At 44.6% G+C, this 144,179-nt stretch overlaps 3 protein-coding genes and 2 pseudogenes across 3 annotated transcripts; 3 read left to right on the forward strand and 2 right to left on the reverse strand.

Annotated features, from left to right (window-relative positions):
* The first annotated feature begins 24,329 nt into the window (after positions 1 to 24,329).
* Positions 24,330 to 27,554, forward strand: LOC136526233 (uncharacterized; annotated as a pseudogene).
* A 35,073-nt stretch (positions 27,555 to 62,627) lies between these two features.
* LOC136528463 (probable glutathione S-transferase GSTU1) lies at positions 62,628 to 63,771 on the forward strand. Its single transcript, XM_066521423.1, has one exon. It carries the CDS (start codon positions 62,840 to 62,842, stop codon positions 63,512 to 63,514), a length of 675 nt encoding a protein of 224 aa, XP_066377520.1. The 5' UTR covers positions 62,628 to 62,839; the 3' UTR covers positions 63,515 to 63,771.
* A 12,898-nt stretch (positions 63,772 to 76,669) lies between these two features.
* On the forward strand, positions 76,670 to 79,263 carry LOC136526234 (cleavage stimulation factor subunit 50-like; annotated as a pseudogene).
* A 10,174-nt stretch (positions 79,264 to 89,437) lies between these two features.
* On the reverse strand, positions 89,438 to 91,721 carry LOC136526235 (uncharacterized). Its single transcript, XM_066518971.1, has 5 exons — positions 91,630 to 91,721; positions 91,073 to 91,547; positions 90,900 to 90,980; positions 90,186 to 90,282; positions 89,438 to 89,880 (listed from the first exon to the last, which is right to left on the reverse strand). Exons 1-5 carry the CDS (start codon positions 91,719 to 91,721, stop codon positions 89,438 to 89,440), a joined length of 1,188 nt encoding a protein of 395 aa, XP_066375068.1.
* Positions 91,722 to 99,893: 8,172 nt separating this feature from the next.
* On the reverse strand, positions 99,894 to 100,856 carry LOC136529859 (uncharacterized). Its single transcript, XM_066522911.1, has 2 exons — positions 100,705 to 100,856; positions 99,894 to 100,517 (listed from the first exon to the last, which is right to left on the reverse strand). The coding sequence occupies exon 2, from the start codon at positions 100,450 to 100,452 to the stop codon at positions 100,033 to 100,035; it is 420 nt and encodes a 139-aa protein (XP_066379008.1). The 5' UTR covers positions 100,453 to 100,517; positions 100,705 to 100,856; the 3' UTR covers positions 99,894 to 100,032.
* Between the last annotated feature and the right edge of the window lie 43,323 nt (positions 100,857 to 144,179).

The raw sequence follows: 144,179 nt of genomic DNA on the forward strand, positions 1-144,179 counted from the left end.
CTTTCGCTATCTTTTACTCTGATGTATATATTTGAATAAACTGTTGTAATCTGCAATATTTGTGATTGGGATCCTGTTCGAAAAAGAATCATGGATGATTCGGGTTTCCCAAGGACACCCGACAGACCTGTTAAGTTGTTGGGAACTCGTGTACGCTATCAAAGGTTTGTTGAGACAATGATAGATGTACGTGGGCCTGATCTCTTAGGAGGTTCTGCCACAGCTGGTATCAGAGCAGTTCCTATCTAAGATCATTGTAGGTTACATTGAAAAACCTTCAAATTGATTTGGAACAAAGAAAGTAAACTTGATATTTTAAAGTTCAAATTTCTTTCTTCTTACCTTTGATCTAGCCTTAATCCTATATTATTTTAAAGTTTGTGGTGGATAATATGATTAGGTTTGTCCTATGTATTAAAAATCTAGTAGTTATGATTATATAAATCTTTTGTACCTAGATTCATAAGATCGATTCATGCATCAGGCTTGAACACCTTGCATAATAATTCCCCTTAAAAGTGGTTGGGTAAGTAATGTCAATCCCATTCTTGCTAACCTCCATTATCCTCAAGTTATTCTTATAGTCCTACCCTAACTTCTATAGGCTATGGCAAAGACCAAGATAACCGCACGCAAGTCCACCGGACTTCACGGAGTCCCTCATCACCAGTTGGCACCGCATAACCATGAGCTTGGTGAAGGAAGTTCCAAGACCCTAGGAGATGAAGGATCTTCAAGCAATCCCGCCAACATCGAGAACCTTACCAAGGAGCTCAACACCCTTCGTCGAGCTCATGCCAAAGATCAAGAGAAGCTAGCGGAAATGCAAAGGGGCATCACCATGACCATGGAGCTACGGAATGAAGCCTAGACACAAGAGGATGCGGCCAATGAATGCATCCATGAGTTGGAATTCTATGTAGAAGACCTGGAGATGGACAATGCCATTCTTCATGAGAATGTCCACATGCTGTATGCTCAACTTCATCCTCCTCATGGGGATGGTGAAATTACAGATGAAGAAATGATTGTAGATCCAGGAGAAGTCGAGAATGAAGAAGAGGAGGATCCTGAGGAGTTAGTGTACTTCTCAAATGAAGATGAGGTTTCATTCGGTATGGGCACGGATGCCGATGACTGAGAGCTCAGAGTAGTAATAGTTCCTTTACTACTTTCCTAGTAAACCAAGGTTGTCTTGTGGGATACAAGACATGTATTTTAAATAAGTAACCCTTTGTAGCATGAAACCTTTTAATTGCTTTCAATGAATAATAATGTAAGTAAACGTGTTTCTCTAACAGATGCCTCGTCCTATCACCAGAGCTGGTGCTAGTGGCTCACATGACGATGATGATTACCCAAATCCTCCACCGATGCCTTCGACTATGGCAGATGCCATAGCTACACTCGTCAATGCAACGGCAGAGAATGCTAGGTTGTTAAGGGAATTGGCGCAGAACCAATAGGCACCATACCCTAATCATGGCTGTCGTAATAATCGAAATGATGAGTCAACCTATGTTGATTTTACTGACACATGTCCGCCTGTGTTCTCTAAGGCAGAAGAGCCTTTAGAAGCTGACGATTGGCTTAGGACTATAGAGCAAAAGTTTGAGCTGATTCACTGTACCGAGATTTAGAAACCAAGGTTTGTGGCACAGCAACTCCGAGGAGCTGCTGGTGCCTGGTGGGCAAATTTGGTAGCTATACAGCCTGCTGGTCACCAAATCACCTGGAGGGAGTTTAAGGATGCCTTTAGGGCACACTATATTCCAGATGGTGTGATGACCATGAAGTTAGAAGAGTTTTTGGCTCTTAAGCAAGGGGAGCACCCGGTGATGCACTATGTTGGGCGCTTCAATCACCTATCACAGTATGCTATAGAGTATGTGAATACTGATAGGAAGAAGAAGAATCATTTCCTTAGAGGCCTGAACACTAAACTTCAGACCATGATGACAACTTGTGGTAACTCAACTTATAATGAGATAGTCAATATTGCTATCGCTTCACAAGAGAATTACCGCTGACATAAGGAGGCGAAGAAAAAGAGAATATCTGCTTCTGGATCGTCGAGTGGAAAGCATCAAAAGATAGTTTACCATCCTTAGAATCATGGCCATGCGCCATTCCGCCCATAGCAAAGCCAAAGCGGGCAGCAAATTTTTATTCACCCTGCAACTAATACGCCTTATCCTCATCAAGCACCGCAGCAGCAAAATAATACAAACAATGCAAACCGCACTGCTACTTCCCAGAATCACAATTATCCATGTTATAATTGTGGTAAACCCGGACACTTTTCCCAAGAATGTCCGTATCCCAGGAAGAACAATCCTGATGCACCCAAAGCTCCTATTACTCAAGCTCAGAATCAGTACAAGGGCAATGCTCAGAATAGTCAGAAGGGTCAGGCTGAGAAGAAAACTGGAAGGGTCTTCTATACTCAGGTGGAATCTATTCTAGAAGGAGAACCAGTAATGATGGGTATGTTTCCCATTGCTAAGCATCCTGCAATTACCTTATTTGATTCTGGTGCATCCCATACATTCATCAATCGTACATTTGTTGTGAAGCATGGGATAGCTATTGGGGAAACAAAAGAACCATATCATATACAGTCGCTCGAGGGATGAATCTGTACAAGGGAGGTAGTTCAGCATGTACCTATTGATTTGGGAGGATATGAATTCCCTACCAATATGCTGATATTAAAGGAACAAGATATAGATGTGATCCTTGGTATGAACTGGTTAACCCAACACGGGGCTATCATAGATGTCCTGTGTAGAACCATAAGGGTAAATGCACCTGATAGCAAAACCCAACTTCTCATCCAACTTCCCTTTCCTAAGAGTATAGTGGAAATAGTCTGTGCAACTATTGTTGAAGAAGCCGAGAAAATTCTAGGGGTATGTGAATTTACGGATGTCTTTCCTGATGATCTGCCTGGTCTGCCACCAGACCGAGATGTAGAGTTTAGAATTGATCTGAAACCAAGAACAGCACCAGTGTCCAGAAGAGCATAAAGGATGCCACCCAAAGAACTAGCAGAATTAAAAATGCAACTACAAGATTGTTAGACAAGGGTTTCATTCAACCCAGTTCATCACCTTGGGGATGCCCTACTATCTTCGTGAAGAAGAAGGACCAAACCTTAAGGTTATGTGTTGATTATCGGCCGTTAAATGAAGTCACCATAAAGAACAAATACCCCTTACCCTGAATTGATTTGCTTTTTGATCAACTTGTAGGGGCTAAGGTGTTCTCGAAGATAGACTTGAGATCAGGCTATCACCATATTAAGATCAGACGAGAGGATGTGCCGAAGACAACGTTTACTACCTGATATGGTCTATATGAGTATCTAGTCATGTCTTTTGGGCTGACCAATGCCCTAGCTCATTTCATGTACCTGATGAACTCAGTTTTCATGCCCAAGTTAGATAAGTTTGTAGTGGTGTTCATTGATAACATTCTTATCTATTCTAAGAGCAAAGAGGAACATGCAGAATATCTCCATATTATTCTACAAAGATTAAGAGATCACCAACTATATGCCAAATTCAGTAAATGTGCATTTTGGTTGGAGGAAGTACAATTTTTGGGTCATGTGTTATCTGCTGGTGGTATAGCTGTTGATCCGAGCAAGGTAGAAGAAGTCCTTAACTGGAAAGCACCTACCACTGTTCATCAAGTTCGTAGTTTTCTGGGGTTGGTAGGGTATTATCGTCGGTTCATCCCTGACTTCTCCAGAATTGCGAAGCCAATTACTGGACTGCTGAAAAATCAAACTAAGTTTGTATGGTCAACAGAATGTGACAAGGCCTTTCAGACATTGAAGAAGTTGCTGATAACTGCACCAGTATTAGCACAACTTGATATCGAGAGGCCATTTGATATCTATTATGATGCATCTGGAATTGGTATTGGTTGTGTTCTTATGCAAGAAGGCAGAGTCATAGCATACGCTTCCAGACAACTCAAGAAGCATGAAGAACATTATCCCACCCATGACCTTGAATTAGCTGCTGTTGTTCATGCACTCAAGGTTTGGCGACATTATTTATTGGGCAATATCTATCATATCTATACGGATCACAAAATTTTTGAAATATATCTTCACTCAGTCAGAGTTGAATATGAGGCAAAGAAGATGGTTAAAACTTATCAAAGATTATGACTTAGAAGTGTATTATCATCCGGGCAAGGCTAATGTGGTTGCCGATGCCCTGAGTCACAAGAGTCATTGCCATTGTCTAACTATGAAACCTATGCAATGAACATTGTGTCAAGAGATAGAGCATCTGAATTTACAAATCATAGAACAAGGTTCCCTATCCAATATTGCAGTTGAGTCCACTATCAAAGATCAGATCATTGCTGCTCAATGGAAAAGTAAGGGCATAGCCCATATCAAGGATAAAGTCAGATCTGGAAGACCAACATGTTTCAAGATTGATGAATCAGATGTCATATGGTTCAAGGATAGATTGGTAGTACCCAAAAATCTGGAGCTATGAAAGCAGATTCTTGATGAAGCTCATTCTACAAGATACTCCATTCATCCAGGTAGCAACAAAATGTATCATGATCTAAGAAAGAGATATTGGTGGACCAAAATGAAAATAGAAATAGCTCAATATGTGGCCAAATGTGATATTTGTCAGAGAGTCAAAGCGGTTCACATGAGGACTATAGGTCCATTACATTCATTGCCAGTTCCATCTTAGAAGTGGGAAGATATCTGTATGGACTTCATCGTGGGATTGCCTAGGACATCTGTAGGCCATAATTCAATATGGGTTATTGTTGATCGCCTAACTAAGATAGCTCATTTCTTACCAGTCAGAGATAAATATCGAGCGGAACAGTATGCAAAGCTTTATCTTGATAGAATCTTCAGTCTGCATGGGGCACCCAAGACCATTGTCTCTAAGAGAGGGTCATTGTTCGTATCCAAGTTTTGGAAAAGTCTACATGAGTCTTTGGGAACCAAACTTATCCGTAGTTCTGCTTATCATCCACAAATAGATGGACAGACTGAGAGGGTAAATCAAATTCTTGAAGATATGTTAAGAGCATGTGTCCTTTCCTATGGTGCTAAATGGGATGAATGCCTTCCCTTAGCTGAATTCTCATATAACAATAGCCATCAAGAGAGCATTAAAATGGCACCATTCGAAGCATTGTATGACCGTAGATGCCAGACACCTTTAAATTGGTCAAAAGCTGGAGAACGTTGGTTCTTTGGACTGGATGTGGTCAAGGAAGCTGAAGAGAAAGTTAAACTCATACAAGCTAATATGAAGGTAGCTCAATCCCGATAGAAAAGCTATGCTGATAAGAGGAGATGACCGCTAGAATTCAAAGTGGGAGATCATGTCTACCTCAAGGTATCGCCGATGAAAGGAGTTCATCGATTTGGGATTCGGGGAAAGTTAGCACCCCATTATGTCGGTCCTTTTCAAACCCAACAACGTTGTGGACCGATCGCCTATCACGTCAAGCCACCAGATCACATGTCAGCTATGCATGATATCTTCCATGTATCTTAGTTAAAGAAGTGTCTTCAAGTACCTGACCAAGTGATTGACTTTGGTGATGTAGAACTAGAACCTTATTTGACTTATGCTGAGTACCCCATTAGAGTCTTAGATCAGAAAGATTGAGTCACTCGAAGATGTACAATCAAGTTCTACAAAGTACAATGGAATCAACACACTGAAGATGAAGCTACTTGGGAGTCCGAGGATTACTTAGAAGAAAACTTTCCTGACTTCTTCGCTTCTATCTAGTTGCAATACCTTGACTATATTGTAACTTGTCTCATTTGTCAACAAAATAAAAAACCCTCTCACTAGCCTTTTGAATAAAGTTATGATGTGTTAGCTTGACACATTTCTTTTTCCATTACTTAGCCTTAGGTTTTAAATCTCGGGACGAGATTTCTTTAAGGGGAAAGGGTTGTAATACCTCTGGTGTTTTGACCTAGCACTAAAACTTGACATGTCATCATATGCATTGCAAAGCATTCATAAAGTAGAAAATTTCAAATGCATTCACTAAATAAGCTTTATTTCATAAGTTGTTATTTTATGTGTGATGTGATTCAAACTCTAAATAAAGATCATGACCACAAGGGTCAAATTTCATGTGATCATGTGAGGCCATGTGTCATTTGACTCAAATAACCCTAATGGGCCATGTTACTGGTCAAAAATCAAAGTTAAAGTAAAAAGGTAAACAAATCAAATTTGAATTCAAATTCAAATCATAAAGGTCCTTTTTGCCCCTTTTGTCTAATTCAAAATCCATTTGGAATTTGGGGTTGTGACAAAAAGCAAAGTTGAAGCTTATTTTATAAGGATCAACTTTGGTATTCAAAGTTTTTCAAGTTTACATACAAAATTTGGAGTAATTTTGAAATGATTCAAATACTCAAATGCACCCCAAATTCAAATTTCAAAATGGAGGTAGAATTTGAAAATGTTCATTAAAGCAAAGTTGTAGAGTTTGAAAAGTTGAGCAACTTTCATTTTTGGAGATTTTCAACTTCTTTAGAAAATTTGGGAGTAATTTGTAAAATGAACTCAGTGGCAATTCTGTAAATATTTCAAAAATCAAGTTGACAACAGGGCGCCACCGCCCCACCGCCGGTGTCCTTTCTCCGGCCTTCTAGGCGCGCCCGTGGCCGCCCTCGGCTTCGCGCTGGCATGGGGTGCACACTGCGTGTCGTTCCCGCGCGCTCCTGGCCGCGCTATAAAGCCTAGACGTCGTCGTTTGTTTTTCTTTCTTCCATCTGTTTTCCCGACGCCGCCGCCTCAACTCTGGTGAGCTCCTCTCGCCTCCTCAGTGCAAGATAGCCCCGGAAAAGCAGAGTTCTAGTTCTGCCTACTCCTTGCGCATCCGACCGACCTGTTGCTGCCGCTTGATTTCGCCGAGAACTCGCTGTCCACGTTCTTCTTCCTCGCGGCCGGCGACCTCGACCGAAACTCCGATTCACCGTGGCCAGCATCATCCGGTGAGCTATTCCCTTGCTTGTTGTCTCTACAGCTTCATCTCAATGCTGTAGTGCTTAATCTACTCTTGTGTGGTCGTTTTGCCTACTGCAGTCGCCAGAACACCGTCGTTGACGAGGTCCGCTCCGCCATGATCACTGTCACCGTCGAAATGCGTCACCATAGCTTCTCCAGTCTCGCTTGTTGCTTCAACACATTCGGGGTGAGCCACTGATGCTTCCTGAACTCTTTGTTTCACTGTTACTGGCCTTGTTTCGCCGGCGTAACGCTGCTGTGCCACCGCGTCCGCCATGGCCGGTGTCAGCCTTGTTCTGTGTCATAATCAACCTCTGAAATGCCATAGATCGATGCGCCTAGTTCTTGTGAACGTTTTGGTACTTTGGCCGTCGCTGTTGGGCTCACCGTCGGCGACTTACCGCCGATCAGCTCCGTCGTTGCCGCGGTCAAAGCCAGAGGTTAGGGATGACATGCGGGGCCGGCTGTCAGTAAGAGAGAGAGAGAATAGTGGAATTTTGTTATTTCTGGATTTTGAATAGTGTAGTAACTTTGGAAATTTATAAGAAAATAATTATAGCTCCAAAAATTCTGAAAATTTGTGTGTAGCTCCTGTACATGTTCTAGTATGGTTTAAAAATATGAAACTTGAAATCTGAATACATTTTTAATGTTCAAAAATTCAGTTAATTAATTGATAAATGTTATTTCCATGATTTTTGTAGGCCACTGTATGACTTCAAAAATTATGAAATTTGTTTTGGTACACTAATTTGTCATGAGGAAGCTTACATAAAATTTTGAGGTCATTTGGAACAAGTTCATTTTTGGGCTTATTTCCAAATTAATTCAAAAATGGGTGAAAGCAAACCTTAAGTGTTAGTTTAGGGTTTGATCTTGTTTTGGTCATGTTTTGTGACTAGTAGGGTTTCAAGATCAATTTGGTCAAGTCACTTGTGTGGTCCTTGACGGTAGAATTGCAAGTTGGTTTTGTTGGCTTGCAACTGTACCATGAAGGAAAGTTGTATTCGAGGTGTTGTTATATTTCATGTACCATGAAAGCATCATGTTTACATTATCATCATGTTGAAGCATATGTTATCATTTTGTGTAGAATCTGAGAGTGAACCGATCCTAGTTGAGCAAGTTGTTGAAGGATCCCCGGTTGCCTCGGGATTTGATATTTGTGGTACTAATCCGGAACCCGAGATCGTCAACGAAGGCATGCCCCGGTTTATGCATTAAACCATTACCTTGTTTACTTTGAAAAGTTTATCACCTATGTTACTTATTGCATTAAGTTGATTTATTCAAATGTTACCTACTTGATGCATTGCCTACCTTGATAATTGTTTACCATCCTTGAAGATGATTTCATTTACAAAGGCGTAGAATGCTTAGTATGCTTTATAGTAGGCTTTCAAAGTAAAAGTTTCGATACAATCAAAGATGGCATACTGGCCAAAGAAAGAAAGAAGATAGAATGAACTAGAGACTAGTCGGGTAACTTATCTTGAATGTTGGGTAATGTTGCCGACTATGTCGCTTAAAGGCCACTCATTGTGGATCTTCTAAACGAGACACTTTGTAGTACTGGTCACATACTCCGATAAGCCTACTTCGGCTAATCCGATACTAAGACGAATGCCCACGCATTGGGAGTGGAGAGATGGCGGGAGTAGCATGTACCCTCATGGCTAGAATGTGGCCAGATTTGAGGTGTGCTGGGCTCTCGGGTGGCGTGGAGACGGCTTAGTATAGGAGGATCTGGTAGCGAGGTTGATATATGCAAGATTAAGTTCTACATATGTCGTGTGATAAGGAATCCCCAACTGGGACTTGAATCAATTCGAATTGTCGGTGCTCCATGGATATGGAGACTCGATTCATTACAGAAGCAATGCAGGACTGGTGAATTACTAAAACATGAGAAAAAGGAATGGAATGAGAAGGATTAGAATATGGGATATGAATACTTAGTTTGAGATAATGAACTTAAGTACTTAGGGGTAAAGCTTGAAAATAGAATCAAGAATAATAAGCTTTTGGCAAAGAACTTTTGAATCTTGCTACATCCTTACCTTGACCCAACACCTGCATCTCTAAAGTCCTTCACCCCCTTTTACGTCGGCTCAGTCTTGTTGAGTACTTTTTTACTTAGGGTTTGTTAACCCTTGTTGCAGGTGAGTCGCATGCGCAGGCTTGTTTTGGTCCCTGCTGCATGTCTGTGTTTGAAGTCAATGACGATGAGGAATGGTGAATGGCCTTTGGACAAGGCACTAGTTTGTATGATAAATAATGTTAATGTAATATTATCCTGCTACTATGGTTGTATGACACTTATGGTATTGTAAGTTTGAAAACAATTGGTTTGTAAACTATGTTATCTTAAGACTTCCGCTATCTTTTACTCTGATGTATATATTTGAATAAACTGTTGTAATCTGCAATATCTGTGATTGGGATCCTGTTCAAAAAAGAATCGTGGATGATTCAGGTTTCCCGAGGACACCCGATAAACCTGTTAAGTTGTTGGGAACTTGTGTACGCTATCAAAGGTCTGTTGAGACAATGATAGATGCACGTGGGTCTGATCTCTTAGGAGGTTCTACCACACCAAGCTTGCAAAAAGTAGTATAAGACATAAGGTTGATAGAAGCGCCTCCATCCACCAACATTTTGTTCATCGGCTTCCCATTGACAAAACCTTTTATATATAAAGCCTTTAAGTGCCGATGCTTGACTGGCTTATCAAATATAGCCTGTTGTATCACTGTCAACTTGGCAACTATCTCCTCATACTCCAATTCATCGAATTCTAAATAAACTTCTTGTACTGCTGGAGCCCTGAATTCTAATGGCAACAGAAAAGCTATTTGAATATTAGCTGAGGGTTGCCCCCTATCGGCTGTTTGTTTAACATGCCACCCCTGAAGTCTACCAGATGCCTGAGCCTGTTCCAGCTCTATGTTCCTTAGGTGTTGCATCCTTCTTTTCTGGCTTCTTATCAAACCTCCTGAACATCATTGGCCTTCTTGCCAAACATATTCTTCCTCATTACTTTCCTCTTCATAATTAGCCCATTTTTTTATCAACAACTCGCTTCCCAAGCCGATCAGGAACACTCCTATTTTTTAAGTGTCGATCCATATTATTATGATGATACTCATCTCAAGCATGGATAGACCGGTGGTTGGCTTGAGATTGCCTAAACTCTAAATATTGCTCGCTGCACTCTGGATAATTATTTCTAGTAGGCAATTTCAAACCTTCATTCCAACAATGTCTGAAGAAAGGACAATTCCAATGTGATTCAGCTTGCTTTCTCTCATACCTCTCTTTTTCTTGTTGATGTTGGTATTCTTACTCTTCTAACCAACACTGATAATCCTTTTCCTTTTACCGCTACCATTTATTCAACAAAATTCAAGATATAACACGCGGCCTTGTTGCCCCATCCCTTGACATCTCTCCTTGCTCATATTGGCTCTTTTGTTGGTCATGACGCCTTCTAATCTCTCTATATTCATCAGCCGATATTTGCATCTTAGGATCGACTATTCTAGTTTCTCTTGATCTAGTTGATGTTAGGAGTTTAGTCTTCCCTTTGAGCAACCTAGCATCAACCATGTTCTGATCTCTTAGGAAAGGATTATCATCAACTTTCATCTTTTGAGGTGTATCAAATTTGAGCCTTCCTTGCTGAATAGCCCTCTATATATGCTGCTAGAAAACTCTACACTCATTAGTAGAATGAGAAGTGGCATTGTGAAATTTGAAGAACTTCTTCTTCTCCAACTGATCAGGGGGCAACATAACATGATTGTTGGGCAACTTGATCTGTCCCTTCTCGATTAAGAAATTTTAGAGCTTATCTGATCTTGTGACATCGAAATCATAGCTCTGTTCAACTCCTCTTCCCTAAGGATTTGGCATCATTATTGTCTTCTTCCCCAATTCCATTCAGCCATAGCAGCCTCTTCTTCTTCATTGTCTTCATAGTCATCATCAACTAAATATAGATTATATGTTTCAGCAATTGCGACACTTCTAGAATCGGGTATCTCTGCACATATTCTGGAATTGGTTATTGAGCGTTGCCACTCGTTGAGCCAACTAACCTAAATTGTCAAACTCTTGTCCTAGCAACTTCTCTCTCCATGTTGGCAACATTCCTTGAACGATCAATGCAGCTAGTTGATCATCGGTCAATGTTCAATGAGAAGCATAAATTTCTGGTCTCTCAGAATCTCTAAAGAAACTCAGTGCCTGATTCATTAGTTCTCTGCCTTATAGTCATCAAATCAGTAATTTTCTTTTCTCCTATCCTAGTGTAAAAATATGTATGAAACTTCTTCTCTATGTTAGCCCAATTAGCAATGGAGTTAACTAGCAACAATGAAAACCAAGTGAAGGCTAGTCCTGATAGGGACAAGGAGAAGAAACGAACTCGATGGGCCTCTTCAATGGATGCTTCACCCAACTATGTAAGATATCGACTGACATGTCCTATTGTGCTTGTGCTATCTAGGCCTGTGAACTTAGCAAACTCTAGAAGCCTATAATTTGTAGGAAGAGCAACCAACTCATACCACTCTAGATATGGGCGTTTGTACGAGAAGGTCTGCCCTTTTGGCTTCAAACCAAACTGAATCTTCATCATCTCGGTCACTCTAAGCAACAACTCATTAGCATTTGAATTTGGATTTCTCTGCAATTGTTGACCCATTTGTGGATTAAAATTTTAGGTACCTTAATACCCCAGATTTGGCATCATGTGAAGGGTATTGTAATCTATGCCATAATGATACCCTTGTGGAATCTCTATCTACTGGGTCCTTTGCTGGTTTATTGCTTGAAGTCTCTAGTTATAGATGTTAGGATCTATATCTCTATGAATTTTTTGAACTGATGGCGCTATTTTTTGAGCCGACGATGGTATTTGGCCTGATGTGCCAAAATTAACCATTTGATTCTGAATTTGCCCCGTCGGCTGTTGCACATGCTACACTAACGATCTAGGATTGTATTGTACTTGATTGGTGGTGGTACCTTGAATTTGCTCAAATGAGCTCTAAATTGCCTAGATATCATCATTACTAGCAGGTGCTGCTTCTTGATGGCTAGTACCGGCTTGATTAGTCCCCTGAATCGATGGATGTGGAATGTTGTAATAAGCCGACCCAACCTAATCAATTGGAAATCCATGAAACACCTCTTTCATGGTGTTGTGGAATGTGTTCAAGAAAACTATATTGTGGTTCAATATGGCATCATGAACAGATTTGTTTACAGCCTCCACAAAGAAACGCCTATCCTCAGCTTCGTCTGTATCTGACTACCCATGCAACAAAACTCTTGGTAGTGGATATTTCTGAACAACTTTATTGTCACGTGTCTTGGTGTAGGACAACAAACACTTGTTCTAAAATTCTTCCATAGCTTTGCTGATGACATCTTTATCTTCTTTAGGTAGGTCTTCGTAAGGAACCATAAGGATGTCACTGTTGTTTTGAGTTGCCATGATGATTGTGGTGTCCCACTGGGCGTGCCACAATATATGTCGGCTCAAAAACATGTTAATGCATTGGGCACACAGCAAGCTGAAAGGATCTACTTGATGGAGCAAGGCTGGAGATCCGCTTGGGTTCAACGTAGGGCTAAATGATCCTACGAATTCCTCTCGAGGTATGCTAGTCAATTTGACATGCAATTAATAAGAAGAGAAAGTTTATCAGTAATTTAAGGTGGAACAAGCCGGTTTTGCCAGACAGTTCCAAGTGTGCCGCTTCAAGAGCAGCTAGACGGGAAAATTGACTAAACGGCCGATACACAAAGAAATCAGCTATTACGGACTATAAAGCTCGTGGATCATGATTGATTTTATGCTAAAAAGTACAATACATGTAGATTTGAGTAGAATCATCAGCTAGGTGGGTATTACCAATGTAATGTGTTGAGTCGATGAATCTAATGAGAAAGGATATAGCATGCGAACAAATCGACTGTTTAGTACAAATTGATTTGCAAACGCTCTGAATCTAATATGTTATCATCAATAGTGAGGTTCGACCGGATCGATGGCAGCTATGATGATAATAACAAACCAAAACTGAAGAATTCGTAAAACCATCTATACATTGACAGGCTTTCCGAAAGACACGCTATATGCATGGACGCTCAGGCGAATCGGCTGAAATAGCCGATTCAAGTGAAAAGGGACTACAGCATGTGAACAATCGACTATTTAACATGAACAAATCTATGAACTTATCAGACTTAACCTGTTATCTCTAATAGTGGGGTTCGACCGGATCAATGGAATCCATGATAAAGACAACAAATCAAACCTTTAAAGTACACAGATCTACTCACATTTAACAAAATCATCGAGACACACTGTAGGTGTTAAAGCATAGGCAATCGGCTATTTAGCCGATGCAGGCATAACAAATAGTTAAGGTCATGCCTGATCGAGAATAAACCTACCAACTAGCATCCTCTGATCTAAAGTGTCATCAGTGGGGATCGACCGGATCATTATAGCCATAATAGCAAACTATAGACCAGATTGAACTAGCCAGTAAACCTCTTCAAGATCATACTTGCCTTAACCGCATACTATGCACGATCAAGATCAAAATAGAACAGCCAATGAAACATAACCCATCGCTCAAAGTAAGAAACATCGTATTGTAACAAAGCAAATGACGGACTAAAACGATGTAAGGCCAATCTAAATCGATCTCGACTGGGCAGGTTGATGTTATTGAAAATTAATGACAATAAGAACATCAGCAAGATTGGTAACTTAATGAATCCACCCAAAGGATGCCACTCTCAGGTAGAGCCGATAACTTGACCTTAATCTAATTCGAGCAGTGGAGGTCGAACTTAACCGATGTAGTCGTACTTGAACTAGATAAGAGTCGATAACTTGCTTATACTAGAGTTCCCAGTGGAGGTCGAACTTAACTGATGCAGCCATACAAACATAAGTATAAGCCATGATGGTACTTATAGACAAGCCGGAGGTCGGTCGGACCGATGCAGCCCTGGTTGTTGAAGAACTCGCCAAGATCTACACAACTCCTACTCCTAAGGGTTGGCGTAAAGACAAAAAAAAGTAACTTGTATTGATTGATTGGATGTCCTTTTTACAATAGCCAGGGTCCAATATTTATACCCGGAGCCTAAGTATGAATCCTACTCAAGTACGACTCATTTCAATCTTTGGTATAAAAGAAAACATTCCTATCTTAAGATAACTTGGACCCTAATCTTTCCCTTTTTGTAGAGTTTGACATATATTTCTCAATGCCAACCGTAGCTCATTGTCATTATCTGCTGACGTCATTCAAAGAGAGCCGATTCTAGTGCCACATCTAAATTAGCTAATATCGATTCTTATGCAATCAATTCCTTGATTGACACAATCTTGAAAGCTTTGAGTTTCCACGTTCTTCTTCCCAAATTTTGGTGTAAACAAGTGTGTGCAATGGATAGTAGTAAGGATGTGTGGGGAGCTAGACATGAGCCCAAGGTTAGGCTAGGCTTGAACATCCTGGTAGCTGGTCAATCCCTGATTATGTAGTGCTGATCGAACCCGTGACATGTGCACCTGAGTTGTACCAAAGGTGACCCGACGCGACCCCAACGGGGGAAGTGTGGGTTTGTGTTAGGAATAACTACCCAACTGGTTACAATCGATTCGAATCATCGTCTCTCCCGGATAGTGAGAAACTCAACTAGCTCCAGCATCGTAGTAATTAAACTATGGAATTTGATGGTTATGATGAACATGAGAATGTTACACCAGCTATGATTATTATTATTATGCTATATAATCATACATCACATGTTTGGCATAGGTCAGATGCTAATCTAGAGATGAATAGCTACAATTAACTTGGGACCAAATTATAAAATATATAGCTCAACTAGTAGCTTCTATGCAAAATGTTGTCAAGCCAGCTCCACTTATAAAGCCTTGCATGATCTTTGGTGTCACTTTATTTTTGGTTTATGATGGGTAAGTCTAGCTGATTACATTCAAGTACTCAGGGTTTATCCCACCATGTTGCAAGTGATGTTCTCAGTCTGCTGAAGGTGGTGGGTAACCGCTAGTGGACTCGGTGACTCTATATAGTGTTCTTATCTATATGCTTTTGTCAGAGGATGTCACGTATGCTAGCAATGTATTTGGAACTTATATTATTGTAATCATTTAAAAGCTATGTTGCTTTCACTAATCGGTTTTGAAACCCAAACTTGTATTATTATTTGTGAACTCAGTGTAAACATTATTTCTGCTGCAACTCTATGTATATGATGTGTATTTGCTTAATCGTGCGATATCGGTTGTGATGTTGATTTACCAAGGTCCTTCGTAACACTCGGCGAACTACCGGGTTTACATAAGTAAAAGTATGTGCGTGTCAACATGATAAATGGGGGCAGCCATTCTTGAGCTTGTATGAATTGGGCGGTTCTATCACAGGAAGGATCCGGGGTGTACCTAGTTTATTTAGGAATTTTTTGGGAATTTTTCTATGCAAGGAAATGGGTTTTGTAGCCTCCTGTGTACACTACCCGGCTGTACACAACATTTTCTCCTTGGCCAAGTGGCTGACACGTGGGGCCAGTGCAGTGGCATTGGCCTGGTCGCACTATGTGGTGCGCCGAGTGCAGCACTATGCTAGGGACTGCTCGCTCCCTCTCTTAATTTTGGTGAACCAGGTGTGTGGAAGCAGGGAAGGGGAGGGAAAGGGCTGTTATGGCTAACGCGTGGGCCATCCTTGGCTCCACCCATCTTAACAGGTGCGACGTCGTTAGCTTAGGCCCATAGGATAGAGAAAGAGAGGGGGATGGAGGGTGATGGGGAAATGACGATGATAATACGGCTATGGCGGTGTCGCAACGGAATAGAACAGGGGCGTGGGGCTTCGCTGGTGGTGTCTTTGCCTATGATACTTCATAACTGAGTGGATAGTGTTCGTGAGGCCATGGCACACCTCCTAGTGCAGTGGTGGTGATGGTGGGTGCTTGGAGCAGCGGTGGCGGCTTGCTGGAGCGGCAGCGGTGGTGCAGTGATGGGCTAAGGCTGGTGCGAGGCATCTAGGCATGCATTGGTGCATGTGGTGAGGTAGTGGTATGTGTAGTGTGCGTAGCGGTGGTGGCTAGACTCTATCGTGCTTTACCGATAATGACAGTGGCGAGGACGGCACGATGGTGGGTGCTTCGTGTGGCTAGGGCGACATAGAGGGATGGGAAGAGCTTGGAGGGGCGGAGGAGGTGGAAGAAAGATCCAAGAAGCCTACAAACTATCCCTATCGAGCTATGACATGCCGAAGGGGAAGAACTCAGAGCTTGCTCCCATGCGATCTCGATGGACCAGAATGGGGAAGATCACCCTAGGGCTTAGAAGGATGGGGAGGAAGAGGAACTAAGGGGGGAGATGGTATGTCCTAGACCTAGGCGGAGCTAGCTATGGTGATGGTTGAGGTGGAGGGGCTCGGAGGGGGCCTATTTATAGGCAACGGAGCTCAGTACACCGGCGACAAGATATTTTCCGCGATAGAAAATATCTTCCTTGGGTGAGCATGTGTTCGGTTTGTCTGGCAGTGAGCTGGTCGCTTGATGTATCGCATGCTCATCCTCATTTGGACAGAGAGGAGTAGGGGCCAAGGCAGCTTCATTACCGGCATGGGTGTGTTGACGGGTTTTGTGGAGGAGATAAGGGCAACGTAGAAGGGGATAAGGGAGTGAGGCGGTTCACGGGTGGAGCTCATGCTTATCTGTTTTGGTGTGGTGGGTGGTGGCGAGGTCATGGGCTTGGGGTGGTGTAGCGTGATGCGGGATTCACAACGTCGTCATGAGGTAGACAACGATGCTGATTGGTGGTGTCACGGCATCAACGGCGTGAGAAGCAAGTGGAGCGGGCTGCGGGGGAGAAGGGGAAGGGAGCAGGACGGCTCGACTGTCGGTTGGGCCGGTGTGACCCGAGGTCAGCCCAGGCGGGGGAGGAGAGGTGGGCCAATGTGACCGAGGTCGGCCAGGTGGGGGAGGAGAGGGAAGTTTGAGCCCGGGTTGCTTTTCCATTTTTCCAATTCCTTTTCTTTTTCCCAAAAAATTATACTAGGGTTTTTGGATAAATTTGAATATGAATTCAAGGTGAGTTGATGACAGAGGGTTGGGTGAAATTTCAAGGGAGGTCATGGGATGTATTTCAAGGAAATGTCAAGGAGGTTATTATTTAGTGCTAAAATAAATTCTGGGCAAACAAACATGCAATCACACAATCAAGCAATCAAGCATCACACATTCAAGCAAGCACTTCAAACATTCTAGACTAAATGCATATGGTGGATTTTGATGCATGGTTTTGGAAACATTTTCTTTGAAAGGTGGTTTTGCAGAAATAAACTAATCAAGTTTTAAATATGTTGTAAAGTTTTAAAAAGTTTAAATTTTTAGTGGTTTTTAACATGATGCAAAAACACAGGTGTTACAAATTCAAATTCGTGCATGCATGGCATTCGCTGGTTGGCCGGTGGTGGCGATCGGACTCACTAGATTGGACTCTGCCAGGGTTCGGGCACTGGGTCCGGTCGACCTCGAGAAGCATAACAGTTAGGTTTTCTTTAGAGTCTATTAATAGACTATGGCCGGATTTGCGGTGTCTCTCTTGGCAATTTGCACTCTTGCACACCCTCTAGAGCTGAGAAACACCACTCCCACTCATTTCTCTTGATTGTTGATCATCCAAGTGAGTTAGGAGAGCATCCAAGTTCATTTGCATCGAGTTGGCGCATCTAGTGGCACTTGTGGTTGTATCAGCTACGAGTTCTCTTGTTACTCTTGGTGGTTGCCACCACCTAGATGGCTTAGAGCAACTGTTGGAGATTGGCACAAGTTGGAGCTTGTTCGTGGCCATCTCGATCATGATTGTGAGGGGTTCTTGACTTTTCCTCCACGGAGAGCCAAAAGGTGCCCTAGTGGATTGCTCGTGTCATTGAGTTACCCTTACTTTGAGTAGGTTCTTGTGGCACCCTAGTCAAGGGCTTGGTGTGGTGCCAATTAGCTCATGAACCACCAAGTGAACAGTCGACACAACGGGGACTAGCGTGCTGGCAAACACATGAACCTTAGGATAAAAATCATGTGACATTTGTCTCTTGGTATTCACTTGGATTTCATTGTTTGTTTGATCATCTTGCTTGCCACTATTGGTATATCTCTCTACACTTGTGCATTGCTTACATTATCTCTTGTCTTGTGTAGTTGTAGCTTGGTAGAGTAATTAGTTGAGTAGTTAGTTTCTTGGTAGGTTACTTGTTTAGCTAGCTCAACTAGTGTAGAACTAGTGACATAGCCTTGAGTGTGACTTAGAGATATTAATTGACTAGAGTTGTGGTATAGGTGGCTTGCAACCCTTGATTAGACCTAGTGCAAAAAGCTTCGCTTAATTATTTACTAACACTTGCTCTAGTGTTTTGTAGAAGTTTTGATTAGGCTATTCACCCCCCCCCCTCTAGCCATTAGAACCTTTTAACCTGTGAAAGGTCCTAATGGCCAGAGGGGGGTGAATAGCCTATAAAAAATTTCTACAACAACACTTAAGCCAAGCGGTTAGACAATTATAAAACGAAGCGAGTATTGCGCTAGCCTACTAACAATGCAAGCCACATATCCACAATTCTAATGATTATGATCTCTAATTCACACAATAGCTAAGTCACTACTCTCTAAGTTAGTGAGCTCTCAAAGACTAACTAAAGAGCCTCACTAACCAAACTAACAAGACACAAGCTAGCTCTCAAAACTAGTTACACTAAAGAGCTTAGCTACACTAAGAAAGTAAATACAAGAGAGGTAGTGAGATTATACCTCCATGGCGAGAGAAGATCAATCAATCACAATGAACACCAAATGGTTTCCTCGAAGACAAGATGATACAATAATTTTTCATCGAGGTTCACTTGCTTGATAGCAAGCTAGTCCCCATTATAGCGATTCACCCACTTGGAGGTTCATGTGCTAATAGGCATCATAGGCCTAACTCGTAATTGGGTGCCGCACAACCAACACAAGATGGGGATCCACAAGCTACGAGCAATCCACTAGAGTACCTTTTGGATCTCCGCTGAGGAAATGTCAAGAACCCCTCACAATCACCATGATTGGAGCCAGAGACAATCACCTTCCTTCGCTCAACAATCCTCGCTGCACCAAGCTACCTAGGTGGCGGTAACCACCAAGAGTAACAAGCAAAATCCATAGCGAAACATAATCACCAAGTGCCTCTAGATGCAATCACTCAAAGCAATGCACTTGTATGCTCTCCAATCTAACCAAATGATGAATCAATCAAGTAGGAGTGGATGGAAAGGAGTAGCTCAGCTCTAAGGGATAAAAAGTATGTCAAAGTACTAAGAGAGGGTGCCCAAGGCTGGCCCTCACTTAAACAGACACCCCCAAGACCTCATAGCTGTTGGTGAAAGGCCCTTGTGTGGTTTTGGTAATTGAGTGACAACCTAGGTGGACTAATTGTGTTTATGTGAGATACATAGGTGATTAGTCCACAGGTACATGTGTGTGAGCAACATATGTCATGAAGGTGAAAATGGTTTGGAGATGTTGCAAAGCTCACACATGTGATGATGAAGGAGCTCATTGCAAATGAGACATGACATTAAGTCATATGATCAAGGTGGAGAAGATCAAGACATGACTTGGCTTGATGGACCGGTTGCAAGCGTGAAGGGCAAGTTGGAGGCTTTGGAGCGATGGACCACGTGGCGGTGAAGCTTAAGCAAGACTTGGCGCCGATGGACGAAGGCAACGGTGAAAAGCAAGTGAAGTCAAGATCAATGAACCAATATGATCACGTGATGATATGAAGTGGACCATATCATTGTTGATCGTGTTGGTGCATGTGTTGCTTCGACATTGGAGGAGATGGAATGGAATGCGCAAGGCAAAGGAATAACCTAGGGCATTTCATTTCACCGATCATAGGTGTGTAGAGAAGTTTATGACCGAGTTTAGGATAGATGGCCGTCCTATCAAGAGGGGCAAACTTGTTTGCATATTAGTAATCTAGTGCCACTCGAGTGATCTAACTTTACATCGTCGCTAGGATTGAGTGGCGTGGCAAGTTGAGTGGCTAATCCTTTGGAAAATGATTGTGAAAATGCTAACACACATACACATGGTGGTGTACACTTGGTGGTGTTAGCACATTTATAAAGGAGATGAAGTTGGAGTTGATGTGGATCAACTCGACGATGGAACAGAGGCGAGAAAGGTTCAAAACTCCACCGGTGGAGTGTTCGCCCATAGAGTGCGGACAGTCCGATGGTGCCACCGGTGCCCTATATAGAAAAGACAGGGTTTCGTAGAACTGATCGGACGCTGGCCTCAGTAGGACCGGCGTGTCCGGTCAGTGGCAGCAGTGAGCGTGCGGTCTCGGTCTTGTGATCGAACGCACAGGATCTGCGTCCGGTCAGTGCTGATGTATGGTGATGTAGGCGGCGCTAGAGTTAGGCACATGGGCACAGAACTGATCGGACGCTGGTCTACGTTCGGTCATGGCTAACCGGACACGTCTGGTCGCAAAACAGAGGCTCAGGGAGCTCTCTGGAAACGACCGGACTCAGGCACAGCAGCGTCTGGTCATTCACTGTGCAGCATCCAGTCGCAACTTAACCGTTGAGATTGGGCGGCTCTGGTTGAACGTAGAGTGACACGTGGACGGCATAGAGCGACCAGACGCTAGGGTCCTACGTCCGGTTGATCTGACTGGAGCGTCCGGTCGTCCCAAAATTTGCCCACTGAAGGGGTAACGGCTAGTTTATCCCATGAGGCTATAAATAGAAGGTGGTCTCGGCTATGGCTTTAGTTGAGCACCTCGGGGGACTTTGTGTCCATGCTTGAGAGTGCTTGGGAGCCCTCCATCTCACATATGCTTGATAGTGATCATCCGATTGTGTGAGAGAGCGATTCTAGTACGATTGCATCGTAAGGTTGCATCGAGTGGCATAGGTGATCGAGTTGCAAGCTGGTGGTGCTTGTTACTCTTAGAGGTTGCCACCTCCTAGACTGCTTGGTGGTGGTCTCCGTCGAAGCCCGCAAGAAGCTTGTGCGGTGCTCCGAAGAAGAGCTTTGTGAGGGGCATTGTGCTTGCCTCATGGGAGCCACGAAGAGCAACTCTAGTTGAGCGTGTCATTGAGCTACCCTCACTTTTGGGGTAGGTTCTTGCGGTGCCCGATGTGCGGGCTTGGCAGGTGATGCCAATTAGCCGCCGAACCACCAAGTGAGCGGTCGACACAACGGAGACGTAGCGGGTTGGCAAGCACATAAACCTCGGAAGAAAATCACCATGTCAACCTTGTTCTTCCCGTGGGTTTGCAATCCCTTTACACAAGCTTGTGATTACTTTTATATACATTATGCTTGTGTAGTTGCTCTTGTAATTAGTTAGCTTGTGTAGCTCACTAGTTACCTTCTTGCTTGTGTAGCATAGAAGTAGCTCCCTTGCGTGGCTAATTTGGTTTGTGTAACCTTGTTAGTCACATTGCTTAGTTTGTGTAGCTAAGTATTTGTGCTCTCTAATTTGGCATTGGTTGCCTTGTTATTGAGCATTGTTAGTGAGCATTAGGTGGCTTTGTGCTTTTGCTTACTAGCATGTGTAGGAGCTCCCTTGTTGATTGAAGTACTAGTGGCATAGATTTGTGTGACCTTGCTTCTACAATTGGTTAGGTGAGCTCTAGCTAGCTTGGCACCTTTGTTGCTTAATTAGTATCTTTGGAAGATGCTTGAGAACATAGAAAGAGGGGTGTAGTCTTGGCTAGACCGATAGTTTCAATTCTGCACTTGTTTCGGTTAGCCGACATGATTAATTTTAGAAAGGACTATTCACCCTCCTCTAGTCCGCCATCTCGACCATATAGTTGGGTCACTTAAGTGACCATCAGACCCGTAGACACGGGCTGTCGGACCATCTGACGCTCGGTCCGACACCCTGTCGCGTCCACTCACACGCTGCCAAGCATCCCGTTTGAAAGATTCAACCGTTACGCGCCAACGGACGCCTTCCCAACGCTGATCACCACCGTCGGACCCAGCTTCGGACCATCCCACGCCCAGAGTCCGACGCCGTCCAAATCTACACCGAGAGGTCCAGAAACGCTGAAAAACCATTGGACAGGTCCGATGCTCACCGTCGAACTCAGGAAAGAGTATGACGCTGCCACATGTCACGTGGAGGAATAGTGTGCTAGGTCGGTCCGATGCTCCTACACGCGCCTCTCAGCTAGGGCTAGCCGTTAGACTCTGCTGGGCAGGGTCCGACTCCCCTCGAACTAGGGTTCGATGCCCTTGCGTCTCTTCTTTTCAAGCACGATCACTTCACCCTTGTGCATGTGTTCCAACTCCAAGTATTTCAACACTTGTGTATGTGAGTTAGCAACATTCTAAGCCAATTCCCAAGGTTAGCACTCACTAGATCTAAATGCATATGCAATGAATTAGAACATCTAGTGGCACTTTGATAACCGCATTTCACGATGAGTTTCACCCCTCTTAATAGTACGGCTATCTATCCTAAATGTGATTACACTCCCTAAGTGGCTTGCTCATACTGCGTGCACAAGATATTTCATTCTTTCCTTGAGTGTGATCGGCACCACCCGTACCAGTGGCTTGCTCAAATCAAGCCACACCCAAGCTCTCAGATATGGTGTAGAGTTAATCCTCCCCTCATTCACCACAACGGTGATAATATCTCCAACCTTCTCTGCTAACTCCCTCTTCCTCATCAAGCCCTCCGGTACTCCTTGAATTCTTGCCCAAACCGGAATCCTGTCCAGCTTGTATTCTAGGACATTTGAGAAACCATCATACTCCTCAATCACAATGGTCGCTCCTCTAAACAACCATGGACTCCCATCCATCACTCTCGACCAGTCACCAAGGCAGTGAAGCTGGACCAGAAAAAGATTTGAAAGTTACCTCCTTCGTCGCAGCCCAGGCGTTCCTCATGGTGTTGAAAAGTGCTGCGTGACTGAAAGGCTTTGACGTGTTAACCCTAAAAAGGGCCAGCAAGCGAACGTCCTTCACAAGTTCGTCAAGTTCGCTCGAGAAATCGAGATCTTCCTCTCTCCTCCCCTTGTAGATTCAAACCCTCCAGGCATTCTTCTAGACTCAGCGCACTTCCATCTTCCTCCATCTCCGTGCCCTTCCCTTCTCCTTCACCGTTCTGTTCGCCATGCAAACCTCGTTGACGGCTCCCAGCCTCCTCACGGAGAAGGAACGATCAAGTCGCAGAGATTGGTGGAAGAGATCACGTAGATCGCTTCTGTTTTGGTGGACTTCGGTGTCGCCGCAGAAGGAAAGCAAAACCCTAGTTTAGGGGATACGACAGAGGTTGTGTTTTTTAATAATATAATAGTTTGTATACAAAGGAAACTATTATCAAAGCAAAGTGTTACTACATGATTAGTTTTTTCAGTAAATAAAAGTTTTGTGGTCTGTTTTACCTGTCAATGCTTTGTAAGGTTTTGCAGTTGGGAGGTACATGTATTACTGCCGTTCCAAAATGATGCAATTTTGAGTTTCTATTGAGCTTCCAAAATGATGCAATTTTGAGTTTCGATTGAGCTCCGAAATTCAACTATAAGCAAAAGAATGACAGCCCGGCCCAATACATGAGAAAAAGGAGGAAAAAGAATAAGCCCATTATGAGAAAGAAGAAGAGCATCGATGTCCGCTCAAGAGTAGGTCCAGTTTGTGAAAAGAATTGAAGAAAGAGGTTATCTTGCACTGAACTAGACTGCGACCATAAATACCTCACCTATACACATGAGTTTTTGCCTCGGCATGTATGATTTTTTTTTTTTATAGCCACTCGCCATGTATGATTGTGTGACTAGCTTTGCTTGGCCTTGCTTTGCAAGCCAACAACTTTGCCCCTACTGGTGAACGGAATTGGCTCACCTCGGTTGGCAAGGAAATAAACGCTGGCCTTCCTCACACCACCGTCGGCTATCGGCTATCCCTCTTTCTCCCTCCCTCCAATTCGCGCATGCACGTCACTCTAGGTGCACGCCGTGCTAACTCAAATCAGCCCGGCTGCTGCTGGGGGCCCGTCGAGTGGGAGCTTGTTGTTGGCGCCTGGGCCAGGTGTAGCCCCGTTAAGCACAATGCCGAAGTCAGGCCACCGGAAAGGGAAAGATTTGTAATTTCGATATTTGTTTGGTGAACACTGGAATGTCCTTCGATCGTTGCTACCACTATTACCAGGCGATAACAATGGTGGACATTGGGGACGGCACGGAAACCTCTTTCTGGTATGGCGCCTGGTACAACGATGACGCATTTACTGAACGTCTTCAGGCAATACGCAGTCACTGCACCAGGAAAACAATTTCAGTAGAGCAGGTCTATGCTTCAAGTCTCGATGCCCCAAACCTCTTCTCGTGCAGCCCCTGTCTGCCCAAGCCACTTCTGAATTCAGTCAATTGCAACATAATGTAAGCCAAACAATGCTCAGTGACAGCTGACAGTAGAGACAAATGTTGGGGACCTTTCTGCCTCAATCAGGGGAAGCTGGATTCTAGCAGCCTGTACCGGCTCCTGCAGTACACGGATGCGCCATCACATCCTGCCGCAAGTTCATTTGGGAAAGCCATGCTCCGCCGCGAGTGCAATTCTTTGTCTGGTTGCTAGTGCATGGCAGGATACAATGCAGAACCACCCTGTTCAGCAAAACCATTGTGGATTCACCTATGTGTGAGATCTGCAAAGCAGTCTGATGAAACAGGTACACACATTGTCTTTGACTACCGTTTTTCTGAAGATTTCTGGGTGAAATTGGGGGTTTCAACCTGCGTTACCATCGACTGATGGACGTATCTTCAAGATGGAATGCCCAATCCACTTCCCTAACATGCACTTCAGCACCTTCGTCGCTCTTTGTAACTGGCACCTGTGGAAATGTCGCAATGGTGTGATATTCAGAGATGAGGCTCACACACACCGACAGGTGTTCCGGCTAATTCACAATGAGGCCAAACTATGGAAGGTTAGGTTGCCCAAGAAAGACAAAGCCATGCCTGGTGTCAACTGCTGTTTCCACTATGTAATGAATGACACTATCAATCTGATGTAAAAATTGTACTTTGAACTCCGATCGGCCCGTTTTGGGCCTAGATCAATGAAAAATAACAATGAGGTGGGGAACCTCTTCCTCGTTGACCCTGAAAAAAAAATTCAGATCTTGTCCCATCCTGTTTATTCCTAATTCAAAGGTAGTCCCCCGTATCATCAGCCCTCGATACACGAGTCGGTGGGGCCGAGCTCCCCACCGATAAACCCTAAACCCGATCTAGTGAGGGACGCAGCCAGTGACGGGAAGCACCTCCACCACTGCACTGCGCCGCCATCGGTCTTCACCGCCGGTCGCCACTGCTCATCACCGACACCGTCTTCACCAACCATCGCTGTCCTCGCGCAGATACCGGCACAACGACTATGGACGACGCCACTGGATCGAAGCCCTACGATGGTCGGTAACCTAGCACTACTCCTCTCTCTAATCTCTGTCTAGTTCACGTACTAGTACATGTTATCCGTTTACAAGATGTACCCGGCTAGATCTACGACCATGTGATCCGAATAGGTCAACAGACATTACCTTGGCACTTCAGTTCCCCCGGCTGAAGAAGCTGGCACTTCAACGAGTCATCATTTCGGAGAATTCCCTGCCTAGCATCATTGCTGCTTCTCCCGTCCTCGAGTGCTTGCTGCTTCGCAGATTCTTTGGCTGCCGCTGTGTCAGGATCAACTCATCTAGCCTTACAAGCATTGGGGTGAGTGCTGCGTATGACCGAACAATGGCCTACTTAGAAGAATTCATTGTCGAGGATGCACCTTGCCTTAAAAGGATTCTGTATCTTCGATCACCACGAAGGGGGGGCATGTGACTGCGAGTATCAGTTATTTCAGCACCTAATCTGGAGACCTTGGGTTGCCTAAGTTATGCTGACGACTCTTCCAGGCTCGCTTTGTGCTCAACGATTATTGAGGTACCTCTTGTCTACAGGTTCTAAGTTGCTTTTCTGTGTGCAGAAAAAAGTAAAAAAACTTGAAAATATCGAATTTTATAAATGTGCTTATGCATGTTTCATGCAGCCATGCCGCATAGAGGGATTCCGGATCATTAACTCGACAATGCCGGCATGTACTATCAAGATTTTAGCAGTCTATCTTAGCCTGGATCTGATTATTGACTTAATGAGATGCTTCCCATGCTTGGAGAAGTTGTATATCCAGGTAAACCGTAAACATACTAAACTAGTAAATTCATTGTGTTCATATATTCTTTGGATCTGGTTTAATATTGTGTCAAATCTTCTTGAATTGGTTATGTTTGTATACTTTTTCTTTTCTTTTCAGTCATACCAGGTTGTAGACAAGAATTTATGGCGCCGTAAACATCGTAATCTTATCAAAGGCCTTGACATCCGTCTCTAAGACAGTTGTGTTGAATAATTATCGAGGCATAATGTTACAAGTTAACTTTGCAACATTCTTTGTACTGAACGCAAAGATGCTGGAGTCAATGGCATTTGAGTGTCAAAGCTATGATGTGACCGATAGATTTCTTGCAGAGCAGCATCAGCTGCTCCAGCTGGAGAAAAGGGCTTCAAGAAGTGCTCGGTTTTATTTTACTACTAAAAGATGTGAGCACAACTTTATGCATATTAATCATGCCCATGATTTGTCTAAAACCGATCCCTTTGAATGTGAAGAAACAAGGGTAGGTGTATGCGCATCCTTTGAGTAGTTACTGCTTGATTCCTTTTTCTAGTGTTGAAGTAGGGGGGTTGCTAAATGAACTATGTGTATTGTAAGATTTGTGTAATTGTGGCAGTCTGACAGTGCCACAGTTTGGCTTACTAATCTATAATCCACTGAATCTTCATGCTCAAGTAATTGGCAATGGTATTGTTTTTATCACAGACTTCATTTCATTTAAGAGCAGAGTCCGGACAGTAGCATGAAAGGCATCCAATTTACAGTAATCAGTGCTGCCTTTACTGGGCACTGGAGAGCATGAGCAGAGTGAGTGTAGGATACAGAAGGATGGGGTGGGATGGAGGCTACAAAAGATTTTGCCTGTCTAGCTAAAGAATGGGCTGAGATATTCAAAGCTCTGCCAATCTTGTAGACCTTGTATTGGTTCTCTGCTTGAGTCGTTGAAATCTTGTGTGAAAGGTTTTATTCTTCAGTCTGGTGAAGCTAAGTTGGCAGCATTGAAGAAAAATTCACCAGTACTTTGACTGTCTGACAGATAATTTGAATCATGTAGGCTGAGCAGAGTGGAAATCTTGCTGCAAAGGCTATTGCCGCTGCCTCAGCATGAGTACTAATGATACATTGGTGATTGCGGCTTGGGTATGAATTGACTGTTGGATAGACTTGGGAGTTGATTATGATTGCTCCACGTCCTGCTTCTCTGCATGTCGTGGTTGGATCTGGACATCTGGTTCCAGAGATGCATCTGTGAAGCATGAGGGTCGTCCCTGTGGTGTCGTCTGTACTTCTCCATTTAGTTGAAGAAGCCGTACCTTGTTCTGTAGTCATCTGGTTGCTGTGCATGTCGGCATGCGCAGAAACCATTCTTCTTTGTTGTTGTAGTTGTTGTGGTTGCAGTGCCGGCCTTGGTTCACCTGCAATTGAAATGCGTGTACCAATTTGCATGTCAATATTTGTTTGTAGTTGGCCCCTGGGTTGTTGAGGGCATTTCACCGTTGTAATCTGCTCTGTACCTGTCCATCATCTACATTTTGTAAAAGATTGGCAGTGTATATCTGCAGTTGTAGCATTGTGTATCTGCCATATGTACCAGGTTTTATTGTTGAATCCTTCATCATTTCTAGCCTTTCAAATATACCACAAAGTGGTTACTATATTGGAAAAGGTCATCAGTGGTGTGTGGGTGAAGAAGAGGAGCTAGGATGTCCTGCACCCCATCCTATTCTTGAGGTAGAAAAGAAGTGCAGAGAGGAGGGTTGGCTGCAAACCACACTGCTGTAGTGAAACTGTAGTGGAAGAACAGGTGAGCATCATTTTCTACCTGCCCACATTGGTGCTAATGCTTATGAAGTGAAAGCTTTGATAAATTGTGCTAGCGTCTTGTGTTTCTAAGCACAGTGTAAGATCTGTCGTGTTCTGGATCCCTGCGACGGTAGATGCACCTGCAAATATGTAATCTCTCTTTCCTTTTTTATTTGTCGCTTTGGTATTCATACTGGTTAATTTTTTTTTAAGTTTAACTAGGTTTATAGAAAATATTAGTAATATTTATGTCTCCAAATAAGTTTATTATAAAAATAGATTGAATGATTTATCTAATGATACTAATTAAGGGGGTAGACCGAGTGCCGGAGGCTCCCACATGAGTAGGGTTAGGGAAGGGAAAAACTGAGGCGAGCTTTCTCCCGCAAATCTATGGTGTATTATAAATAATAATATTTTCTTGTGTATATTTAGTCAAAGTTGACGGAGGTAGTAATTAGGCAGCCATATGCCTCTTTGTTGAGCAAATACCTTTAGGAGCAGGCTACCATCTGAGTATGTCATTTTCTTGGCTGTGGATTGTGGGTACCTGCATGATTGTATTAACTGCTTCCTGGCTGAACATGTTAGAGAGAAGATCAGTGTTCCAAGTTTGGGTGCCAAAGCTTTTTTTGCAACGGAAGCAGAACATGTTACAGAGAAGATCAGTGTTCCAAGTTTGGGTGCCAAAGCTTTTTGCAATAGTGTTGGGCCGGGAGTTTTGGGCTGAAGCGAGCAAATGCAAGGATTGTGTTATAGCCCCGATCAGCGGGATCGGAACCGATTTCCTCAAAAGAAAAAAAAAAAAAACTGGATCGGAACCGAGGGAGAAGAATGGGGGTTTGGATAGAAATCGTCGGCCGACGAGGTCCGGTCCAGACAGAGAGTAGTATTGAGTTATTGCAAGTTTGTTGAATGCCTCTCCCTTACGCCTCCTGCTTCTTATCTACTCCAGCTTAATGGGCTCACACATGTTACAAGCCCATTGTGGGCCGCTCACACATGTTACAAGCCCATTGTGGTACTCTGGGCCTAGGCTCTTGCACCGTGTCTTGGCTTGGGCTCCTCTGGAGATGGGGCTGATGACATCCCCCCTCCTTGGGTACGGCATGTCCCCATGCCGGAGCAGATGGGAACCGTTGATGAAGAGACTTGGCGTAGCCGGATTTAAGGGCCTCCAGAACTAATTGCTACTAGCTAAAAGTTAGTTAGAATTAGTTCTAGTACATCAGATACGAAGGTTAATAGGTGAGCTAATTTTTTAACAAAGTCTTCAACCGTTACCCTACTAGGCAGCCAACCAACTAATTTGAGCTAAGTTTTTAACCTTGACTAGTAACTAGTCGTGTAACACATGTCCTGACTCAGGGCCATAACTAATTCTTAGCCGAGCTCTAAATTAGTTAGGAATGGATCACTAGCAAAGTACCTTCACCGATACCTAGTACTACTTGTGTAATGCAAACGGTGATCATGAACATTGATTATTTTAGTTTGCAGCGGAGACGCGCGCGAGTTTTTCTAAGATCAGCGGCTGAAGATGCTTTTGCTGGCGCCGACCATGCGTGAGGCATTATAATTATATTATCCAGGAGATCATGTGCTAGTATTATATTAGTTTATTTGAAAGCTAAAAATTATATTAGTATTATAGTATAGCTACCTGGCACTGTGTTGGCCAGTTGGCCTGATCGAGAGGTCGAAGCATCTACGACACACAGGCCTACATAAATCAGAAAACACATGATTTGACCAGAAGGAAAAGCAAAATTTCCACATGTCCCAGTGACCACATGGCTTATCACAGACGTCACTGTGCATACAAGTATCCGACGGTTGAGACGTAGTGCATGTGAGTTAAGGATATGGAGCCATAGATATAGTGCATTCAATGATTGAGATGGAGTGCAATGGTGTGTATGGATGGTTGAGATAAGCCAGGCCTGCATGAACTAGAGAACACATGATTTAACCTTACATGAAGGGAAGCGAAATTAACTTTTGCAGATAATTTTATTTATGTGTTCGATTGTCATGTTTTCATTGTGCCCACTGTACCCATCGACACAAACTATATAGTTATCGTTGACCAATTTTGGCTTAAGCTATTGTCGTACCCTCTCAAATTTTCTTTTTTTTCCCCTTATTTCTATTATGTGGTTGTGCTATATTTTATTTAGGCAAAATCAAGGTAGCTTGCTGTTTTCTCTTGGTGAGCTCCATTACTGATTAAGCATTGTCCTAGTCTTTCACAAACTATTTTCAATTTACAGGGCCGGAGCTACCAATTTCAATTTTCCAATAATTAGTATACAATAATGTTTTTCAAAAATGGTACTTTCAAGCTACAATTGTTGTTCATGAAGCTTGATTTCTTATTAATTCTTTGTAATTACTGTCTCAGTATATTTTTGTGCAGAGATGGATCGAGAGTGGATGCATCTGTCCTGAATGGACAAGCGGTACATGCATAGCGTCAGCCAGTTTATCACCGATGTCAAAGCCCATGCTGGGAATGGGAACCCTGTCTTCTGCTCATGCAAAGATTGCAAGAACCAAAGAAACTTTCGTCAAATTGAGTCTATACGATCGCACTTGATTATTAGGGGGTTCATGCCAAACTATATGATATGGACTATGCATGACGAGGTTGGTGTGAATGTTCTGCAGGAAAACGATGATGATGTGGACATGCCTGACGTAGCCATCCACGATGCTGACGAGGAATCCAGTGTCAACACGGAACCTATGGCCATAGTTAATAATGTGTTTAGGAACATGCTAGCTGACGACACCGAGGATAATGATGGCATTTCTCAGCTGCTACGTAATGTAGAGACCAAATGTCTTAGTGAAAGACAGCTGAGAAAGTTAGAGAAAATAAGACAAGATGGCAAAACACCATTGTATAGGGATTGTCCAATGAGCAAACTGGAAGCCGACATCATGCTATTAGAATTCAAATCGACAAACGGATTGAGCGATAAAGGCTTCGATCAGTTGTTAGGTATAATAAAGAAAATGCTCCCAGAAAAAAATGAGTTGCCAGAAAAGACATACTTGGCCAAGTAAATGATCTACCCCATCGACCTTGAGGTTGAAAAAATCCACACGTGTTCCAATGATTGCATATTGTACCGTGGAAAAAATACAAAGACTTAGACAAGTGCCCCAAGTGTGAAGCTCCACGGTATAATGAAGGGCCATTAGATGAGGGTACCAAGACCAGAGGAGGTCCCGTAAAAGTCGTTTAGTATTTCCCTATAGCTTCCCGGGTGCATAGGTTGTTTGCATGTGCAAAGTCAGCCAAGCTGTTGCGTTGGCATGGCGAAGAGCGTAAGAAAGATACGATGATGAAGCACCCCGCCGATGGGTATGACTGAAGGATTTTCAATACTATGTTCTATAAGGACATCAGTGAAGAGATAAGACACCTTTGGTTTGCTTTGAGCATAGATGGGATAAATTCTTTCGACCCGGTTAGAAGCAATCATAGCACCTGGCCAGTGACGCTCTGTATATACAACCTTTCACCTTGGGTCTATATGAAGTGATCGTACATCCAGATGCCACTACTGATCCAAGGACCAAGACAACCTGAGAATGCCATCGATGTGTTTCTAAAACCAGTGATCGATGAACTAATGGAGATGTTTGAAAATAGTGTGTCGGATGTTTGGGATGAGTACAAAAAAAACATGTCACGATCAAGGGAGTACTTATCGCTACAATCACCGAGAAAAGAGACTCCTCCTCCTCCTCCTCCTCCATCTTCATCAGCGCTGGGAAAACAGAATTATCGTCGTCATCCTCTTCCTCCTCCACCTCAGCCCAAAACAAGATCAAAGACATCCTCGCAGTCGCAGAAAAAGGTCCTTGGATTCGGTCGCTAATGCTCCCAAAGTGGACCAACAAAAAATAAAAAGGCCATTTAGTGGCAGCGTTACCATCTTAATGAAAGAAAAATTTACAGCACACATCTCAAAGAAAGATTGTGTTAGTTTCTTCAATCTCTGTGCCACACTGTCTTCGTTTTTGTTGAAGTCCAAATTTGAAAGACAAACACAAAATAAATATGCTACAACAAGAGACGAAGAAATACACAATAAAGATTTAAGAAATATACAGAAGTACATCGAAGACAACCCAGGATTAACCATGGAAGAGGTCGTGAACATCTATTATGATGTACAAGGGATGGGAACACCGGCAATGAAGTATGAAAGGGGCAATCTTTTGGTTCCTGATCATGAGTATAAAAATCTAACAACATATATGTGCCAGTTACATGAATATTACATGGCTCAAGCAACAAAGACGGACGACTTTGGTTTTGAGGTTATTATCCATTCGCCACATGTTTTCCATTATCCTGAAGAAGAGAAGTTCGATGTCGAGTGGGAGTGCTTGTTCCAGCTATACCAGAAATGATCTCTCGATGTTCAAATATTGACGCTGTGGACTATGTAAGTACTCTACACGCACGATATTACAATTAACTACTCTCTCGAGACACAAATTATTAACTTTTGAGCACTTCCCATGATTTTATGTAGGTGTATAGCAAAATTTTGTATTCTATAAAGCAAATGGGATTACATAGGCTTCTTGGACCCCTTGCGAGTCAATGAGAGGACATGTCTAGGCCTCCATGAATGTGACGTGGAAGACCTGAAACAGAGATTGATTGTTGTTTTCGATCAATTCACGATGAAGAACAAAACCCACATACTTCTAGCCTATAACTGTGAGTATGTATTCTCGGCTATTAATTTTATGCTTCTTTTTTCGTTAAGATTATTCGATAATTAGGATTCTGTGATTGCAGCAACTATTTCATCTTTATTTGTGTTAATCTTGCCAAAAATCTGATCGATATGTGGGACTCAAAGAAAAAAACCATTTCATCATCTGGATGCACTGGTGGCAGTGCTGAATTAGTAAGCGATCATAATAACATATTATTTTCTAATCATACATACTGCTTTCTAATATTTCTTCCTTTAATGTTGCTTAGTGTCCAAAGAAGACATATCGGTGGGATGTAGGTCCCATTCAAGGTTGTTGAAATAGAGGGGAAGTACCTAAAACAGCCGACGGGAAACAATGAATGCGGGTTTTATGTAATGTGGGCAATACTTCGCTACATCGGCGGAAAATCGAAAAATGCCGATAAGTTGGTGTGTATAATCCCCATTTCATTTATGTCTGTTAATAATTCAATAAAATGATTTACTGTTCCTCTTTGGATATCATCTTTTTTGAACGACAGCGCAAGAAATATAACCACGAAAGACTGTTAGACATAGAGATCGTCGCACTGCAATCAGAGCTGGCAAAATTTATCTTACCCGAGGTATTGAAAAAAGATAGAGTATTTTCCATTGCATAATCCGTGAAGTACAAGGACCGGTGAAAGCATCTAGGCCCCTAAGTGGATTTCGGTGATTAATGTCAATACAAGATTACTATGACTAACGTGTGTTTTGCAGAGGCAATTAAGTTAGGTCATGGTAATGGAGATCGATTGGGCAATTGAGGTTGTCAGGCCCCTATGATGGAAATCGTTTCGGTTTTCAAAGGATGGACGACAAGGTTAAGGATAACTAGTTCTAAGTGTCAATTGAAGTTGGAGAGACACTTAGAGTAGTTTAGGACTTTGTTTTTTTTCCTTTGGCCGTACTATTAAGGGGGGTATGAATGGGTAGCTTGACCTAGTTGAGTCTAGTGAGTTAGGTGTGGTGCACACTTGTTAAAACTAGCTCTAGGTAGCTCCTATGAATGCCTAAGATCCTTTGGAGCAAACTTCATTCACATATGATCGAGAGTTGGAAGTGAATGGAGGGTCAAATACTGACCGGACGCTGGCTCCGGTGCGACCAGACGCTGGCCGCAGGGTCCGGTCAGTTCATTGAATCATGAAGAACAAGTCTGGTGTGACCGGACGCTGGAAGGTCGTGTGACTAGACGCTGAGGGCCAGCGTCCGGTTGACTCCAGTAAGGGTCCAGACTTGAGAAAGTGTGACTGGACGCGTCCGGTCAATGGTGACCGGACCCTGAGTATCCAGCGTCCGGTCATTTACAGTAAGCATCCAAGAGCGACCGGATGCATCTGGTCAGTACTGACCGGACCCTGACAGCGTCCGGTCATCACGTGAAAACTGTTGCGCGGGTTGAACTGACCGGAGCGTCCGGTCAAAACGATCGGAGCGTCCGGTCACCCCGCAGAAGCTCATAACGGTTCGTTTTTCAGGCTGCCTTATAAATAGAAGCTCCACTCGTGAGTGGAGTTACTTTTGCTTATTCCAACAACTGAGAAACATGTTTGTGAGTGCCAAGAAGAGCAAGGTCCTAGTGAGGTGTTTGTGATTTGAGAATCCAAGAGTGAAACCTCATTAGTGAATCAAGAGTAGACAAGTGTGCATCCATCTTCTCATTAGGCTTCGCGTGGTCAAGTGAGAGTTCGTGCTTGTTACTCTAGGTGATCGCCATCACCTAGATGGCTTGGTGGTGATTGGGAGCTTGGTGATCACCCGGCGGAGCTTGTGGGTGACCCAACTCAAGTTGTGAGCGGCTTTGGGTGATTCGCCGCGACAGAGTGTCGAAGAATCAACCCGTAGAGAGCACTTGATCCTTGCGCGGATCAAGGGGGAGCTACACCCTTGCGCGGGTGCTCCAACGAGGACTAGTGGAGAGTGGCGACTCTCCGATAACTCGGCAAAACATCGCCGTGTTACTTTGAGCATTTACTTTGAGCATTTACTTTGAGCATTTACTTTGAGTATTTACTTTGAGCAATTCAATACTTGTCTTTACATTCATAGAATTGCTATGCTAGAGTAAGTTTGGAACATAGGTTGCAAGTCTTTTGTGCGTTGATTTGATAGAAACACTTTTCTAGGCACAAGGGGTTAATTGTGCTATCCGTAGGATTTGATTATTGCAAGAAAATTTAGAATTAGCCCAATTCACCCCCCCCCCCTCTTGGGCATCTTGATCCTTTCAATTGGTATCAGAGCCTCGTGCTCACATTTTTAAGCCTAACCGCTTAGAGCAAGATGTCTCACAGGGATGGACCTCCTCCTATCTTCGAGGGGGATGATTTTCCATATTGGAAAATTCGCATGGAGGCTTACCTAGAAGCTCTAGATGTTGAAATTCTTAGAGCCGCCTCACAAGGGTTCCCAACACCTAAGAATGCCGCACAACTTCAAGGCGATGAAGTAAACTATGAAAAATGGAATGCAAAGGCTCGCAACACCATCTTTAGAGGCCTTTGCAAAGATGTGTTCAATTGTGTAAGGAACCACAAAGACGCCCATGCTCTATGGTTGGACGTTTGTGCGCTCCATGAGGGAACCAAGAGTGAGCGTGAGGAACGCTATCATCTTGTGATTAAAAAGCTAAATTCTTTTGAGATGCTTCCCAAAGAAAGTGCTAATGAAATGTATTCTCATTTAAATGTTCTTGTAGAGGAAGTCAATGGGCTTGGACTTACTCAAATGTCACCATCCGACGTTGTGAGAAAGATCTTGAGTGTTCTCCCCATTGACAAATATGGGCACATTGTGACCGTGCTACATCAAGGTGATCTTTTCGCCGCTACACCGACACAAATCTTAGGAAAGATCAATGCTCATGAGATGTACATGCACATCACGCCACAAGATAGCTCATCCTCTACAAAGAAGAAAGAGAAGGACTTAGCATTCAAAGCTAGCCAAGATAAGGGCAAGGCAAGACTTGAGTATGAGAGCTCAAGTGATGAAGATGATGAAGAAAGTCTTGCTCTCATGGTGAAGAAGACCGCCAAGATGCTAAAGAAGCTAAACAAGAGTGGCATCAAGTTTGACGGCAAGAAGAAGAAGTTCTTCACTAGCTCAAAAAGAAAGCCAATCTCCGAGATGGATTGCTACAATTGTGGCGAACTTGGCCACCTAGCTCATCAATGCACAAAGCCCAAGAAAGACAAGTTCAAGAACAAGGGCAAGAAAGATGATTCAAGTGATGAAGATGAAAAGAAAAAGAACAAGCCATACAAGAAGAGAGATGGCAAAAAGAGAGACTTCTACAAGAAGAAGAAGAGTGGCAAGGCCTATATTGTCGGTGATTGGCTCATGGACATTGATTCATCAAGTGGATCATCCGATGATGAGAGTGACAATGAGAAGGTGGCCGCCATTGCTATTGATCTTGCATCCTCACCGCCACCATCGCCATCATCCTCTACACACCTATGCCTTATGGCCAAGGGTGAACACAAGGTAACTAAGAGTGATGATAGTAGTGATGATGAGCAAGCTAGTGATGATGATAGTGATAGCGATGATGATTCACCCACATATGATGATCTTGTCAAAATATTAAGAAAATACACTAAGATCATTAGAAAGAGTAGAGCTACAAATGAAAAACTTGATGCTAAAAATGATTCACTCTTAGCTAAGTGTGATACATTGGAAAAGGCTAATGATGAGCTCAAAGAAACAAATGACTCTATATCATCCAAACTCAAGGAGCTCAAATCTTCCAAGAAAGAGCTTAAAGATAAACATGATAAACTTGAGTGGGTGCACAATGAGCTTATCATTAGTCACAACAAGCTAAAAGATGAATATACAACTCTAAAGATCAATTATGATACCCTTGTTATTGCACAAGAATTCTTACCAAATGAGCCACATGTTGCTACTAACCATGTTGTTAAGATTGATATAGCTACCTCATGTGATGATTTAATTGATGAGAGCATTGAGCATGGATCTAGTAGCAAAGGCAAACAAGTGGTTGAGTGCAATGACTATGATGAGTATGTCAAGCTCAAGAGTGACCATGAGAAGCTTATGAAAGATCTTGAAGAGATGAAAAGTCACAACACCATTGTGCTAGAAACTCTTGATCATGACAAAGAGTTGATCCTTGAGAATGAGAAGCTCAAAGAAGAAAACAAGAAACTCAAGGAAGAGAAGAACAATGATATTCTCAAGGAAGAGAACAAGAAGCTCAAGATGGAGAAAGAGCATCTCAAGGTAGGATTGAGTAAGTTTGCTAGAGGCAAGCATCTCCAAAGTGAGCTACTCATGAATATCGTCATGAAGATGGATAGAAGTGGCATTGGATATATGGCAAGTGTAGAGAAGAAGAAGGCTCAAGCTCAACACCAACAATCAAAGCCAAAGCTAAAGCCAAAGAGATGTTTTGAGTGTGGACAAGAAGGCCACTTTGCTCATGAGTGTCAGACTCCACCACCACAACTCTTGCCCAAGCATGCTAGACCCTTTGCTTTCAATGCTCACTACATGCTTAGAAAAGATTCTAGTGGAAAGATGAAAGTCATGTTCTTAGGACCCCCCAACAAGAGTAGGCCTAAGAAGATTTGGGTGGCTAAGTCACTTGTTGAGAAGGTGAAGGGCCCTCAACAAGTTTGGATCCCTAAAGCTTGAATCTCTTGTGTGTAGGTGAACTACAAGACAGGTGGAAGTCATTGGGTTATTGATAGTGGTTGCACTCAACATATGACCGGTGATCCTCGTATGTTCACCTCACTAGATGAAGAGGTAGATGGACAAGAGAAAATAACATTTGGAGATAATTCAAAGGGCAAGGTTAAAGGATTGGGCAAAGTGGCAATATCAAATGATCATTCCATCTCTAATGTGCTCTATGTTGCCTCATTGAGTTTCAACTTGCTATCCGTTGGGCAATTGTGTGGTCTTGGCTTCCAATGCTTATTCACCGAGAAGGAGGTTGTTGTATCTAAAGTAGATGACAAACAAGTGATATTTAATGGATTTAGATACAACAACTTATATCTAGTTGACTTCACCTCCGAAGATGCAAACTTGAAGACTTGCCTATTCACCAAAACAACACTTGGGTAGCTATGGCATAGAAGACTTGCTCATGTTGGGATGAGCTCACTCAAGAAGCTTATGAAGAATGATTTGGTGAGAGGGTTGAAGGATGTGAAGTTTGAGAAGGACAAGCTTTATAGTGCATGCCAAGCCGGCAAGCAAGTTGCAAACACTCATCCAACCAAAGCTTTCATGTCAACCACAAGAGTGCTTGAACTCCTACACATGGATTTATTTGGACCAACAACATATAAGAGTTTGGGAGGAAATCTCTATTGTCTTGTAATTGTGGATGACTATTCAAGATATACATGGGTGTTCTTCCTTCATGACAAATCCGAAGTTGCATCTTGTTTCAAGAAATTTGCCAAGAGAGCTCAAAATGAATTTGAAGTGAAGCTCAAGAAGATAAGAAGTGACAATGGCAAAGAGTTTGACAACATAAACATAGAAGCTTATTGTGATGAAGTTGGAATCAAACATGAGGTCTCCACAACCTATACTCCTCAACAAAATGGTGTAGTTGAGAGGAAGAACCGGACTTTGATCACTCTTGCAAAGACAATGCTAGATGAGTACAACACCCCCAAAGCTCTATGGGCGGAAGCAATCAACACCGCATGTTATGCATCCAACCACCTATTTCTTCAAAAGTTCCTTGTCAAGACACCGTATGAGTTGCTCAATGGGAAGAAGCTGGATGTCTCCTTCTTTAGGGTGTTTGGTTGCAAGTGCTACATCTACAAGAAGCGGCAACACCTAGGGAAGTTTCAAAGACGTTGTGATATAGGTTTTCTTGTTGGTTACTCATTGAAGTCCAAAGCATATAGAGTATTTAATCATGCCATCGGCTTAGTTGAAGAAACATATGATGTGGAATTTGATGAATCTAACGGCTCCCAAGGAGCACATGAGAATCTTGATGATGTAGGTGATGAACCATTGAGGGAGGCTATGAAGAATATTCCGGTGGGAGACATCAAGCCAAAAGATGATGAAGATGATGTACAAGTCATTAACCAACCTTCTTCATCAAATGTACCATAAGATGGTGAAAAAGATGGGAGAGTGGAAAATGAAGATACTCATATCTCTCATGAGCAAATGGTGGTACAAGCACAAGATGTTGATGCTCCACAACCTCCTCCTCAAGTGGTCAATAGAAGAAACACACCTCCCCTACAAGATCATCCACAAGATCTCATCATAGGGAGTCCATCAAAGGGTGTGATGACTCGATCTCAAAAACTTACTTCATTTATTGCTCATCACTCCTTTGTCTCTTGCTATGAGCCTACCAAGGTAGAAGAAGCTCTTAAAGATCCGGATCGGATCAATGCCATGCATGAAGAGTTGAACAACTTCACTCGCAATGAAGTTTGGACTCTTGAAGAGTGACCAAAAGGTGCAAGAGTCATTGGAACAAAGTGGGTGTTCCACAACAAGCAAGATGATCAAGGTGTTGTTGTGAGGAACAAGGCAAGACTAGTTGCAAAGGGGTTCTCTCAAGTTGAAGGTTTGGATTTTGGAGAGACCTTTGCACCGGTTGCAAGATTAGAAGCCATCCGTATCCTTCTTGCATATGCATCACATCATGAAATGAAACTATATCAAATGGATGTGAAAAGTGCTTTTTTAAATGGCTTTATAAATGAACTAGTCTATGTTGATCAACCTCCCAGGTTTGAAGACCCTAGATATCCTAATCATGTTTATAGGTTGTCCAAGGCACTATATGGGCTTAAGCAAGCCCTAAGAGCTTGGTATGAGCGCCTTCGGGACTTCCTCATTGAGAAGGGCTTCACCATTAGGAAGGTCGACACCACACTGTTCACCAAAAAGCTTGATGGGCATATCTTCATTTGTCAAGTATATGTTGATGATATCATCTTTGGATCATCAAATGAAGACTCATGCACAGAATTTGGTAAATTGATGTCGAAGGAGTTTGAGATGTCAATGATTGGTGAGCTTACATTCTTTCTTGGTTTTCAAGTCAAGCAAATGAAAGAAGGCATCTTCATCTCTCAAGAGAAATACACAAAAGATCTTCTCAAGAGATTCAAGATGGATGAATGTAAGCCAATCAAGACACCAATGCCTACAAATGGACATCTCGACCTAGATGAGGGAGGTAACCCGGTTGATCAAACTCTCTACCGTTCTATGATTGGTAGCTTGTTATATTTAACCGCATCTAGGCCCGACATCATGTTTAGTGTGTGTATGTGTGCTAGATTTCAAGCTAGTCCTGAGGAAACACATTTAATTGCCATAAAAAGAATCCTTAGGTATCTTAAGCACACACTAAGCATTGGTCTTTGGTATCCCAAAGGAGCTTTATTTGAATTAATTGGCTATTCCGATTCGGATTACGCCAGATGCAAAGTTGATATAAATAGCACATCCGGAGGGTGCCATTTGCTTAGTAGATCACTTGTGTCTTGGTCCTCCAAGAAACAAAATAGTGTGACTTTGTCCATTGTCGAAGCGAAATACATTGCCGCGGGTGCTTGTTGTGCACAAATATTATACATGAAACAAACTTTGCTAGACTATGGAGTAGTTCTAGAGAAAGTACCTCTTTTGTGCGACAATGAAAGTGTGGTAAAACTTGCAAATAATCCGGTTCAACACTCTCGCACCAAGCATATAGATATCCGACATCAGTTTCTAAGAGATCATGTGGCTAAAAATGATATATCACTAGAAGGTATAAGATCCGAAGATCAATTAGCGGATATCTTCACAAAACCGCTAGATGAGGCTACATTTTGTAGATTGCAGAATGAGCTCAATGTACTTGATTTTAGTAACTTCACTAAAAATTGAGCGTGTGTTGTCCCTTGCATTCATTGTAATATACAACATGTTTAATTTGAGGCAATGCATATAGGGCTTGTCTAACATGGTTAAGATAACCGCCGAAAAGCAAGTGAAGAAGCTTAACCTTGGATCAAACTTGATAAGCAACAAGTTTTACTTACAAGTATTGCATATGCATGAATGTTGTTTTGTCGTTTTGTGGTCCATTTGCCCTCTTGTTGCTTATTTTCTTAAAAAGAATTATAGCCTAAGGCAAAATATTTTGAAAAATATGAGGGTTTGAGAGAGGTCACTCACATCAGTCCCAATTGGTGTTTATTTGGATCTTATTCATGTTGGGACTTGATTGGGAACAGGCAGCGCGAAGGAAGTTTGAAGATTTGCTAAAAAAGGTGCACCGGACGCTGCACCGGACGCTGCTGTCCAGCGTCCGGTCAGTTCACAGGAGGTGAACTGCTGGTGAAAAAGTGACCGGACGCTGCGTCTGTGCGTCCGGTCAGGAAGGGTTCAGCGTCCGATCGATCGAAGGAAGACCAAGTTGCACTGACCGGACCCTGCCTGCGTCCGGTCATGGACCATCAGACGCGTCCGGTCCTGATTCTAGAGGATTTGGACCTCTCTGGAATCGACCGGACGCGGGTAGCGTCCGGTCGCTACCACCGGAGCGTCCGGTCAGTGGATCTCGCATGGCTTCAGGACTCCTTTCTCTGAATCCTTTTATGTCGTGTGTGGGGAACTATTTAACCGCAAGCCGTACCCTTGTTCGCCCTCATCCCGCCGTGCCCTAGCCCGAGCCGCCGCCAAGTCATGTCGCCACAGCCTAGCCCGCGCCTCCCTTGCCCGTGCTTGCCCGGCCCCCTCGTCAGCCGTGCACCACCGCAACCCTGCGCCGGCCACCTCATGCCCACGCCACCGTGCTCTAGCCTCGTCGCGCCACTACGCCCAAGCCTTCCCGCAGCACCACCGTGCTAGCACAACTCACAGCGCCGCCGTGCCTCCTCGCGCGCCACCGTGCGACTGGCCCTCTCTTCACCGTGAAGTGTCGTATGCCCTAGCCCCATCTCCTCTCGGTAAGGCTAGCCCCTTGTTTCAATTTCAAATTGCGTAGATTGATTTGCAATCCAATGCACTGATTTCACAAATACTAGGGCCACCAGTTCATCATTGCTCCGTGTAACCCTAGCCCCTGCCGGTTCTGAGGATTCCCCCACGTGTCGCCTTTTCTTTTCTCGGATCGCTAATCGTCAGGTAGAAAGCCATTCAATTCAAGTTCGCATCTACATTGCTTTCTCTATTAGGGTTTCGCATCTATTAGATATATGGTATTTATTTGTATATCCATCTATTCTATCGTGCAGCGAGTCAGTTCCGTTGTGGTTCTTCTGGCAGTTGGCAGTCAACTCGGAGCCAAGCTCGCGAGTAAGGATCGAGGCCAAGCCTCAAAAGTGGCAGTTTGACAGTTGATCTTCATCAGCGGCAGTTCACCATCTTGTCAGTTCAGATGGCTCGCACCAAGAACGTTGGTGGTGGCCCAGGTGATGATGATCGGAGGCCCCCGCCTTGCCAGCCAGCCGGATCTAAGGGCAAGTCAACCAAGCAGGTGACATCCAAGAAGCGGAAGTACCCCGACGTAGAGATAGCGAGAGCAGCAGCTGTTGTAGAGGCCGCAGAGCATGCCGAGAGAGGTGGTGCCAGCAGCGGAGTTGTCATTGCAGATCAGCCGGTTTCACCAGCACTGAGAGCTACGATTGAGGATGTTGAGCGTTGTCACGGTAGTCCAGCTAGGACTGCCATGTTTGTAGGACGACGGGTTGCCATTGAGGAGGGTCTGTCAGCAGCGCAGGAGCCAGTTCAGCAGACTCAGGAGGGTGAGTAGGCCCAGCAGGCCGAGGAGACAGAGCCGGCACCCCAGCTTCACCACTCTGGATGGACCCATGTACCAGTCTCGCCGAGGCCGCCGACATAGCGGAGGGGATCACGTCCTCCACCTAGACCACAGGGTCCACCTCCAGTGGTACACCTCGACTTGAGGGCCACTACTGCTAGGCAGGTTCAGCAGCTGCGTTTTGTTGAGTTTGAGGTTTGGTTTCCTCCAAGGAGGGATGAGAGAGCAGCTGAGGGTTTCTACACGCCATTACAGGAGGATTTCTACAATGCTTATCTCAACAGTGGGGCAGTGTTCAGATCTCAGAGAGTCTATTAGATAGAGTCTATTATGGCAGCAGCCGGAGAGAGCATTCGGCCATACTTGTCATATTTGCCAGGACTGACAGATTTGATTGGACAGACAGGGATATATGTACCTTCTTGGGTTCGTCAGTTTTATGCTTCACTCTTCATCGATCCACATCACAGGTTTATTCACTTTGCTTTCAGAGGCAAAGACTACAGAGTGATGAGTGGCAGGGCCAGAGAGATACTGAGGCTATAGGAGCAGCCTATCAAGATGCATGAGGTTTGTTATGGATAGCAGGGACCTCCCAGGCGTCCTCATGGAGGGCTGGTGCCCCCTACAGATTTAGTGCGCCATTGCTTCAAGGAGCCCTTTGGTGAGGGGTCGAGCAGGAACCCCAGTGACTTGACTCCTACAGCGAGAGTACTAGAGGCCATCATCAGGAGGACACTGCTTCCCAGGTTGGGATACAGGGAGGGCCTGACTCGCTTACAGCTCTAGCTTCTCAATGCCATCATGCAGCAGACAGTATTTGATATCTGGGATCTCCTGCTTTCAGAGATGGAGGATACTATAGCTGAGGGATTCAAGGGTCGCAGGCAGCTTCCCTATGCTCACTGGATCATGTTCCTCATCCGCAGAGTAGTGCTTGATAAGCCCCCTGGCATGATGGATGAGTATACAGGTGCCACCACAGAGTTCCTAGCTTACAACCTATCACAGAGGATCAGACACACCACTCCTCAGGCACTCAGATAGCCTAGCTGTCGTCTCAACATGCCAGAGTCTGCAGCTCAGTAGGATGAGATCATCAGAGGGATTGCAGCCACTAAGGAGGAGCTAGAGGCACAGTAGGAGGTGAGTGAGTACAGTGACAGCTCTGACGATGACTACCAGCCTATACCTCAGATGCCACCACGCAGACACGATGCAGAGGCCGGTAGCTCTAGTTCTGCTCCACCTGCTCTGCAGACAGACCCCGCTCTCATTGCTATTCTTGAGCGGATGCAGTAGGATCAGACATGATAGGCACAGGAGACAGCTGCCAACTTCGCATAGTTTCAGGCTTGTCAGGACGAGTTCCAGCGGCAGCAGCAGCTCCTTCAGCACCAACAGTTACTTATGCAGCAGTAGCTCATGGGATTCATGCAGCATGTAGTGACAGCTATTGGGGTCCCACTGCCACAGCCTTCGCCCCAGCTTGCACAGCCTCCTACCACTTCGACGACTCCAGCAGTATAGCCCAGTGGGCTCCAGAGTCAGGGACAGCCTCTAGCTCAGTTTGCTTCACCTCTTGTACAGGTGTCCCAGTGGTTAGCCTCACCCGTGGTAGCCCCGCAGTTCACTCCATTTTAGACGGGCTTCACACCAGAGCAGTCTTCCTTGCTATTCATGCCTGAGACATCAGTCTCTAGGAGTCTTGGAGCATCCTTCAGTGAGTTGACCGGCATGCCTACTCCGCCTCATATGCATACCGCCGGTCCGTCTACAGCAGCTCCAGTCGTAGTGACTACTCAGAGGCTCCCCTCGTCTGTCGCCTCATTAGATCCTACGACAGACATACTAGCAGCTTCACAGGTAGCACCAGCCCTAGCTCAGACCCAGACCGCTTCAGCGACACTTCCTGCCATAGAGGGTCAGTCAATTTAGAGCTCAGGGTCAGATGATGATGGTGTCCAGTTCCAGCTTGCCCCACGTTCTTCAGCGCCCGGCTCGTTCGCTGTAGCCTCACTGACCGACCCCTAGGTTTTGGTGTTTGACGCCAAAGGGGGAGAGGGAGTTCGAGTATGTAGTCTCAGGGGGAGCTACATTTAGGGGGAGCTAGTTATATAGTATTATCTTATTATATACATTTGGAGTTTAATTTGTGTGATACACTATTACTTATGCATTTGTGTGTTTACTTTCATGCATACTATTATATATATGTGATAGTGCTATCTATGTGATTGTGATATTTGACATGTGTGATTTCTACTTTGCATTATCTCTATGTCATATCATTTGTGATGCTCATTTGCTTTTGCTTCCGCATTTATCCTTCGAAGCAAATGAGCTTTGTTACTCGTACTCATGATTAATTCATATTCTTTGAGTACATTGTGTTGGCTTGGGTCATATAAGCTTGCCTAACTCTTTTGTTCTTATCGACAAAAGCTTATATGAACCAAGCCCTTCAAAAACCTCACTCTTTAACATACTCGAGGTGGTATTGTCATCAATCACCAAAAAGGGGGAGATTGAAAGCATCTAGGCCCCTAAGTGGATTTCAGTGATTAATGTCAATACAAGATTACTATGACTAACGTGTGTTTTGTAGAGGCAATTAAGTTAGGTCATGGTAATGGAGATCGATTGGGCAATTGAGGTTGTCATGCCCCTACGATGGAAATCATTTCGGTTTTCAAAGGATGGATGACAAGGTTAAGGATAACTAGTTCTAAGTGTCAATTGAAGTTGGAGAGACACTTAGAGTAGTTTAGGACTTTGTTTTTTTTCCTTTGGCCGTACTATTAAGGGGGGTATGAATGGGTAGCTTGACCTAGTTGAGTCTAGTGAGTTAGGTGTGGTGCACACTTGTTAAAACTAGCTCTAGGTAGCTCCTATGAATGCCTAAGATCCTTTGGAGCAAACTTCATTCACATATGATCGAGAGTTGGAAGTGAATGGAGGGTCAAATACTGATCAGATGCTGGCTCCGGTGCGACCGGACGCTGGCCGCAGGGTCCGGTCAGTTCATTGAATCGTGAAGAACAAGTCTGGTGTGACCGGATGCTAGAAGGTTGTGTGACCGGACGCTGAGGGCCAGTGTCCGGTCGACTCCAGTAAGGGTCCAGACTTGAGAAAGTGTCACCGGACGCGTCCGGTCAGTGGTGACCGGACCCTGAGTATCCAGCGTCCGGTCGTTTATAGTAAGCATCCAAGAGCGACCGGACACGTCCGGTCAGTACTGACCAGACCCTGACAATGTCCGGTCATCACGTGAAAACTGTTGCGCGGGTTGAACTGACCAGAGCGTCCGGTCAAAACGATCGGAGCATTCGGTCACCCCGCAGAAGCTCATAACGGTTCGTTTTTCTGGCTGCCTTATAAATAGAAGCTCCACTCGTGAGTGGAGTTACTTTTGCTCATTCCAACAGCTGAGAAACACGTTTGTGAGTGCCAAGAAGAGCAAGGTCCTAGTGAGGTGTTTGTGATTTGAGAATCCAAGAGTGAAACCTCATTAGTGAATCAAGAGTAGACAAGTGTGCATCCATCTTCTCATTAGGCTTCGCGTGATCAAGTGAGAGTTCGTGCTTGTTACTCTTGGTGATCGCCATCACCTAGATGGCTTGGTGGTGATTGGGAGCTTGGTGATCACCCGGCGGAGCTTGTGGGTGACCCAACTCAAGTTGTGAGCGGCTTTGGGTGATTCGCCACGACGGAGTGTCGAAGAATCAACCCATAGAGAGCACTTGATCCTTGCGCGGATCAAGGGGGAGCTACACCCTTGCGCGGGTGCTCCAACGAGGACTAGTGGAGAGTGGCGACTCTCCGATACCTCGGCCAAACATCGCCGCGTTCCTCTCTCCATTTACTTTGAGCATTTACTTTGAGCATTTACTTTGAGCAATTCAATACTTGTCTTTACATTCATAGAATTGCTATGCTAGAATAAGTTTGGAACATAGGTTGCAAGTCTTTTGTGTGTTGATTTGATAGAAACACTTTTCTAGGCACAAGGTGTTAATTGGGCTATCCGTAGGATTTGATTATTGCAAGAAAATTTAGAATTAGCCCAATTCACCCTCCCTTTTGGGCATCTTGATCCTTTCAGACTGGTATGGCCCAGAGCGGCTCGTCAGATTATTGTAAGAAGTCCGAGAAGCATTGCACAATCTGTGAAGTCCAAGAACATTTCTTTTTTATTTTGAGGAATCGAGATCTGGGTAAGAACATTTGAATTGTAACCGTAACATTTGTAATGTTTAATATCGATGGACATGTCGTCTATATAGCATATATAAAGCGAAACCTGATTCCACAAAAAAATATAAATTAAAATCAATTATAAAACAATAAAAATGCGAACGTGACATCACTGCCGGTTATCAGAAACTGGCAGTGTTGTCGTAAACATCACTGTCGGTTAGCAACAAAACCGACAGTGATGGCACTGCCGGCTCAAGCCACAAACCGGCAGCGTTGGCTTAGCCATCACTATCGATTCTTGTCACAAACCGGTAGTGATTCTTACTACAACACTGTCGGTTGAAACACAAACCGACGGTGTTGTTGAAACTGAACTCTACCGGATGGTCTTATGAACCGGCAGTGTTGGTGGAAATGAACACTGCCGGTTTTGAAGTTGAAGAACACTGTCGGTTTGTAGGAACCGACAGTGATAGCTTACTCTCATCACTGCCAGTATGATTATGCCGGTTCAAAATTCGGTAGTGATGGAGTATTTTGAACCGGCAGTAAAATGCTATTCTGGGTAGGTGGCAGCGGCTTCTGTCTCGCATGACCTGTTGTGACTATTTGTTATTACCGTATTCTTTAGTTATGATTTCATAAGCCATTTTTTGTGTACATGTTTAGCGGAGCTTTTGATTAAATAGATAGAGAAATCCCAACAAAAATGAAATCCTGCTAAGGCCTATGTGTATATAAGCACTCTTTACTCGTACAAGAACGATGACTAAACTAGGATGATCTCGTCGAGGGCAGAATCAAACTTTCTATATTGGAGAATATACCTTTACATAGTGCATCCTGCATGACATCATGACACTAATGCCCATGACACTAGTAGAGAACAGACCTTTGATCCTCGATCAAAATGGGCTCTAGTCCTGGAATTTTTTGCGTCCGGGACTAGAAATACCTTTAGTCCCGGTTGGTGGCTCCAACCGGGACTAAAGGTCCCTGCCCAACGGCTACTGCGCCAAACAGAGGTGACAGGGACCGTTAGTCCCGGTTGGAGCCACCAACCGGGACTAAAGGTATACTTTTACTCCCGGTTGGTGGCTCCAACCGGGAGTAAAGGTCTACTCCCGGGCCGTGGCTGCGCCCGGGGTTGAAAAGTTACCTTTAGTCCCGGTTGGAGCCACCAACCGGGACTAAAGGTCCCCCCTTTATATTCTGGCTGTCTCCTTCCTCCCCGAGCCCGAGCTCAGCACATTTTGAAGCTCACTGCAGTAGTGTTCTTGCTTCCTCCCTCCCTCCATTGTTCCTCCATCCATTCTTCGATTCCTCCGTCGATTTCTTCGATTTCTCCGTCGATTCTTCAGTTGTAAAGGTTACCAATCTCATACTCTCATTTTTCACCATTGTCTTATCTCATTTTGTTCACTATATATATGGTTCTTTATTGTGGTTTTTTTCATTTGTAAGCAATTTGAGCTTAAAATCACTTCAAGCTTGCATATTTACATGAAAGAAGGTTAAAGTAGCTAGTTGAACTTGCGGACCGTGTTCATCTCGGCGACTATATTCTCTGTCGAGCGGTAATGAACGTCAAGGAGGAGCTTTGATTCTACGAGGGAGAGCGGCAACGGTCATGGAAGACTGTGTTCCCTTCCTCGTAGAATCGGAGCTCTTCCGTGGCAAGTACGGTGCCATTCGGTGGAGAAATGCTCGTCGAGATGATCACGTAAGCAAGTTCAACTAGTACGGATGGTTATTTATTCATATGTCCTGATATCGTCGCAGTAGTCTGTCAATCACCGTACTTTTTATTTTAACTTTTTATGAAATAAAAACTTAGAAAATAGTTAGAAAATTATAGAAAATCTGTACTAGTTGAACTTGCGGACCGTGTTCAGCTCGGCGAGCATGTTCTCTGTCGAGCGGTAATGGACATCAAGGAGGAGCTTTGATTCTACGAGGGAGAGCGACAACGGTCGTGGGAGACCGTGTTCCCTTCCTCGTAGAATCAAAGCTCTTCCTTGACCAAGTACGATGCCGTCCGGTGGAGAAATGCTCACCGAGATGATCACGTAAGCAAGTTCAACTAGTACGGATGGTTATTTATTCACATGTCCCGATATCGTCGCAGTAGTCTGTCAATCACCGTACTTTTTATTTTAACTTTTTTATGAAATGAAAAACTTAGAAAATAGTTAGAAAATTATAGAAAATCCGTACTAGTTGAACTAGCGGACCGTGTTCATGTCGGCGAGCATGTTCTCTGCCGAACGGTAACGAACGTCATGGAGGAGCTTTGATTTTACGAGGGAGAGCGACAACGGTCGTGGAAGACCGTGTTCCCTTTCTCCTAGAATCGGAGCTCTTCCTTGACCAAGTACGGTGCTGTCCGGTGGAGAAATGCTCGTCGAGATGATCACGTAAGCAAGTTCAACTAGTACGGATGGTTATTTATTCACATGTCCCGATATCGTCATAGTAGTCTGTCAATCACTGTACTTTTTATTTTAACTTTTTATGAAATGAAAAACTTAGAAAATAGTTAGAAAATTATAGAAAATCCGTACTAGTTGAACTAGCGGACCGTGTTCATTTCGGCGAGCATGTTCTCTACGGAGCGGTAACGGACGTCAAGGAGGAGCTTTGATTCTACGAGGGAGAGCGGCAACGGTCGTGGAAGACCGTGTTCCCTTTCTCGTAGAATTGAAGCTCTTCCGTGGCCAAGTACGGTGCCGTCTGGTGGAGAAATGCTCGCCGAGATGATCACGTAAGCAAGGTCAACTAGTACGGATGGTTATTTATTCACACGTCCCGATATCGTCGCAGTAGTCTTTTATGTGTGTACACTCCCATTCTTCTATTAATTTGCAGAAATATCATGTGAATTACTTACCTGCTGCAGTAAAAGACGAGAACACAATGACCATTAAAAATATCATTGTTTAGAGATCTAGATAATTTTATAGTTTCTTAATTTTATTTGTTTATAAAAGGAGAAATTTATAGTGTATTAAAAAATGAGTATAGAGAGTAGATGGCAACTGCTTCCGGGTCCTCGGCCTCTCATGGGTTTCCAAAGCGACTTAGGCCGGGCCTCCCTCTCATTCCATGCGGCAAGTGTCGTGATGAGACGAAGATTGTGATGGAGTACCGAGTGAAGAAGGAGGGTCCCAACAAGGATCATATCTTCTACAAGTGTCCGGATCGCAATGTGAGTTATTTTATCGTATTTAATGATTATGGTTAGTTTATACCTATTTTCATGATGGTTGTGATTAAAGTTCTAATTTTTTGTTTTAATTTCAGTGGGATGGCAGTGGACGATGTTTAGGCTTCTACTGGGAGGAAGAGTATGTTGAACTCGTGCAAAAATATCTTGCACAACAGGCAGATACGGCGGCTAATGAGGCAGTGATCCAGCCGAAGAAGCCCAAAGATGTTGCACAATCGGAGGATCTGTCTGTTTTAGTTGAGATTGGTCACGAAATCCTTGTGCTCCTGAAATATATTTTAGCTTTAGTTCTTTTAGTGGTAGTTGGGATTATCTACATTGTAGTGATGCTTTCATAAATTTGTATCTTTTGTGGTGGCACGCATGTTGTATAAATAATTAATTATGATCTAGGTTTTAATATGGTATTTATGTCATGTAATGCAGATGAGCCGTCATTGGATGTATAATGCTGATCGCTGCTCCCAAGAGTTCATTGACGGCGTGCATTCTTTGTTACGTGCGGCCGAGGCAAACAAACACGACGGTTTCATGTGCTGCCCATGTGCCATATGTAAGAATACGGTGGAATATCCTTGCTCAAGGACTCTTTATTCACACTTGTTCAAGTCGGGTTTCATGCCAAACTATATTTGTTGGACAAAGCACGGAGAAAACGGTGTTGTAATGGAAGAAGGTGAAGAAGAACAATAGGACGATAATGATATTATTCCCGATGGTGCGTGCTTCAATGATACTGCAATGGGAGAAGCTGAAGAAGAGGTAGCCACAGAAGATGAGCCGGCTGATGATCTTTCTCAGGTCATTCGTGACGCACAAAGAGAATGTGAAAGTGAAAAGGAGAAGATCAAGTTCAAGCGGATGCTAGAAGATCACAAGAAATTGTTGTACCCAACTTGTGATGCAGGGCAGAAAAAGTTAGGAACCACACTAGAATTGCTGCAATGGAAGGCAAAGAATGGTGTATCTGACAAGGGATTTGGAGAGTTACTAAAAATCCAAAAGAAGATGCTTCCGAAGGACAATGAATTGCCCGCCACTACCTACGAAGCAAAACAAGTTGTCTGTCCTATGGGGCTAGAAATAGAGAAGATACATGCATGTCCTAATGACTACATCCTGTACCATGGCAAAGAGTACGAGAAATTGGATGCATGCTCGGTATGCCATGCGTCGCGGTATAAGATCAGGCGAGATGACCCTGGTGATGTTGAGGGCGAACGTCCGTGGAAGAAAATCACTGCCAAGGTTATGTGGTATGCTCCTATAATACCACGCTTGAAACGTCTGTTCAGAAACAAAGAACATGCAAAATTGTTGCGATGGCACAAAGAAGACCGTAAGGTAGACAATATGTTGAGACACCCTGCTGATGGGTCCTAGTGGAGAGCAATCGACAGAGAATTCCTGGAGTTTGCAAATGACGCAAGAAACTTAAGGTTTGCTTTAAGTACAGATGGTATCAATCCTTTTGGAGAGCAGAACAGTAGTCATAGCACTTGGCCTGTTACTCTAAGTATCTACAACATTCCTCCTTGGTTATGCATGAAGCGGAAGTTCATTATGATGCCTGTGCTCATCCAAGGCCCGAAGCAACCTGGCAATGACATTGATGTGTACCTAAGACCACTTATTGATGAACTTCTCATTTTGTGGAATAAAGAAGGTGTACATGTGTGGGATGAGTACAAACAGGAACACTTTGATCTGCAAGCATTGTTGTTCGTAACAATCAATGACTGGCCTGCTCTAAGTAATCTTTCAGGACAGTCAAATAAGGGATATAATGCATGCACACACTACTTCGGTGATATTAGAGGTGTATTCTTGAAAAAATGTCGAAAGGTTGTGTACCTTGGCCATCGTCGATTTCTTCCTGCAAATCACCCCGTAAGAAAGAAAGGCAAGCATTTTAAAGGGAAGCCAGACCACCTAACCAAGCCTCGCAACCAAACCGGTGAGGATGTACTCGATATGGTCAATGATGTGAAAGTCATCTTTGGAAAAGGACATGGAAGCCAACCTGTTCCGAACGACGCTAACGGTCACGCACCCATGTGGAAGAAGAAGTCCATATTTTGGGACCTACCCTATTGGCAAGTCCTAGAGGTCCACAGCTCGATCGACGTGATGCACCTGACAAAGAATCTTTGTGTGAACCTGCTAGGCTTTATGGGTGTGTATGGAAAGCCTAAGGACACATTTGAAGCACGATAGGACCTACGTTGTTTGAGAGAAAGAGACAACCTGTATCCAGAGAAGACAGATGATGGACGCCATTACTTATGTCCTGCTAGCTACACTCTAAGCAAAGAGGAGAAGGAAATCATGTTTGAATGCTTAAACAATATCAAGGTACCATCTGGATTCTCCTCGAATATAAAGGGTATTATAAATGTGCCAGAGAAGAAATTCTGTAACTTAAAGTCCCATGACTGTCATGTTCTCATGACGCAATTACTTCCAGTTGCATTAAGAGGAATTCTACCTCCAAATGTACGTCTAGCCACCGTGAAGCTATGTGCATTCCTCAATGCAATTTCTCAGAAGGCAATTGATCCAACTGATCTAGCTAAACTACAGAATGATGTGGTTCAATGTCTCGTCAGCTTTGAGTTGGTGTTCCCTCCTTCCTTCTTTGATATTATGACACACCTCCTAGTTCACCTAGTCAAGGAGATTTTCACTCTCGGTCCTGTGTTCCTACACAACATGTTCCCCTTAGAGAGATTCATGGGAGTCCTGAAGAAATATGTTCACAACCGTGCTCGCCCAGAAGGAAGCATCGCCAAGGGCTATGGAACAGAAGAGGCCATTGAGTTCTATGTTGACTTTATTCCCGACCTTGACTCTATTGGTGTTCCTGAATCGAGACATGAAGGGAGACTAAGCGGAAAGGGGACACTAGGGAGGAAAACATATATTGGTACGGATGATGATTATTTCAATAAAGCGCACTACATAGTTCTACAGAACTCCTCTTTGGTAGATCCGTATATTGAGACACACAAGGATCTCTTACGATCCGAGTTTCCAGGGAAGACTGAAGCTTGGATTACGCGTAAGCACATAGAAACTTTCGGCGATTGGTTGTGAAAAAAATGTCAAGGTGATGAGAGCATCCATGAGCAACTGTATTTATTGGCTATGCAACCATCATGGCATATCGTCACATACAAAGGGTACGAGATAAATGGGAACATATTCTACACAGTAGCCCAAGATAAAAGGAGTACCAACCAAAATAGTGGTGTCCGCATAGATGCCACAGACCCGAATGGGAATAAGCAGACATATTATGGACGCATAGATGAAATATGGGAACTAGAATATGCACCTACTTTGAAGATCCCATTGTTCAAGTGCCAATGGGTCAAGGTGACCAAAGGCGGGGTAACAGTAGACAATGAGTATGGAATGACAACAGTAGACCTTAGTAATATTGAGTACAAAGACGAACCATTCGTCCTTGCCAAGGATGTGAATCAGGTGTTCTATGTCAATGATATGTCTACCAAACCAAAAAGAGGAAAAACGATAATGACTCAACCAAAGAGCCAAAGCGCCACATAGTTCTTTCAGGGAAAAGAGTCATCATGGGAATTGAGGACAAGTCGGACATGTCAGAAGATTATGAAAAGGATGACCGAATTCCGCCATTCAAAGTGAACAAAGACCCTAGCATCTTAGTAAATGATGAGGTCACTCCATGGTTACGACGCAATTATAACCAAGGGACATACGTAAAGAAGAAGTTCACTACTATGCCCACTTGATGATATAGTGATTTAATATAGTGTGTGTTTAAGATATTATGTAATAATTGTGAATTCAGATGTTTATTATGTCATGTTTCAAATTAAATCAATGTTTGATTTGGTGGGATTTCTCTCTCAAAAAGGTAAATTAGGATATTGAGTGATGAAAAATTAAAATATTAACATTAAAATGATGTGAAAACAAATTTCCTGTCCAAAACCAATAGTTTTAATAATTTTAATTAAACACTACATTTTTGCATTAACGAAATAATAAATATTAGTTATATTATGTTTTATAATTGTAACAAAAAATAAAAAAAGTTAGGTTATAGATTTTTCCTATGTGCAATAAAGAAAAAGAAAATCCATATTTTTAACAAAATAATTTTATGCCTTTTATTTAATTTACTATGTATTTAACAAAAACTATTGTATTTCTATTGTATTTAACAAGACTATTGCTTAAAACAGGCGGGAAACGAAACTGCAGGCCACCTTTACTCTCGGGTGGGAAGCCCACCCGGGAGTAAAGGTGGGCTGCAGTTTCGTGGCCCGCCAAAAAAACCCTTTACTCCCGGTGCGTGTTACCAACCGGGAGTAAAGGTATACCTTTACTCCCGGTTGGTAAGACGCACCGGGAGTAAAGGTACCTTTACTCCCAGTTGGTAATACGCACCGGGGGTAAAGGACCTTTACTCCCGGTGGGGGGATGGCATCGGGAGCAAAGGGGTATGGCCTATATATACCAGGGCCATCTTCTTTCTTGCGTTCTTCGCCGATTCCTCTCCCCTGCGCCCACGCCACACCGAGGACGCCGCTGCCACCCCGCTCGACGCCGGTCGTCACCACCACCTCACGCGCGTCCGCGGTCCCCACGCCACCCCGCGCGCCGACGACCTCGCTGCTGTTGCCCGCCCTGGCCCAACGCGCACCAGTCACTGCTTGGTAAGTTTTGGTAAGTTAATTTCGTCATTAGCACCGACGACCTCGCTGCTGATGCGATCTTGAATGTGTTTCGTCATTAGCGCCGACGACCTCGCTGCTGATGCGATCTTGAATGTGTTTCATCATTAGCGCCGACGACCTCGCCAGCCGCTGCTTGGTGTTGTAAAAATGTGTACCGCGCACCGACGACCTCGCTGCTGATGCGATCTTGAATGTGTTTCGTCATTAGCGTCGACGACCTCGCTGCTGATGCGATCTTGAATGTGTTTCGTCATTAGCGCCGACGACCTCGCCAGACGCTGCTTGGTGTTGTAAAAATGTGTACCGCGCGCCGACGACCTCGCTGCTCTGCTGCTGCTGATACGACCTCGCTGCTTGGATGTGTACTGTGTTGTAAAAATGTTAAGTTCGTCGTCCACGAGTGTGCACAAGCAGCTGTTATCGGCCACCAAGCCATTCCTTAACGACGACGACAAGCGTAGTCTTCGTCATTAGCGCGCGTAACCGACGCGTGTCATCCAGCGACACCAACGAAAACGGCAAATTAAGCGTACGACGATATAGTGGCTAGTCACCATTTATCTTTAAAAATAGTTACAGATATTACGATTGATGTTTCAAGTTACTACCATAAATCGATTTATAAAGACGGTTGGTATATCACCCTGAAATCGATTTGTAGACATAGTTGGTAATAATGTGACCGGTCTCAAAAAGAAATATAGCGCAATGAAGTTCATAACCCTTTCAAGTTAGATTAAGAACTTTCTATTGAAGTTGTTGAGCTAGAAGACATGTACAACCTTTACTTGATGATATTTTCAATTAAAATAGTATATGGCCCCAAAATTATGCTTTAAATTTTTTAGTTTTTCAAATTCAATTTTAAAATGTACATTCTTGCTGTGATACCGAATAGATCTGAAACGTATAAATTTGTTCTCCTAAACTGAAAACATTTCTCTTTTGAAAGTAGAACATTGTTTCATGAATCTAGAACATTGCCTTTGCTCAATACAAGAATTTTTTCTATCTTCATAGATCAATGTTTGTTAACAAAATTTTATCCAAATATATTCATGTAGGGTCTTTTTTTTGAAGGATTTGTTGTAGGAAATATAATGGTAAAATAGGAACTCAATTTGGATGCCCAGTTTGTAAACTAAGCGTTTTTTAGTTTATAAAAAATATCACATGTGATGATGTAAGCAGTTTTGGTTGGACTTGCATGCATGGCTAAAGACAATTTGGGCCACAAGAAAGAAAAGTCCAAAAAGAAGATAAATTCTTATCATTTCGGAAATAGTAATGGTTATATTAGCAATAAGACACATATACTTACATTTCATAATGACTTATACTTACATTATCAGCATAGAATTTTCTCATATGATGAATGACTACATGGTTCACATGGTACATAGGATCACAACATCACGCACCGACACCGCCCCGGCCCGCTTCACGTCGTCGTCGTCAGCACACCATCCACCACGCCAACACGTATATATACGTCATTTGTATTCATATGCATGTATATATATGTCGCGGAGCACTGCCGCCCTCATTCGCCCATGCGTTTCTATGTATACGGCGGAGCACCGCCGCCCTCATTCACCCATGTGTATAGACATATATATGGCGGAGTGGAGCACCGCCACTCTTGTCACACCGCCCTCTCTCGTGGCCTAGTCGATCAACATTCGTATTATCGTTATCGTTAACGCTAAACAATCACACCAGGGCGAACCGCGCTGTTGATGTCACCGACGTGGTTCGCCCTAGTCACCGACGCAATTTGCCCTCGGCCGTTTATGTACAGCCCTAATTCACCCTAGTACCGACGCAGTTCGCCCTAGTGTGGTGAATTGCGTCCATGACCGAGGGGCAAGATTTAATAATGCATATTGTTCGTAGATTTTACGCATGTAAGCAAAGATTTGACGTACTATATATTGGTTTTGTTTTTTGAAGCTAGATGGCCGACCCGAGAAACATGGATGAGGAGTTGATGATGAATTTGATCAACACTGGCACTCAAGTTGCCGGTGATGATGGTGCTAAAAATAACGTGCAAGAGGATGCAGATGACGGGAGTCAGTACTTAGCTCTTGAACAAAATGAGCAACAACATATTGGCCAAGTATATATTTTTATTATTAGCTATATATATTATCATATGTCTTATGTGTGCTCATGATATTAAAAATAATGTTTATGTTTTGTAGCCCTCTGGATCTACATCAACAACTACAACGAAGAGTAAAAATATTCGAGGTCCCAAAAAGCCATTGGAGGGCCACTTCATCATCTCGGAGTTCAATGTGGATACAGGAGAACCGGGGGCCCAATAAAATGAAATTTGTGCACCACTGTGGTTACCTTGTACGGGACCGGCTCCCGATTAGTACCCGTGAATGGAAGAAGAAGACCAATGCTCCTCATATCAGTTTTGTCTCTGATCGTGACAAGATGTTAATTTGGAAAGATGTCTTGGTACATTTCACGCTCCAAACAGATGGTTATGATGATATAATTGATGGTGATGAATTGAAGGAGCGAGTTAGGGATTAGGCAATGAAGAAGATGGCCACCCAGTTTCAGACTTGGAAGAAACACCTATACACGACGTATGTCAAGAAGAACATAGCACCAGATTTTACTGTCCTAGGCCCGATCTCAAAGCAGAGGCCCTATTGGGATGAGTTTGTACAGTATAAGACTTCGGAAGAGGGTGTGAGTCGGGTGATAAAGAACCAACGTAATGCCCAACAGAAGACATGCCACCATAACTTGGGATCAGGTGGCTACCCGACTGCCATTAAGAAGTGGAACAAAATGGAAGCAGACCTTCTTGCCAAGGGTATCAGACTAGAATCACTCGAGTGGGGAGAACGTGCAAAGAATTGGTTTTTTGCTCATGGGGTAACACTAGACCAGGAGATAGGGAAGTGTGTTTATGGCACAAGACTGCAAGAAGCAGCAGAAAGATTGTTTTATGCTCAGAGAGCTACTGCTAGTGGTGCGTTCAGGCCCAACAGAGAGAAGGATGAGCTGACATACGCCATTGGGACTATTGAACATGGTGGCCGAACTAGAGGCAAAGGAAGTGTCTCGTGGGAGCATGGATTCCCTTAGGACAGACCTTCCTACAGAAGCCGCCAGAGAAAGAAGAAAGAAGAGGCACAGCGGCTCCAGAGGTTGGAGGAAGCGGTGCGTGAAGCACAGGAGCGGGAAAAAAACCTTGAAGCGAGAATGCAGGAGGAAATCAGAAGGCAAGTGCAAATAGCAGTGAGTGCAAGCAAGCAGGCATCAGAGCCAGGAATCAACATTAGCCAATCTGTTCAGTTGAAAAGTAGCTGCGCTTCCACGGAGATACCAAATCAAGGGGACACAGGACTGCGCTTCCCTGTGGATGACATCACTGAACCTTGTACAACGTGTGAGCTACACATTCCGAAGGGGAATTCCACAATCAAGGTGGCTATCGGTCTTGTTAATCCTATCGACCGAACCAAGACACTAAGGATTCATGAGAATATAATCCAAGAAGGATATGCTACCATCTCGGTAGATAAAGCTGAAAAAGGTTTTAGTGATTTGCCTCTTGACATTCCTGGAGGTGATGGCGAGAAGACTCTAGGAGAAGCGGAGAAGACATTCATTCTATGGCGCAAGCGCTATATTATTATTCCAGGGATGTCGGCTCCACCTCCTCCTGAACTACCTCACCATAGGTACGTGCGGATGAAAACACTACATCATTAATTTGTATTGGCTTAAATAATTAACAATCTGCTCATAATAATATGTCATTCCTTTTTTTGTAGCAGATCCTCCCCCAACCTAAATCCAATTGTTCAATCGCCAGATCATCATAGTGCTATGTACAATGACATTGTGTTGGAAGGCAAGGCTGCATCCACACCATCTCCAAGGAGGTCTCCAACGCCGCAGCCGCCACCTCCAAGGAGGTCTCCAACGCCGCTGCCAACACCTCCAAGGAGGTCTCCAACACCTCCCTCGCCCCTGCCTACCAAGAAGCCTAGCAAGAGGCCAGCCCCTCAAACAAAGAACCAGTCCCCGCCTGCAAAGAAAGCCACCGTGAAACCAAGGCTATTCCCAAAATAATATCTGAAGAGAAGGAAGAAGGAACTGATGCATATAAAAAAGATATGTCTAGATTCTATGACAAACATAAAAAGAATCAAGAAGCAAGGAGAAACCCAGAGAAACTGTACTTCTTCGTAGCTCCAGATATTCTAAGAAAAAGGGTGGCTTCTTACCAGCAACAACAGTGGGAATCTCGTAAGCCGTCTAAATCAACGTTATCGGACTATGACCGCACTCTCACCAAGTCAATTGAGGCAGCACAGAAAAAGAAGCGGGCAGGGAAAGGAGTTGCCCAACTCGGACAACAAGCGCACCAATCAGTCCCCCCGCTAGTTGTTGGTAATGAATATGGTTCGAATTTAGGATTAATGCATCAGGCAAACATACCTCCGGATGTCGATTTGGATCACCTTGGTGAATTTATTGATGAGACTGGTCTCGACCTTTACCAGATGTTTGGTGATGGAAACATTGAGAGTGCGGCAGAGGTTGATATTTGAAAGAAAAAATTTGTACTAGGCCAGAGTCTATACAACCCTCAAGCCTTATCTGATCTAGGGGACGCAAATATACCTGCTAAACAAGTGGTACATGCAGGCGTCTACCAGTGGAGACTTCTGCGTTGGTGTCAAAATTAGAGACGAACATTGGTTCCGTGGCGATGATGTTATGTATGTTGACTTTGCAGAATTTCATCAACTATGCCACCTGACCTCTCTGGACAAAGTTATCATTAGCTGCTATTGCCTGTAAGTAATAATTCTTTCGATTTATTATTAAACTCATCATATGTGTGTATATGCATATAAATTATCCTAACAAGTACTATATATATGTAGATTTACAATGACAGAGCTCAGAAAGGAAGGCTGCAATGAAATTGGTTTTGTTGATCCCCATATAATATTCAAAGACCCAATTACTCCAAAGACTAATTGGAAGTCTGAGTCAGAGAGTAACCTCATAAACTTCTCAGTGAACCAACGCCACAAGAAGGATATACTCTTTCCCTATAACTTCAAGTGAGTGTTAATAATGTCGATCATCCTTAATGGCTCATATGTTGATTCTAGCTAATTAATGAGTGTTATGCGTTATATCCTATAAACACATGCAGCAATCACTGGATATTGATGGACATCGATCTGGTGAAAAGTCACTTGATAATCTATGACTCGATGAGAAAACCACAACAAGACTACCAAGATATGATAGATATTATCCAGAGGTAATTTCGGGATCTCTAGCAACTATATATACACACAAACATAATGATTAACTATATCTGATGACGTGGCAAATTTTTTATTGGGCAGTGTTTAGAAAACCTTTATTGAGAAGCAACACATGGAAAAATGCAAAGCGCCACTGAATGTAATCCCTTTGAAAGTAAGTCCCCTGAATCGCATCATCTTTATTAATTAAACATATAGCTTTCACCGGATCACCAGATTGGATGACAAATCTTTTTCTTGTAAAGTGGTGTCTGAGGCAGAAACAGGGGAACAACTACTATGGTTACTATGTTTGCAAGTTTATCAAGGTGGTCTCCCAAAGAACTCCTACAGAAAGACTCAAAGTACGTTAAAAATACACTATATATTCATTTAATTATTATTATTGATTGTGTTACTATGTCTTTATATATATATATATGTATATATATTAATTTATTTTCCTTTAATTCAAACCTGTAGACTCGATGGTTGGAGGAAAAGGTCATACGGCAAGACCAAATCAAAGCAATTCAAGAGTCTATAGCCGGATTTTTTAATGAGCAGGTCATCGATTCCAAGGGCGAGTTCTACTTCGACCCAACACTGCCATGGAAGCCAAGCTAGAGGATGAGAGGAAACTTGTTATATCACAACAACTGTAATGCAATCTTTTTGTAATATATGCACATGAAATAATATAATGTAAAATACACATATGCATGCATGCATGTAAATATATATATAATGCATGCATGCATATATATATATATATATATATATATATATATATATATATATATATATTCTATGCTTGAATTGTGTGATTTAATACGTTCATTGTGCTTGAACCGAAACATACTATACGCGCGTATAAATGTATAATTAGCAGCGTACAATACGACTTCGAAAACAAAAAAATGAAAAGAAAAGAAAAAAGAAAAAAAAACCTTTAGTCCCGGTTCGTATTACCAACCGGGACTAAAGGTGCCGGCCATCATGGCATGTCAGGAGGCACCTTTAGTCCCGGTTGGTGTTACCCACCGGGACTAAAGGTCCTCCTTTAGTCCCGGTTCCTGACCCGGGACTAAAGGACCCCCTTTAGTCCCGGATGCTTGCTCCCGGGTGGGGAATCAGGACTAGAGGGGGTTCCCCACCGGGAATAAAGCTCGGTTCTCTACCAGTGTGACTTTCCCTTGGCGTTGCATCCAGGCCACTTCGTGCTTATCGCCAAACAACATTCTTGTTTTCGGCCTCTCCAAAGGTCTTTATCTGAGTTTGAGATAACTTACAACACATACTCAACTTGGCTTTCAATGGATAAAAGAGACTATGGAAGGTTTTTGTGTTTAATTTATTGCCCGACGATAGTGTCCGATCTTACTTTGGGGTGTTTTGTTTATTCTCCTAAACTTTAAACGTTGTCCCATCGAATTATTTGTACACATGCATAGAGTATTAAATATAGACTAATTACGAAACAAATTGCACAATTTGCGACTAATTTACGAGACGAATCTTTTAAGCCTAATTAGTCCATGATTTGACAATGTAGTGCTACCGTAAACATGTGCTAATGATGGATTAATTAGGCTTAATAAATTTGTCTCGTGAAGTACTGACAAATTCTATAATTTATTTTTTTATTAGTATCCGAACACCCAATGCGACACCTCCACGTGACACTTCCTAAATTTTAGTCATCGGATCCGAACACCCCCTATATTCACTTTACTATACTTTGCTCTCTAGATGTGCTCTTTAGTCTTTTAGGAGAAAAACAAGGTAGGGATGCGTGCTCTGCCACGCGCGTTCAGATTTAGCGTCGCCCTGTGGCTGAATAGCGCGCTAATTTGCATTACCGGTTAATTTTAAAAAGGCCGGTACAAGGAAACGCGACCAGCAGCGAACGTTGCGTGGTCGCAAGTCACACCGAACCTCGTGGGAAGGAATCTGTCGAGGACAGGCATTGTTCACAAAGAGGCAAAGCACGTGAACGTGCGTGGAGACCACCGATCACGCATTCGTACACAGTCGCCGTAGCTACCGGATGCATGCGTGCCGCGTGCGTGTGCGTTGGTGCCCTCCTCCCATATCTTATCATCAATGTGATCTCTGCAAAGGCTGGTGCCCATCAGCGGATCCCACGACGCTACGCTGCTCGGTTGTCCTCTGTCGTTTGGTGTCGCGTGCGTGCGTGCATGCCAATTGCCAGCCATCCATGTCACGGGCTCGCGGTCACGGCTCACGACGCAGCGTGAGCTAGTCCATCCGCCAGCTCGAGCGTGCTCGTCCACGTGCCCCGATCTTCAGGCGATCTCCTTCCGTGCTCGCCTAACGACAAAGCCGGCGAGCGGCGATCCAGACTCCCTAGCTCATCGGTCACAACGCGACGACAGTCTCAGTCACCATCCTGATCTCCCCTCCCCTACAATAAAGCATCACACTCACAACCAGCGGCGGATCCAAAGGGGGGGGGCTGGGGGCTCAGCCCCCTAATGACTTGATTTCAAGCCTAATCACTGTAGCAAAAGCTTGATTTTACTATTAAATCTTCATGCAAATCAACATCTCTATTATTTTAGCCCCCCTTATCCCGCATCGCTCACAACCTCTCATCCATAGCATCAATCACTCCACAGTGCACACGTACGTACGCAGACGCTGGCAGCAATGGCGGGGGCGAAGAAGGGCCTGGTGCTGCTGGACTTCTGGGTGAGCCCGTTCGGGCAGCGCTGCCGCATCGCTCTAGCGGAGAAGGGCATCCCCTACGAGTACTCGGAGCAGGAGCTGCTGGGCGCCAAGAGCGACCTGCTCCTGCGCTCCAACCCGGTGCACAAGAAGATTCCGGTGCTCCTCCACGACGGGCGCCCGGTCTGCGAGTCCCTCGTCATCCTCAACTACCTCGAGGAGGCGTTCCCTGACGCCTCCCCGAAGCTCCTACCCGCCGACGACGCCTACGCGCGCGCGCAGGCCCGCTTCTGGGCGGCCTACTCCGACAAGGTCTACGAGGTGGGCACGCGGCTGTGGAAGCTCAAGGGCGAGCCCCAGGCGCAGGCGCGCGCCGAGATCGTGCAGGTGCTCAGGAACCTGGACGGCGAGCTCGGGGAGAGGAGCTTCTTCGGCGGCGAGGCGTTTGGGTTCGTGGACGTCGCGCTCGTGCCCTTCGTGCCGTGGCTCCCCAGCTACGAGAGGTACGGGGAGTTCAGCGTCGAGGGGATAGCGCCCAGGCTGGCGGCGTGGGCGCGCCGGTGCGCCGAGAGGGATAGCGTCGCCAAGAGCTTTCACCCGCCGGAAAAGGTGGACGAGTTCATCAACCTGCTCAAGAAGACCTACGGCATCGAGTAGTAGATCGAGCAGACTAGCGCGGAGATGATAATACGTGGTTGCCATGCAGTTTTTATTTACTCCAGTGAAAGAATGAACTCTGCCGTTCCGTGTGCTTATATACATCGATACATTTTTTAGGTGAACGCAGAGTAATCAAGAAAACAAAGAAAATGAAGGAAATTACACAAAGGCAAAGAAAGAAAATGAAGAAAATTACACAAAGGCAAAGAAAGAAAATGAAGAAAATTACACAAGGCTTCTAGCTAGCCACGAAACAAATGACGGAGTAACTTTTCTCGTCCCTGAGAATAAAAGTCATCTTTGCAGCGGTTCACGGAAGGAGGCCGGAGGGGTGGGCATTTGAGGACGAGGCACTTTGAATGTTGAGCAACCTCCAACAATCTTTAGCAAAAGAGGAGTGAAGGAAAAAAAGATGCTCCAAGTGTTTCTTCAAAGGAGGAATCACAAATAACAGTTACAGCCCGTACTGGTAAATCCATGTCCCTTCGTTAGGTCGAGAAGTTAAGGAAAAGATGTTCCGGAGTTTCTTCTAAACACTAGTAGAGAACAGACCTTTGATGCTCGGCCAAAATGAACTCTAGTCCCAGAATTTTTTGCGCCCGGGACTAGAGATACCTTTAGTCCCGGTTGGTGGCTCCAACCGGGACTAAAGGTCCCTGCCCAACGGCTACTGCGCCAGACAGAGGTGGCAGGGACCTTTAGTCCCGGTTAGAGCCACCAACCGGGACTAAAGGTATACTTTTACTCCCGGTTGGTGGCTCCAACCGGGAGTAAAGGTCTACTCCCGGACCGTGGCTGCGCCCGGGGTTGGAAAGTTACCTTTAGTCCCGGTTGGATCCATCAACCGGGACTAAATGTTCTCCCTTTATAAATCGGTCGTCTCCTCCTTCCTCCCCGAGCTCGAGCTCAGCATATTTTGAAGCTCACTGCAGTAGTGTTCTTGCTTCCTCCCTCCCTCCATTGTTCCTCCATCCATTCTTCGATTCCTCCATCGATTTCTTCGATTCCTCCGTCGATTCTTCAGTTGTAAAGGTTACCAATCTCATACTCTCATTTTTCACCATTTTCTTATGCCATTTTGTTCACTATATATATTTATGGTTCTTTATTGTGGTTTTTTTCATTTGTAAGCAATTTGAGCTCAAAATCACTTCAAGCTTGCATATTTACATGAAAGAAGGTTAAAGTATATATAAATATAAACTTAGAAAATAGTTAGAAAATTATAGCAAATCCGTACTAGTTGAACTTGCGGACCGTGTTCAGCTCGGCGAGCATGTTCTCTGCCGAGCGGTAACGGACGTCAAGGAGGAGCTTTGATTCTACGAGGGAGAGCGACAACGGTCGTGGAAGATCGTGTTCCCTTCCTCGTAGAATCGGAGCTCTTCCTTGACCAAGTACGGTGCCGTCCGGTGGAGAAATGCTCGCCGAGATGATCACGTAAGCAAGGTCAACTAGTACGGATGGTTATTTATTCACATGTCCCGATATCGTCACAGTAGTCTGTCAATTATCGTACCTAAATGTAGTATATATAAATAAAAACTTAGAAAATAGTTAGAAAATTATAGAAAATCCGTACTAGTTGAACTAGCGGACCGTGTTCATTTCGGTGAGCATGTTCTCTGCCGAGCGGTAACGGACGTCAAGGAGGAGCTTTGATTCTACGAGGGAGAGCGGCAACGGTCGTGGAAGACCGTGTTCCCTTCCTCGTAGAATTGGAGCTCTTCCGTGGCCAAGTACGGTGCCGTCCGGTGGAGAAATGCTCGCCGAGATGATCGCGTAAGCAAGGTCAACTAGTACGGATGGTTATTTATTCACATGTCCCGATATCGTCGTAGTAGTCTGTTATGTGTGTACACTCCTATTCTTCTGTTAATTTGCGGAAATATCATGTGAATTACTTACCTGCTGCAGTAAAAGACGAGAACACAATGACCATTAAAAATATCATTGTTTAGAGATCTAGATAATTTTATAGTTTCTTAATTTTATTTGTTTATAAAAGGAGAAATTTATAGTGTATTAAAAAATGAGTATAGAGAGTAGATGGCAACTGCTTCCGGGTCCTCGGCCTCTCATGGGTTTCCAAAGCGACTTAGGCCGGGCCTTCCTCTCATTCCATGCGGCAAGTGTCGTGATGAGACGAAGATTGTGATGGAGTACCGAGTGAAGAAGGAGGGTCCCAACAAGGATCGTATCTTCTACAAGTGTCCGGATCGCAATGTGAGTTATTTTATCGTATTTAATGATTATGGTTAGTTTATACCTATTTTCATGATAGTTGTGATTAAAGTTCTAATTTTTTGTTTTAATTTCAGTGGGATGGCAGTGGACGATGTTCAGGCTTCTACTGGGAGGAAGAGTATGTTGAACTCGTGCAAAAATATCTTGCACAACAGGCAGATACGGCGGCTAATGAGGTAGTGATCCAGCCGAAGAAGCCCAAAGATGTTGCACAATCGGAGGATCTGTCTGTTTTAGTTGAGATTAGTCGCGAAATCCTTGTGCTCCTAAAATATATTTTAGCTTTAGTTCTTTTAGTGGTAGTTGGGATTATCTACATTGTAGCGATGCTTTCATAAATTTGTATCTTTTGTGGTGGCACGCATGTTGTATAAATAATTAATTATGATCTAGGTTTTAATATGATATTTATGTCATGTAATGCAGATGAGCCGTCATTGGATGTATAATGCTGATCGCCGCTCCCAAGAGTTCATTGACGGCGTGCATTCTTTGTTACGTGCGGCCGAGGCAAACAAACGTGACAGTTTCATGTGCTGTCCATGTGCCATATGTAAGAATACAGTGGAATATCCTTGCTCAAGGACTCTTCATTCACACTTGTTCAAGTCGGGTTTCATGCCAAACTATATTTGTTGGACAAAGCACGGAGAAACCGGTGTTGTATTGGAAGAAGGTGAAGAAGAACAATGCGACGACAATGATATTATTCCTGTTGGTGCGTGCTTCAATGATACTGCAATGGGAGAAGCTGAAGAAGAGGTAGCCGCAGAAGATGAGCCGGCTGATGATCTTTGTCAGGTCATTTGTGACGCACAAAGAGAATGTGAAAATGAAAAGGAGAAGATCAAGTTCAAGCGGATGCTAGAAGATCACAAGAAATTGTTGTACCCAACTTGTGATGCAGGGCAGAAAAAGTTGGAAACCACACTAGAATTGCTGCAATGGAAGGCAAAGAATGGTGTATCTGACAAGGGATTTGGAGAGTTACTAAAAATCCAAAAGAAGATGCTTCCGAAGGACAATGAATTGCCCGCCACTACCTACGAAGCAAAACAAGTTGTCTGTCCTATGGGGCTAAAAATAGAGAAGATACAAGCATGTCCTAATGACTGCATCCTGTACCGTGGCAAAGAGTATGAGAAATTGGATGCATGCCCGGTATGCCATGCGTCGCGGTATAAGATCAGGCGAGATGACCCTGGTGATGTTGAGGGCGAACGTCCACGTAAGAAAATCCCTGCCAAGGTTATGTGATATGCTCCTATAATACCACGCTTGAAACGTCTGTTCAGAAACAAAGAACATGCAAAATTGTTACGATGGCACAAAGAAGACCGTAAGGTAGACAATATGTTGAGACACCCTGCTGATGGGTCCCAGTGGAGAGCAATCGACAGAGAATTCCTGGAGTTTGCAAATGACGCAAGAAACTTAAGGTTTGCTTTAAGTACAGATGGTATCAATCCTTTTGGAGAGCAGAACAGTAGTCATAGCACTTGGCCTGTTACTCTAAGTATCTACAACATTCCTCCTTGGTTATGCATGAAGCGGAAGTTCATTATGATGCCTGTGCTCATCCAAGGCCCGAAGCAACCTGGCAATGACATCGATGTGTACTTGAGACCACTTATTGACGAATTTCTCATTTTGTGGAATAAAGAAGGTGTACGTGTATGGGATGAGTATAAATAGGAACACTTTGATCTGCGAGCATTGTTGTTCGTAACAATCAATGATTGGCCTGCTCTAAGTAATCTTTCAGGACAATCAAACAAGGGATATAATGCATGCACACACTGCTTCGGTGATATTAGAGGTGTTTTCTTGAAAAAATGTCGAAAGGTCATGTACCTTGGCCATCGTCGATTTCTTCCTGCAAATCACCCCGTAAGAAAGAAAGGCAAGCATTTTAAAGGGAAGGCAGACCACCTGACCAAGCCTCGCAACCGAACCGGTGAGGATGTACTTGATATGGTCAATGATGTGAAAGTCGTCTTTGGAAAAGGACATGGAAGCCAACCTATTCCGAAAGACGCTAACGGTCATGCACCTATGTGGAAGAAGAAGTCCATATTTTGGGACCTACCCTATTGGCAAGTCCTTGAGGTCCGTAGCTCGATCGACGTGATGCACCTGACGAAGAATCTTTGTGTGAACCTGCTAGGCTTTATGGGTGTGTACGGAAAGCCTAAGGACACATTTGAAGCACGACAGGACCTGCGTTGTTTGAGAGAAAGAGACAACCTGCATCCAGAGAAGACAGATGATGGACGCCATTACTTACGTCCTGCTAGCTACACTCTAAGCAAAGAGGAGAAGGAAATCATGTTTGAATGCTTAAACAACATCAAGGTACCATCTGGATTCTCCTCGAATATAAAGGGTATTATAAATGTGCCAAAGAAGAAATTCTGTAACTTAAAGTCCCATGACTGTCACATTCTCATGACGCAATTACTTCCAGTTGCATTAAGAGGAATTCTACCTCCAAATGTATGTCTAGCCACCGTGAAGCTATGTGCATTCCTCAATGCAATTTCTCAGAAGGCAATTGATCCAACTGATCTAGCTAAACTACAGAATGATGTGGTTCAATGTCTCGTCAGCTTTGAGTTGGTGTTCCCTCCTTCCTTCTTTGATATTATGACACACCTCCTAGTTCACCTAGTCAAGGAGATTTTCACTCTCGGTCCTGTGTTCCTACACAACATGTTCCCCTTAGAGAGATTCATGGGAGTCCTGAAGAAATATGTTCACAACCGTGCTCGCCCAGAAGGAAGCATCGCCAAGGGCTATGGAACAGAAGAGGTCATTGAGTTCTGTGTTGACTTTATATACGACGGAGTGGAGCACCGCCACTCTTGTCACACCGCCCTTTCTCACGGATCTACCAAAGAGGAGTTCTGTAGAACTGTGTAGTGCGCTTTATTAAAATAATCATCATCCATACCAATATATGTTTTCCTCCCTAGTGTCCCCTTTCCTCTTAGTCTCCCCTCATGTCTCGATTCAGGAACACCAATCGAGTCAAGGTCGGGAATAAAGTCAACACAGAACTCAATGACCTCTTCTGTTCCATAGCCCTTGGCGATGCTTCCTTCTGGGCGAGCACGGTTGTGAACATATTTCTTCAGGACTCCCATGAATCTCTCTAAGGGGAACATGTTGTGTAGGAACACAGGACCGAGAGTGAAAATCTCCTTGACTAGGTGAACTAGGAGGTGTGTCATAATATCAAAGAAGGAAGGAGGGAACACCAACTCAAAGCTGACGAGACATTGAACCACATCATTCTGTAGTTTAGCTAGATCAGTTGGATCAATTGCCTTCTGAGAAATTGCATTGAGGAATGCACATAGCTTCACGGTGGCTAGACGTACATTTGGAGGTAGAATTCCTCTTAATGCAACTGGAAGTAATTGCATCATGAGAACGTGACAGTCATGGGACTTTAAGTTACAGAATTTCTTCTCTGGCATATTTATAATACCCTTTATATTCGAGGAGAATCCAGATGGTACCTTGATGTTGTTTAAGCATTCAAACATGATTTCCTTCTCCTCATTGCTTAGAGTGTAGCTAGCAGGACGTAAGTAATGGCGTCCATCATCTGTCTTCTCTGGATGCAGGTTGTCTCTTTCTCTCAAACAACGCAGGTCCTGTCGTGCTTCAAATGTGTCCTTAGGCTTTCCATACACACCCATAAAGCCTAGCAGGTTCACACAAAGATTCTTCATCAGGTGCATCACATCGATCGAGCTATGGACCTCCAGGACTTACCAATAGGGTAGGTCCCAAAATATGGACTTCTTCTTCCACGTGGGTGCATGACCGTTAGCGTCTTTCAGAATAGGTTGGCTTCCATGTCTATTTCCAAAGACGACTTTCACATCATTGACCATATCGAGTACATCCTCACCGGTTCGGTTGCGAGGCTTGGTCAGGTGGTCTGCCTTCCCTTTAAAATGCTTGCCTTTCTTTCTTACGGGGTGATTGGCAGGAAGAAATCGACGATGGCCAAGGTACATGACCTTTCGACATTTTTTCAAGAATACACCTCTAATATCACCGAAGCAGTGCGTGCATGCATTATATCCCTTGTTTGACTGTCCTGAAAGATTACTTAGAGCAGGCCAATCATTGATTGTTACGAACAACAATGCTCGCAGATCAAAGTGTTCCTGTTTGTACTCATCCCACACATGTACACCTTCTTTATTCCACAAAATGAGAAGTTCGTCAATAAGTGGTCTCAAGTACACATCGATGTTATTGCCAGGTTGCTTCGGGCCTTGGATGAGCACAGGCATCATAATGAACTTCCGCTTCATGCATAACCAAGGAGGAATGTTGTAGATACTTAGAGTAACAGGCCAAGTGCTATGACTACTGTTCTGTTCTCCAAAAGGATTGATACCATCTGTACTTAAAGCAAACCTTAAGTTTCTTGCGTCATTTGCAAACTCCAGGAATTCTCTGTCGATTGCTCTCCACTAGGACCCATCAGCAGGGTGTCTCAACATATTGTCTACCTTACGGTCTTCTTTGTGCCATCGTAATAATTTTGCATGTTCTTTGTTTCTGAACAGACATTTTAAGCGTGGTATTATAGGAGCATACCACATAACCTTGGCAGGGATTTTCTTACGCGGACGTTCGCCCTCAACATCACCAGGGTCATCTCGCCTGATCTTATACCGCGACGCATGGCATACCGGGCATGCATCCAATTTCTCGTACTCTTTGCCACGGTACAGGATGCAGTCATTAGGACATACATGTATCTTCTCTATTTCTAGCCCCATAGGACAGACAACTTGTTTTGCTTCATAGGTAGTGGCGGGCAATTCATTGTACTTCGGAAGCATCTTCTTTTGGATTTTTAGTAACTCTCCAAATCCCTTGTCAGATACACCATTCTTTGCCTTCCATTGCAGCAATTCTAGTGTGGTTCCCAACTTTTTCTGCCCTGCATCACAAGTTGGGTACAATAATTTCTTGTGATCTTCTAGCATCCGCTCGAACTTGATCTTCTCATTTTCACTTTCACATTCTCTTTGTGCGTCACGAATGACCTGAGAAAGATCATCAGCTGGCTCATCTTCTGCGGCTACCTCTTCTTCAGCTTCTCCCATTGCAGTATCATTGAAGCACGCACCATCAGGAATAATATCATTATTGTCCCATTGTTCTTCTTCACCTTCTTCCATTACAACACCGGTTTCTCCGTGCTTTGTCCAACAAATATAGTTTGGCATGAAACCCGACTTGAACAAGTGTGAATGAAGAGTCCTTGAGCAAGGATATTCCACCGTATTCTTACATATGGCACATGGACAGCACATGAAACCGTCGCGTTTGTTTGCCTCGGCCGCACGTAACAAAGAATGCACGCCGTCAATGAACTCTTGGGAGCGGCGATCAGCATTATACATCCAATGACGGCTCATCTGCATTACATGACATAAATATCATATTAAAACCTAGATCATAATTAATTATTTATACAACATGCGTGCCACCACAAAAGATATAAATTTATGAAAGAATCACTACAATGTAGACAATCCCAACTACCACTAAAAGAACTAAAGCTAAAATACATTTCAGGAGCACAAGGATTTCGCGACCAATCTCAACTAAAACAGACAGATCCCCCGATTGTGCAACATCTTTGGGCTTCTTCGGCTGGATCACTGCCTCATTAGCCACCGTATCTGCCTGTTGTGCAAGATATTTTTGCACGAGTTCAACATACTCATCCTCCCAGTAGAAACCTGAACATCGTTCACTGCCATCCCACTGAAATTAAAACAAAAAATTAGAACTTTAATCACAACCATCATGAAAATAGGTATAAACTAACCATAATCATTAAATACGATAAAATAACTCACATTGCGATCCGGACACTTGTAGAAGATACGATCCTTGTTGGGACCCTCCTTCTTCACTCGGTACTCCATCACAATCTTCGTCTCATCACGACACTTGCCGCATGGAATGAGAGGAAGACCCGGCCTAAGTCGCTTTGGAAACCCATAAGAGGCCGAGGACCCGGGAAGCAGTTGCCATCTACTCTCTATACTCATTTTTTAATACACTATAAATTTCTCCTTTTATAAACAAATAAAATTAACAAATTATAAAATTATCTAGATCTCTAAACAATGATATTTTTAATGGTCATTGTGTTCTCGTCTTTTACTGCGGCAGGTAAGTAATTCACATGATATTTCCGCAAATTAACAGAAGAATGGGAGTGTACACACATAACAGACTACTACGACGATATCGGGACGTGTGAATAAATAACCATCCGTACTAGTTGAACTTGCTTACGTGATCATCTCGGCGAGCATTTCTCTACCAGACGGCACCGTACTTGGTCAAGGAAGAGCTCCGATTCTACGAGGAAGGGAACATGGTCTTCCACGACCATTGTCGCTCTCCCTCGTAGAATCAAAGCTCCTCCTTAACGTTCGTTACCGTTCGGCAGAGAACATGCTCGCCGACATGAACACGGTCCGCTAGTTTAACTAGTACGGATTTTTTATAATTTTCTAACTATTTTCTAAGTTTTTCATTTCATAGAAAGTTAAAATAAAAAGTACGGTGATTGACAGACTACTGCGACGATATCGGGACATGTGAATAAATAACCATCCGTACTAGTTGAACTTGCTTACGTGATCATCTCGGCGAGCATTTCTCCACCGGATGGCACCGTACTTGGTCAAGGAAGAGCTCCGATTCTACGAGAAAGGGAACACGGTCTTCCACGACCGTTGCCGCTCTCCCTCGTAGAATCAAAGCTCCTCCTTGACGTCCGTTACCGCTCGGCAGAGAACATGGTCGCCGAGATGAACACGGTCCGCAAGTTCAACTAGCTACTTTAACCTTCTTTCATGTAAATATGCAAGCTTGAAGTGATTTTGAGCTCAAATTGCTTATAAATAAAAAAACCACAATAAAGAACCATATATATATATAGTAAAAAATGAGATAAGACAATGATGAAAATGAGAGTATGAGATTGGTAACCTTTACAACTAAAGAATCGACGGAGAAATCGAAGAAATCGACGGAGGAATCGAAGAATGGATGGAGGAACAATGGAGGGAGGGAGGAAGCAAGAACACTACTGCAGTGAGCTTCAAAATATGCTAAGCTCGGGCTCGGGGAGGAAGGAGACGGCCGGGATATAAAGGGGAGACCTTTAGTCCCGGTTGGTGACTCCAACCGGGACTAAAGGTAACTTTCCAACCCCGGGCGCAGCCACGGCCCGGGAGTAGACCTTTACTCCCGGTTGGAGCCACCAACTGGGAGTAAAAGTATACCTTTAGTACCGGTTGGTGGCTCCAACCGGGACTAAAGGTCATTGCCACCTCTGTCTGGCGCAGTAGCCGTTGGGCAGAGACCTTTAGTCCCGGTTGGAGCCACCAACCAGGACTAAAGATATCTCTAGTCCCGGGCGCAAAAAATTCCGGAACTAGAGCCCATTTTGATTGAGGATCAAAGGTCTATTCTCTACTAGTGTAGGCCAGCTGAGCAATATCCATGCTGGCTGCCCCTTGGTGATCGTCTTCATGCGATCTCCCTCTTCTAGTGTAGTTGCATCAACTTTGCTCATCGTCACACTAGATCTGCACTAGCTCGTTGGCTGGAGACGAAGGATACAACCCTTGAGTTATCGTGTTTTTCTCATCGTGCCATGAGCCGCTGCTATCGCCTCACGAGAGGATGAGTACTGTCTATCTCTTCTTTCGTCACCATTCATGAGAGGGTTTTTAAAAAATTCACGCTATAGAGGCGAGATCTCAAAACGAGTTGTACCAACCCTTAGAGTGGCATAATATGTGACAGAATTTAAAATTTTGAATGTCATTTTTTTAAAAAAAATGGATGTGCTCCTTTTGTCTAAAAAATACAATTCTAGAATAGTATAGAGTGAAATGGTCATGAGTTTTTATGATATCAAACAGATACCATTAGATTGTACTGAAATATATTTTCATAATACATGTTTCATAAATATTGTAATTTTTTATAAACTTGTAACAAAACTAGATAGTTTCACTTAAAACCAAAATAGAATTGTACTAACTTTGTTTTGGAAAAAATTAAATTCTAGGTTTCGATTGAGTCAAACTCACTACGCCAGATTATTACAATAGGAACGGCGACATTTTTACTGTAGGGGCGGCTAGGGTTGGGGGCGCCCCTACAGTGGGCGTCCTCGGGCTCCAGCAGCTCAGCCGCCCCTACAGATATCACTGTAGGGGTGGCTAGTAACCTGAGCCGCCCCTACAGTTGGGGTTGATCTGTAGGGGCGGCTCAATCACCAGCCGCCCTTGCAGTGCCCATTTGTCTTTTTTCAAATTTTAAAATTTGAAAGATTCAAATTTAGTTAAATGATGAGATAACCAAAATAAAAGTTGTAGATATTGATGAGTTGAACAACTTTTGTATTCATCACTTTTACATCTGAAATCATTTAGGGTTTCAAAATTTGGTTTGAACTTGTCAAATTTCAAATTTCAAATTTTAAAATGTGTAAAACATTGTCACATCCAAGTTTGATCAAACTTAAATGCTGAAGCATGATTTTAGAAATTTTTAGGAAAAAAAACCATCACATTTGGAGTTAGTATGAAGGAGAACAACTAGTTACAAAGTTTACCCACGGATTAAAAAGAGAAATCACACTGTTCTAGATGATCCTTATATGATCACAGTGAACAGTGTGATTTTTTTTTTAATTTGTGGGTCAACTTTGTAACTAGTTTTTCTTTCTCATACTAACTCCAAATCTGATGATTTTTTTCCTAAAATTTTCTAAAATCGTTCTCTATCAATTTATTTTGTTGGTTTTGTCAATATATACATATGAGAAGTTTGAGCAATTTAAATTTTGAATTTCAAAAAAATGCAACTTCAGACAAGATTTTGGTATCCCAAATGATTTTAGCTGAAAAAGTGATAAATACCAAAGTTGAATAACTCATTAAGATCTACAACTTTTATATTGGTCAATTCTTCATATGACAAAGTGGTAATGACATTGTTCACAGATGTGACAAATCTCTCATAAGGTTTTATAAACTATATGAGACATGTGTAAGATTAGTGAACAATGTATGCTAAGAATTTGTCAAATGAAGAAATGACCAAAATAAAAGTTGTAGATATTCATGAGTTGAACAACTTTGGTATTCATCACTTTTTATGTTGAAATCAATTTGGGTCTCAAATTTTGGTTCAAACTTGTCGTTTTTCAAAATTTCAAATTTGAAAGGTTCAAATTTTATCAAATAACAAGATGACTAAAATAAAAGTTGTAGATATTAATGAGTTGAACAACTTTGGTATTCATTACTTTTTATGTTGAAATCATTTTGGGTCTCAAATCTTGGTTCGAACTTGTCGTTTTTTAAAATTTCAAATTTGAAAGGTTCAAATTTTATCAAATGACAAGATGACCAAAATAAAAGTTGTAGATCTTTATGAGTTGAACAACTTTGGTATTCATCACTTTTACATCTGAAATCATTTAGGGTTTAAAAATTTGGTTTGAACTTGTCAAATTTCAAATTTTAAAATGTGTAAAACATTGTCACATCCAAGTTTGATCAAACTTAAATGTTGAAGCATAATTTTAAAAAATTTTAGGAAAAAACACCATCACATTTGGAGTTAGTATGAGGGAGAACAACTAGTTACAAAGTTTACCCACAGATTAAAAAGAGAAATCACACTGTTCTAGATGATCCTTACATGATCATAGTGAACAGTATGATTTCTTTTTTTAATCTGTGGGTCAACTTTGTAACTAGTTTTTCTTCCTCATACTAACTCTAAATCTGATGATTTTTTTTTCTAAAATTTTCTAAAATCATTCTCTATCAATTTATTTTGTTGGTTTTGTCAATAGATACATATGAAAAGTTTGAGCAATTTAAAATTTGAATTTCAAAAAAAATACAAATTCAGACAAGATTTTGGTACCCCTAATGATTTCAGCTGAAAAAGTGATAAATACCAAAGTTGAATAACTCATCAATATCTACAACTTTTGTATTGGTCATTTCTTCATATGACAAAGTGGTAATGATACTGTTCACAAATGTGACACATCTCTCATAAGGTTTTATAAACTATATGAGACATGTGTAAGATTAGGGAACAATGTGTGCTAAGAATTTATCAAATAAAGAAATGACCAAAATAAAAGTTGTAGATATTCATGAGTTGAACAACTTTGGTATTCATCACTTTTTATGTTGAAATCAATTTGGGTCTCAAATTTTGGTTCAAACTTGTCGTTTTTTAAAATTTCAAATTTGAAAGGTTCAAATTTTATCAAATAACAAGATGTCTAAAATAAAAGTTGTAGATATTAATGAGTTGAACAACTTTGGTATTCATCACTTTTTATGTTGAAATCATTTTGGGTCTCAAATCTTGGTTCGAACTTGTCGTTTTTTAAAATTTAAAATTTGAAAGGTTCAAATTTTGTCAAATGATAAGATGACCAAAATAAGAGTTGTAGATCTTTATGAGTTAAACAACTTTTGTATTCATCACTTTTACATCTGAAATCATTTAGGGTTTCAAATTTTTGTTCGAACTTATTATTTTTTAAAATTTCAAATATTTTAAAATTTTGGTTCGCCCTCTCCATGGTACAAATATTTCTATCTCTTCCTACAGCCCACGCATACACCTTTCAGCCAACCCGCACCTTCTAGGCACGAACACACGCATCTTATCCGCACGGACGTACCTTCCCCGCGCTGCTCGTCCTCCGTCGAGCCGATTCCCTCGCGCCGCCCGACTGCCCGGTCTCACGCCGCCCGGCCTTGTGCCCCCCGGCCGCCTGGACTTGCGGAGGCGCCCTCCATGCGGGTCGTGTAGCACTCTCGGATGCATATTTTCCCCTGAATCGGCGAAGGGCGAACCCTAGCGCGGCAACAGCGCGGGCGGCGGCGGGTGGGGCGCAGCAGCCACCATGACCCCCATCTCCGCCGCGGAATCCGTCCCCGCCAATCAACTCCTACATCTCGTGGCCAAGGTTCCCCCACTCTCCCCTTCCTCCTGCCTAGGATTTGTTCTGCACGGGCCTAAACCCTCACTGTTGGTTCGCAGGGCCTCACGGCGGAGCGCGGAGGAGGAGCCGCCGCTTCCGCATTCGACTCCGCCGGGTTCGGTGGGTTGGTGCAGCCGCTCGGCTCCAGTGCCGTGGATTTCAGGTAAACCCCAACCATGCGCGCCCGTGGCGTTGTCTAGTGACAGTGTTTTATTCTGGTGCTGAACCGTGATTGGTGAGGAGTGTTGACGCTGGTGCTGTGCTGTGCAGTATGCAGGATGTCAAGGGCTCATCCAAGAGCTTCCCCAAGCACGAGGTGAAGCATGTCTCTGACCATAAGGTGCGTATGGTTCCAATTTTCCCTTGCTAATTTACTACTTGAAACAGCTTTTGTGTCAGTCTCCTGCTTATCTGGATATTTACTACTATTCTTGCACATTTTGCACTTGTCACAGTACCATGATTATGTATATAACTTGAGATTGACCCATCCATATATTTTACTGATGTTCATTGGCTTATTATCAAGTTACTATTGTACTTTTTCTGTAGAGCGCTGCCCGGTGCGCGAAATTTAGTCATGATGGAAAGTATTTTGCAACTGGGAGTGCTGATACATCCATTAAGTTTTTTGAGGTAAATTTGTCGAGTGCTAAGTGGGCTTGTGCTGTTTTGTACTTAGTTGCAACTTGCAACTCACTATTGCTCTCTCTCAGGTTGCTAAAATTAAGCAGACTATGGTAGGGGACTCCAAAGATGGTCCTGCCAGGCCTGTGATTCGCACATTTTATGATCACACACAGGTGGGCATGTATTGTTCATATATGCCAGTTTATTTACTGTTTAAGGTCATGAGACTCTTTTCAACACTTCCACAAGATTGCTCCTGAGTTAGGTCTCCTGCAGTATTTTTTTTCCTTGAATATGCGGAGAGCTGCATATCATTGCATTATCTAAAGACTAAAATGCATGGGTAGATCAAATCCACCTGCCACCACACTTATATACACATGCTCAACTCACATTTAGCACACTGGATGCACACCTAGCACATGCAGTTTATAGTTAGATATTTGCTTACTGAGCTGTATGGAGCATTGACATGGTATTCAATTTTTTAGTAAACAACTCCATTTTTCACTAGTTGCTTATTTTATTTTCCATCGCTCGAATTTCCACTGTGCTCATAAATATGATTGATTTCTTGCAGGCCATCAATGGTCTGGATTTTCATCCTGAGAGTCCAATACTGATATTAGCTGCAAAAGACAATACAATAAAGTATGCTTATCCTTAATGTCTACACTCCTTTCTGTTAAATTGTCTATTTGAAGTGCTCATACTGGGATTAAGCATGATTCTTATTTTTTAGGATTTTTTTGTGGTATTAATTGCTATCTGTGTTATTGTTTTGTACATGAAAAAAATTGCTCAACAAATTCTTTGATTTCTCAAAAACCAATGCGAGGAAAGCGTTCAGAGTTATTCAGGTTGTAAATTCTAGCAACCTAATCTATCTATATATCATGTAAAATGGTGTGTTCATTGCATTTAACCAGGCTCAATTGTTAATGCTTGGCAGGATACTCATAATGTTAGATCTGTATGTTTTCATCCTTGTGGGGATTACCTTTTAGCAAGTACTATGATCTTTTCACTTAATTTAAATTTAATTTCTACTTCTGTTGTTATTAACTGATTCGTGATTTCTGACATCATTTTGTTTTGCTCTGATTTTTATGCATTATAAGTTTTTAACATGCTTTCAGTTGTTATCTGTAAAGTAATTTAATTATTTCACCAAAACAATTTGATATCCAGGCCCATGAAATTGGATTTCGTTCCTGGATCAACAGTCCCTATCTCTTGGGCATTTGAAAAATACTGCAAGCATATCTTATGGAATTTTCTTCTTTCTTATAGTCAAATATCTTATGAATATCGTGGAAGCAAGTGACACTGGTAAAGTTATTTGCAGGGACTGATCACCCAGTTGCTCATTTATATGATATAAATACTTTTACATGCTACTTATCAGCAAATGCACAGGATTCTAGTTCTCCCATTAACCAGGTAGCTTTTCTCTTTCCTTCTGATTCACAAGCATTATATTGCATTGGTTATATTCTCATCAAAGGTTAATTTTACTCCGCTAGCCGTGCTTACTGATGTCGCTGCCAGGTACGCTACTCTTGTACTGGGAGCTTGTATGTTACTGCTTCTAAAGATGGTTCTTTGCACATTTAGGATGGAGTATCTGCTGAATGTGTTCGACCTATTACTGGAGCACATGGATCCGCAGAAGCTACTAGCGCAATTTTCACCAAAGATGAGAGGTAAGCGAGCTACCAGTCTGTCTAAGGTGCTCTTCCGTCAAGATAAGATCCAGTTATTGTTTGGTTTGAAGAACAGAGAGGCAGGGATATGCTGTATGTTTGATTCAAAACAGTAACTACCTCAAACCCTGTTTGGAATGTGAGAATCTTGTAGTAATTCTGAATGATTTGTAGCATGTCCTGGTGAATTTCCTGTGTTTCAGACAGGTCTTAACTTTATCACATGAATAGCAACTAACAGCTCTTTCTCCTTTGCCCTAATGTTTCATCACTAAACAACTAACCTGCCTATAAGCACTTTTGAGACTTCTTCTGAAAGGCCTAGTGTTTATTCTAGTTGTATTTACTTGCTGTGATTTTGTGAAACCAGTTTCAAAATGTTTAGTGTGAATTGGTGTACTTCCTGAAAATGCTTAAATATATGTCAGAGTTGAGAAAAGATTGTTGTTACTTGATTTAAATTATATATATATATATATATATATATATATATATGTATATATATATGGTCAGATTTGAATTTGAATTATTTTTTTTGCTGGAAAATCCACTGTAGGGGCGGCTGGTGATACAGCCGCCCTTACAGAAGTCCACTATAGGGGCGGCTGATATTACCAGTCACCCCTACAGAGGGCACTGTAGGGGCGGCTGAAAACACCAGCCGCCCCTACAGAGGGCACTGCAGGGGCGGTCAGGAAACCGCCCCTACAGAGACACCCTCTGTAGGAACACCCTGGGAAGGACGGCTGACGCAGCCGCCCCTACAGAGGCTCTAGAGCCGCCCCTATAGTTAAATTCTGTAGTAGTGACTTTCTTAATTTGACTAACTTATAGAGAATACTATTATAAAAATATGTATACTATAAAAATATAGGCTCATTTGGTATTCATGTGATAAATTCTACCTCGAACCAGAATAACTCGAACAAAAATAGCTCGAATTGTGGCTTCTCTAACAAAGCAACTCATTTCGGCTCTAGCTTTTCTGGTTAGAAAAATGTTTGGTAACACTACTTCGTATGGTTGATGAAAATGGTGAAATATCTACTACACCTGTGTATTTTAACTGTGGCTTCTTTAAACTCATTTTGGCTCTAGCTTTTCTAGTAAGAACAACGTTTGGTAAAGCTACTTCATATGGTTGTTGAAAATGGTGAAATATCTAGAACACCCTTGTATTTTTCTTTTCTTCCTTTATTTCTCTTCTTTCTCCACCTTATTCGCACGACTTGGTGCGCCCCACCACCAACCTCTTCGCTCCACCTCGTGGACGCTGGCCTAGAGGAGGCCAGAGGTCCCTCACTGTGTGATATCTCCACCTTTGCCCCACGCCGCATCGTCCTACCTCCGCCTTGCCTGCGCCAGCCCAAAGGTTCCTCGCTCAACCTAAAGGGATTGTTTGGATCCTCTCCTCTAAATTTTAAAGCTGTAAAAACTTTCGAGCATTTTATCTCGCTTTTAAGCTCTAAAACTCTGATGTGATATGAGCTAAAGTTTAGAACTAATTTTAGATCATTTATTTGAAACTTTAGCTCTAAAATTTAGAGCTTTATTGTTTAGATGAGCAAATCCAGACCCGAAGCCAGCTCAACGTCCTGCCTCTCCCTCGTTCCACGCCGAGGGCAATTTCGCCCTGGGTCCAGGCAGCCACATTTTTTAGCTACACCTTCCGCATGCGCCTTCTTTCAACAGGAACCGCAGGGCTTTACATGCAGAGTTGGAGCCACCCAACACGTTTGACTGTTGGAGCGGCGGAGCTATCCGTGAAGCTGTTTGTAGAGCGATATCAAATGCACCCTATGTGGTAAAAGCTAAGATAAACTGGCTTGGTGTTTGTTTACGTCTCCTAAATTTTAGTCGTTATCCCATTGAATGTTTGGATGTATGTATGGAATATTAAATATATATTATTTACGAAACTAAATGCACATATTGAGAATGTTTTGCGAGACGAATTTTTTAAGCCTAATTAGTCCATGATTTGATAATGTGGTGCTATAGTAAACATGTACTAATGACAGATTAATTAGGCTTAATAAATTCGTCTCGTGGATTACTGACGGATTCTGTAATTTATTTTTTACTAGTATCCGAACACCCCATACGACACGCCCATATGACATCCTAAACTTTAGTCCCTGGGGTATTTAAATGCCAGGGTTAAAGTTTTGGGGTGTCACATCGGGTATCACATGGGGTTGTCACATCAAGTGTTTGATAGTAATAATAAAACAAATTATAGAAGTCCTTAGTAATTCGCGAGATAAATTTATTAAGCCTAATCAATCCGTCATTAACACATGTTTACTATAGCACCACATCGTCAAATCATGGACTAATTAGACTTAAAAAATCGTCTTATAAATTAGTTTCAATCTGTACATTTAATTTTATAATTAGTCTATATTTAATACTACATACATGTGTTCATACATCCAATGTAATATGAACTAGGAGAGGGAAGTATTCTTCTCGTGACAAGTGACGATGGAGAAGGTAGTAGCATGTGTCCTGTTCACTTAATTGATAAGCTATATATTTTCAATCAATAAATAGTATTTTTCTCTCGTAACATCAACCAACGATATTTTCGACCGAGCACGATGGTTCAAAAACTGCGACCTCGATCTGCTCGGTGAACATATTACATATTCGGTGTACCTACTGGTGGGTGGTTGAAAAGATGTATGTTCACAGTCTGGATCAACTGTTCCAAACCAACTGTTGTAAAAAAACTGTTACAGATCAACCGCCCCACCGTATTAGAAAAAGTCAACATCCATAAAGACTTGATCTAAATGCCACCAGATTATAAATGGTTGGCGGCTTGTCGCGTTCAAACCATGTGGCTGACAATACGGCAAGTGGAGCCGTGGAGGTCATTTGTTGGAAGTTCCGTCAAGAAAAGATCAAAAGAGGAAGAAAGCGACGGGTGCCAGAAGTTAGCTAAAATGTCAAAAATGAGACATCAACTCCGAAGAACATACTCCCTCCATCCCTTTCAAAATTATTGTCGGATACCACGAGAAGGAGTCCCCTAAGCAACAATCGAAAAAATCGCTTAGACTCCGTTAAAGTCAAAGCAAAGGAACAACTATTGGCCAAACCCCGGCCGTGTCCGAAGCCAACTACTCTCTGCCTCGCCAGAGGCCTCGCACGAGAGGCCTCGGACGGCCTACTAGTTTTCCGTCTCGCCCGAGGCCTCGCGCGAAAGGCCTCGGCCGAGGAACCAATTCTCCGTCTCGCCTGAGACCCCGCGCGTACAGCCTCGGACGAGACGCCGATTCTCCGTCTCGCTTAAGGCCGGCTCGGCAAAACAACTCCGTCGCCTCCGCCTCGACCAACTTCTCGGACAAGACGTCGCGTCCGACCGGCGCGTTCGACCGCTCCCGCGATATCAGCCGAACGACGGCTCAACACAGCGGCGTGGCCGACTGGACGCCAGTCACATCGAAACCGTGCCGCCCGGGATAGGATAGGACAGGGGTTACCAATCACTGTGCTCGGTACTGTGCCCACGACCGGCGCCTGTACTGCGCTGTGCTACCTAACCCCTGCTCTAGAAACAACGCGGCAGTGTATAGAACCAACTGCTCCCTCCACGCCTCGGCAGACTACTTCAGGGTCTCGGCAACCTCAGGATTCGCGCCTGCCGAGCCCCCTACGACGGCTCGGCCTCGGCACCAACTGGGCCTCGGCTCTTCACGCAGTCAACGCACAGCAACCAGCACGTCGCTCGTCAGGCCCTGCGTCCAGCCATCACTGGAGCTCCCACGTCGCACAAAGTTCGGGTGTGACCGGCGCGTTGCTCCAACACTTCAAGGGCAGGACCATTCCATCAACCATACCGCCATAGTAATAGGCTACAGGGCTCGGACATGTCGCCTCTGTTCGCACGATGCCGCATAGCTAACACATGTATCACCCCTGTCCCCCTTCAACTATAAAAGGGAGGGATTCGGGCCGTTTCAAGAGAGAGGCCGACGGGTTCACGAGGTAGACGAACACACACTCGACATTCTGTAACACGCATGCTTCTCCGCCGCCTGAGATTAACATCTCAAGCAATGCATGCCGCTCCGCGCAGAGACCTGGGACTAGCTCCCTCTCTCGCCCTGCTTGTAACCCCCTACTACAAGCATTTCGGTGCAAGGAATACAAGATCGATCTCTCAGACTAAACGTAGGGCACCCATTGCCCGAACTAGTATAAACCTTGTGTCTCTTTGCATCACCATCCGGGATTAGGGGCAGCAGTACGTTTTTACTAGTTGGTTGAGGGCTCACCGGTCCAAAACACCGATAGTTGGCGCGCCAAGTAGGGGACCGCTGTGTGTCAGCTTCATCTCGCTAACAAGTTTTGGATGGCAGATCCCGTACGACCACTGCATCTTGGCACGGTGATTTGGTTCGGGAGCCTAGGGTTCATGTCTCTAGGATGTGAGTATGATATGGTACTTCTCACACCCCGAGCCCCACCGATCGATGACGACGTCACGCACCCGCAGCCCAGGTGCAGGCGGCGCCCGGGCGGCCGCTCTCGTCGTGCTCGCCAGGCACGACGCGAGCGGGGCCACCCCGACGCCACGCGAACTCAGGGCGACACGTTGCTCTCCACCGGTATCCCACACCCAACCGTTGGCACAAGGTCCCTGGTTGGGGACCTGTCTAGCCTGAGCCTGGGCAAGGGAAAGACACCGGTGGCACACGACGACGCCCTGACATCAAGCTCTGCCCCGTCACGTCCTGAGGATCGACTTTGGCAACCGACCAACCTCACGAAGTACAGCGGTGAGACCAACCCCAAACTTTGGCTGGCCGATTACCACCTGGCTTGTCAGCTAGGCGGTGCGGATGATGACCTGCTCATCATCCGCAATCTCTCATTGTTCTTGTTAGACTCAGCGCGAGCCTAGCTTGAACATCTCCCTCCCTCGTAGATCCACGACTGGCGTGACTTGGTAAGGGTCTTCGTCGGGAATTTTCAGGGCACGTACGTGTGCCCTGGGAACTCAAAAGTTGTCGCCAGGCGCCGGATGAGTCTCTTTGAGACTTCATCCGACGCTTCTCCAAGAAGTGCACCGAGTTGCCAAGCGTCGGCGACTCGGAAATTGTCCAGGCTTTCCTTTCCGGCACCACCTACCGAGACCTGGTCTGAGAATTGGGCCGGAACATACCAACCTCGGTGGCCGCACTCCTCGACATCGCCACCAACTTCGCCTCGGGCGAAGAGGCCGTTGGGGCCATCTTCCCCGACGACAACACCAAGGGGAAGCAGAGGGACGAGACCCCCGGAGCCTCAGCTCCCCACCTCCCCAAGAAAAAGAAAAAGGGTCGCCAGGGGAAGCAGGAAGTCCTTGAGGCCGGCCTAGTCGCGGCACAGAGCACAAAAACCCCTGAGGCCCCGGGCTCTTCGATGACATGCTCAAGAAACCCTACCCTTACCACCAGGGCCTGGTGAAGCATGCCCTCAAAGAGTGCACCATGCTCCGACATTACTACGCCAAGCTTGGGCTCCCCAATGACGATGCCAGGAAGAGGGGCACCGGCGACAAGGACGACGACAGGGACGATGGATTCCTCGAAGTACACAATGCTTTCATGATCTTTGGTGGGCCTTCGGCGTGCCTCATGGCACGACAGCGGAAGAGGGAATGCTAGGAGGTCTTCTCGGTGAAGGTGGCCGCTCCCCGGTACCTCAACTGGTCTCGGGAGGCAATCACCTTTGACCGGGACGACCATCCCGATTACGTCCCAAACCCCGGGCAGTAGCCACTTGTCGTCGACCCCATCATCAGCAATACCCGGCTCACCAAGGTATTGATGGACGGAGGCAGCGGCCTCAACATCCTCTATGCCAACACCCTGGAACTCCTCGAGCTTGACCAGTCGCAGCTCCGGAGTGGCGCCGCGCCTTTCCACGGCATTGTGCCGGGAAAACGCATGCGGCCCCTTGGGCGCATCGACCTGCCCATCTGCTTCAGTACTCCCTCCAACTATCGCAAGGAGATCCTCACCTTCGAGGTGGTTGGGTTCAAGGGAACTTACCACGCCATCCTGGGGTGGCCGTGCTACGCCAAGTTCATGGCGGTCCCCAACTACACGTACCTCAAGCTCAAGATGCCGGGCCCCAATGGCGTCATCACTACCGAGTCCATGTACGAGCATGCATACGACTGTGACGTCGAATGCATCGAGTACGCCGAGGCTATCGCAGAGGCCGAGACCCTCATCGTCAATCTCGACCAACTCGGTAGCGAGGTGCCCGACTCCAAGCATCACGCCAGGACTTTCGAGCCCGCGGAGGCCGTCAAACTCGTCCCGGTCAACCCCACTTGCCCCGACGATCGGGCACTGAGGATCAGTGCCACCCTCGACATCAAATAGGAAGCTGTGCTCGTCGACTTTCTCCACGCAAATGCTGATATATTCGCGTGGAGTCCCTTAGACATGCCAGGCATACCGAGGGAGGTCGCCGAGCACACCTTAGACATCTAGGCCGGTGAAGCAGCGCCTGCGCCGATTTGACGAGGAAAAGCGTAGAGCCATCGGTGAGGAGGTGTAGAAGCTTTTGGTGGCCGAATTCATCAAGGAAGTGTCCCATCCGGAGTGGTTAGCTAACCCTGTGTTAGTCAAAAAGAAAAATGGGAAGTGGAGGATGTGTGTAGACTACACTAGTTTGAATAAAGCCTATCCGAAAGTCCCTTTCCCATTACCTCGGATCGACCAAATCGTTGACTCCACTGCAGGATGTGAAACCCTGTCTTTCCTTGATGCGTATTCCGGTTACCATCAAATCAAGATGAAAGAGTCCGACCAGCTCGTGACTTCTTTTATCACGCCAGTCGGCATGTACTGCTATGTGACCATGCCATTTGGCCTCAGAAATGCAGGGGCCACATACCAGCGGTGCATGACCTAGGTCTTTGGCGAGCACATCGGGCGAACCATCGAGGCCTATGTGGACGACATCGTGGTCAAGTCTAGAAAGGCCAAGGATCTCATCGATGACCTGGAGATAGCCTTCAAATGCCTTAGAGAAAAGGGCATCAAGCTCAACCCCGAGAAGTGTGTGTTCGGAGTTCCCCGAGGCATGCTCTTGGGATTCATAGTCTCGGAACGTGGCATCGAGGCCAACCCGAAGAAGGTCTCAGCCATGACCAACATGGGACCAATCTGAGACCTCAAGGGAGTGCAAAAGGTTATGGGATGCCTTGCGGCTCTGAGCCACTTCATCTCACGCCTTGGCGAAAAAGGCTTGCCTCTGTACCACCTCTTGAGGAAATCGGAATGCTTTTCGTGGACCCCCGAGGCCGAAGAAGCCCTCGCCAAACTCAAGGCATTGCTTACTAATCCTCCCATCCTGGTACCGCCAGCCAAGGGCGAGGCTCTCTTACTTTACGTCGCCGCAATGACCCAAGTGGTCAGCGCGGCTGTAGTAGTCGAGAGGCAGGAAGAGGGGCATGCTCTACCTATCCAACGACCTGTTTACTTCATCAGCGAAGTGCTCTCCTAGACCAAGACACGCTATCCCCACATCTAGAAACTAATCTATGCCGTAGTCTTGGCTTGACGCAAGCTGCGTCACTACTTCGAATCCCACCCGGTAACCATGGTGTCGTCTTTCCCCCTGGGGGAGATAATCCATAACTGGGAGGCCTCGGGTAGGATAGCCAAGTGGGCCGTCGAGCTCATGGGGGAGGCTTTATCCTTTGCGCCTTAGAAAGCGATCAAATCTTAGGTCTTGGCCGATTTCGAGGCAGAATGGACCAACACCCAACTGCCACCTGCCCCAGTCCAGACGGAATGCCGGACCATGTACTTCGATGGGTCCCTGATGAAGACCAGGGCGGGCGTGGGTCTGCTCTTAATCTCACCCCTCGGAGTACACATGCGCTACATGATTCGGCTCCACTTCGCCGCCTCCAACAACACAGCCGAATACGAAGCCCTTGTCAACGGCTTGCAGATCGCCATCAAACTTGGAGTACGGCGTCTCGACGTACGGGGCGATTCGTAGCTCATTGTCGATCAAGTGATGAAGGAGTTGAACTGCCATGACCTCAAAATGGAGGCGTACTGCAAGCTGGTACATCGCCTTGAAGACAAGTTTGACGGTCTCGAACTCAACCACATCGCGCGTAAATTCAACGAGGCCGCGGATGAACTAGCAAAGATGGCGTCGGTGCGGGTGTCGGTCCCACCGAATGTTTTCGCCAGAGACCTCCACAAGCCTTCCATCAACCACGCCTCGACAGCGGGAGAAGGCCCACCAGTTGAGCCCACCGCAGGGCTCGAGGCCCCCACCGACACCGAGGCCCCTTCGGCTGAGCCTGAGGTGATGGAAGTCAACATGGAACCTCCCAAGGCCGACCAGGGCATGGACTAGCGGGTCCCGCTCCTTGATTGCCTCATTCGAGGAGAGCTTCCTGCAGATAGGACCGAAGCCCGATGGCTTGCGCGACGAGCCAAAGCTTACGTCCTCAGCGACGGTGAGTTGTACCAGCGAAGCCCATCTGGCGTCCTCCATCGATGCATCACCACCGAGGCAGGTCAAGCCCTACTTAGGGACTTGCACGCGGGAGCCTGCGGGCACCATGCGGCGCCTCGAACGCTCGTCGGAAATGCCTTCTGCCAAGGGTTCTACTGGCCAACGGCAGTTGCTGATGCCACCAAGCTAGTACGCTCTTGCGAGGGATGCTAGTACTATGCATGGCAAACGCACCTCCCGGCCCAAGCCCTCCAAACCATCCCTGTTACATGGCCCTTCGCCGTGTGGGGGCTAGACATGGTTGGGCCTCTACAGAAAGCCCCCGGGGGCTACACCCATCTATTGGTAGCAATCGATAAGTTCTCCAAGTGGATCGAGGCTCGTTCGATCAATCAAATCAAATCCGAGCAAGCAGTGATGTTCTTCACTAATATCATCCATAGGTTCGGGGTTCCAAATACCATCATCACTGACAACGGGACGCAATTCACCGGCCACAAGTTCTTGACGTTCTACGATGACCACCACATCCGTGTGGCCTAGTCGGCCGTGGGACACCCTAGGATGAATGGCCAAGTAGAACGTGCCAATGGCATGATCCTATAGGGCCTCAAGCCAAGAATATACAACCGGTTGAAGAAGTTTGGCAAGAAATGGCTTGCTGAACTCCCGTCAGTCATCTGGAGCCTGAGGAATACCCCGAGCCGAGCCACGGGGTTTACACCGTTCCTCCTAGTCTATGGGGCCGAGGCCATCCTCCCCACTGACTTGGAATATGGTTCCCCGAGGCTTTGGGCCTACAACGAGCAGAGCAACCGCACTACCTGTGAGGATGCCCTCGACTAGTTGGAGGAAGCCCAAGACATTACACTGCTACATTCGGCCAAATACCAGCAAGCTCTACGACGCTATCAAGCCCGGCGCATTCGAAGCCGAGACCTGAAGGTGGGCGACCTGGTGCTGAGGCCGAGGCAGAGCAACAAGGGCCACCACAAGCTGACCCTGCCATGGGAAGGACCGTACATCGTCGCTCAAGTGCTGAAGCCCGGGACTTATAAGCTAGCCAACGAGAAGGGTGAAGTCCTCAACAACGCTTGAAACATAGAACAGCTACGTCACTTTTACCCATAAATTCCCAAGCATTGTGTACATTGTTTCCCAAAATACAATTAAGAAGCATTCTTTAATTGTTCTAATTTTTTGAGAAACCCACCGAGCCCATCACAGGCCTCGGCATTACGATAACACCATAAGGGAGACTCAGCTCTGTTTCTGCAGAAGTGCCCACTACGGGGCTCGCACAGGACATGGCTCTGCCTCTGCAGAATTGAGCCTCCCTCTGGGGCTAGAAGGGGGGACTCCGCCCCTAAGTCCCACGCACCATTTTTAGTCATTTTTCGAAAAAATTCCTACGCCAAACTCTCTAGCGTGCTCTGACAAGTCAATTGTGAAAAAACCTAAGGACCAAAAGACTATCTCAAGGCCAGAAGGCTGGCTGAGTCGCGAGACGGCCTATGCCTCTGGGCTACGACACTCCCTCACCACCTTTTGCCCGAGGGGCAGCTTAGGCTCCGAGGAAGTTTTTTGCAAGAGATTTGTTCAGAGACAAGACAGAGGGCAGAGGCTCGAAAATACAATGAAAAATGATTAAAAAAGCATAGACACGTGATTACTTTAAAAAGGCCTCGATGGCCACCAGTGTTATGGTAGGGTAACATAATCCCTAATCTAATTACACGGCCTCTTGGGCCCAGGTCAAGCCTCAGGGTCTCCAGCATTGGCAGACGGTGCAGGAGGGACCACCTCCTCTTTGAACAGCTTGGCCAGCGCCGTGCTGGGGCCCTCTGCCGCCTCCATCAGCTTCGCCACCTCCTCGTCAGCCTCCCCGTCATCATCAGGCAGGACGTAGCCATCGCTGATGGCCTTGAGGTTGACGCCGATGTAGTGCGAGGCGATGACGGCCAGGGTGCGCTTAACGCCCGTATGCAGCGCCCCTCGGAGTCGCTCGCGCACTTGGCTGCTCAACGTAATCAGGTGGCTACCGAGGGAGCTTCCTGACTGGACCCCCTCGACCTCCAAGGCCTCACAGGTGGTACGGGTGGCACTCTTCAGTGCATCGTGCTCCCCGATCTCAGTCTCGAGCACTGCCTGCATGGCGACGGAGGCCTTAGTTGCCCGGGTGACCTCCTTCTCCAGCTCTGCGCCAAAAGAAACAGAATGGGGTTGAGCGCAAAGGAAAACAAGCCAAATATGGGGCAGAAGCCTACGGGACTCACCCTCGGCCTTCTCCTCCCAGCGTCAGGCCTCGACCCGGGAGGCCTCGGCTTTCTCCTTCTAGCACTGGCCCTCGACCCAAGAAGCCTCGGCCTTCTCCTTTAGGCATTAGACCTCGACTCGGGAAGCCTCGGCCACCCTGGAAGCCTCTCCCTCTAGCTCTGTATCACACCAAGGAGTTAGTGGCCAAACACAAGAAAAACAAATAAAATAAGGGGATAAGACTCACCCTCGGCCTTTCCCCTCCAGACCACAACCTCAGTCTGGGAAGCCTCAGCCGCCTTGAGGGCCTCATCCAAGGCACCTTTCGTCAGCTGGTGCGCACCCTACTCCGTTCCCAGCTGTCCAGCAAGGGCCTTGATAGAGACCGTGGCTTCTCTAGCCCAGGACATGAAGGCGTCCTAATCACCGGCCACACGGGTCAGCTCCTCCTCCAACTCCTTGACCCATGCCGCTAAGGGGGCGACCTGCTCCTGAGCCACCGCCGCAGCAGCCTTCATATCGGTACCATGTAAGCGAAGGTCCTCCACCTCCGCGCTCCGTGCCGACAGAAGCTCATTGGCACGAGCGAGCAGGTCCTTCTGCCGCTGGAGCTAGTCCTAGACATCCCTCTCCCACTAGAGAAAGACTAACTTCCCAAGAGACCAGGTCTCGAGCTCCTAGGTAAGCAGAACAGGGGTCATTTACTACAAGAAAACTCGAAAAAAGATGACACCACATGAGAAAAGAAGGCGCGAACCTGGGTGACCCTGGGCAGATCATCGGCCACCATGGACAGCGCCGTCTGCAATGACCGCTCCACCAGCTGGCGATATTGCTCGAAGGTGTCCTAGCGCCCGCCCTCGGCCGCGTCCTCAAGGGCGAACAGAGGCTCCCCCTCAGGGTTGTCCCGGCTCTACCATAGGACACGTGGGTGATCCCACCCACGGGGCTCGAGTCATACCCGCATGAGGGCCAAGCTTCCCTCGCCCAGGGTTAGAGCCGGCTGTTCCATGGTGCTAGCCACCTCGGCGTCGACCACCTCCTGCGCCCGGAAAGTATCATCGGAGGAGATCGGATGGACCTCCACCTCCTCGGTGCTCTCCCGCAACAGCGGTAGGCCTTAGACCAGGCCACCGAGGCCTCTGCCGCCTTCATCTCCACTTCCTGGGCCGACGGCTTCGCCGCGATCACGTCGGCCTCAGTGGTCCTAGGGGCTCCGGCCTCCGCCATCGTGGCCTCAGTGGTCCCGGGGGCTCTAGCCCCCACCGCTGGGGCCTTGGCAGTCCTAGGCGCCCTGGCCTCCATTGCCTCAGCCTCGGAGGCCCGGGGGACCTTGACCTCGGTGGCCTCGGCAACTGAGGGCACCTCGGCCCCATCTGACTCACGAGCCTTGGCCTCGCGGGGCGGAGGCGCTCCCTCCCCTGTCTGTGTTGGGGTCACCTTGGCAACCCCTCCTTGGGCGACTGGCTCCTTTGGGTCGGCCCTTGCCGATGCCGCGCCACATTGTATGGTGGCTTGCGCCTCCACCACCCAGTGGGCGGTGGAGCTAGGGCTCACCTTGAGCGCCTTAAGTGGCGCCAAGGTGGGCACCTCCGTAGGACGCTTCTGGCTGAAGACGACATACTTACGGGGTCAGCATGAGACCAAAGAACGAATGGAAAATGCTGCAACTCTGCCGAAAATACGCTTACCTCGAGCGGGACTGCAACCGCTTCGACACGGTGACCCTCCTCTGTGAAGGCAGTGGCAGCGGCAGAGGCATGGCCTCTGTATCCGCCGACATCGGCCAGTCCTCGACGGACCCCGGCGCCCCCTCGGTCCTCTACGGGGGCAGTTGTGTCGCCCCCGCCGCCACCTGCTCCACCGTTGCCGTTGAGCCCACCGGGCTGACGGCGCGCTTTCCTAATGCCCGCACCTCGGGTGTGTCGGCCTCGGCCCCGGGGTGGGCGATCGCCAGCCCCGAGGCGTCTCCTCCTCCTAGGAGCGCCGGGCTGCTTGCCGACGCCCCGGGCACCGTCTCCCCGATGTCAGGGAGATGGTCTAGGGGACCCCGCCCCATCTCGCCCTCATCATCTACATCCGAAGCGTTCGTCGACAGTGATGGCGATGGGGATGCCTCCAACGGGAGACCGTCCTGCCATTGTTGCCAGCGGCGCTTCTCCAGTCCCTCGTGCGTGAGGATTTTCCTCGTACGATTTGCCTCCTTGGCGTCCTTCCGCCTCTTCTGCGCCTCGGCGTGCACCCGGTTTACCACCCACCACGCTGCATCCTTAGGAACGGGCGGCGGGGAGGCTCGCACGTCTCTCATGCCCTGTAGGAACGGCGAACGCAAATAAAGGACCAGAAAACAATAAGGAACGAGGAGGCCTCAGGGGCCGTAGCAGCGTGTGACTTACCAAAGAAAGGTACCCCCATGACGGGCGCATCACGATAGGGGCCAGACCACCGCACCTCAGCTTCCCATCCACCGTCTCCCTCACCTAACGTAGAATCTCCTTGTCGGTGAGGGCGAAGGCGAACATCCGGATGCCTTCGATCGGCTCATCCGGTCTCATCTCGAACAGGCGTCGCCACTGAGCCATCAGCGGTAGCACCCTCTGGCGGTGGAAGGCCACCACGACCACAACCACCATGAGGCCACGGCTACGCAGCCTCTCTAGTCCCTCTAGGAGCGGCTGTAGCTTGGGCTGATCCTCCTTTGGGATGCCATACCTCCACTTCTCTAGACAGCTCTCCACAATCCGCCCAGTGTAAGGGGAAAGTCTGCCGTCGTCGTTGCGGAGGTAGAACCAGCTGGTGTACCAGCGGCGGTTGGTCGAGGCGAGCTGGGCTAGGATGTAAAGGTGCTGCCGATCCTAGCGCACTTGGAGAGTGCAGCCGCTGGCCCTCACCGCCCTCCTCACGCCCGTCGTGCCTGTCGGCTTGGTGGTATGCCCCGCCCGGAAGAGGTGGAGCCACAACTCCTAATGGGGAGCAATCCCTAGGTACCCCTCGTAGACGGCGATGAAGATGGCCGCCTGCGCGATGGAGTTGGGGTTGAAGTTGTGGAGCTCCACGCTGTAGTAGTGCGGGAGCGCCCGCATGAATCAATCCATTGACAAGCTGAGGTCGCGCTCATGAAAGGACACGAAGCTCACGACGTAGCCGTCATGTGGCCTCGGCTCTAGCTCGCCCGATGGAGCGATCCACTCCGGCCTGTTGGGGTCAATAACCGGGTGAAGAAGTCCATCGTCGACGAGCGACTGAAGCGTCTCCACGATGACGTCGGACTGACCCCAAGAGTCCACCTCAACGACAACGGCGCCGGCCATGGGTGCGACGGAGAATACGACTACGACGGTGAGCCTCTCTCGCTCTCTCTACCTCACCTCTCTCTCTCTCCTTCTCCCCGGCGCTCTCTGTTCTAGCAACGGCTCAAGGGCGGCAAGGGCAAATGCAGGCAAGGTAAGAAGGGGAGGGGCGAGGCCCGTTGCGTATTTATGCTGGAAAGAGTTGAAACGGGCGGGCGACGAAATCGGGAAAGTTTCCCCTAGATCCGGCACAGTTAATCTAGATCCAATTTTGCCGCCCACGTACCCACCTTTCCCTCATTAATCGCATGAATAGTTATGTTCCATCCGCTGACATGGTGTCACATCCGACCGCAGCGGTGGCAGGCGCCGTTCTGCCTCCTCGATAAAATTGCCTCAAAGCGCGCCTGCTGTTGTCGAACCGATGGGGGGAGGGAATATCCCCCACCCGATTCCTTTCGGACAAAGGAACTGGGCGCCGAGCTCGCTATGGTCCAGGGGTTCAAAGGCTGGGCCCCCGAGGGTTTCGACAGCCGCCCTAGAGCAATAGAGTCAGGGACGACTACGGGTGAGCCCATACGGGGCCGAGACCCAAGCAAGCGAAATGCTTGGGACGCCCTAAGTCGTGTCCGAGACCGGCAGGGAGGTCTCTGAATAGGATCCCACCGTAGGGAGGCACCGAGCCACCGGGGCCCAGCGAATGGCCCCGGCACCCACTAGAGAAACCCTCTAGTACTCTTGGAGTGCGTCTCTGGGCCGCTAGCTGACCCCTATCGAACGAGGCTCAGGCCTCCACTCGGACTTATCCGATAACAGCTCACCAGAAGTGCCACCGCTCGCGCCCATCGAGGGTAGCCTGGCATATTCCACCCCTCCTTTCGAACGAAAAGGATGCACGAGGGTTGTATAAAAAGCCAGGGGAACCCATGATGGCCCTCTCGCTCCGAGCAGAGGCTAAGAGGCTCTTCCTGCAACCTTGCCGAGACCCAGCGACCCAGGCTCGCACCCGAGGGGGCTCGGCAAATAACCCCTCCTTCCGAACAAAAAGGTTGCGCGAGGGTCATACAAAAAGCCAGGGGAACCCCTGATGGCCCTCTCACTCCGTGCAGAGGCTAAGGGGCTCTTCCTGCAAATATGCCGAGACCCCGCGACCCAGGCTCGCACCCGAGGGGGGCTCGGCAAACAAACCCTCCTGCGCGAGGGGTGCACAAAAAGCCAGGGGAACTCCTAATCGCCCTCTTGCTCTGTGTAGAGTCTTGGGGGCTCTTCCTACAACTTTGCTGAGACCCAGCGACCCAGGCTCGCACTCGAGGGGGCTTGGCAAACAACCCCTCCGTCCGAACGAAAAGGATGTGCGAGGGTCGCACAAAAAGACAGGGGAACTCCTGACCGCCCTCTCGCTCCGTGTAGAGGCTCAAGGGCTCTTCCTGCACCTAAGACGAAGACAAGCAACCTAAGCTCACACTTGAAGACTCAGAAAAACACAATAAAGAGCATCGAGCCCGTTACGGTCCAGGGGTTCGAAGGCTAGGCCCCCGAGGGTTTCGATAGCCGCCCCAGGGCAGCAGAGTCAAGGACAACTATGGGCGAGCCCGTGCATGGCCAAGGCCTGAGCAAACAATCGCTCAGGACACCCTAAGTCATGTCTGAGACCGACAGGGAGGTCTCTGAATGGGATCCCACCGTAGGGAGGCACCGAGCCACCGGGGCCCAACGAACGGCCCCGGCACCCACTAGAGAAACCCTCTGGTACTCTTGGAGTGCGTCTCTGGACCGCTAGCCGACCCCTATCGAACGGGGCTTGGGCCTCCACTTGAACTTACCTGATAACAGTTCACCGAAGGTGTCACTGCTCGCGCCCACCGAGGGTAGCATGGCACCCTCCACCCCTCCTTCCGAACGAAAATGATGCGTGAGGGTCACACAAAAAGCTAGGGGAACCTCTGACGGACCTCTCGCTCCATGTAGAGGCTACGGGGCTCTTCCTGCAACCTTGCCGAGGCTCAGCGACCCGAACTCGTACTCATGGGCTCGAGAAACGCAATAAAACCCCTCTCACAACGCAAGAAAAGCCCCTAGAGGAATAAATCCACTCCTCCGGGGCCTCGGGGGCTACACCCGACAGGTGTGCTCATGCGCACCCACCGAGGCCTCGAGTATGGAACACCATCCTGCCAGGAGCTGCTGCGAGCCGAGTCTCGACAAAACCTCAAAGAGAGCGCCACTCTCCCTGAGGCTCGGGGGCTACTGTCGGGTACCACGAGAAGGGGTCCCCTAAGCAACAATCGAAAAAATCACTTAGACTCCGTCAAAGTCAAAGCCAAGGGACAACTATTGGCCAAACCCGGCCGTGTTCGAAGCCACCTACTCTCTGCCTTGCCAGAGGCCTCGCACGAGAGGCCTCGGATGGCCTACCAGTTTTCCGTCTCGCCCGAGGCCTCGTGCGAAAGGCCTCGGCCGAGGAACCAATTCTCCGTCTCGCCCGAGGCCCCGCGCATACAGCCTCGAATGAGACACCGATTCTCCACCTCGCTCAAGGCCGGCTCGGCAAAACAACTCCGTCGCCTCCGCCTCGACCAACTTCTCGGACAAGACATTGCGTCCGACTGGCGCGTTCGACCGCTCCCACGATATCAGCCGAACGACGGCTTGACACAGCGGCGTGGCCGACTAGACGCCAGTCACATCGAAGTCGTGCCGCCCGGGATAGGACAGGACAGGGGTTACCAATCACTGTGCTCGGTACTGTGCCCACGACCGGCGCCTGTACTGCGCTGTGCTACCTAACCCCTGCTCTAGAAACAACGCGGCATGCGGAGTTGAGTCCAGGTTACTATAGCCTCGAAGTCAGTGTATAGAACTAACTGCTCCCTCCACGCCTCGACAGTCTACTTCAGGGTCTCGGCAACCTCGGGATTCGCGCCTGTCGAGCCCCCTACGACGGCTCGGCCTCGGCACCAACTGGGCCTCGGCTCTTCACGCAGTCAACGCACAGCAACCAGCACGTCGCTTGCCAGGCCCTGCATCCAGCCATCACTGGAGCTCCCACGTCGCACAAAGTTCGGGTGTGACCGGCGCGTTGCTCCAGCACTTCAAGGGCAGGACCACTTCATCAACCATACCGCCATAGTAATAGGCTACAGGGCTCGGACATGCCACCTCTGTTCGCACGACGCCGCATAGCTAACACATGTATCACCCCTGTCCTCCCTTCAACTATAAAAGGGAGGGATTCGGGCCGTTTCAAGAGAGAGGCCGACGGGTTCACGAGGTAGACGAACACACACTCGACATTCTGTAACACGCACGCTTCTCCGCCACCTGAGATCAACATCTCAAGCAATCCATGCCGCTCCGCGCAGAGACCTGGGACTAGCTCCCTCTCTCGCCCTGCTTGTAACCCCCTACTACGAGCATTTCGGTGCAAGGAATACAAGATCGATCTCTCAGACTGGACATAGGGCACCCATTACCCGAACCAGTATAAACCTTGTGTCTCTTTGCATCATCATCCGGGATTAGGGGCACGCAGTACGTTTTTACTAGTTGGTTGAGAGCTCGTCGGTCCAAAACACCGACAATTATGTTCTCACATATTGAGGTGTTAAACATACTCCACTTTGATCAAATATATATACAAATTTATTAATATTTATGTTGCGCAATAAAAATTATTATTAGACTAAATATTAAATATATATTTTATAATATATGTACTTCGAGATATAAATGCCACTAATATTTTCTATAAATCTAGCTAAATTTTAAAAAATTGACTAGCACAAAAATCTAAGCAACATTTCAAAATGGACAGAACAAGCATAATACTTAAAAATTATTCCCGGAGATGCAACTCAGCATGAATGGTGGAAAAGCACCGGCGGTACCGTGGGGTTGCAGATGCATGACTTGACAACAGAGTTTACACCTTTGTTTCCACTAATCTAGATATTTATTACAAGTTTAATTGCCGTGTGTTTTCTTTTATGTACAAGAAAGAGGTTATTCGTGGAAATAATTATTTCTTGGGGCTGGTTTTTTAATTCGCACTTCCTTCGTTTCAAATTATAAGTCATTTTAATTTTTTTGACAGACAAAATATTTTAATTTTGACCAAAATTATAAATTACAAAGGTTTATGACATGAAATAGATATAATATGAAATATAATTAATGAATTTTGTAATAATACTTATTTGATATCATAAATATTATTATTTTTATTATATAAATTTGATTAAACTTAAGATACTGTTTTAACTCTAGAATGACTTATAATTTAGGACGGAGGAAATACTTGTTTGTGAAGCTGAAGGAACTTAATCTTGGCCTAGTGGGCCCACTAGGCTGGTTAAATGAAAACCGAATCCACTCCATTGAGGAAATTTACAAGACAAGTGGTCCTCTGGATAAAAATGAAGAGGGTGACTTGTACTAACTTGTAAGGTATCCTATGCTCGGACCTTGTGGTCCTGCAGATGGCAAAGCTGATAGCAGCGGGCTGCGTGGATTATGGGGTGTTTGATCTCAAAACTAAAGAGGTGTCACATCGAGTGTTAGGATAATAATAATAAAATAAATTATAGAAGTCGTCATAATCTAGGAGACAAATTTATCAAGCCTAGTTAATCCGTCATTAGCATATATTTACTGTAGCACATATTGTCAAATCATAGACTAATTAGGCTTAATAGATTCGTCTCGTAAATTAGTCTCAATCTGTGCATTTAGTTTTATAATTAGTCTATATTTAATACTTCAAATTAGTGTCAAATATCCAATGTGATATGGACTAAAAATTAGGAGGGGAAATGGCCACAACCCCACACTGCCCCCATTTCCTAAAAAAAAAAGCTGCCCCACTCAGCAGAATACACCGACACAGTTTGGGAAGAACTTGCAGTGTGCACGGAACAGAAAGGAAACGAAAAGATAACAGAGTTTTTTTTTTCAATATGCAAAAGGTTTGCACATCTTTTATTTACATTAAGATCGAGAAAGTAGAGTTTTACAACGACGAACCAAGCACACTAGAGGGGTCTAAGGTATTAGAATCCCCACCCTGACAAAAGAACGCATGCAGCGACTACTCTTGCAAGAGACAACCCAATTTAGCAGCCCCGGCGTCACGCAAGGTGGCTCCGCGGCCGCTTACCCTGTCCAGCGTCTGGGAACAGCTCCCTCATAGCTTCAGCGTGGGATGGATAAATCATAAATTGACAAGTAACAAAACCACACATGCAGACTGATGACAAATTGTTACAACGACGACATTGTTGAGGTGACAGTAGAGGGAAACACCTGACCATGATCGCAGAACGGGGCAATCCGTGAAGATAGCTGGGACTCGACAAAACACAAACGACATGAAACACACTCACACATACACTACGCACATTACAACGGAATACCGAAATACACCACAAGCGGAATTATTTAGAGCATAAATGTAAACATGTAATACGTACGGCACTTGCTACCACGCAGCGCATACCTCAAACACAGGCTACAGAGACGACACGTCAGATCTATCAGGGCCAACTATACATGTTAAAATATCTTGGCTTTGGTTGGGTTTAGAAATGAATCTTGGATTTTTCTCCGTCATTCAAGGCATAAATCCAGAAGCCTCCACCTTGCTGTCAGATGGCCGAGCATATAACTTAACATAAAGTTAACATCGATAGCATCATTCTTGTCGTGCCCACCTTGCTAGTGCCGCCTAGTGCTATGTGCTGTGCATGTGGCTTTTCCTTATTCCTCGCTAGTGCCGTGGGCGATCGCCCATGATGCTTCCCGGAAACTTCCTCCGCATTGACTGTCACCACGTCGCCTCCTAGTGGGAGCGGACATGATGCCATCAAACTCAAACAGGACATCACTATCAAGCCGTCACGTAATATTAACTAATCTTCAACAAGACTCCTCATTGCTCATGTCACGGACGGCTTGGCAGAGAACCAGGATGGCATTAGTTGTAAACAGGGTATTTAGAACCGGAGTCTGAAACCATATAGATTCATATAGAATTTCTTGCTTGCTTTCGAGCACCTTGAATCTATGATGAACAGTTAATGCTTTGCTACAACCTCAACAGATATTTCATTCCACCATGTGCTTAGAGACACGGTGACAGTAGTTTCTTGGAACTTCAGTAGCATGCGATTATGGAGTTTAAGATTGGCTCACCGCGGTCACTATGGACAGAAATACATCTTGTCCTGCTCCCTTGCATATCTTTGCTGCTTCCATTCATCCATAGTCGTAATCCTCCGGTTCTTCAGTTCTTCAGTCTTCCTCCTCTTTTCGTCCTCTTCCTTGGCACTCCGAGTCTCCTGCTCTGCTCCAAATCCACACGAATTTCTGCTCACAGATGTTATTACAAGCAACAAAGCTGTTGCTTCCATATGTCGTATGTACAAACTGAGCCTATATTTGTTCAGTTCTTCTCTGCTCCCTCTGCCCTTGCTCTCCACTTCTAATACAAATAACTCCCGTGCGTGAGAACAATCCAATAAGCTTACCGGATAATAAGGCCGGAAATTCCTCCTCCAAATCCAATAAGCAAACCAGAGGGATCTCCTGTGTCTTGGGCGGCAGCAGAAGCAGATCTGGCCTTGCTGAACTCCAGATCTAGTAGAACCACGGCAAGCTAAAACAGCCGGTGTGACAGCAAAAAGGTGACTTAAAGAAGCCAAGAAATTAGCGGTGAAAACATAACCTAGTTGTTGGCCCTGAGATCTAGATCTAACGCGTCGCGCAGTGCTGTGCCGGCCGGTATGAGCCTTGCGGCAGCAAGTCAGATTAGTTGGCGACGCCCTCCTTGCGGGCGGCGGCGGGTGGCACCGCCGCCGCCGGCAGAGCCGGCTGCTTCTCCTCGTGCACGAAGAAAGCGTAGAACCCGCCGCAGGAGGTAGCGGCGGCCATGGCCCAGACGACGACCTTGACGGCGAGGGGCATGATTTCGGCGACCTTGTAGCTAAACATGACGGTGAGGAGCGTGGTGAGGCTCCAGACCGCAGCCTTGACCTTCTCGCGCTTAGGGGAGTGGCGGTCGAGGCGCTCGTAGTACCGCAGGAAGCCGAAGAGCGCGACGAGGTCGACGTAAGAGACCACGACGAAGATGATTGAGCCAGTGTCGCCGTTGGAGCGGTACACGGCCATGCCGGAGTTGAACGTCAGGAAGAGGAAGCCAAGCACCGTCAACCAGGAGATATCGGCCATCACTCTTGCTGCTTGTCGCCCGGGGCTCTGAACCTGCTACACCGAATCAGCCAGCGTCTTCTTACCTGAGAAACATAAGAATTGCGACACGAGAACCACAGTTAAATGATCGATGATATTCAAGGCAGAACAGCAGCGAGGTAAGAGTTTTCCATCGGAGATCAGCGGCGGCGAAGGGAGAGTCCCATCGTCGCCGCTTGCTTTTTCGTCTATGAGAAGGCTGGGGGAAAAAAGTCTGCAAGGAGAGCGTACCTCTTGATTTATCGCTGCAGTGTGTTGCTAGGAGGTGCTCACACCGATATATGGAAACTGAAGAGTGCCTCGTATTAAACAATTCCTCCTTGTTTTAGGTGGCTTGCCCCATTTTTTTAGGTACCTTGCTTATAAACCGTGTTGATACTGATACCGAGAGAAAGCGACGGCATCCGGCGTTACTGTAGCTACACAGTTTCATTTTGTTTTTATTTGGCGGTAATTGTTCGATCGTTGACTAATTAGGCTCAAAACGTTCGTCTCGTAAAGTACAACCAAACTGTACAATTAGTTTTTGATTTCATCAATATTTAGTACTCTATGCATGTACCGCAAATTTGATGTGACGTAGAATCTTCTTTTTACATAGTGCCAAATTCTGAAATTGGAGGAACTAAACACCCCCTGGGGCTGGGTGTGGCCGTGTGTGTGTGTTGGTGGGGTATGGGGGGTGGGGTAGGCTGCTGTTCTGCCTTAAATATCATCGATCATTTAACTGTGGTTCTCGTGACGCTGGCTGATTCGGTGTAGCAGGTTCAGAGCCCAGGCGACAAGCAGCAAGAGTGATGGCCGATATCTCCTGGTTGACGGTGCTTGGCTTCCTCTTCCTGACGTTCAACTCCGGCATGGCCGTGGACCGCTCCAACGGCGACACTGGCTCAATCATCTTCGTCGTGGTCTCTTACGTCGACCTCGTCGCGCTCTTCGGCTTCCTGCGGTACTACGAGCGCCTCGACCGCCACTCCCCTAAGCGCGAGAAGGTCAAGGCTGCGGTCTGGAGCCTCACCACGCTCCTCACCGTCAGCGAGGAGTTTTCCATCGGAGATCAGCGGCGGCGAAGGGAGCGTCCCATCGTCGCAGCTTGCTTTTTCGTCTATGAGATGGCTGGGGAAAAAAATCTGCAAGGAGGGCGTACCTCTTGATTTATCGCTGCAGGGTGTTGCTAGGAGGTGCTCACACTTTGCTTATAAAACCGTGTTGATACTGGTACCGAGAAAGCGACGGCCAAAGAGACACCTATCTCTCCGCGCCACCGTTGCCGTCCGATCTTTACCATATGGTCAGGATAACGTGGAGTCCCCAGGATGTCGTCAGTTTCCATCGGAGAATAGCGGCGACGAAGGGAACGATCTTCGCCACATGCTTTGCTCTGGCGGATTTGAGACCGGAATCATCATTTCGTGGCAACCATATATTTATTTTCCGTCTATAATGAGTAGGCGGGGGTGGGTGTGGCCGTGTGTGTGTTGGTGGGTGGGGGTTGTTGGGGGATTTTTTATTTTTAACATTTTCTTAAACTATTTTTAAATATAATATTGTTTATTTTTTTTTTAAACTAACTTTTTTAGTCGTGTCTATTTACATGGCGGCGCGACGAGATTATGTTGCCGCACATGCATGAGGACGCCGTAGGAGCGGTGATGTGGCGAGGACTAGGACCGCTGAACGTCGTGGCTAGGGCTACCGCGCCGGGATCTGAACGCGGCGGTAACGCGCCACGGGGCAAGACGCAGTACATGATTTGACGCATGACGCTGATAGCGAGCAGACTAGTCCTGCTCGTGGTTGGGCAGGTTGGGGCTGCTCCTGCATCCTGCTGTATGCCACAGTGCCGCCGCAAGCTAGGGCGCGTTTAGTTCGGTGCAAACTTTGTTCCCGTTTAGATCCAAAATTTTTAGATTTTTGGCTATTATAGTACTTTCATTTGTATTTGATAATTAATGTTTAATTATGAACTAATTAGGTTCAAAAGTTTCGTCTCGCGATTTCTCACCCAACTGTGTAATTAATTTTTTTTCGTCTATATTTAGTACCACATGCATGTGCCGCAAGATTCGATGTGACGGATACTACGTAAAATTTTTTGAAATCTAAACAGGCCTTTTGTATAGTGTACGATTATTCACTGTAGCATTGCGTTTACATTTGTGAATTATTGTTCAAATATTAATTAATTAGGCTCAAAATATTCGTCTCGTAAAGTAAAAGCAAATTATACGATTAGTTTTTAATTTCGTCTATATTTAATACTCTATATATGTATCGTAAATTTAATGTGACAAAAAAATCTTTTTTTTATATAGTACACTCGCAGAGAACTAAACAAGCCTAGCACAAGAGAACCATCGTGCGTACAGCTGTACGGAGACTTTCTTTAGGACTAGAAATTTGCATGCGGCACGCAGGACGTGATTTGACGCATGACGCTGACAACGAGCAGAGGTCAGGGGCTAAGGAGCTCGGACTTTACCATACTGGACAAACTAGCGCGTGTTTAGTTTTTACCCTAAATTTAAAAAAAAGTGTTATAATAGTTATTACATCAAATTTTATGATACATGTATGAAACATTAAATATAGACGAAAAAAACTAATTACACAGTTTGGTTGAAAATTGCAAGACGAATGTTTTAAGCCTAATTAGTCCATAATTGAACACTATTTGTTAAATAAAAACGAAAATATTACGGTAACCAAATTTTCAACTTTCGTCCAAACACGCGCCTAGTCCTGCTTGTGGTTGGGCAGGTTGGGGCAGCTCCTGCGTCCTGCTGTCTGCCATAGTGCCGCCCGCTAGCTAGCACAAGCGCAGTAGTACCCAATCTGCAAGCGCGATTGGAGCAAGTTGGAAGTGTTATGCTATTTTCCTTATGTATGTTATGCAGATTATGAAGTGAGACAATTTTTTTCTATTAGATTTATTTTTTCTTATGTAACTTTCTTCTTTATAAGTTTTTTTTGAGAAGATGCATGAGCTATAGTACGCTGAAGACTACCTATATCTAAATTTCACATTACATATTCGTCATGCAAATACCCAATATCAATAAAGTACCTACTCAATTATATAATAAAGAAGAAGCAAAGATTCGTTGTAGAATTGGAGTCTTCGAGGACAATGTCAAAATATATGAGACAAAATTCCTACTGTTTACAGTATTGTATTCAACAAATATACAAAATCATCTTAAATGCATGCCTGGAACATCTCTATTCATAAAGCATTTTCCTTCAATTTTTATATCATTGTCCCCATATATGTATTTTAGAATTATTCACATATGAAAAACACAATTATTTCCTAATCAATCTAGCATCTAATTCTCATAAGTGCAAGATTTATATGCAATAGTGAAGAAGAGCTAAATCTTCCAACTGCACAACTTTAGACAATAATCTACTGGAGCAGTGGCAAAGTACAAAACCCTAACCAACAAATCATCACAAAGACAGATGACCTAAAATCTAGTTGCCTGAGAACCCTAAAACCCCAAATCTTCATGGACACTAGACACAGCTGATCATGAGCAACCCTAAAACCTCAACCCTAACAAAGGGGGGAAATGGTCTAACCTTGTTCTTGGCTGAGCATGGTGTAGCTGTGCATCAGTAGTCGCCTTTCCGAGGCATCTTCATTGCTGGTGTCGGCGCCACCGACCCTTTGACTCACTTCGCGGAGATCAATGGACACTTCTTCTTCGCAACGGTTGTTGGCATTTCTTAGCGCAATCACCAAGTATGGAGATGGAATCCATCCCTGGCAACGGTGCCAGAAATGTCTGTTGGTATTTCTTAGCACCATCACTAAGATTTGAATAAATCTTAGCAACGCCGCCCAGGAACACTAACACTATAGTTCTTAACGTTTACAGAAAATATCCGCAAGCGCACAGATCTATCGTTGTAGCATTTCACCCGGAAGTATTCAGGGTATCATTATTTATATTTTCCCAAAGGAAGGCATGGTGTAAAGAGTCTAGCATGGATATGAACAAGATTACTTGCTTGAAAAGTGAACCAAAGTTTAGCTTTGCTCAGGGACTAGCAAAGGATAAGCTTGGGGAGTTTGTTGATGGTAGTTATCATTCATTATAAACTTCAATATAACTTGAAATAATGCATGAAAATGATCACCAATATAGACTTAGGGGTTTAAACTAACAATTTCCATAAGTTTTGGTGAATCTGTGTTTTCAGTAGGGTTATTTCAGAAACCATCATGGGGGGGGGGGTCAAAACATCAAAGAAAATCACGCTTATCCGTGGTGAAACCAACTCTAGAAGGTTCAAGAGGACTCTAGAAGCCACGTCATCGAAGTAGAGGACGAGAGGGTGATAGGTGGGGCTGCTCGGCCCCACCTGGAGGCCGCCTAGCCCCTGGGGGTCCCACCTGTCAGCCCTGTTGTTATGTCGGTTCCCCACTGCCTTAAGGATTGCATCTCCGCCATTCTTTAAGTCGGTTTGATCCAAGGGCTCATGTTGGACGCTACTGCCTATATAATCAGCCCATGCCCCCCCTCTAGAGCACGCTGCCATAAGTCAAGTTTAGTCTAGAAATTAGGGTTTCCAGAGAGAAGAGAGTAGATCTCCAATTCTTCAAGTTTCTAGTATAGGCTAGCTAACAAGGTTCAAGTAGAGTGTGGGCTATTGCTCAGGATTCTAGATCTACCGTCTGAAGACGGGTATAGCCATTGTATCTCTTATTTTATGACTTTGTGCTACTTCAATATTATGTTGCTATTTATTACGTTTCTAGTTTGCTCTAGTTATATACTTGATATAGTTATGATTGATTATGAATATATGCATATGTTCGCAAAGCTCTTAACTTAGTACTCGAGTGAGTTAAGTTGTCGACATTATGTAAGCATGGTGCTTAGATATTATTTGCCTATGAATGCATTCTGCACTCTGGATCATGTGGTAGATAGCGGATGTGACACTCTCGTTGAGTCCTTTGTAGTCCACTCCCCGTTTGTAGAGCAAGTAGAACGCGGTTGCGATGGGAGACATGCTCTGGTCTTGATCTTCCTTAGTAATATTCCTTATGCATAGATCTAAAGTTAGTTATACTATAGATGAGAGTGTATATACTTGGGTGTACAAAAGACTTAGTAAATAAAGAACGACTTAGGAATCTTTTGCTCTTAATGAATCTCCTACTTAGCCGTACTATATTTTATGAGTCTCTATTTCTATCTCTGCAATACTATTATTACCTTACACTTATCATTTATTTATCGCTTGACTTACCCCTGCCATAGCATGAGCGTGATTTTATCATAAGTATATATATTTGTCAATATCTCTATGCCAACATAACTCCATAGCTCCTCCCTGTGGATAAAATATAAATTACGATATTCGGTATACTCCCGGATGAAATGCAACAATGGTACATTATCTGTGCGCTTACGGATTCTTAGTATATATATAAATTTATAAATGTTCTCAATAATTACCAACAACGCATTTCTGACATCATGCTAGGGATGACAACTTAGTAAAGAATGATGCTAAGAAATGTCAACAGCAAGCTTGTTCTAATATAGCCATGGAAAGAATAGTTGATGATAATACAAATTACATGGTTAGAGCTAGACCTAAGTGTAAGATGGACCTGGAGATCTCTGGGCATTGGCCTGCCAGCAAGCCAGGGAGACTTTATGAAGTCCTACACAAATACCCAAACATGGGGGATTACAAGGGACGGGCGGGGCTGTTACCACCTGCCGCCTACCCCTCAATCATGGAGCACCGTCATATCCGAAGGTTTTTGTGCACCCGAGCACCACGCCCGTGTACAAAGAAACTACCCATATCCCCCCGAGACTCCGACCCTATGGATCAACAAGCATAGGACATGGGCAAACCCGAAGGAACAACGAACCACCACCTCAACTTAGTTTGAATTATAATCATATAAGTTGTATGTATGATTAAGCATAAAATTTTACATGTTAACATCATAACATAGAAACTATACACTAGTTCATAAGTCAAGATCATAACATGAAAACTATACTCTAGTTCAATAGCACAACTATATTGATAAAACGAGACCAAGATTTTGGAAGAGTTGTTCATATTATTCATACCAAGATTTCTCTCTTCCAAGGAGCCAAGCTCTCCTTGATAGCTTTGCTAGCTCCAAAGACTACTAAAAAGTAAAAGATTACAAGTGGAGATGTGATGTGTAGAGGCTCAAATGGTGTGTGTTGTGGGAGAGCTCCACCCCTCTACTTATACATGCTTGAGGTCCGTTTGGCGGGGGATAAATTATGAAATCATGCTAAACCGCCTCTGCATGGCATTAATAAAACTGCCAGAGCAAGGTGGGGCCAGGCGGTGCTGGGGCGGTGCAGGCGCACCCTAGGTGCGGCCGCATCTGGGCTGGCCTGCCTCGCCACCGCCTCATGCTGGTGGGCTCCTAGCTGGTTCTAGGCCACTCCTACGTCGGTGCTTAGCCCAGATTTGGTAGTTGAATGGGCTCTCTCTTGTTTCTTTGCTTGTTTCCGCTTTACGCTTTGTCTGATTGCGCCTTTTATCTTGTTTTCCACATGCATTTAAATATGTCCTGCAAAACATAATTCTTCCAATACAAGTGGAACTATGTCAATAATAAATGTATATATATTATAAGTTTGTTTATTTCAACTGTTTTGGATCTTAATTGGTGGTCGGATTTGGTCATTAAGGACCGCCAACAGCGGTCACCTCGCTCGACAGAGGACCCCTCCTCGCTCTGCAAGGCGAGGTGCATGACAAACGGCTTCACCTCCTCGTCCGAGTCAATGAGGTACAAGACATCTCTGTGCACCGGGATCCATCCTCCTTGCCACCACCACCCGATGGGACGAACTGGCCGCACTAGTTGAGGGGTTGTGTCTTGGTGTTGAAATCACAGCAGTTGCTTGATATTGTCGCACACGAGGGGCAATGGGGTTTGGGAGAGGAGGAGGCTGAGTGTACGAGAGGGCTCTCCCGGGAAGAGAGATATTACATGTATTCGTGCCATAGGCGGCTCCAAAGCCAGCCACTTCTATAAATAGATCTTTAGAGGTGGTTGGAGTTACCAGCCACGTCTGAAAATACAGTTAACCGATAACTTCAGCCGCCTCCCAAGAGTCGAGGTGGCTTCAAATTGAACCGCCTCTGCCCAAAATGCTACTGTCCTTGAAAATTGATTCTGTAGGCTGTAGCAGTGGATGTGTGACCGACGGCAACAAGCATGTGGACGATTACCGGCGCGCAAGCCGGGCGTGAAGCACCAAGCACTAGTGGCGTGCTAGCCACGGCTACACATACTGCCAAATCCGTGAGTTCATGCGAGATTACGGCACCGATGGGCTCGAGGGGCACTCATTTGCAATGCCGCACTGCTAGATGTAGTAGTGTCTAGACATCGCATGCGGGCCTTGCGAGGTGTGCGTGGGATTCGGCCGAAAGTCGGACGAGGAGCCAGTGCAGCGGCATGACCGAAGTGTAGGGCGGCGGTGGCATATGGAACGTGTGGCCATGCTCATGCTAGAGCATTGCTCGACGGGCTTGCATGCTTTCAAGCTAGGAATTAGGCGGTGCCCTTGTGACTTGTGTACCCATCAATTCTTTTTTTTTTAAATATATCCTAGATTCAACTCTAGTAGATGCAACTATTGTAGATGCTGCTATAATGTTCGTGCATGTATATACTTTGAGTAAACCTACTCCATGTACAATTCTATGCGTACTACGGTAAAAATCAATTGTCTAGCTCGACGGCATTGAGAAATGCAATATGCGAGTTGTGATTCTTTCATATCTTATAGAGAATGTCAATTTGGTCTACTTCAGTTATCGTGTATAACAGTTATCAATAGACACATACCGTGGAAGGTGTTTTGGCATTGTTATAGAACTGTCTGCTTAATAATGACGATAATTTCGATGCCATGCATATCGGTAGCAGATAGAGATAGCAGATCTGTTCTGCTAACAACGTCGAAGATGTTGACATCGTCCAAGTATAGTCGTAGCATGTACCTTATTGGCACAAGCATCGGTGTCGAGTCGACTGCAACTTCAACGGCAATATCGATCTAAAGAGTTTATCGTGCTGATAATATGTTGTAAAACAAGTCATCGATGGCTAGGACTTTTTCCTCTCTGTCTCTCATGATTAACGTAATAGATGAAAGTAGAATAACACATAGACACAAAACAGAGAGACTATTCATTATTTTCTTTAAATATTGATGATTACAAAATAAAGCTCCCACATATATATAATTGATAGTTCTATCAAGATCTAAGAGTTCGATAAAAAAACCTCATGTACAAACGAACTATAAGTCTATAACTTGAATTCTACATCTCCTTTTCTTCTTCCACGTCCGTATGTTTTATACAACACTTTTTTGGCTGTCTGGTTGGGAGTCGCAACTCTGAACAGGGATATCCCACCTAGAACTTGTCCTTGGAATATTAGGTGAAATCGGGGGGACTCAGTCCTAGAAAAAACGACGGGCATGGTCATCCCACTTGTACGCCCTCTTCGTTCTCGGCGCGGGCGTCAGGGACATGGCGGTGAGCTCCTGCGCAAGCGTTAAGGATGGGATGGCGAGGGCCCGAGCAGGAGTTGTTAGGATAATAGGCAATTTCCATGTCATTTTAATTCCATAAAACAACAGCATGATGATGACATATAAACAATTATTAATCATTGTAATCATGATATCAATTATATCCATGGTGAAAATACATGCTAGATCATATATCATGTGAAACTTATAAAGATCAAAAGCATGTGAACATCTCATATCTGCAGCAAGCATAAAGCTACATACGGAACAACAGAACTGTAAGAAGGAAACACATATGCAGAGCATATTTCTAGCATGAACAGACATAAGCATATTTCTAGCATGAACAGATATAAGATATGAAGCAAACTGATGAACTGCTGAAACATGTAGAACATAAAACAGAAAGATGATGAAACAATCATACCCTCCCATCCGCGATTCTGAAGTTCCAGCAACGTCCCTTGACATGCCGTAGAAGAAGAAGGTGTGACGCCGGCGATCAGGAAGAAGACGACGTAGGCGTACGGAGACGGAGACTCTTCGGGCAGTCGCGTAGACGCTCCCCAAAAACCTAATTGCCGATCCCCCGAGCAAGGTCTCGAACGACAAGGGCTTCGGAGGCACCTGCCCTCTCGCTTCTCCGTGCGTGCAGAGTTACGAGACGAGGAAGGCCATCGAGCAACTGAATCGTATTTCTGGATGAGTACTCTCTCTTTTAACTGGAGTTGGAAGATTAACAGGAAAAGCCGAGAGTTCCCGGAGGAATGCGACGGGAAGGGAAGATGGAGAGACTCCGGGAGATCAGGAGTCAGACTGGCTTCAAGTAAAAACTCCCGTGGTTAGTGGGTATTAAAAAGATAACACGCCACGCCCGCCCGCCTGCCACGCCCCGGCCCGAGCCCGTGCCCGGCCCGGCCGGCGGCGGCGGCGGCGCGCGCGCGCGTGTGGCACGCCTTTGTCCGTTTTTCAACTTCTCAAATTAGACGGATCAATTCCAATCATTTAAGTTGAGTCAACGTCCTTTTAACTTCCAATCCGGTGCAAATAGTAATACCCACAATTACAAGCCATAGAGTTATTGATTTATTAAATTTATAAATGGGCCTAGCCCATAATAAATCCAACAATCCCCACCAAACTCTAGGGTTTGTAACTGTATAGTTCCAGAATCATAATTCTTTGATATACCAGTGTTTCGATGGAGACTGTTAAGTTGAACATCCACCTAGAATAAGAGTTTCACTCAGTCACAACTGAACAATGGACTATGCCTTGAATTGATAGTTTTGTGTGAGGTGAGATTCACTCAAGTCCTTTGCTGGTACTAGGTTGCAACAAGCATCCCCGCTGTTTGAAGCATATAAGTCACACTTCTATGCCTTTCATGAGTGTTTAGGGATAACCCAGGTCCCATAGACTGTGACTAGCAGTCTGACTCATATAGGTGTACTTCTCAAAAGATGTTCTGTAGGACAACATCTCATCTTTATAAGACTCTCGGAGTACATTAAGGTAAATACCATCTTGCCTTACAGAAGGAAAAAGATATACATCAGAGATAGGTTCGTAGGGAACTTTCCTCTCAATCTACTCATAGTTTGTTTCACCACTCTACTTCATGGGATCTCCGATCACATAGAGCAGGTTACCACTACAGTAGATTTCATGTGGGTCTCATACCCATCTCTCTCAATGCACTTTCTATCACATTTCGTGACAGTCCCTTAGTGAATTGATCTGCCAGATTATTCGACGTGTGGACATAGTCCAACGTTATAACTCCGGAGGTTTTTAACTTTCTGACAGTCTTTAATCTTCTTTTAACATGCCTTGTGGACTTCATGTTATTCCTGGAGCTGTTGACCTTTGTAATCACAGTCTGGTTATCACAGTTCATTGAGATAGCCGGTATCGGTTTTTCAACTACCGGTAAATCCAACAGGAAATCACGAAGCCACTCGGCTTCAGCTCCAGCAGTGTCCAATGCAGCGAGTTCTACTTCTATTGTAGACTTCGTTAAGATAGTCTGCTTGCAAGACTTCCAGGAAATAGCGCCACCTCCAAGCAGAAACACATATCCGCTCGTGGCATGAAGCTCATCAGCATCAGAAATCCAGTTGGCATCACAATAGCCTTCCAGTACTTTTGGATATCCAGTATACTGAATACCATAAGTCATAGTACCTTTCAGATAACGCAACACTCTCTCAAGAGCACGCCAGTGATCATCTCCCGGGTTTGACACAAACCGGCTCAGCTTACTCACAGCATATGAGATGTCAGGCCTTGTTGCACTCGCCAGGTACATGAGTGAGCCAATGATCTGGGAGTATGTTAGTTGATCCCTTGCTATTCTTCGATTTTTCCTCAATAGCACGCTAGGATCATAAGGCGTGGGAGCAGGATCACAGTCACTAAAACCAAAGCGACTTAGTACCTTTTCCACATAGTGGGATTGTAACAAAGTTACCCCACTATTACCTTCTCTAATAAGCTTGATGTTTAAAATAACATTAGCTTCTCCCAAATCTTTCATTTCAAAATTGCTCGACAGAAGTTTCTTTACTTCCTCAATCACATTGAGATTTGATCCAAAGATCAGGATGTCATCAACATATAGGCACAGCATAACAGCTTCACCCCCACCATATCGATAATACACATATGTGTCAGCTTCATTCATAGAGAAACCGGAAGATGTGAGAGTATTATCAAACCTTTCATGCCATTGCTTAGGTGCTTGTTTTAGGCCATATAATGATTTTAACAACCTGCACACCTTTTTCTCTTGACCATCCGCAATGAACCCTTCTGGCTGATCCATATAGATCTCCTCTTCTAACTCTCCATTCAGGAAAGCTGTCTTAACATCCATCTGATGAATGATAAGACCATAAGAGGCAGCCACGGCAATTAAGGTGCGAATTGTAGTCAATCGAGCAACTGGTGAATAGGTGTCAAAGAAATCTTCACCCTCTTTTTGGGTATATCCTTTGGCCACAAGCCTTGCCTTGTATCTCTCAATTGTACCATCAGGCCTAAGCTTTTTCTTGAAAATCCATTTGCAACCTATAGGTTGACAACCATAAGGACGGTCAACGACCTCCCAAGTTCCATTAGACATAATAGAATCCATCTCACTCCTTACTGCTTCCTTCCACAAGTCAGCATCAGGAGAAGAATATGCCTCTCTAATGGTGGTTGGTATGTCTTCCACAAGGTACACTAAGTAGTCATCACCAAAGGATTTTGCAACCCTCTGTCTCTTGCTCTTTCGAGTGACTATAGTGTCATCCTCCTCAGGGATGTGCACATGAGAATCTTCAGCATGATCTATTGGAATAGACAGCTCGTGTTCATGGGGAATTATAGTCTCATGACTTGTTTCACTAGGTGTATTTTTCATTGGAAATTCATTCTCAAAGAATGTAGCATCTCTTGATTCCATGATTGTATCAACATACATATCAGGAACTTCAGATTTTATAATTAAGAACCTATAACCAATGCTGTGAAAGGCATAGCCAAAGAAAATACAATCAACAGTTTTAGGCCCAAGTTTACGCTTTTTGTTGATTGGCACATTTACTTTAGCCAAGCAACCCCAAGTGCGCAAATATGAGAGATTTAATCTTCTCTTTTCCCATTCCTCAAATGGTATGATTTCTTTGTTCTTTGTTGGGACTCTGTTCAGGACATGACATGCTGTCAAAATTGCCTCACCCCACCATTCCTTGGATAATCCCGCTGTACTCAACATGGAATTCACTAACTCTGTTAGAGTGCGGTTTTTCCTTTCAGCAATCCCATTGGATTGTGGTGAGAATGGCGGTGTCCTCTCATGAACAATTCCATGTTCCACACAGAACTCATCGAAAACATTAGAGAAATATTCTCCACCTCGATCGGACCTTAACCGCTTTATTTTCCTCTCAAGTTGATTCTCAACTTCAGTTTTATAGGTCTTAAAATAATTAAACGCTTCATCTTTTGTTTTTAAGAGATACACATAGCAAAACCTGGTGGAGTCATCTATAAAAGTGATGAAGTATCTTTTACCGCCTTTAGTCAAAATTCCATTCATTTCGCACAAATCAGAATGGACAAGTTCTAGAGGTGCTAAATTCCTTGCCTCAGCAGCCTTGTGATGCTTGCGGGGTTGTTTTGATTCAACACATACATGGCACTTAGACTTTTTGACCAAATTGAATTTAGGAATTAAATTTAGATTTGCTAACTGCATAAGACAGCCAAAACTTGCATGACAGAAACGTGAATGCCATAAATCCGACTTATCAGAAATATTAACATAATTCACCATTTTATTACACACATCATGCAGTGATAAGCGGAACAAGCCTCCGCAATCATATCCTTTACCAACAAAGGAACCATGTTTCGACACAACACATTTATTCGACTCTAGAACAATTTTGTAGCCATCTCGACATAGCATAGATGCACTAACAAGATTCTTCTTGATGGAGGGCACATGCTGCACGCTCTTCAATGGCACCGTCTTTCCCGAAGTAAACTTCAGAGTGACCGTACCAACACCAAGAACATGAGCACGCGACCCATTTCCCATCAACAAGGCGCCAGACCTCTCAACCTGGTAGGAAGAAAACAGAGAAACATCAGCACACACATGTATATTTGCACCACTATCCATCCACCACTCAGGTGAATTACATACTGAAAGAACAAATGGTAAAGAATTACCATACCCAGATGCTCCTTCTCCAGTATCAGTAGTGACAACATTTGCTGATTTCTTTTCCTGCTTGAACTTGCGCTCAGGGCACTCACTTGCCTAGTGCTGTTCACTGCCACAAACAAAGCAGCCTCCATCTCTCTTGTTGTTGTTCTTCTTTTTAAACTGTGCTGTTTGAACAGGCTTAGTTGTGTTCTCTTGCTTATTCTGGTTTTTCTTCTTCTTGTTAAACTTGCGGAATCCAGAGTTTCTCTTCTGCACCACATTAGCAGTAGAGGTCTCAACGCTCTTTCCATTGTCTTTTGCTCTCGCTCTCTCCTCAACATCAAGAGTACCAATGAGCTCTTCCACATTGAACTCCTGTCTCTTATGTTTGAGTGAGGTAGCAAAGTCCTTCCAAGAAGGTGGTAACTTGGCGATTATACCGCCAGCCACAAACTTGTCAGGTAAGACACATGGAAAGAGCTCAAGTTCCTTAGCTAGTGCCTGAATCTCATGAGCCTGTTCCACTATAGATCGGTTCTCAACCATCTTATAGTCATACAGCTGCTCCATGAGATACAGCTCGCTACCAGCATCGGTAACTCCAAACTTTCCAACAAGTGCATCCCACAGCTCTTTCCCTGTAGGAAGGATGATATAGCTTTTCTGGAATTTTGGATCAAGTGCGCTAATCACTGCACCTCAAAAGAGGTTGTCATCAGCCTTAAACTTAGCCTCATCCTCAGGAGACAAGTTAGCAGGTTTGCCCTCAAAGACATGATAACATGACATTGCAGTGAGCCACAATTCCATCTTGGCTTTCCAAACCAAGAAGTTTTTACCATCAAAAGGATCAGGCTTTAACACGGCAGCAAAACCTCTGACAGAAAAATGCCTAAAATTAGGTTTTTGGATTGTTAGGATAATAGGCAATTTCCATGTCATTTTAATTCCATAAAACAACAGCATGATGATGACATATAAACAATTATTAATCATTGTAATCATGATATCGATTATATCCATGGTGAAAATACATGCTAGATCATATATCATGTGAAACTTATAAAGATCAAAAGCATGTGAACATCTCATATCTGCAGCAAGCATAAAGCTACATACGGAACAACAGAATTGTAAGAAGGAAACACATATGCAGAGCATATTTCTAGCATGAACAGACATAAGCATATTTCTAGCATGAACAGATATAAGATATGAAGCAAACTGATGAACTGCTGAAACATGTAGAACATAAAACAGAAAGATGATGAAACAATCATACCCTCCCATCCGCGATTCTGAAGTTCCAGCAACGTCCCTTGACATGCCGTAGAAGAAGAAGGTGTGACGCCGGCGATCAGGAAGAAGACGACGTAGGCGTACGGAGACGGAGACTCTTCGGGCAGTCGCGTAGACGCTCCCCAAAAACCTAATTGCCGATCCCCCGAGCAAGGTCTCGAACGACAAGGGCTTCGGAGGCACCTGCCCTCTCGCTTCTCCGTGCGCGCAGAGTTACGAGACGAGGAAGGCCATCGAGCAACTGAATCGTATTTCTGGATGAGTACTCTCTCTTTTAACTGGAGTTGGAAGATTAACAGGAAAAGCCGAGAGTTCCCGGAGGAATGCGACGGGAAGGGAAGATGGAGAGACTCCGGGAGATCAGGAGTCAGACTGGCTTCAAGTAAAAACTCCCGTGGTTAGTGGGTATTAAAAAGATAACACGCCACGCCCGCCCGCCTGCCACGCCCCGGCCCGAGCCCGTGCCCGGCCCGGCCGGCGGCGGCGGCGCGCGCGCGCGTGTGGCACGCCTTTGTCCGTTTCTCAACTTCTCAAATTAGACGGATCAATTCCAATCATTTAAGTTGAGTCAACGTCCTTTTAACTTCCAATCCGATGCAAATAGTAATACCCACAATTACAAGCCATAGAGTTATTGATTTATTAAATTTATAAATGGGCCTAGCCCATAATAAATCCAACAGGAGTGGGGGCGCGGCGGCGAGCTTCCATCCGCGCGTGGTGGAGGCAGCGGTGAGGGTCGAGCGGGTGTGAGGGGCGGGGGGGGGGGGGGCGCGGCTCTCGGCATGGGATCCCCTCGCCGCAGGCGAGCTCCCAGGCTCGGGCTTCCCGGCGTGGGTGAACGGCACAGCTCCCAGCGTGAGCGAGCTCACCGGTGCAGGACTCCCAGTTGCGGGCTCCCCTTCCACGGCTCTTATGGTGTCCACTGTCTAGCACAGAGGAGGAAGAAGAGAAGTCAGACTAGCAGGTGGGGCTCACGCAGGGAAGGAGGAGAGAGAGGAAACTGGCTAGTGGGGGCTGCTAAACAGTAGCTAACGGCATTAAATCCATCGTCAACCGATTCTTATTTATTCCTTCAATCAAACATAAAATGGGTCAGTTCCTTCAATCAAACGAAATAGAGTTGTCTCCTTCCCGTGCCGTCCGAGAAATCGACCGTCCCATTTCACCTGCTCCCAGCCAAACGCTAATGTCCTGTGTGGGACCGGGATGGGTTGTCCACTTGTGACCTGTCCATTTCTCTTTGGACGCTGGTGCATGTCAGGCCAGCTGGCAGCACAGGAGGGCCCACACCACTTGATGCAACGTGCATTGGGGTGTTCGAACAAGCTGCTGTTTGTGTGCAGCTTTAGCAAAATCGTACACCGCACCACAGAACTCTCATCCTATAAGAGCAAGCCCAGTAATATACTCCCCCTTTCCCGATTTATTTGTCGTTTTTATTTTCGTGCCATAAGTTTGACTCGATTTATAGAAAATACTAGCAATATTTGTATTTTTAAATAAATTTATTAAAAAACTAGATTCAAAGATCTTTTCGATGATACTAATTATGTATCATAAATATTAATATTTTTTAATATATATTTTGTTAAAATTATTTCTCGGAAAGCAAAAGCGACAGATATTTTAGGACGGAGGGAGTAGCTACCAGCCGGCTGTAAGGTTTCTTCGACTTTTTCTCAGCCGACCTATATAATAGTTGGCTCTTTATTATTAATATTTGGCCCATATATCTCTCTTGCAAAAGCAGCGGCAGCCATGGCAAATCCGACGAGGCTGGCCTCCTCCTCCTACTACTACTACCTTCCACGAGGTACCTATCGTCTCACTACTTTGTCAGTGGCTCTTCCCCGACGCGCGCGGTACGACTGCCAGTTGGCCTTCTCTGGAAGGACTGTGGCGTGGACCGAAACTTTGGCGTTGTGGGGGTGTTGAACAAAGGTGGAGGGGTGTTGAACAAGCGGCGTGGCATTAGAGACGGTAGCTGTGGTAGTGCTGGGGGGTCGCAGCTGTCGTCATCATGCAGGGACACGGGGCTTGCCGTCGATTTAAGGAGTCGCAGGTCCGAGGCGCATCCATTTTTCTCTGTTTGGTTTACACTTTATAGGTTGCACAGTGCATACTAGAGAATTGAGTATAGCTGTAGTTCCAAATTGAATGAGGGTGCCAATTAGCTTTTTTATACGACGGAGTAGAATCTATCTGCATCCAGAGTAGAATCAATGGCCATAAGAGCACGGATGACTATTTCAGTTCATTGTTGCTTCCATGTCAAACATGCTTACTGAGTTTACTGTTGTTTGGCTAGGTGCTTTGGGTTACATTATACATTGTCGTCTGTGTAGATTGTTTGCTGTTGAAAGGTTCTAATGGCTAGAGGAGGGTGAATAGTCTATTAAAAATTCTACAACAACACTAAAACAAGTGATTAGTAAATAAGATAACGAAACAAATTTTGCGCTAGCACTATACTTGTGTTGCAAGCCACCTACCTAATTCTAATCTTTATGATATCTAGTATATCACACAAGGACTATGTCACTAATTTACACATAGGTGATCAAGCTAGAAAGAGAACTACAACTAAAGAGCTACACTGGCTACACTAACTAGCTACAACTACCACAATCTCTACACAAGGTAAATACACAAGTAATGCAAGAGAGTGGTAGAGGAGATATACCGCCGTGGCAAGTGATCAATCAATCAATACCAAAGAATACCAAGGAGACAATGATGACACAATGATTTTTCCTCCGAGGTTCACTTACTTGCCGGCAAGCTAGTTCCCGTTGTGGCGATTCACTCACTTGGAGGTTCACGCGCTAATAGGCATCACACGCCTAACCCACAACCGAGTGTCTCACAATCAACACAAGATAAGGATCCACAAGCCATGCGTAATCCACTAGAGTTGCCTTTGGTGCTCCACCAGGAAAGGCAAAAGAATCCCTCACAATCACAATGATCGAAGCCAGAGACAATCACCTTTCTCCGCTCGACGATCCTCCAATCATCGGGCCGTCTAGGTGTCGGCAAACACAAAGAGTAATAAGATCTCCACTAGCCCAAATCGTCCAACTAGTGCCACAGGATGCTAGAACACTAAGCAATGCACGGAGGCTCTCCAATCTCACTCAAGATGATGAAATCAAGTGTGCAAGCGAGTGGAGTGGTGTGCTCAGCTCCTAAAGGGTGTACACAGGTGTGGGAACTGCCAAGAGAGTGGCCACGGCCGGCCAACACCTCTATTTATAGCCCCACCTTCAAATAGAGCCGTTATCCATTGGAGCCGCTTTTTACGAGGGCACCGGATATGGCCGTGGCGGTGCACCAAACAGGGTGGTGGTGGCATTGGACATGGCATGGCGGTGCCACTCCGGGCTAGCCCCCCGTTTTTCCTCCTCTCTAGAAAAATAGGGCAGTGCACCGCCATGGGGTGGCGGTGACCACGGTGGTGCCCAACCCGACTACCCCTTCTCTCTGTTGAAAAACGGCGGTGGCACCAGACAGGGGTGGCGGTGCCCCCAGCGGTGCACCATCACACCAGGGGCGGTGCACACCGCCACGTGCGGTGCCAGCCCCAACTTCTCTGCTCTCAGCCAAGGCCTAGTGGGCACTGCCCTAGGGGTGGCGGTGCCACCAGATAGGAAGTGGCGGTGCCCCCCGAGGGCATCAGCCAACTCCTCCCTCTTGGTCTCTAGTCGGTCACCGCCCTAGGGATGGTGGTGCACCGGACAGGGGGTGACGGTGCCCCCAGAGGCAGCACCTCATCCCCTTCTTCGCCTCCTTTGATTCCTTTGCAAATGTGCCAACACCACAAGTGTTTCAGCATCACGTGCAAGTGTGTTAGCATTTTCACAATCATTTTTAAAAGGTTAATCACTTCTCACCGTTGTGCACTTAGGCCTAAAATGCATATGCAAATTTTCCAACACCTAGTGGCACTAGATGATCGAGTTGTCCAATAAGACTCCCCTCTTAATAGTACGACCATCTATGTGATCACACTCTTTAAGTGTCTTGATCACAAAAACAAAATGACCATATCAAATATACCTTTGCCTTGAACCTATTTTGTTTTTCTCTTTCTTCTATTCCAAGTCCAGAGCTTGATCATCATCGCATGTCGACACCACCACCTTGAACTTCATTTCATGTGGCCATCTCCATCCATGAGTGCCACTTAGCTCCATTATTTGGGTTGGACCAACCTATCTCACATCCACACTTAGAGCATAGGGTTAGTCCAAATAGGTTTCATCAATTATCCAAAACCAAACTAGGGCTTTCAATCTCTCCCTTTTTGGTAATTGATGACAACCTTTACAAAGATATGAAATAAATTCAAAATTGAATCCATGTTGCTTGTCCAAGCATTTTTACCATGTGTAAAGGATTTGGACAAGTTTCATGAACCTGAATTGGTAGCATTTGCTCCCCATACATATGTGCTAAGAGTTTGGATTGAAAGCTTGCACATATGCATAGATTAGAGTTGTGGGAGAGTAATATCTACCAAATAATGCTAAGGTGTAAGAGATGGACCTTTGAAGCGTGATACCAATCGGAGTGCACCAATCACTACTAGGAATATCCACTTCTATGACGAATAGCTTTCGTCACTGAAGGAGCCAAATTCATCATAATTTCAGTTTTTTGATGAATTTATGACAAAAACCGGTTCGTCATAGAAGTCGCGTCATACTTGAACTTCTATGACGAATCTAGAAAATCATCATAGAAGTGGATAGATCTATGACAAAAAATAGATCATCATAGAACTGCTTTGGCATGCGTGGCAGGGGGCAGCCATGCTAGCGGGTGCTTCCATTGGAGATGCTTTCCACGTATACATGCTATAGCCGGCTGCATTGGAGATGGTTCGGGTACCTGTCACCTTCTTGTTGCACAACATGGCCATCTCTGGTTCTTGCACGTTTTAGGTTCTTACTGGACCATATGTTGAGTCCCTGTTGTTCCACATATCAGTTTTCTATTGGCACACGTGTCGTGTTGCGATTGGGTCATGTGTCACTTCGTTGTTGGACCATGTGTTGTATTTTTATTGGTCCATGTGGCCATTTCTTATCCAACCACGTGTCACGGTGCTGTCTGTCCATGTTTCATTTTTTGATTCGGCCACATGGCTTGACGACTTCCTTCCACGTGTTAGATTTTTATTAGCCCACGTGTCATGCCATGGCTATTTCACGTGTCATGCACTGGTTCATCCACGTGTCGCATTTTTATTTGATCACGTGGGCTACCTAGGTTCTACCACATGCTCAACAATCAATTCATCATAAAAGTAATTTGAGATCGTCACTACTGCACAGATTGACTACATAATTATTCGATGAATGTCTACATAATTTTTCAGCATGACAATCAAACATAACAAATTACTATTTACACATCAGCAGCAACCCACTGACAGTTTCACCACACCAAACTAGCACATGAGTACATACATCAAACCATAAAAAGTTCACTGTATCAAGATAATAGAGTTGACGACTGTTGACACTAGATATGGCAAACAGATAAATCCGCAAGTGTACGGATGTCAATGTAGCTTTCAACCGAGAGTATTCCAAGGTATCGTATTTCCACAGGGAACGTGAAGTGGACTAGTTAAGAACTAAGAGTGTCCAAGGGTAAAAGTAATAGGTAGAGAGGATATATGTGGTTTCTCTAAACTAAGGCAAGACTAAGGAATACTATATCACGGTTGTTTACTTCAGGGCGTACCTACCCTAACCTCACCCAGAGGGTTGATTAGGCACAATAGCACCATGAGCCCTACGATTTAATAACTAGACCTATCATGGTGGAATACAAAAGATAGACAGGGTTGTCACCACCTACCACCTACCACAATCTATCCGAAGGCCTAGCCGTAAACACATGTAAGCTATAGCCTAAGCACCACGCTTAATCTATAGACTCACTACTCTAATCCTATACATGATGAAATGAGACTAGAGCACTCTAACCAAGCGATGAAACCAGTAAACACAATAATATAAATAATGCTTAAGTAATGCAAAAGAGCAGACTTACCATAGAGAAGATGCTGGAGTTCACTCGGAAAAGAGCTTGGAGGATGCCGACAGCCCCGGCTCCTCCCTAAGCTTCTCGTCACTCTCTCCCTATCTTATACTTCTAAGTAGTAGAGCTATAGAGCTTTGCCTAGCTACTACCCTCACTTGGAGTGATGGAATGAGATGGTGCTTTCTACAAATGGCGCCTCACACCACTATTTATAGCTCTCCAAGGTCGGTTGCCGTAGGGGGGTACTTATAGACATCAAGTAAGGTGGTGGACGTAACTTGGGCGCCGGGCGGCGTGGTAGGGGTGTCGGCCAGCGTTGGATTGCACCGCCTTTCGATTGTAGGGCCTTGGTTGGCTCCCAAAGGCGGTTGTGAAGGTAGCACATGTGAAGATTTTTCTAGTAAGGCGGTTTCAAGGTCGGTTGGAGGGCTCCAAGTCCATGACCGTGGACCCATGGATCCAAGACCACTCCATCATGACCATTGATGCAAACTGACATAAATCAATGCATGGGAGAGCTTGTGGAGCAACTCCCATGGATCGGTGATGAGGTCAGTGCCAAGGTGGCTCTTGGGGGGCCAGGCGGTGCCCTTGTAGGGCCGGCCGGTGGGCCCAAGTGACCCCAAGGCCTCCTATCACATCCACTTGCCTCCTATGTGTGTATTTATCACCATTTTGTCCAAAATTCCTGCATACAAATATATTTCCATGTACAAGTGGAACTAGGTGAATTATAAAGCAAATCCTACATATGATGATGATTTTCCTAACTTTATCTTGCTTTTGGGTGAAATGTTGATGGTCAAAATAGGTGTTAGTGACCGTCATCAAGCTCCCTCACACCGAACCTTTGCTCGTCCCGAGTAAAGGATTCGAACAAGAAAGAGGACCGAGCTAAGATTCAGGTGGATTTGATACATAACTTCCTTAGGATATTATGCAAGCATAAAAGATATTCCAAGTCACATACTCATACTTGTGGGTTTTGAAGTGGCTAGAACATCACCTTGGGTGGTTGAGAAATGGAACAGTTCTGACTTGAAGACATAGATGATTTCTCCTTCTTAAGTGAGATTGGAGTTTTTGACAATATTTTTTTTCAAAGCAAAACGTAACTCATGTTACTCCTCATATGGCTCTCTCAAATCACTCAATGGTATTTTTGTATGTGTCCTCACCAAGATCTTACTCTGCCTCAAGGCCCTACAACTATATCTTATGTGGAGTTTTGGGTAGGAGAACTTGAAAGGCATACTTAGAATGTTTATATTGTAAAGTCAAAGCATGGATCCATGGAGGAAAATAGCATACGAACATGATCAAGATTGCAAGTGTGTGGATATGAGTGAAAGGTTGACTTCTTAAAGATGCTCTCTCTAAATCTAGATGATTGAGCTCATGGGCTATCTTTGATGCTCATCCTCTTTTTTTTGCTCGACACTTTTTTTACCAATCTCTCTCTCTCTCTCTCTCTCTCTCTCTCTCTCTCTCTTTTCATCATCTTTTCCAGATCTTTTTTTTCATAATGTATAGCCCATGCCTCTTTTTAAGACTTGTATGGAGAATGGAGAGAGATCTTAAATACATGGAGTCTTTATTTTATGGAAAGGTGGAAAGACATGTTTGTGGATAGGTGGAAAGGAATGTTTGTGCTAGCTCTCAGTATAAGAGCATAGCATAACTGGGTGGAGTGTATGTGATCTTGATCATGTAAGCATGGTGCATCACTCACTAGGGTCACACAATTTGACAAAACTCAAAACAAAATCTAAGCAGCAAGAGAGTGTGGGTTTGTCAAGGTATTGCCTATGGCTCTAGTAGGACATTTATACCATAGAGGAGTTATGAAGCCATGGTTTTAAATTTTGTTCAAAATAAAAGTCTCCAAAACACTTGATTAGAAAGAAGGATTAGTCTTGTCATCACTATATCACACTTCACAACAACTTAGGTAATGTTATCCTATTTGAATAAGGTTCCACAAGCACTAAGTGTAAGATAAGGAATAAAGATTATGCAAACCAATCTCACAAGAAAAGTAATGATCAAATCTTGGGGTCATGTTTTAGAGTTCATCAAGTTTTAATAACATGAAAGAATTGACTTTTTATGCATTCATTTTCAAGAAGATAAATGTAGGAGAGGGGTAACGAGATACAAACTAGTGTCTCACAATGAGATAAAGTCCAGCGAGTTGATGTTGATGTGTGAAGTTCTTCTATGTGTAGCCTCGGTGTTTTTCATCAAAGGAGAAGTTGCTTAAGCTAGGGTTGGGTTGCCCAACCCCCACACATGTTCCTTCAGCATCTGTGCTTATTCAAAGACACAAAGGGTGAAAGTAACTAGGTTCTACTAGTACAAATGTACTAGTGAACCAAAACTTTATTCCTCTTATTGAAAAGTAAACAGAGGCACATAGCATGATAGGAAATGAAACAAAAGCGTCTAAACATTAATGATGCCAAAGGGGAGATCAAGGTGAAGGAGAAACATACCTATATCATGTATATTGTTTAGTTAAACAATGTTCCTAGTGAAGGTTGTCACACTTCTCAAGCTAATGAGCCCCACAAAATAACATTTGAGATCATGGGACTATTATTTTTTTAATACAATAAACTTTTAATATACTTAGACCTTCATGTGCCTAACTTTTTTTGTAGCTCCATGTCTCTCTTCACAAAAAGGCAAAAAGGGGTATTTATGAAGAAGATAGTTCAAATCTTTGAAGTGCCACTAGTTTATAAGGTCACAAAATTTATCTAAACTCAACATGACAACAGGTTGCATAAGAAGAGGTTCATGTTTAAGCATTTGTTTTAGAGATGAGAATGTAAAGACAAATCATGATCATTCAATTTTAACATCTCAATCTACACTCTTCCTATATTGGATTAAGACAAGACAAGATAGTGGATCATACACACAATCATTCTGAGCACACCTCTACTGCTCAAGGTGACAAGAGTTTAAAAAAGTTGGCTATGATTATGAACAGAAAGAAGACATGATTGAAAAGCTAAGCTTGAACATTGTGTTGGAAAAACTAAACAAGTTCAATCATATTAGATATTTTTTTATATTCATGCTTATCGGGTCAAAGGTAATGAATTAAACATTAACCACATACCTTAGAGATGTTACCTTTGTTGCTTTGAAGCATGATGATGTGATGATGACTTCGATTGGACCATCACATTTGCTTCCAAGCATTCTATGCCTGATTAGCTTCACTCTTGAATTTCACATTTGTACCTTGTCCTTAACTTGAATTCCTTCTTCTTTTTGTCACTTATGATGCTTGCTCAAAAAGTCTTGATTCATGATTTTAATATCTGCAACAAAGACTAGTGCAAGGTGGTACTACAAACCCGATCGATGTGTGAGCACATCGGCCTGTGCAACAATCAAGCTCAATCTTCATTGGGTTCACTCTATTTTATTTGAAGGGAAAAGCATAATTTTGAAAAGGTAAACTATTTTTATTTACTACTACTACTACTTATGATGATAAGATGATAGAAACTAAACAAACTTTATTGAATAAAAAATAGCAAGCAAACGGGCTATCTCCCGGCAGTGCTTTGTTTGAAGTCATAAGCTCGACCTTTGCAGTTTCAACTACAAGAACTTGTGCTAAGGCCACTATGAGCTTTGGAATACTTGTGGTAAACAAAATAATCCACAACCATCCTCTCGAGGATGTGATAAAAGAGAAGCATAGGATGGTTGCAACTCTCGTAGGTGCAGTTGGTAGAAGGAAAGATTGACTCTGGAGATTTCTCATGAAAGCATGGATCTAGTGGCTCTTCTAGAATGTAGGTTTGATGTTCATCCACATGATCCTCCTTCTTGGACTCCAAAGTTGATCCCTCAAGAATGTCCATAGACCTAACATATTTATCCATCATCTCTTGTCTATGACATTCTACGAGTGGATTCCCATCCTCGTCCTCCATTAGGATGGGAATCTTCACCTCAGATGATTTGTGCTCCCGTTCATTGTCAACCAAAAGGTTTGGAGTAACTCCCTGGTTTGGATTGCCAACAAAGAAACAAGGAGGGTCATATGGGAGATCAAAGTCTAAGGTGGAAGATGATGTTAATTCGAGGGGCTCCTAGGCAACCAAATCTTGAGATGAATAGAGAAGATGATGATTTGGTATCAATGATGCCAAAGATCTCTGTTGGATTGGATGATTGAAGGTTTTCTCAACATTTGGAGAGAGATCCTCCTCAAATTCAAAAGGAAGCTCCAAAGGATAAATTTCTTCTTCCTTTGGTGTCCCTAGGAATGGTCCAGGAATTGGGTCGACAACTAAAGCTTTAGATGGAATTGGCAATGATTTAGCTATCAAAACTTCTTGCTTGGGGGTTGGAATGTCCTTTTCTTTAGGGGAATCATCATGGACATCGGTGTAGGGAGAGTTTTCAAGGATTGTGTCAAGGATAGCTCTCCCCTCACTATCAGAAAGATGTAAGAAGGCTCCTCCTGAAGCGATGTCAAGGAATTGTGTAGATTCCTCACTGAGACCTAGATAGAAGTGTTGTAGAAGGATAGGACTGGGTATACCAAGATTAGGGCCAAATGAATAGAGATCCATCAAGCGTGCCCATGCAACACCTAGGGATTCCTTCTCTTTTTGCTTGAAGGTTAGGACCTCTCTTCGAAGACTACCAACTCGGGGGATGGGGAAGAAGGTTAAGCAAAACTTGGCTCGAATAACTTCCCACTCTCCTTGTGCACTCTCTATGGTTCAAGTATACCACAGTTTGGCTAATCCCATCAAAGAGAATGTAAATAGCTTCCACTTAAGGGTTTCGTGTGACATGCCCGAAATGCGAAGGCATGAACATACTTGCTCGAACTCTCGCAGATGAGCATATGGGTTGTCATCTTTTTCCCTAAAAAAGACTGTTCCTGAACTTTAGTTATGAAACAAGGGCAAATTTCATAACTATTGGTGAGTGTCGCAGAACCAACCAATTTATAAGAGCATAAGTACAATGGCAGCCCGCAAGCGGTCGCATGGTCATACTTGAGCCCACATAAACCCGGTAGTCTGTCGAGTACCACGATGGGTCTCGATAAACGATCCACATACAACCAAGATCGTACATGATTCAACATACATGTCACATATTACATAAAGTTCGTAGATACATTTCCATCATTAGAGTATGAAACAAAGTTATTACAAACCAAGTTTGATAGATAATAGCGGAAGCAAATTAAGTTTGAAAGTAGCATTTGCCAATATAATTTAGTATAGTGCCAACATACGATCATAGTCCAGAAAAGCATGTAGAGAGATTAATAAAGAAGCCTACCCAGAGCGTACTCCTCATCCACAGCGGGATAGAAGCAACTCTTGCAATAACCATGATAAACTTTGCCATCTGCAATAATGGGAAATAAAACCCTAAGTACGAGAAGGTACTCAGCTAGACTTACCCATCATAAACCAGAAATAAATTGACTCCAAGGATTATGCAAGGCTGTATAAGTGGAGGTAGCTTGACAACATTTTGCATAAAAAGCGATTAACTCAGTTATACAATTATAATTCTGTCATCAAGTTAATTATGACTATCCATCTCTAAATTAGCAACTATCCTGTGCCAAACATGTGGTATATCATTTTAAGAGCATACAATAGTAACCATAGCAGGTATAGTAATTCCATGTTTATCCGAACCATCATATTTCATAATACAGTTACTACGATGTTGGGGCTAGCCAAGTTTCTCACTATCCGGGAGAGACGACGATTCGAATCGATTTCAACCAGCTGGGGAGGAGCCCTCTCACCCTTGCCATAAGAAGCTAGGAGGAGTCAAGAAGAAGAGGATTTTGAGTCACCAAGGAGGAGATCCAGTTGCTCCATCACCTTGGTGAGCTTGGTATCTTGTTTTTGCAACCCTTGGTAAGGATCTAACCGAGCCAAACATAGGATTGCATCTTTAGGAGCCAAAACCTAGAGAATATTTATTTGTGGCCTAGAGTTAGTTTGCACCCAATGTAGGTAGAACCAACCAGCTAGATATGCTCCATAGAATCCTAGTAGCCTACCCTGAAGATGGTTTACACATGCAAGCACCATAGGTGAAGATTTGGATTTCGAGTTGCTATGAAGTGTTCACTGTCAGTACTGACAAAGAGTCCAACATCACCAGCAGAGTGTCTGATAGTACTGAATGTCTCTCTTCTCACCTGCACAGAACACGTCTGTAACCCACCAGAGCATCCATCACTACAGTGGAGCGTCCGATGAGTTATATATCAGAGACAAAGGAGTGTCCAGAGAACTTAGATCATAGTTTTGGTACAACGGAGTGTCTATCGATATTCCAAAGCGTCTGCTGATATATAAACCAAAAACCCGAGAGCAGCCAGTTCATACCGGATGATCTGTCACTCACACAGAGTATCCGATGGTGCCTGAACACTTAGCAGCCCACAGCACCCTACAGACCTGACCTGATGGATGGTCCGCCATAGTTGACGAAACCTTCCGATAGGATTATAATTTACATAGAGAGGTTCCCGAGAACACAGACTTCGTACCGGAGGGTCCGACCCTAGTTCAAAGAATCCGATGGTCCCAAAGAGCCAATTTCCCACTAAGTCCCAGTAACCACTGGATCATCCGACATCCATACCGGACTATCTCGATAGTCACCAGTCAACAGACCACTAGTGTATAACTACACACTCACTCTTGTGTCACTAAAGCATAATCAACTAAGAATCATCGCATTGCATGAGCATGTACTTTATGCAGTTCACTCATCAAGCATCATGCATGTATAGGTGACCTGATTCCTAAAGAACCCTTTGAGGAGGAGCCTTAGGAGGAAGAAACCATCGAGCCTAGCAACGATCCCCAAGGCAGGCCCCTATTCATCCCTATGCTTTACAAGTGCATAATGAACTATGGTTATCTATTGCATCGCTATGTTACTATATGACTAGTGAACCGGGAGGGAATCACCTATGCCAAGCCTTATCCATATAATGCCTCACCAATCAACCATACATGTCTTGTTTAATAATCATGCTTAGTATGCTTAGATCTTAGAAGTCAAGCTAATGATGGGTTTCTCATTACTCGCACGGTGATAGGTTGATAATCCACTAAGTAACACCTTGGGAAGGGATCAACACTTGTTCCACTTGGTTATGGTATGAGCTTTGGTAGGCAAGGGGTATGGTCTTGGCAAGATGGGGATTCTTGGATGACATAGCTTGCTTACTGGTTAAGGACCATGTATCTGTGGTAGTTGGTATGAACATAACTCTGTATAGACCACTTGTCGCCAATGGGGGATACAAGCCAAGTAACTGATCGCGACCGTCTTATCCATGAAACTGGCAAGGGGGATGGCATCGGTCAGGAATGTCTAGGACATTGACTGGGCATCCAGTTGAACCTTTCATCGGACATCTTGGCTGGGTTGGGTAAAGGTTAAAGCATTGAGATATCCCTTCTGTACCGACAAGTGTTATGGGCGATATCCCTTGTCTTTGAGTGAGGTTAACTTGTACCCCTCTGCAGAGTATAAAAGATTGAAAGCAATAAGTTCTACTTCTAGATACAGACTAGTGTTGGGATTGGAGATAAGGACTCATGGAAGATCGAGTTCCCTTTTGCTAATGCTTAACTTCATTACCGATGCTATGCTTAATTCTGCTACATCATAGATCACCTTTACTTTATTGTATAAATGCTTTTATGCAAAGTTACGCAATCCTTGCTACTACCCAAATGCATAATCCTTGTTTACTATACTGGGTAAGTCCTGTGGAGTACAATCGAGTACTCACCCTGTGTGATCTTAAGTTTTGCATGTACTGTAACCCCTGTGCATGGATTCTTCTATGCTCCCAAACCTTCACCGGATAAGGAGTGGTGAAAGATCCCATGTCTCGTAGATACATGGATGTGGCACACCCATGTATCCGTTATCATAAACTATGTTATGTTGAGAGACTTCCGCTAGACTTCAATGTAGACTGTAATGTGTGACCGTGTGATGAACTAAGTATGTGAACCAAGACTTGTAAATTTTAATGCTCTGAACTTGTAATGTGATCTAAGCACTGTTGTGATGTATTCTCTCTCTCTCGAACAGATCCTAAAGAGGAGTTTCCATGTGCGCTCCTAGGGACCTCACGATGTTGATTTGCTTAAATTGAGGGGTCAAGTGGTCAACACTCAATTTAGTTAAATTAACATGGTGGTCACCCACAGCCGGGGTATCGGAGCATAGTTTGAGATGATCAAGAGTCATTACAACTTTGCCTTAGGTCGGGGATCGTAAGCAACTAAAACCTTGCTTCACTAAACAAGAAAATTTTTGGAATAAAACCTAACTTGTGTGCTAAGGTTGCCACTTGATATGGTTACTTAATTCTTGCCTATCTTAGAGCTAATCCTACCCTTTTCTGCACGAGTTGAGTTTTACAAATCAATTGTTCTAACTTCCCCTATTCTACAATTGCTAGATGGAGTCGGAACGTCTGGTGATGGCTACCCATGGGGAGAACATTGAAGGTTTTCTGGCCTTGCTCAACGAGGTGATGTGGAGAGCCAACTAATCATATCGCCTGGAGTATGCAGTATAAGCCCTGGGAGTTGGCCAAGGAATGATTAACTACACCTGCAAGGTCCGCATACCAAGTTACCTTTGTGACTCGAGATAGAAGTTACATCACCTTGCTTGGGGGAAGGGTACTTTGATTGACATGGCAATTCAAGTTGCGGCATATCATGACACTGCTATGTTGAGGGAGGCACTCATTACCCTAAGTGAGTTGCCATTTCAACACTTCTCGGAAAGGACGGAGATGAATGGAGTTTTCAAGTTCTCTATGTAGACTACACCCAATACTCTATATGAGAAGAGGATGACTTAGTTAGTAAAGTGCCAAGCGCATATGATTCATTGTTTGGAAGCTGAGCTTTGGACTACTCGCTCAACGTTCGTCAACTTACAGCGTCAAGTGGAGCCATATGTGAGGATGACTACAGTACCATCTACCATTCTCTATTATCCTCAAGGGAATGATGCCATGGTGTATGAAGTGACTGAGTATCCTTACCGCTATCCCGAAGCTCAAGGAGTTAGGGTCCCTCAAAGCTTAATGCGACCCTCAAGGATATCTGCAGGATTGCTAGTCAAGCGTATGTCCCACACTACTAGTACATCGGTGGATTTGCTTAGAGGCATCCTAGTGCATCTTCTTCATCCTGAAGCCCTGAGATGTGATGGTGACCCAGCAACGTACCTGCTCCCAACCAACCACTTTCCAATAGACTTCCGAAGGCCACCGTACGACTCGCATGTTCCATCAATGAACTTATCACCTTCCGAAGACCTGAGTGGCACTTGATCCATGTGATGATGTGTCGTCGCAAGTTTGACTCACCCTATCTTCAAAACTTTTATGTAATGTTAGCTTGTTGTAATGTTGTAAGACTTGAGAGTGCGCTTTTGTAAGAACTAAAAACAATTTGTGCTTTGATCGCTTGTTCCTAGTGCACGTAGTAGCATATGCAAGTGCACTCATGCCATATGTCCTTATGGTCTATGTGTAAGTCAAGACTTGGATGGTAATCTTAAGTTGGTGTTTAATTATGGCCTATGTCGCTCCTTGTCATGATGCATTATGTGTGGAATATGATGATCCATTTAAGCATGTTGATATTCCATTCCTCCGTGAATGCATTATTCCTATCCAACCCTTTTTGTCTCATCTTGTCTGAAACATATCTAATGATGTGTCTTGGGCAGGATGGTTGACACCCGAGGTTCCACATCTCAGATGACAGCTAGAGGTGGAGACAACCAACACAATCCACCACCACCACCACCGCCAAGAGGGTAAGTACCAGCATGGGCAGATATACTTCAGAGGGACGAAGCCTATTGTCAGGCAACTCAGCAAGTGATGGGACGGATGGCCCAGCTCATGGAGAACATGAAAGCCAATCAGCACAGAACCCAGCCACCACTGCTTCATGGGTATCATGGTTTTGTGCGGACCAACCCACGCATCTTCTCTAGAGTTAGAGATGCGATGGCAGTTGATCATTAGCTAAAGACCATGGAGCAAAAGTTCACTCTTATCCAGAGTGATGATAATGAGAAGGTCCACTTTGCCGCGCACCAACTTTAGGAAGCCACTGGCAATTGGTGGCATGACAACCGAGCTCATTTGCAGCTGAACACGCAACTTACTTAGCAGCAATTCAAGGATACATTCCATGGGTTCTTCATACCCGAGGGAGCCATGATCATCAAGGCTACCAAGTTTCACAACCTGGTTCAAGGAGGGATGTCGGTAGTGGAGTACACTCATAAGTTCAACGAGCTTGCCCAATATGCTCCAAATGAGGTTGCTACTGACGAGGCTAAGAAAGTGAGGTATGAGCACAGTCTTAGCCCAGTGATGCAGGACAAGATATGCAACATATTGACCCTCACTTTCAATGAGATGGTGAACGCTGCTATCAAGGCGGAGACAAAGAAGAAATCAATGGACAAAGACAGCCGCAAAAGAGGACCATACAACACCGGCTATGGATAGGGTTTGTCCACTAGGCAGAAGACCGGCCAAACCCCGCCAAGAATTCAAGGCAACTTAGTGCCTTGTCCTTTGTGGATATAGCCTCATCCACCTCAATAGTTCCAGCAGCAGCAGTCAGCCAAGCAAGCATCCATAACACCCAAAGCATGTTTCGAGTGTGGTGGTTTTGGCCACTATGCCCATGAATGCCTAGTCAAGCAGCAGCCACAAGCCACACCTTGAGCCGTAGCTCCCAAGCGCACCGACAATGTGCCCAAGAAGAATGCGTAGCTACACTTCATGACCGTAGAAGAAGCTCAAGTGGATGATGGAGTGATCATTGGTACGTTACCCATTAACTCCATTTCAGCTAGATTGTTGTTTGATTCCGGAGCATCTCATTCATTCATTCATGAGGGTTTTTCCTAGGATAACAAGTTTCCAACTATGGATTTTGGGATAGGATTTTGGATTAGTGCCCCTGGGATCTTGCATGAGTCTAACTGAATAGTTAGCCAAGCTCGAATTGAAATAGCAGGTTTGGAATTCTTAGCCAACCTAATTGTCCTCAAGCTAGGGAATGATGTGGATGTTATCTTGGGAATGAAGTTGATGGTTAAGCATCAGTGTGTCATTAGATGTATACCTAGATCCATAGAGATTCACCACCCTTCAGGAAAATTAGTTACCCTTTATGCTTCTCAAAGTCAGCAACTTGCTTTGAATAGTATGAGAACCTAGCCCAATACATCAAAAGGTGTTGAGCTAATACCAGTTGTGTGCGAGTTTCTAGATGTGTTTTTGGAAGAGTTAACAGGAATGCCCCCAAAGAGAGATGTAGAGTTCCTAATCCAATTAGAACCTAGAACCGCGCCTGTGTCTAAGCCTCCATACAAAATGGCACCCCCTGAGTTGGAGGAGATGAAGAAACAATTGACAAGTTTGTTGGAGAAGGGTTATATTAAACCCAGTTCTTCTCCATGGGGATGTCTAGCCTTGTTTGTAACCAAGAAGGACCATAGCGTAAGAATGGTGATAGACTACCAACCGTTCAATGCGAGAACCATTAAGAACAAGTACCTGCTCTCGAGGATTGATATTTTATTCGACCAACTCAGTGGAGCAAAGTTCTTCTCCAAGATCGATTTGAGGTTTGGGTACCATCAAATTCGAATCTGAGAAGGAGATATACCTAAGACTGTGTTTTCTACACGGTATGGTTCCTACGAGTATGCAGTCATGTCCTTTGGATTGCCTAATGCTCCAACATACTTCTTGTATCTCATGAATTCCATCTTCTTTGAAGAATTGGATGTGTTCATGATTATCTTCATCGATGATATCCTAGTATATTCAAAGACTAAAGAGGATCATGTGAAACACTTGAGAGTTGTGTTGCAAAAACTAAGAGAGCATAAGTTATATGGTAAGTTTAGCAAGTGTGAGTTTTGGCTCACCGAGGTTTTCTTTTTGGGACATATCTTGTCTCATAACAGAATCTCCATGGATCCAAGTAAAATCAAGGATGTAGTGGAATGGGTTACTCCCACTATGGTGAAGGAAGTTCGAGGCTTTCTTGGATTGGTGGGTTATTACCGTCGATTCATGCTAGACTTCTCCAAGATTGCAAAGCCATTGACTGAACTCACTAAGAAGGATGAACCATATGTTTGTATGGAAGAAAGTGAAGAAGCTTTCCAAACTTTGAAGCAAAAGCTAGTTATAGCTCCCATGCTAGCCCAACCTGACATCACTAAACCTTTTGAAGTATATTGTGATGCATCCAATGTTGGATTGGGTTGTGTGCTTATGCAGGAAGGACATGTCATAGCTTATGCGTCTAGACAATTGAAGCCTTCAGAAATGAACTATCCTACTCATGATCTTGAATTAGCAGCGGTGGTTCACGCACTAAAGATTTGGAGGCACTACTTGTTTGGTCAGCCATGCACCATCTATACTGACCACAAGAGCTTGAGATACTTTCTCACAAAGTTGGAGCTCAATATGAGACAAAGGAGGTGGTTGGAGTTAATCAAGGATTACGATTTGAATATCCAATACCACCCGGGAAAGGTGAATGTAGTAGTTGATGCCCTAAGTAGAAAGGCCAATTGTGGTTGTACCTTGATGGAGAGAAATATGGATTCACTATGTCGGGATATGTAGAAGATGAGTATATCCCAAATAGCTGAAGGTTCCTTGTCCATGTTGCAAGTGACTTCTAACTTGTTGTGGGACATTAAGGAGGGGCAACAACTTGATGAAGATCTCATTGGCATTAAAGAGAAAATAGGTGATCCAAAGTATAAGAGTTTCCAATTGGATCACTCAAATACCTTGTGGTTTGGGAAAAGACTTGTAGTACCTAACCAAGAGAAGCTGAAGAAGCAGATCCTAAATGAAGCTCATGAGTCACTTTTCTCTATCCACCCTAGAAGCAACAAGATGTATAGAGATGTGAGGAAGAGGTTTTGGTGGAAAGGTTTGAAACAAGACATTGCAAAATTTGTAGCTGAGTGTGCTATTTATTGTAGAGTAAAGGCTGAACATCTTAAACTAGCTAGAACTCTCCAACCTTTGCCCATACCAGCCTAGAAACGGCAAGACATCACCATGGATTTTATCTCTGGCGTACCAAGAACGTTGAGTGGATATGATTCCATTTGGATAATTGTTGACCGACTGACAAAGTCAGCACACTTTTTGCTAGTCAAGGTCACTTATCAGGTTTCCAAGTATGCGGAATTGTATCTCTCTCAGATTGTTTGTTTGCATGGAGTTCCCAAAACAATAGTTTCAGATAGTGGTCCACAATTCATGTCTCGATTTTGGGATGAATTACATAAGGCATTAGGAACAGCATTGTTGTTTAGTACAGCATATCACCCATAGACGAGAGGCCAAACGGAGAGAGTTAACAAAATTCTGGAGGGTATGTTGAGAGCCTATGCTCTAATATATAGCTCTAGTTGGGACACTAGTCTACCGTTTGCCAAGTTTGCCTACAACAATAGTTATATGGCCAGCATCAACATGAGTCCATATGAAGCCCTATATGGTAGAGATTGTAGAACACCACTCAATTGGTCTAAAGTTGGAGAAAGAAGATTATATGGAAATAAGAAAGTTGATGAAGTCGAAGAAAAAGTTAAGCAAGTGAAGATCGCTTTAGAAGCCGCATGAGATAGGTACAAAGCTTATGCCGATGACCATAGAAGGCATGTGGAATATAAAGTTGGTGAATATGTATATTTGAAGGTCACACCCTTTAAGGGCGCCGAAAGGTTTCAAGAGAAAGAAAAACTTGCCCCAAGGTATATTGGCCCATTTTAGATATACGATAGGAGGGAAGGTTGCTTATGCACTAGCCTTGCCCGACTCACTTTTGGGAGTGTCCATGTATCTCAATTGAAAAGATGTTTGAAGGCACCCAAGGAAGAGGTCAATTTGCGAGATATTGATATCAACAAGGATTTGAGCTATAAAGAATATCCAATTGCTATCCTTGACTTTTCAGAGAGGAAGACTAGAACCAAAACCATCAAGATGGTGAAAGTGCAATGGAGTTGCCATTCAATCGAAGAAACCACTTGGGAGGTTGAAGACAAGCTGAGGATAGAATACCCTCACTTATTTGATCCAAGGTATTAGCTTCAAATCAGTTTCAATTTGGGTGTGAGTCGTGAGTTCTTAGTGTTGTGAAAGGGAATTCAAACCTATTTCTCTTGAATTTTCTCCCATGATTGCATAAAAACCTAATTTTGGAGAATCTCAGGACGCAATTCTTCTAAGGGGGAGAGTTGTCATGACCTGGTCCTGACACCCTTGTGAGCTTCAGCATCATGAGCATCCTTGCATTCGAAATCAAATAATTAGAAACTAAACTCTGCATTCAAACTGCTCACTATTGGATCGACAGAGAGTCCGCCAGCACCACCAAACCATCCACCAATCCTTACATGCACTGACAAGTTTAGACTCTGTTAGTCAGCAACCGACACCACCAGAGAGTCCACCACCATGATGGACTGTCCGATAGGATCGTCCCATGCAAAAATGTGAGTTGTGATTTTGAGAGTGACTTGGTCCCACACATCACCACAGCTATCCAATTCGTGAAAGCACCAAAGCAGAGCAATCACCTATTCACTCACTCACTCTCACTCTCTCTAGTTCATCTCTCTCTCTACTCTCTCCCACACTCAAGCAAGGAAGAGGAGAAAGAAAGGAAGAGAAAGGAGAAGGGATTGGAGCTTGGAGGCAGCAAGAGATGGCCGTGGAGATCACCTAGAGGCCGTTGTCCACAAGAGGTAGGGGTTAGAGGGGGAGGAGCCATCTCACCCTTGAAATAAGGAGCTAGGAGGAGAAGTCAAGAAGAAGAGGATTTTGAGTCACCTTGGAGAGCTTGGTATCTTGCTTTTGCAACCCTTGGTAAGGATCTAACCAAGCCAAACATAGGATTGCATCTTTAGGAGCCAAAGCCTAGAGAATATCGATTTGTGGCCTAGAGTTAGTGTAGCAGAACCGACCAATTTATAAGAGCACAAGTACAATGGCAGCCCACAAGCGGTCGCACTATCATACTTGAGCCCATATAAACCCGGTAGTCTATCGAGTACCACGATGGTTCTCGATTAACCATCAACTTACAACCAAGATCATACATGATTCAACATACATGTCACATGTTACATAAGGTTCACAAATACAGTTCATTCATCAGAGTATGAATTAAAGTTATTACAAATCAAGTTTAGTAAATAGTAGCGGAAGCAAATTAAAGTTTGAAACTAACATCTGCCATCATAGTTCAAATATATAGTGCTAGATCATGATCATAATCCCACAAAAGCATATAAGAAGGATTAATAAGAGATGCCTGCCCAGGGCTCACTCCTCATCTATGGTGGGGCAGAAGCAGTTCTTACAATAGCCATGATAAACTATACCATCTGCAACAATGGGAATAAAACCCTAAATACGAGAAGGTACTCAGCTAGACTTACCCATCATAAACCAAAAACAAAGTGACTCCAAGGATTATGCAAGGCTTTATAACTAGAGGTAGCTTGACAACATTGTGCATAAAAAGCGACTAACTCAGTTGTACAATTATAATTCGGTCATCAAGTTAATTATAGCTATTCATCTCTAGATTAGCAACTAACCTATGCCAAACATGTAGTATATCATTTAGTAGCACATAATAGTAACCATAGCCGATGTAGTAATTCCATGTTCATCTGAAACCATCATGTTCCATATCACAGTTACTACGATGTTGGTACTAGCCAAGTTTCTCACTGTCTGGGAGAGACGGTGATTCGAATCGATTACAACCAGCTGGGAATTTATTCCTAACACAAACCTAGGTAGACTAGATCAATGGTCACCATAGGTCACCTTTGATATAACTCAGGTCCACATTTCATGGGGTCGCCCAGCGCCGCACAATCAGGGACAACTAGCTGCTAGGACATTTAGGCCTGGCCTACCCTTGGTCTCATGTCTGGCTCCCCGCACATCTTTACTACCATCCAGAGTGCGCACTCTAATAGAATAGGCCTGGCCTGAGTTGAGCTACTCGGCTTTACAGTCAGAATAAGTTATTCGGCCAGCTAAGTGATAGTCATGCATTCAATCTTGTCAGAAGCGCCCAACAACGGTACAGTCCTTAATTGGCATAGACGGAATCACATGAGTCAACCTACACATAGACTCTGCCCAGCCTCCATTTACATTACCCCATGGTTCTTTTTTCCATAATAGCAAATATAGCCAACCGTGCTTCGGTATCAACATATATCTCGCAGGTGACAGGAAATCACCCGACTTCTACCGGTCTAAGCATGGCTAAGCATATATTCGATCTTGGACCTATATAGGGTTAAAGGTATATGTAACTAGACAAGGTAGTTTTATGCATCAAGTGTTTCCAATCAACTCTTATAACCTAATGCATTAAACATAAAGGACTCAAGTAGTGTTTTGTAAAACATGGGAGACTTAGAATGCTCCGGGGCTTGCCTTTGAGGAAAGAGGTTGGCACGGCATCCGGGAACTTAGGGAGATCTTTGAGAGTTTGCTCCTCTTCTCCTGGAGCTACATCCTGAGGCATCTCCTGCTGATCCTCCTCCTCTTCTTTGTTGAACTCTAGGAGAGTTATCTTTTCGGATGATCCTATATGCATGAGCATGAATTAAGATATCATGAATGCATATATGATGACATGTATAATATGATATGATGTAATGAATGCATCCTCATAAGTGTTTTCAATGACTTTGCATCAAGTAATAACAAGTTGTATCTTATTTTACTGAGTAGGTGCTTATCTCTTCTCTAATAACTAAACAAACACTTATGTAAATCATTTTCGGGACAACAAGATAGCAACCACTTGTTTGACCATAACTAGAGTTATATACATCAAAATAATATGGTTCTAGACATTCTGGAAAGCTTATGAGATTTCCTACAACTTTCCTTTAATCATCTTAATGTGATTCAGCAGTTATCTAGGTGAAACAAATCAATCCTTAAGATCTATCCAGAGAACAAGTATTTTTGACAGCAGACTTCTAACAGCCATTATTCTTAAACCATAAGGCCTATGACTATGAAAATTTAACATAAGGTAGGTTAGTAAGTTATCTACAACTTTGTTATTAACAAGTTTTATAGAAAAGACCATTATCATCATGAAATTATCAACTCAACCAAAACTATACATGCAGCCATCTAGTTGAATTATAAAGCAATAATTAACTAGTTGCAAATAACCAATTGCTTTTAAGCCTTACTAATAACATCAACAGATCATATGCATCACTAGCACCATAGAAAACATCATGGTTAAACATAACTAACTTATTTATATCTATTTATTAATTTCCTTAAATAATAGGGTCATTTAAAGGATAAAAATTGCATTCCTTAATAAATTCTGATAAAATTACAATAGCCTACAAATGACCTCAATAGTCTACTGTACACATTTCATGCCATTTGGATAAGTACAACTACCTCTACAAAACAACAAGTTACATAGGCTTATTTTAGCAAAACTAGTTTAGCATAGTGAAAAGTGTCAAACAACATATTTAATATTTTTCTTACATTCCTCCATGCATAAGAATATTGTCTAAAAATTTGCATGATCATATGTTATGTATTTTTACCCCAATGAATTTCACTAGAAACCAGTAAATAATTATGATTAAAAATGAAAACCATATTCAAAGTATGACCACTGCAAGTTTAGTATTTTTCCTAGCTAGAGCATGTCAACACAAGACCAGCAAAATTGGATTCACATTTTTATCACCTTTCTAGGTCAAGTTATGCATTTAACAAGATAGAAACCATTTAAAAAGCATTTATCTAGCTACATTTTATTCTCCTAGAAAATACTAGAAACAGTGCATATCATATTTTTATCAAATACTACACTTAAAGATGAGACTAACAAAATTTGGTTCACCAAAATTGGATACTCCTAGCTTGAGATATGAATTTTTGAAACATGCATTCAAATCTGTGAAATAAATCCAGAAAATCAAATATCATACACACTAACAACCGAGGCCCGTGGTCAACGGGGACCCACTTGTCAACAAGACCAAAATAGGGGATGGCATTGACCGGCGAGAACTCATCGACGACGAGGTCTCCGGCGGTAGCGTCTTCACCACTGTACTCTCCTCACCCCCGCGCATCGACTGGTAGGCTTAGTTGGCTCGGTGGCTCACCAGAGCAAGCTCGACGGCGGCCATGGCGGACGGCGGAGGTCGGCGGTGGTACGCCGGCCATCTCTAGCTACAGCGCACTCAGGCAAGGATGGCTACTCCATCCTGGTGACCTAGCAGAGCTACACGACATAGGTGAGGGCTCGGAGTGGCGTCGGTGAGCTCGGCCATGTGCATGGCCGTGCGGCGGTGCAGGAAGCACGATAGTGCTCACGCTGTTCCAGCTAAACGGCGGCAAAAGGCAGGTCTCCGTCATGCCACTAGTGAGGTCTAGGGTTACTCAACCTAAGGCATGAGAGAAAGGAGGGAGATGGTGAACCAACTCGGCGGCGGTGAGTTCGAGTGCCACGACGGCCATGGCGGACACGGGCAGCACGGCGACTCATTCCAGCGTCGTCAAGCGATGGTGTCATCCCTAACTCTGGCCTAAGCTTCTAGCCTCTATCGTAGTGCTAGACCAAAGAAAATGAAGGCATGTGATGCGGCGGAATGATGGGGCCACGGTGAGCCACGAGCGTGGCGGCGCTCTGGTGACGACGGCGGCTGCGGCAAGGCGAAATGCTGCTCTACTTGGGTTTGGTAGGTGGCGCTAGTGGCTCAAGAAGGTGGAGGTGATGGCGTAGCAGTTGTGGCCGAGATGAATTGGCTGGCAAGGCTCTATCGGCCGCGAGTGGTTGCGGCAGAGCTGCGGCGGTGCTCGGTGCGGCGCTGCGGAGAGGCAAAGCGAGAGGGAGGAGGTGAAAACAGGCAAGTGGAGTGAGCAGCAGGGGCGCGACGTTTATGCACCCGCGCTGGCCTGACCAGCCGGGCCAATGCCGGTGTGCTACCACCATGCAGCGGCCACGGCCTATGGCCGGTCGGCCACAACGCCGTGCGCGTCCACACGGTTCAGTCCGCTGAAACTGACTGACAGTGCATCTTAGTGACTCAATAACTCCTAATCCGTGGTGAATTTTTAAAAACTTCCTTAATAACTATTGTAGAGCTACATGAGATCTCCAACTTTGCTTTAAGAACAATAATCTAATTCTTACTGGTTAACAAACTACATTGCTCCAAAGTGAGGTACTTTGAAATTGAAAACCGTTTCCACACTTAGAAAATTTTGCAAGTCTCAAAATAGCATTTTGTTGATACTTGTGAGCTGTTTTTGAGCATGCTATGCACTGAATTAGACCTTGACCCAAAAATAAAAGTTGTTACCCTAGTCAAGTACTACACCTTTTATTTAGGTCACACAACCATGCAAATAATCTAAGCTACTGTTCAACTTTGGTCAAACTAGCATCATGAAAATGACATTTCAAATGAAATCAACACTTAAAAGCAAAATTGACCTAGGTCATGAATACAAACATTGTTCCATTGATGATCCTAGATGTGTCTAAGGTGTTTTCATGACCTCACAACCATCTCATACATTGGTCATACATGATTGCAAGCATAAACATATATATATAAATCGACATTTCATGTGACAAGGTATAGGAATGATATGAAATTTTATATGCTCATGTTCATGAATGCTTGGATGATGCTGGTGCTCATGAAATGCAAGTGTCAAATCCAATGCTTAACACTAGGGTGTCATAGCCCCTCCCCCTTATAGGAATCTCGTCCCAAGATTTGAAAGACCTACCATTCCTCATAAAAGGCGGGATAAACCTCACGTAAATAATACTCCTATTCCCACGTGGCATCTTGTTCACTGTGGTTATTCCACACCACTTTGTAGAACTTAATGACCTTGCTCTGTGTTACTCTTTCCATCTCTTCTAACACTCAGATTGGTTTCTCTTCATACGTCTAATCCAATTAGAGCTTAATGTTGGTGGGTGCAATGGCTTCCTTAGGTATACGAAGACATCTTTTCAACTGAGAAACATGGAAGACATCGAATATTGCACTCATTTCTGGAGGAAGTTGTAACTTGTAAGCGACATTTCCTTTTCGTTCAATAATCTTGTATGGCCCTACATATCTAGGTGCAAGCTTTCTTTTTACTCCAAATCTCTGCACTCCCTTCATAGGTGACACTTTCAAATATACATAATCTCCCACTTTAAAATTTAGTGGTCTTTTCTTTTATCAGCATAACTCTTTTGTCTTGACTGAGCTGCTTTCATATGCTATTGGATAATGCGTACCTGCTCTTCAGCTTCGGTGACAAAGTTAATGCCAAAGTATCTTCTTTCGCCGGGCTCAATCTAATTCAAAGGAGTTCTACATTTCCGACCGTACAAGGCTTCAAAAGGAGCCATCTTGATGCTCGCTTAATAACTGTTGTTGTAGGAGAACTCGGCTAAAGGTAGCCATTTCTCCCATGAACCCTTGGAAGATATAACACAAGCTCTCAACATATCTTCTAAGATCTGGTTTACTCGCTCGGTCTATCCAGAAGTTTGTGGATGATATGCTGAACTTTTGATTAGTTTAGTTCCCAAAGCTTGGTGTAAGCGTTCCTAGAAATGAGCTATAAATTATGGTCCCCGATCTAAGACTATGGTCCTTGGTATTCCATGTAGTCTCACGATTTGAGAAACATACAGTTCGGCGTACTTCCTGGCTAGATATGTTGTGTTAACTGGTACAAAATGTGCTGACTTGGTGATGCGATCTACAATGACCCATATGGAATCATGACCTTGTTGAGTCATCGGAAGGCCTATAATAAAGTCCATACTTATTTCCTCCCATTTCTAGCCTAGAATAGGCAAAGGCTAAAGTAATCCAGCAGATTTCAAATGAACGACCTTTACTCTACTATAATTATCACACCTAGCAACATAGGCGGCGATTTCTTTCTTCATTTTGGTCCACCAAAAATGGGTTTTCAAATCTTGATATATTTTGCTACTACCCGGATGGCTAGACAACTTGGATGAATGAGCTTCATCTAAAATTTGATTTCTAAGCTCATGGTCTTTTGGTACCATAAGTCGGTCCTCAAACCATAGCACACCTCTTTCATCTAACCTAAAATGCTTGGTTTCTTGTTCTTTCATCTTTCTCTTGATGTGAAATGCACCTATATCTGTCTTCTGTAGTTCTATGATTTTGCTCTCAAGTGAGCAACTGACAGTGATATTGTGCAGCACAACATGATGTAACAAATTAAATCCATCTTCCAACAAGGCTTCCAAAGAGTTGCAATGAGATTTTCAACTAAGTGCATCTGCTACAACATTGGCCCTTCTCGGATGGTAGTGCACTTCCAAATTGTAGTCCTTGATTAGCTCTAACCATCTTCGCTGTCTCATGTTTAGCTCAGGTTGAGTCAAGATATATTTGAGACTTTTGTGGTCAGTATATATATGACATATGTTTCCCAACAAATAATGTCTCCATATCTTCAACTCATGAACAACTGCTACAAGCTCTAAATCATGCGTAGGGTAATTGACTTCATGCTTTCTCAACTGCCGAGAAGCATAGGCAATAACTCGACCTTCTTGCATGAGCACACACCCCAAACCTATACCCGATGCATCACAGAACACATTGAAAGGCTTTTCAATGTCGGGTTGTGCTAGAATAGGAGCTATAGTCAACAGGATCCTCAGGGTGTGAAAAGCTACTTCACACTCTGGGGTCCAACTGAACTTTTCATCCTTCTGAAGTAGTCTGGTCATGGGCTTACATATCTTAGAGAAATCAGGAATGAAACGACAATAGTAACCTGCTAACCCTAGAAAACTCCAAACTTTATGAACCAAAGTCGGGGCCTTCCAATCCATGACCTCTTGTACTTTAGATGGGTCTACAGAAATTCCATCTTTAGACAAGATGTGACCCAACAAAGGTACTTTGCTCAAGTAGAATTCACACTTGCTAAACTTGGCATATAACTTATGTTCCCTCACTCTGGACAAAACAATTCTCAGATGCTCTGCATGGTCTACCTCATTCTTCGAGTAAATCAAGATATCATCGATAAACACAACCACGAACTTATTGAGCTCGGACATGAATACCGAATTCATCAAGTACATGAAGTAGGCAGGAGCATTCGTCAGTCCAAAAGACATGACCAAATACTCATACAAGCGTACCTAGTGGAGAAAGTTGTTTTAGGTATATCCTCTGGTCTAATCTTAATCTGATGATAGCCTGACCTCAAGTCAATCTTGGAGAATACCTTTGCTTTTGCCAACTAATCGAACAAGATATCGATAAGAGGCAAATGATACTTGTTCTTAATGGCCACTGCATTAAGTGGCCTATAATCCACACACATTCTCAAGGACTTGTCCTTCTTCTTTATAAATAAAGTTGGACATCCCTATGGAGATGAACTAGGTTGAATAAGACCTTTGTCCAATAGTTCTTGTAACTGAATTTTAAGTTTAGCTAGCTCATTTGGTGGCATCCTATAGGGTCTTCTTGAGATAGGTGTCGTACCTAGCACTAACTCAATCTTAAATTCCATATCCCTATCAGGTGGTAAACCTGACAACTCATATGGAAATACATCAGGAAAGGTGATGGGTAGAGTGACCCGTCCGAGAGGAGAGGCTCGTATCCCGGGCACGACCCCGTAGATGGGGGTGCTTGTTGCCCGTATCGCCGCTCTGTGGAGGCCCATAGCGTCATACGTCCGAGCATACAGGATGTTGAGCCCGCTTCCCCTATCCATCAGCACTTTAGTGAGGCACATTTTGCCAACTATCGTGCTGACGAGGAGGGGGAACTGGCCCGGTGGCTGAATGTGGTTGGCGTGATCGAACCTATCGAAGGTGATCTTAGTT

This window comes from Miscanthus floridulus, chromosome 19 (genome assembly GCF_019320115.1).
Source record: "Miscanthus floridulus cultivar M001 chromosome 19, ASM1932011v1, whole genome shotgun sequence".
In the NCBI taxonomy this organism is placed as follows: Eukaryota; Viridiplantae; Streptophyta; class Magnoliopsida; order Poales; family Poaceae; genus Miscanthus; species Miscanthus floridulus.

Excerpts from the sequence above, each read along its gene's own strand:
- LOC136526235 (XM_066518971.1), bottom strand. The coding sequence starts at position 91,721 with ATGTCGGCGGATACAGAGGCCATGCCTCTGCCGCTGCCACTGCCTTCA. Across the intron at positions 91,548-91,629 it reads CGGTTGCAGTCCCGCTCGAG|CCAGAAGCGTCCTACGGAGG; the intron begins GTAAGCGTATTT and ends TGTCGTCTTCAG. Across the intron at positions 90,981-91,072 it reads TGAAGGCGGCAGAGGCCTCG|GAGGTGGTCGACGCCGAGGT; the intron begins GTGGCCTGGTCT and ends TTCCGGGCGCAG.
- LOC136528463 (XM_066521423.1), top strand. The coding sequence starts at position 62,840 with ATGGCGGGGGCGAAGAAGGGCCTGGTGCTGCTGGACTTCTGGGTGAGC.
- LOC136529859 (XM_066522911.1), bottom strand. The coding sequence starts at position 100,452 with ATGGCCGATATCTCCTGGTTGACGGTGCTTGGCTTCCTCTTCCTGACG.